The sequence below is a fragment of the Haliotis asinina genome, chromosome 13, assembly GCF_037392515.1.
Source record: "Haliotis asinina isolate JCU_RB_2024 chromosome 13, JCU_Hal_asi_v2, whole genome shotgun sequence".
Lineage (NCBI taxonomy): Eukaryota > Metazoa > Mollusca > Gastropoda > Lepetellida > Haliotidae > Haliotis > Haliotis asinina.
In genome coordinates, this window is record NC_090292.1 from 16,922,786 (window position 1) to 17,034,136 (window position 111,351).

General features: G+C 40.1%; 1 protein-coding gene and 1 long non-coding RNA gene across 2 annotated transcripts; one reads left to right on the top strand and one right to left on the bottom strand.

Moving 5' to 3' along the window:
• The first annotated feature begins 27,274 nt into the window (after positions 1-27,274).
• Positions 27,275-74,285, top strand: LOC137260153 (uncharacterized). The gene is made up of 3 exons (XR_010954734.1): positions 27,275-27,370; positions 28,617-28,708; positions 74,156-74,285. It is a non-coding gene; the product is annotated as an uncharacterized lncRNA (long non-coding RNA).
• LOC137260283 (E3 SUMO-protein ligase ZBED1-like) lies at positions 30,271-35,846 on the bottom strand. Its single transcript, XM_067797972.1, has 4 exons — positions 35,395-35,846; positions 30,712-31,514; positions 30,478-30,603; positions 30,271-30,338 (listed from the first exon to the last, which is right to left on the bottom strand). Exons 1-4 carry the CDS (start codon positions 35,844-35,846, stop codon positions 30,271-30,273), a joined length of 1,449 nt encoding a protein of 482 aa, XP_067654073.1.
• Positions 74,286-111,351: the final 37,066 nt, after the last annotated feature.

Below are 111,351 nucleotides of genomic sequence, written 5' to 3' on the forward strand. Positions count from 1 at the left end.
CGCAATTGGGAACCGACGACATGAGTCAACCAAGACTTTCATGGCAAACATGGGTTGCTGAAGATCTTTTTCACCTGGATGTTCACGGGTCACTAACATCGGAAGGGATGGTTCCATGTAACGTTCATGTAGACATAAAAAGTACTGTAAATCATCATGGTCAGTTTATGGTGATACAACTCCAGGTGTTGGAGTCTGTTTTATGACATTCAGTATTTAAACAGTCTTATATTCACAGTTTGCTATTCTAGCTGTTACTGTCCCGCTGACAGTTGAACATCATAGCTTAACATTATGTTTTATGAATGTTGCGCTTGTTTTCGTCAGAGCAGTACTATCATAATACTAATGTGACACACTCACGTATTTTCAAATAAGGAAGAGTGGATTGTGCAGTTTCTGTAGCACAGATACTTTAAATCTGTTGAGTGTCTGGACGTCAAGACGTTTTGGAATAATTTACTTTTCTGTATAACAACCAGACAATCCAGTGATTATCAATATGCTATACAATGACAGAAGATGTGTTTGTGAATCACTATGAAATATTGACGATACCAGTTGGTCATGGAGAGGTGACTACATCCTGTCTCACACGTGGTACCCGTCATAAACATGTCAACATGAAGTATCTTAGCAATGGCTTCAGTTTTCACAGATATCTTTGTTAGATTGTGCTGTATCAGTCTTTGATATCTATTTATATTTCACTCATAATTCTTGCTATGATACTTTGCCATACACTTTCTAAACCTAATGACCAAGTGTATGCAATTAGTAGTCGAGCCCATGTTGTCTGAGTATAGCATTCATTTTCATGTAGCGCTGTAGTGTATATTGTGCTTTCCTAACAACTATCAAGACTAGTTATCACCATTTCTGATTCTTTCATGTCATTCACCAAATGTGAATAACGTTCGTAATAAACTGTTGTGTTTCAAACCTTGACATATTGAAAAAATTTCATAATTGGAATTGGGTTGTTTTTTTGTTGTTGTTGTTTTTGTTTTGTTTTGTTTTTTGTTTTGTTTTTGTTTTAAAACAAAAGAAGCAAATTCACTCTCAGTGTGAATGTTGACAGATGCTGATTTCAGCTGACGGGAGTATGGAGATGTCGACGCGTGGTGGAACTATCAAAGTTGACTTTAGCTAATCTCAGGGAAAAGAGGTGTAGAAAAAGGTGAAAACTGACATGTCACCTGCTAGTTCCACACTGTCAGTATCCTCTGCTTGGTATCTGTTGAGTCGATAAAACAGAGACGGAAATTTAGATCCATATGATGTGTATGTTTCAGGCAAATTAACATCTGCACTTTTTATGGACTGAACTGTAATGACACAGATTCACAACATAGCCAGGAATATTTTCATTTAATTCTCATCCCTTATGTCTTAGAACTGGAGAAAGACAGGAATGCCAACACTCGCGAGATTTTTTAGCTAAGATACATAGGCCACACCTCCATAGGCCGCGTTGGTGGAAATCCTTTGTCGCACTTTCGCGCACTCGTTACGACTATTGCGCACGAAAAAAGTATATGAATGGCTTCTTTGTACTTATACCTACATGTGCGCCCTAGTTTCGTTATGAAAATATTGCAAAATAAATTTGTGCAAGCTATCAAACATCTCAGTCGATCACTCGCATGAGGGGCGCCATTTTAAATCACTGGACGCGAAGGGATTCCCTCCCTAAAATAGTAAGACATCTGTTCCACACCTCGGTGTTTGTTTATAACAAATTTTCATACATTTTTAGATAATTAAAAGGATTTAGTGGAGAGTTTCGTTCCCAATCAAGACTGACTGACCACCCAGCCCTTTCAACAACTGTTTTGAAAGGAATTGCTCTGGAGTTTTCAATGCTTTCTACAATAGTCATTATATTGGATCATTGCTGCCACCGTGACAGTGCATTGGTGTTTCTGTACTTCTCCTAAAAGTTTGACTACAAAACATAGTTTACTAATAAGACATATTGAATATAGGAACTAAATAATTACTGAGTTAAAGAATCAAATATCTCTAAATTCCATGTATGCATTAAAAAATGAATAAATTTTTTTTAAAAAAACCCTTTAACATTCCTCAGTTCACATTTCTACTGCCTTGAAATCACTTGCCATCACTTTTAACATTTCCATTTTGTGTTACTCTGGTTTCAAGCACCCAGCTTCAATCCTTGCTGCACATCTTTTCTTTTCCACATTAGCAAACAAGTAGCAAAACAGTGTTTGTTATGTTTCAATCATAAACAAATACCGAAATACAGCAAAACAAAAATCTAAAAAGCAATTGTTATACGGAGAAGGATCATTCAAATTACAGCACAAAGGCAAATATCATATTTAAACTCTTGTTCATATATCATTGATGAAAAAGGTGTTTATTTTTTAAGTCACTTATATACTTCAGTGAAGTCTCAGTTCAGGAAGCCAAATATATACAAATGATAACATAAGGTGGATATATCTACAAAATAATTGTTAAAACGTTAGGTTCATTGAAATTACTTCATAATGCCAAATACCATATTTAACTCTTGTTCACTCACCACTGGACAGAAGGCTTTAATTGTCCTGTCAGTTGAAGAAATTCCATTTGCAAATATGACAGTACCTCTTCCTTTTGACAGCACAAATAGCAGGATTTCCAAATTATCAATGAAGTCTTAGTTCAGAAAAGTATGCTTTTCAAGGTGCAAATTTCATTGACTTATATTGAGAACTTTAAGAAAGACGAGTATATGAAATTGTACATGAAGTTTATTCTAAATCAAAGGTTATAATTTCATTTGCTTTTGAAAGTACATTGTATATTACTGCATGAAGTTATGTCGCAGTCATCAGTATCCCCCGCAATGGCAAAAGAGTCTTCATGAATATGTCTATGAGTTATGTTTATTTAACATTTTTGGCGTGTACATAGCAAAGTTGAAGGAAAGCATTGACAGTATTTTAAGTTCTGCTCCAGAAAGGAGCAATACCACCAACTTCAGTTGCCATGGAAACACACGCACGCACGCACGCACGCACGCACGCACGCACGCACGCACGCACGCACGCACGCACGCACGCACGCACGCACGCACGCAAATTATCACAAACATATTTTGTATCCATCACTACTCGCAGGCACCAGTTCACAAGATATACATACGTATGTACAAAAATTGGTGAGGAAACGGTGAACGGGTTTAGAGTTCTGCTCCGGAAAAGAACAGGTCCACATTTTTCAGTCAAAGACAAACTTATTGCCATGAAAACGCCAAAATATTTTATTCAGAAATCCAACGCTGTCAAAGCCAGTACACCTCCAGATCTATCTATGTGCCAGTTTTGGAATAGTTTGAAGGAATAGAGAATGATTTTAAGGACAAATCTCCATGGAGTCCATTTTAATACCCTTGAGAATGGCGTTGCGAGGGATAAAAATGTTTTAATGCCAAATATATAATGATTACATATGATAACAATCTTTGACAGTAACCTTTGATGCAGAATAAATGCCCATACCCTTTTTTCGAGGCCGTGACTTGACCATTTTAGGCTTAGGGGATTTTTCACAAGTATACATGACCTGGTGTTTTCTCCCTGATGTTTTTTTTCCATGCGTCTGTCCGTCATCATTTCATTTCTGGAGCATAGCTCTAAAACCGGTTATCACCTTTCAGAATAAATGGGAGTAAATATGGATCAGGGTCTAAAGTGGTGCCTTTTGCTATTTGCAGATTTTTTGCATTTTTACTTTACTTGGTTTTATGGAAACGATTGGACTAAGTGAAAAAGAGAAGGGTGATTCAGTCTAAATTGGAAACGAAAGTCTTCACATAATCCTTTTCAGTTTTTAAGAATGTATGAAAATCTGTTGTAAATTTGTAAACAAACAGCGAGGTGTGGAACACGTGTGTTACTATTTTAGGGAGGGAATCCCTTCGCGTCACGTGATTCCAAATGGCGCTGCTCATATGTGAGTGATCGACAGATGTCTGATGGCTTGCAAATATCATGTAGTGAACGCTATGTATCTTAGCTAGAGATTTGCGTGACATCAATACAAATAGGTTCCGTACGCGATACTTCCCCGAGAGTTTGGGTTCTTCACTTTCGGTTGACTGCTTGTAATGGTGGGACAATTGCAGTCTTCTACTTGCATGAATATTCGTTGATTTCACATTAATTTCAGACTCGCTGTGCGCATGCGCAGAGCGTGTAAAAATATCCACTGGTCAATTCCGCTTTGGACGTACGCATACCGATAGTGTAAATACACTCAAAACAAAGTGATTAAATAATAATTATTTACGAGTGACAACTGTTCATATCTGACTAAATAAATCAATGTACATATGCTTTTCAGGTACTGATGTGCTATTTTGGTTGCAACTGCATCAGAAATATGTGTTTTGATAGTTGTGAGAAGGGGATGTGCGGGAAGAAGGGTGTTGGCGAGATGTGTTTATACAATAACTTATTGACATAAATCAAGCTATTTATTTCTTTACTCCCAGTCTTTTGTACATACAGGTATAAAAATAAGTTGTAATAGACATAAAAGTATGTATTTGATTTGATTTTTCGTTTTCTTTAGCGTGTGTATACACTATCGGTAAATGTACGTCCAAAGCGGAATTGACCAGTAGATATTTTCACACGCTTTGCGCATGCGCACAGTGAATCTGAAATTAATGTGAAACCAACGAATGCTCGACTTAAGCGAATGGATAAATAGCATCAATATCTATTTTAAATGAAACTAATAATTACTTAAATAAAGATCAGCAATAATGATCGGATGTATGTCTTGTTTAGAAATGACAGATAACACGTGGCGTGATTTCCAGACTTCGTGATTTTTCACGTATTGCATAAATTATATTATCAACTAAGTTTTTGTTTGATCGTCCTTCACCCATGCACGTTCATTTGAAATCATTTCAGCATGAAATACATACTTTTAATTAAAATTTTCTGTCACTCACTCCATATCTTCGGTGTACCAATCTGACGGGTGAAGCTTAGACTGGACTGGTGTATAGGTCCGCATCGCGGCTCCCGCCAGTCTGTATTTTCAAGCAAAATAACCCGAAATGTTGTGGTTGTAGCGTAGTTCATTCTCAAATCACGTGAGAATTCACATTTATGGGACGTTCAATAATCATGTCCACATGCGTCTATGGAAATTACGCCAAGTGACGAATACTTATGTCCAATTACTAGATCTTCAGTCTGTAAATCTAACTTTGATGGTTGTTAAGTTGGCAATCTTTAAAATGTATGGCCTAATTTATATCGTTCTGGATCAGATCAGTAATTATTTTGCCATGACCAGTATTAAACGTAAGTTTCTTTTCAGTGTTTACTTCACAGGGTCACTAATATTTTGATAAATCGATGACTAAAATTAATAAATATCATGTAAGATATGATAATGGAGACTTGCTGATCTACCAAAGATTGCCGCCCGGTTTTATATATATATATATATATATATATATATATACTTGATTATTTACAGACCGCCGCCATATAGCTGTAATATTGCTGAGCGCGGCGTAAAACTACACTCACTCACCCACTGATAAGGTTTTATCTATACATATACATGGCTTAATAAGTGGTTATGCCATTTACGTCCAGGTGAGGCTTCTGAGTTATGAAACTGAGTAAAATAAACATTTGATAAAACAGAAATGTCACTTCCTTAAAAAATGACACAGAAATGAACGTACAGATATAAGAATTTTTCAGGCCATGATTTTCTTTAATTTTTCATGGTGTTTAGTGTTGCGGAACAACAATAATTTGTTCATTATGTATAATTAATTTTAAAAATCAGAAGTTATATGTGTACTCTTAAAATATTTTTAGGTATCAACTGTGAAGGAGTGGTTACAGTCTGAACTTAAGAATGTAACCCCAGCATTTGCCTTCTACAAAGCATCACAGGCATTAGAAAACAGCTCAGAGAATGGTAAAAATGTATTTATTACTTGTCAAAGAAAATATTACAGCACAACGTTCCAGTGTCTGCTAGTACCAGTTAAGCTTTGAGTCAGATGTGTAAGAAAAAACTGTCAGTCACTAAGAACTTCATGTTACATTAGACCCGTGAAGGTCCCGGGGTAGAATAGGCCTTCAGCAAACCATGCTTGCCATAAAAGGTGACTGTGTTTGTGGTAAGAGGCGACTAACGGGATCGGGTGGTCAGACTCGCTGACATGGTTGACATATGTCATCGGTTCCCAATTGCGCAGATCGATGCTCATGTTGATGATCACTGGATTGTCTGGTCCAGACTCGATTATTTACAGACAGCCGCCATATAGCTGGAATATTTCTGAGTGCGGCGTAAAACTAAACTCACTCACTCACTCATGTTACATTATATCATCAGTATTGTTAAATCCACTGAAATTAAATTTCATTACTTAAAAACATAATTTTTAGTATCCAAAGTCAGCAGCCTATTGCTGAACGATTTTGAAAAGTGCCTCTCCCGGGATTCAAAACTCAGTGGCGTTGACAGAGACAGGACAATGGCAAACTCCCAGAAAGTGGCATTTGGTAAGAGTTTCTCACACTTTATGTATATGGCTTAATAAGTGGTTATGCCATTTACTTCCTGAGTCCTACCAAGCCTAATTTGCCCCAATCTATTTCCTATCCCTGGCTCTATTATTTCTATTTGCTCACAATATCTATGAAAATGTCAATTATTTTGCAATTATTCTGTTGAAAATTAAAGCAATAAACATATTAAAACAAGAGTCAGGACGTAATGGCAAATCCCCTGTACCCCAAAATGTTCATAAAGGTAGTTATAGATGCAGGGAAGAAGATGGCCTCACTCCAGATATTGTTTTCACTCATGTTTCCATGGAAACCACACAAAATAACATTATTATGCAGATCTGACTGAAACACAACATATCTAGGGATCGGGATTGACATGTGTAAGAAGTGTGGTCAAGCCAGCATACATAATTTCGGGGATAACGTGAAGAAAAAATGACTTCCTCACATTCATAGTTAAAACAAGTTTCTATGGAAACTGTAAAAAATAAAATTCATATTTAATTCCATTCCCCAAAAGGCACATACAGGGAGTTCAGGTTTCGCCACATTCCTAAAAATTGCAGATATATGGTGGAAGTCTGTAAATAATTGCATGTGGAACATACAAACCAGTGATCAACCGCATGAGCATCAATCTAGGCAACTGGTATACCATGCCATGTGTCAACCAATCAGCAAGCCTGACCACCCCATTCCGATTAGTCACCTTTTACGACAAGTATGGGTTCCTGAACATCAGTTACAACCTGCACAGGTCACACATCTATGGGTTCTTGTTGTCATGCATAAAACATTTCAGTTATAGCGGCGTTCCATTCGTTTTGTTACTTCCAGTCCAAATTCCTTTGCAGCATTTGTTTTCTTACTGGTGAAATGTATTGGATAAGATTTAAACATACTGCTATGTTTCATCTACACAACAATCACTGCATAAAACGTAGGGCTGGAGTCGGGTATGGGGAGGGGTCGGCGGTTCGGGTAGGGCTGGAGTCGGGTTTTTTGGGGGAGGGGGTATAAGGGTGTGTGTATTTCTGGTAGGGCTGTAGCGCCGGGCATAGGGAGAGTTCTGGGGTTCTGGTAAGGCGGGAGTCGGGGAAGGGTCCTGGGGTTCTGGTAGGGCTGGAGCCACAGGTATGGGGAGGGGTCGGGGGTTCTGGTAGGGCTGGAGTCCAGAGGTCTTGTAATAGAGACGTAGAAGGTCATGGACCACACTTCACTTCAACCATTCTGTTCTGTAAGAATGCAATTGGGATACAGTGTCATTTGTGACCCCCACGACACAAGTCAGTTAGTTGTCTCTTAAGGCAGTTTCTGGACACAAGATCTAACCTGAATTTCCATGGACTTAGCACTGGTTCTCACACGTTTTCTGAAATACACTAATGGAATTAATAGGGGAACATTCAGCAGACGTGTGGTTCCATTGTTCAGCTCTATGACATTGTCTGCATTGCCGACATTAGTAATTAGACTGACTAAAGGTGATGAAATGATACTTTACCAATAATATCAGCCTTGTGTATACCAGCATGAAGTCTGGTGACTATATTATATATCAGAAGACTACACTCTGATAATACCACTCTTCATTTATGGCGGTTTTAATATCATAAATCTTCTCAGCTTTAACTGATACGGGTGATGTTCTAAATATATTAATAAATGTAGGTAAATATATGAATGTATACTGATTATAAAAAAATACAGTTAAACCTAAGAAGTGAATACTGCCAGAAGTGCCCTCTGTCATTCTGCTCCAAAAGATAGGACATGTGACTGCTTGTGTGTTGTTTAACGCCGCAGTGAACAATAATCACGTCTAGACCAGATAATCCAGTTATTGGGGATATGGGCCTCGATCTACACATACTGGGATACGATGACATGTGTCAGTCAAGTCAGCGAGTCTGATCACCCGATCCGTTGGTAGCCTCTTACACCAGCAGCAGTCTCCATTTCTCACGCCCCTGGACCCGGTTATATCAAACTTTAAAAAAGCTTTAATCGTTACTTATACTATGTTTAGTTAAAAATTGAATATCTTCAGTTGCATGAAACCCTTTATCAATGAATCCCTTTATTAATCTATCATTACGCTAATGAAGGTTTGGGAGTATCATTAAGTCATCTTTAGCTGTATTAACATGGCAGACAACATAACTTTCTATCAACTGCCTATCCGAAAACGTTTTTTTTCTGCATTTTGAAACATATTGTCCCAGTTTGTCTCGAGTTCTTTGGACCTTCTGTTGTTTACCCCTAGGACCATACGCCACATGTAATTATGTAGTACTGAAGAATGAACCCAGCCTGCAGCAGATGGAAATGTTTCATCCTATATACCTGGCGAAAGCAGCACGCACGCATGTATTCATTTTAAAGTTCACTACCCAATTGTGCAGATCGATGCTCATAATGTTGATCACAGGATTGTCTGGTCCAGATTCGATTATTAAGACAACACCGCCGTAAAGCTGGAACATTGCTGAGTGCAGCGTAAAAATAAACTCACTCACTTACTTAGACAGACTGTGTACGGAGGCCAGATACATGCTAGCTTGGGTAGATCTAGATTAGCGTGTGTCTTCAGTGTGGTTTGTGTAGCTTCAGGTTAAAAGCATCCTCTGGAATTATAAATTTACAGGTAAACATGAGTGTTACAACTTCATCCATGGATCAAAATGTCATTTCCAATGACCCGTGAAGACTCTGGTTAGAGGTGGTCCTTAGCAACCCACGCTTGAAGAGGTGACTAACAGCTGACACGACTGATGCATGTTATCGTATCCCAATACATCCTACAGATCGATGCTTATGATGCTCATCACTGGATTGTCTGGTATGGCTGAACCAGTGGGTTTGTCAGTTTAGTTATTGCACACAGTAATGCTCCAGCTATATGGGTGGTCTGTAAATAATCGAGTCTGGACCGGACAATCCAGTGATCAACAGCATGAGTATCGATTTGCGTAACTGGGAACCGGTGACATGTGTTAACGTAGCCAGAGAGCCTGACCATCCGATGCCGTTAGTCGCCTCTATCTCAGTTAGCTACTATCTTGGGTTACTGAAGATCAATTGCTGTCTGTTTTGTTTTGATTTTGCTCACATAAGGACAGTAGTGCATTATAAAGGAATCAGCTTACTGTTTATAGCTCTCTCGCATCAGTCAGTTGTTGGTTGTTGGATATTGAATACTACATGCCTCTTGAATTCTATGAGTGTCATTTAGAAGTTGGTGTTTTGAACAACGAGGAGCGTTCTGTGGATATACAAATTTATTATTAATAATAAAACATTTGTTTATTTATAGGTTTCTCCTCGGTCACTTTAAACTCAGTAATGTCAAATTGTTATCAAATGGCCGTTCACTCGACAATGAAGTCCGTTTGTATTATCAGTTCAGTTGTACAAGGTCATTGTAATAATAAGTAAAGAATATTCCATAATGTAACAGAAAGTACCCAATTTCAAATGTAGGTTTTTTCTAAATGTTTGCGCCCTGCAAGGCCTCACAACTGTTCGCATATATGGCGGCGTTTGAACACCATGCTCGTTGTTTCAAGATTATGTTCCCAAGGCATCTCTTTTCTCATGTTTCTGCATGCATGTCAGAAACTTATTCTCCTTGTCTACATTTGCAAGTATAAAAGATATCATAACATGTCAAGTAAACCAGGTTTAAATTCATACCTTATACATCCCTGGACGTTGACAGAAGTGTAATGCTGTTCCCGAACCATGATACCAGTGTCCCAAACACCCCTGTCGCGTCTGGCAGAAAACCCATGCAATCGAAGTTTGCAAAGCGACAGGTAGGTGAGCGAGTGAGTGAGTGAGTGAGTGAGTTTTACGCCGCACTCAGCAATATTCCAGCTATATGGCGGTGGTCTGTAAATAATTGAGTCTGGACCAGACAATCCAGTGATCAACAACATGAGCATCGATCTGCACAAATGGGAACCGATGACATGTGTCAACCAAGTCAGCGAGCCTGACCACCCGATCCCGTTAGTCCCCGCTTACGACAAGCATAGTCGCCTTTTGTGGCAAGTATTACAGTGCATATATTTCCTCATATATTTTTATATTTTTCAAAAATAATTCTTAACTAAGGAAATCCGTATAGGAGCAATTACTGTGCATAGCGTATCTTGTTTATGACACAACTTATCAAGCAAAGCGTCAGGCAATTAGCAAACGCGTCCATGCCAGCCTTAACTAATTAATCACATATGAAATTAGTGAGCTGTGTCGGCACTGGCCTTTCTTCTCGGCTACATCCCATGGTCAAGCGCAGATAGGTAGGCCCATCTCAGCAGGAGCATCTATACCACCAACTAGGCCGTAATCGAAAATCAACTTTACCATCGTACCACTCTCTTTGTCTTGTCGTAAATGCCATGACTACGTACTGCCAGATACTCGGATTAACAGCTGACACAAACCGGCCATGCCTATACCATAAAGAAAATCAAGTCTTGTTAGGTAATCATCTCCTTACCACCTACCTCGTATAGTAAACTGTGTCAGCATAGGATAGATAATGCATATGGAAAACTCCAACATCGGAGAAACTTGATAACAACAAACGGGTAGAGCTGTGGGTTATAAAATCCTGGGTTCTTCCATCTCAGGCACACTTGCTTGAATAAACCCAAGGAACTCACAACTCACTCCTTTCTTGTTTCAAGGTTCGCTCCCAATAGCTAATTCCCCAGATCGAGGCTTGACAGCCCCTTTAGCCTAGTAAAGTTAAAGGTTGCCCTAACCGGCACAAACAAGCTATCTTACAAGCATGGGTTGCTGAAGGCCTATTCTAGGTGCTCGGCCTAAAACAAAGAAATTCTGTTTTCGGCTGTCTGCCCTGTTTCATTATTTCCTATAAATCATTTTTACCAGAACTATTAAAGACTGAGTGATTCTGTTACTGAAACAGAGCAACAGAAGCTTGGTACAATACAAAATTACAATACAAAATTAGCCTACTGGGGGGGGGGGGGGGGGGGGGGGGGGAGGGGGCGTACTACATGTATGGGGCTGCGAGTGGCGACTCACTTAATGAGATAGTGGGGCTGGGAAATCCATGTAGTGTGCCCCCAAGGATATGGGTGTGCCGTGTCCGTGGGGCTGCTGAGCAGTGTGGAGGACTGGAGGATTTGGTGAGCTACCCACTCGGGTGGGGAATACTTCATTACACGGAGCGTTGTGGTCACTTTGTGGAACCCAGGGGCAGTGTATTTACTTGCAGTTGGAGGTCATTATGGTTGTTCGGCTGACCTACACCTCCTGACATTACTGTTTGAATCAACAGATTAAACCAACACAAATTAGTTGCCAAGCTGAGTCACTTGTGGTACTGTAGGTGGCTGTATACAGAGAGTCCCAATAGTAAACACCCTCCCCAAGTTGTTATACATATACGTGGGCACCGCTAAGCAACGCTTTGGCCACCATGTTCATCTAAATTCATTTATTTCTTATTTCTAAAGATTTAGTTTTTAAGACCGAAAAACAAATAATATTTTCTTCATGGAAACAAATGAGCGCCAACTTCTTGTGTAAAGTCGGGTGAATTCAGCTGACCAATCAGTGATGACCATGGCATATATTTCTGTCACGTGTGTCTATCAATCGGTGCAGTTTTTAGCGGGACTACGAAAGAAAGCGCCTGCGTAAATGTGCCATTCTGCTCTTTCTTTCGGAGGCACAAGCATCATATCTCGAAGGTGAAATGACCTCTCAGTGGATCGGTCTACACAGTGCAAATGTCAATTCCTGTCCTGGTTTGCCAATCTGTTCGCTCTAAGCCCGGACGACAGTGTATCCCAGCCTTGGATCTCTTCACAAAGTACAAGGCGAAGGTGGCAGAATGGACTGAAGACAAGAATCTCCGGGATCTCGCCAACAGACGCCAAGCCTTCACTTGCCAGTTCCGGGTGGTCGCCATCAACTCAGACTTTGATAAGGTGATGTATGCTCGTCGAGGATATAGGATTAGACGGATAAAGATAGGTCGAACATTGGGGGTGTTGGGGGGGGGGGGGGGGGGGGGTGTTTGGGGATTCTTTACGGTATTCTCTGAGGGATTACAATTGTCGTAGGTCAGTGCAGGTGACGGAGAGAAGGGGGATATGTTTTCGGCACCGATTGTTGCACCTGTCTGCACGGAAACGGTGAAGGGTGTTTTTGCCTGCCAGAATTGTAAAAAGGGGGAGAGGGTGAGTGTGTACTTGGGCCAACTTGAGGTTGGAGGAATACGATAGACTGAATTCAACTTACAGATTTATGTACGTAGCTGGGGCTCATGGTTTTGAGGCACCTCTTTTGAATGGCCATAGAAGTAAACAGGGCGATCGAACCTAACTCAAATTTGAGCGCTACCTTGAACCACGCTTGAGATAACGCCAACTGTAAGTTTACCCAGGTAGTGGGGAGGAGGGGTGAGGAACGGCCGAGTTTCTGGGTGGTGACCAAAATGGGGTAAGTGCTGGTGCGGAGATGCGGTGAGAGAACGGGGACTTCTGGCGAGGAGTAGAGGACTTCATCAACCACTGGTATTTCGGCCACCGTTAACAACACGTGTCAGGAACCTAGCTACTTCGACTTTCAAGGCCACAAATCTCCCAAAAGAAAACTCTAGCATGAAAATGAAAACTTCAACATCAAAAACAGCTTGATCAAGAATGCGTAATTTGGTGAAAGGAATGGCCCCAAATCTGTTAAAATATATTTTATAACTAAAAAACTCGCAGAAAGATAACAAAACAAGAACACATTTTTTCTTATAATGGTCTTGTATTGGGTTTCATGACAGCAAATTTATAGAATGAAAAATAAATGTAAACATTTATCAAATATCAAAACCGAAATTGTATGTGGACAGAGTGTTCTGGTTTGAAAAGTCGTCTCTGATGCACTAATTTCACCAGGAAAAATATGACATAAGTGACATCATTACTAATTGCTACTGAATTATGCTCCAGTAAAAACAAAAAACGATATTTCTTTTCAGTTAAGGTGAACACGGCAACTCGCAAGCTGGGTTCTGTCTTTACATGTAGCAAGTTGTCGCAGCGCACAATGACTCGGGAACCTGACCGGAAGAGAGAAGTTGGACCGTCGCTTATATCATTTTAAAAGGAGAGTTATCGCCCCTCGAAACAAAAAGATCGCCCATTGTAATATTGCGAAACAAAAAAAGACCGTGTGCATATTTGGTGAGGGACTCTACGGGCAGCTGTATAAAAAAAACATTATACAGACGTATTTTACTTCAAGTGATCCAGAAGTGTACACGTTTAGTAATTCTGTACTCTCTTAATATTTGATTCCTTGCAACATTTCAGTCATTTTCATATATCAATTATTGCACAGTTTATATAATTCTTGATGTAAGTTTATTGTATATAGTATTTGTGTAAATTAGTAAATAAATTCCACAGGGGGAATAACAAGACGCAAATAAATATCCCGCCATAGCCCAAGCTCAGGGGACTTTTGAGCCATTGAGACGTCTCCATGGAGATGACCTACAAAAAGCCATCCGGTCGACAGCTGCACAAACCAGCCAGGAACTTGGAAAGAGATAACATGTTGTGGCCACAAGGTATGGAATTTATTTATTTACTTTGATAGTCTTGTCAGCAGTTGTAATTTGCTGGCTTCTCATGATGGCATTTCTGTCTGGTCCATACTTGATTATCTACAAACCACCATCAACAAAGGGTCGCTACGCAAATCAAAATAGTGTTACAAGTTTTAGGATACTCTCTCAGTGAAAATGAACCATTTTAAGACAGATGTTTAATCAGATGTTTAGACTCATAAAAAATAAACTTATGAAATCTGTACATTGTGTTGACTGAACTGAGTAAGATGTGACGAATCGTCACATCTTTCTGGCCTGTGTCAGACGCTGTGCTGGCTCGCCGCATGGAACTCTGGGTAGGAGAGTGCTGTACGTGTTACCATTCCACTTAGCACAGGCAAACTGTAGCGCAAGTGGAGTTGCGCAGCGTAGAGAATATGACCAGTCTTCATATATGCGAGCGAAGCGAGCAAAGGTTGGCAACACACTTCCCTCGCTTCGGTTCAAAATATATTTTTCGTGTCAAAATAAAATATCGCCACCATCAAAGGTACACTCCCATTTCCTCACAAGGTTGTGCTCTCCGATTTCCAACCCCATATTTAATAATTACTCACGTGAAATATGTTTTATTCAACATTTTAAGCGCCACTCGTGGTATTCAGTTCGTTCTTCGCCTCCATTACCCCAGCCAGCTTCCGGCTCAACGGAGTGAAGGAACAAGAAAAAGCAGAAATGATAAAGATATACCATCTTGCCTAATTTTATCATGATTCTGTAGGAATGTATTTGTCTGAAGTGTCGGCGTTGTCGTTAGATTTTTTGTAACATTTATTCTACAATAAACACACTTCTGGCGTAGGGGGAGTATGAAGCATGGGAGGTTCTTTCTTTATGCATTCCATACGGAAAAATAACTTGTTCCTTCACCGCTTTGAACCGGAAGCTGGCTGGGGTAATGGAGGCGAAGAACGGTCTGAAGTACCACGAGTGGCGCTTAAAATGTTGAATAAAACATATTTCACGTGAGTAATTGTTAAATATGGGGTTGGAAATCTGCGATCACAGTGGAAATCTGCGAGGAGTGTACCTTTGATGGTGGCGATATTTTATTTTGAAACGAAAAATACTTTTTGAACCGAAGCGAGGAAAGTGTGTTGCCAACCTTTGCTCGCTTCGCTCGCATATATGAAGACTGGTCATTTTCTCTACGCTGCGCAACCCCACTTGCGCTACAGTTTGCCTGTGCACTTAGAGACAGTTAACCAGTATAACCTTCACCCTCACCGGTAACGTTCACGCCGGTGCATGGACAGAACATCCTTTCTCTTTCTCGGTGATATATCAAGTGTTATGTCTTAAAATATTTATTCCATGATTCTATGATAGACCTGGGATAGGCATGACAGCTTACTTTGCAAGTATGAATCGCGAAATGGCAGTTCCAAGCGGGGCGGTGGAATCAGCTGATAGTTTTCAGGTCATGTTTTGTCGTTTTGTTGACGTTTTGCAATCAGTTATTTCAGTCTGGCAATAGATGTCTCAGTATCCCACATGTAAACCTGCAGTGTATTTTCACTGTATATGTACTCAAATCGTTTTAGCATTATGGAGGATATGGCTTTTGTCATGGAATTCACAACGGTGGGGAGTTAATACGGTGCGCGAAATGTGAAACACTCAAAGTCTTTTTATGTAGATTTCATGGGGTCGTTAATGATGGGATTAAGATTTTGGACAACACACATATTTAGCAGGTACAGAGGAAAGTAAGAAACAATGGTCAAGTTATTGTGAAATAACAGTAGCGGGCGAATTATGTCAAACATCACCTACATGTAGCCAACTTTCAAATTCGACAAACATGGGTTAAAATCTAATTTTTCATGTCTGTAACGGTTTGTGACGCATGAAATATAGATTCACTGTATAGGCAAATAGTACATAAAACTATTGCAAATTACTACACTGACTGAACATTAATTATCAATCAAGGGTATGCTTTAACATGTTTTGTTTTTCTTAAGTTTTAATAAAAGAAATAAAATTTAAATATTAATTTATTCAGACACAAAGGAAGCAAAACTACCATTTGGTTAAGTACATATTCAAGGGCACTTTCCAAATTCTATTTTTCATTACACAACTAAACAATACATACGTTGTCAACAGCGGATGTATTTTATGAGAAGGCTCAGACCTTTTAACATTGACAACACCATTTTGAATATCTTCTATAACTGCTGTATCCAATCTATTTTATTGTTCTCTATTCAGTGTTGGTTCGGTGCCCTCTCTCTTCAAAACCAAAACAAACTGCAAAAAGTTGTTACCACCTGTTCAAAAAATGTCGGCACGAATTTGCACCCCCTTTGTTATATGTATGAGAAGCGTGTTTTAATGTCTGCGAACAAAATCTTATCCGATCCGTCTCATGACCTACATTCTTGTTTTAAGCTTTACCTTCTGGACGTAGATTCCTCGTCCCTAAAGTGCGCACAAGGAGGTCCCAATCATCTTTTATACCCGCTAGCATTAAACTTTTAAGTGAAGGTTACACCTAGCCACAACGTTGAAGACATCTGCCTACCAGTCTCTTACAATATACACTGGTTATCTTTCTCATGCCGTTTATTCATTTGTTTTTTTCTGTTTTTTTTAATGTGATCGAGTCTCTTTGCTTGAATTGTTTTAACCATGCTGTATGCCTCACTGTTGTGAAAAAATTCCCTTGTCGGGCAATAAAGTATTATTATTATCATATATTCATATTGATAATAAATTCCAATCTCTAATAAAATACATGGTACTGTTACTGTTGTCAAAATCAAATAGTTTACATTTTCCTGCAGTGTCTACATCGTCTTGTCTTCACAATAATCAGATTATCATAAAAGTCATGAAAAAGCTCATATTTTATTTTTTAGACCTCACTCTTTATGTTTTGTTGCATCGTATTGATTTTTCAAATTCTAACACAAATATATCAATAAAGTCAATCTTTTCCCACTTTACATTGTATCTGCACTGTTCAATCTTGTAATTCCATCTGATTCTTTGTATGCTGGTGCGTGTGTACTTTTATAGTACATTACACATGCACGATTTTATTCAGTCATTGTACATTGTAATGTTAAATTTGTAATAATATACATAAATACATAAACATATCTTCATATAATAATTGTGGGGTTAAATTCGATTTTATATCATCTAAAACACATATTTGATAATAAACACATTTTCTGTGTTAATCCCTAACAGACACAACCTAAAATTTTCTTTAACAACTGTTGAATGAAAATCAGAGAGTTAGATAGTTAAAGTTGGATAGTAAATGGTCTGTCATGGGCAATATTTTGTCAACTTAATGTTACCAAAACAAGAAACACATGAAATATATTTCTATCATACACATCCGCTTGGGCTGTCAGAATCATATGTTGTTCGTTGACAGAAATCTATGTAAATGACTATTTATTTTAAGAGCTTTAAGTGGTGGTAAACTTTTGTAAGAAATGAATCAATAAATTCACATAATATAACATGACTCACATTACTGACTGGTGGACATATTTTGCAAGGCAGAAATATGTTATTTCAAGCTATGATGACTGGTGTTTCTGGTGCAACCGACTAATTGCTTGGATAATAACTAAACATAAAAGATATACAGTAGTGTCAGAATTTAAAACCAAAATGGATTCAGATGAGCGAGGAACTGCTGTTCAAAACGTAATATATATGTTTCTAAGTAACTGTTATATTCTATACAGAATTTCTTCAATTGTCAACGATGTGTAATAATCATAAATTCTCGGTAAAGAACTTCCAGGGTATGCAACATATGTCATATTTGGGATTTCACTTTCTTAGTAATTCTGTACTCTCTTAATATTTGATTCCTTGCAACATTTCAGTCATTTTCATATATCAATTATTGCACAGTTTATATAATTCTTGATGTAAGTTTATTGTATATAGTATTTGTGTAAATTAGTAAATAAATTCCACAGGGGGAATAACAAGACGCAAATAAATATCCCGCCATAGCCCAAGATCAGGGGACTTTTGAGCCATTGAGACGTCTCCATGGAGATGACCTACAAAGAGCCATCCCGTCGACAGCTGCACAAACCAGCCAGGAACTTGGAAAGAGATAACATGTTGTGGCCACAAGGTATGGAATTTATTTATTTACTTTGATAGTCTTGTCAGCAGTTGTAATTTGCTGGCTTCTCATGATGGCATTTCTGTCTGGTCCATACTTGATTATCTACAAACCACCATCATATGTTGCTTGAATTTAACTGGGTGCAGCGTAGAACAAGTCAAAGTGAGTGAGTATAGTTTTACGCCGTTTTCACCACTATTCCAATGATATGACGGAAATGGGCTTCAGACATTGTACCCACGTGAGGAATCGAACCCGGGCCTTCGGTGTGACGAACCATTGGGCTACCCCACCGCTCCTAAGAGTGAAAGAATTGTGAGGGCAAATCTATAAAGCAGCTTTACTGACATCTGCCAAACATCACTCTCACTTTAAACTCAATAATTTTACAAAGTTTTAAACTACAGAATATTTTAGAAAATAGAAAGTGTTTTTAAAAAATCTGCAATCAGTGCAGTGGAAATGTTTCATGAAAATGTCCACACGTTACAGTGCTCAAAGGGCCTTGATTGTTTCCCTTGTGTGTCAAATAATGCTTTTCTAATGTTTTCAGTAAAATATTTGATAAATTTTGAATACTTGAATTGTATTGAATTTTGTGTGATGGTACTGAGATTACTGGTGGCAGTTCCACTCAAGGGGTTAAAGTAAAAGTATTGTCCCCCTGACGTGAGTCCAACTTACAAGACGTATGAAACATGAACTAGGTTTGTAATTACTCAGTTACACCTTTTTAAAAATATTGCTTAGCTCTGCATACAACTACTAGGGGTCAAAGTAATGACGTAAATCGTACTGGGAATAATGTAGGAGTGAGTGAGAGAGTTTAGTTTTACACCGCACTTAGCAATATTCCAGCTGTATGGCTGCGGTCTGTAAATAATCGAGTCTGGACCAGGCAGTCCAGTGATCAACAGCACGAGCATCGATCTGCGCAACTGGGAACCGGTGACATGTGTCAAGCAAGTCAGTGAGCCTGACCACCCGATCCGGTTAGTCGCTTCTTACGACAAGCATAGTCACCTTTTATGGCAAGCATGGGTTGCTGAAGGCCTTGTCTGCCCCGGACCTTCACGGGTCGGATCATGCACGAAGCAGAGTGAGCGAGTGAGTGAGTGAGTTGGGTTTTACGCCACTTTTAGTAATGTTCCAACAACATCACGGCAACAGGAAATGGGCTTCATACAACGTACCTATTTGGGAATGGAACCTTCCGCGTGATGAGCCAACGCTATAACTGGTGCGCAGCCCCACCGAATCAATCGTGAAGGCAGCAGAAGTATTGTGGGCAGAAGAACGGGGCTACATTCGTATAACAAAACATACGATTCTATTTAAATTGAACCGGAACCAAGCGAGATAAGAGGAAATATTAAATTGCTTCGTTTAGGTCTCTAACATGGCAAGAACAGGAAATAATGCGATTCAGGGACTGCTCGATGGCAGCACGCCAGGATACACCTTCACTCTACGTACATGGGGTGTGGTTCATGGTGGTCGGAAGTGATTGATTTAGTAACATGTACCACCCTGTGCCTTTTTCATATGATCTTGAAATTAAACATTACAAATGTTTTCTACAAAATTAAACCTTTCGATTGATAGAGTATATAGCTACATGCATCAAAACTTATCAATTACTATTGTTTCCTTTAAAAACTTCTAAATTAACAAGAACGTATACTAATTCATAGACCCGGTATAGATGGTGATTTGAAATCAGGGTGAAATACTGAGCGAGTGAGTGTGACGAGTTTCATCTGTCATGTGTGTCTTATTCATAAATTTAATATCGGGTTTAAATTACATCTAGTTGCCTTGTATTTTAGTTTAATCATTGTTTAATTATTTCATTTTGTCTTAAAATATTTTATTTAAACCCAATAAAATTTCTAAAATTTGACAGATTCAAAACACAAACGCGCTGCAGTTGTAACCCGAATGCCTGGCCTGCTTGACAACGGTGCAAGAATCTGTACCGAAACGTCGCACAATCGTAATAAGAAGTTTTTATCCATAAAGTTTGTCAATCTTGTACCGAATGCCAGTGTATAAAATGGGGAGAGAACAGTGATGTTCAAAATCACTCCTTCCATTTCAGCGGCATGCTGGAGATTGACTTCGCGAGTGTCGGCTCTCTTGTACTATATGTTCCACGTTGTAGCGTTAGTTTCAGCTACGACCATTTCGTGCGACACAGTCGCTCCCACTCACGGGAGACGAGCAGCCTATGATGAAGCGGACTTAGCCAGGTTATAACACTTGGACAGACGGTAGATACACGACTCAAGGTTTTGGTTCTGACCCCAATATGGTATTGAAACTTTGAGAAGCAGTGCGTTAATCAAATCGTCAGGCCTGTGATCAGACATGGCCAAGAAAGCCCATACAAATGTATATAATATGTTGCAATTCTAGATTACTACCTGTTCTGGAAACAAAGAGAGTTTCTTGTCTTTTTTATTAAGTTAATTTACGGACTGTAGGTTATTCAGTAAATTATTGAACTTTTAGATACTACAAGTTTGTCTGTGCCAAAGGGAACGCCACTGCTCCCATTTGTTCAGGGACAGAGTGAGTGAGTGAGTGAGTTTAGTTTTACTCTGATTTTAGCAATATTCCAGCAATATCACGGCTTGTGGGGGGGGGGGGGGGGGCGCTTTAACCACCAGGCTAATTCTCTTTTCTGGACGTACAGATAGATGTCTCCAGAGCGAGTGTATGTCAACAGGTACATTTGGAAACGATTTCAATCAAAGGCTGTTTGACACAGGTTTATTCATATAAGTGGATATGATAATCACTGTATATGACATGAATGAATCTTTGGCTAAAAGGTGGAAAACACTGAAACTGTTTCACCAAAATGTTTAACAACTGGTAATCCGTCAGTTTCGAATTTAGGTGCCTGGGGATATGCGACTGTTATACGTGGCGGGTAGATAATTGTACCCTAGTTGAATAACTGGTTAGATCGATGGTCCAGATGCTAATGACTGATTTGTCTGGTCCGTTCCAGAACACTTACAAACGACACGAACGTTGCATAGATAAGTTCTTAGCTTAAGGTGAAATGTGGCGCGAGTGGGTGTGACTGTATTTTTCTTCCACCATGCGGGAACTGTGCCATGCACCCGTGATATGTAGGGTGGGTGAGCGAGTTTAGTTTTACGCCGCACTCAGCAATATTCCAGCTATATGGCGGCGGTCTGCAAATAATCGAGTCTGGAACAGACAATCCAGTGACCAACAGCATGAGCATCGGTCTGCGCTATTGAGAACCGATGACGTGTCAACCAAGTCAGCGATCCCGTTAGCAGAGTCGCCTTTTGTGGCAAGCATGGGTTGCTGAAGGCCTATTAAACCCCAAGACCTTCACAGGTCGTGATATGTAGGGGTCCTGGCAGAAGTAAAAATCCCTACCCAGATGGACTTATCAGAAATGTACCTGCCTTCTGACGGCCATTTACGTTGAGACTAACTTTTATTACTAATGTCACGCTCTCGCGATCTCCGTTAAAATGACACAAATAGATATGAATATATCAGTGTCAGTGACTTTTCTGAGACGTGAATTTGCAACATGCATTGGCTTCAGGGGGCCTCAAGACCCGGTCGTGGAGAGTGGCCCTGGGAGCATGGCGTCTCAAGCTGTTTTCTCGGCGTGAGAGTTCGGCGTGAGAGGCTGCTAAATGAATCGAGAGGCTGAGTGAGTTGATCGTGGTGTTGATCACAGGAATATCTGGTCTATACTCGAATATTTACACAAGACCGCTGGATGGAGCCTCAAATTCAGTATGTTAGTTTGATATGAAAGGTGGACGTTTAATTTTGTTTGGCTGGACATGTTTTGCGTCTATAGGTACAGATCTGTAGCGTTATATTGCCACGTCAAATGGATGCCTAAACTCTACTCTGAGACCGAGTTGTATGTATCTATAAACTACAGGGTCTCCCCTTGGAGATCTGGGTTATGATGACAGGCGATTAAAGTATGGTGTGATCAGGTCCGATGCTCGTAATCACTGGTGTGTCTGGCCTAGAGTTGATTATTTTACAGACCGCGCTATATAGCTGGAATAGTGCTTGGTGCGACCTTAACCAATAACCTGGTAACTAATTAGAAGGTGACAACTTCATGTTGTGTTGAGACAGCCAGTTTCCCTTCACTGGAGACATATGTTATTTACTGACCCGTCAAGACTTGGGTTAGAATTGATGTTGAACACCTCATACTTGCAGTAACCATATCCCGTGTTCAAATGTCAATCACCGGTTTGTCCGGTCCAGACTTTGTAATTTGCACATATCATGTGCAGTGCCATTACACTAGATTATTGCCGAGAGCGGCGCTAAAGAAATAACAACAGATCAATAAAGGACGCGGTGAAAATTTGTAGTGTTTAGTGAGTGAGTGAGTTAGTTTAAGTTTTCTTCTATTGCTCCCGTCACATTGCTTCCTAACAGAAACAGCTTGCTCACACAGTGGCCATACGAGCTTTAATGGTCATGTCTTGCTTATTCCATCTTGGGGTCAAAGTGGATAAAGTGCGGGATAATAAATATTGAACTTATATTAGCCAAACTCAATGAACCTGCATGTAGAATATGACGTAATTATTTCAGTATCGTTGGTTGCATGCAAGTTTCAATGTGTCTGCAGTTATGATATTCTAGTTATTTTACTCTCCTTTATTGACAGGTTTTCATATCTTTAAAGACTGAGTTTCTTACTAGTCTATAGGTTTCACATTCTGAAATATTGCCTATGTGACTTTGACTGTTCACTCACTTGTTCAAAACATAGTCTCTATAAATATATAGTTGCCAAAGATAAATATGTTTTTAGATTTAATAGACAGACGTCGGGTGGTCAGGCTCGCTGACTTGGTTAACACATGTTATCGTATCCCAATTGCGTAGGCCGATGCTCATGCTGTTGAACACTGGATTGATTGGTCGATTATTTATAGGCAATAAGATTATAGCTTACCGCGGCTTGTATAGTTTTATTAGATTACTTAACACCAAAGCTTGGCAGGATTTGATCAGATTTTGTTGAGACCATGGTTAAATATTTCATTCTGCCTTACTTATTTAAGATCAACAAGAATACCTATGGGCGCATTGCAGGGGTATGAAACAGTGAGGATTCGAAAGTTTGATAATGTTCCAAGTGATTGCCAGAGTATACGATGGGGAGAGTACAATGTATGCAACTGTACCCCTACCGTTTCTGCGGCTTGGTGCGCATTGTACTCAGACCACACTAGCATACAATTTAAGGCGTTATCTCTCCAATGCTCTCTGTCCCGGTGTGTCGTGTCAATTTCAGTCACGTGAATTTCGTGTAACACAGTCACACCTACTCAGGGCGGACGAGAACTCCTATGTTGAGGAGGCGTTAGCCAGGTTATAGAACTTGGACAGACTGTAGACAAAAGCTGTTTGGCTCCGATACCAATGTTGAGGCGGCCTCAGCCACGTAATGGAACTTGAGCAGTTTGTAGCAATTGGTGAATGCAAGTCCTCAAGCAAATATATCAACGAAAGCCCATGCATGTTCATAATATATGACAAGTCTAGATTGCTACAGTTTCTGAAAATGAACTAAGTCTCTTTATGAGTTATTTTTTACTCTATATTATTTAGTTAGTTTAATTAACGATAAATTCACAGAGTCGCTAAAACTGCACGTTTAATCGAAGCTGACTATATTTTATATTATCACTATCGGCCCGTGAAGACAACGGAAAGAATTGATCTTTAGCAGCCAATTTGTGTCATGGAGGCGACAAACAAAACGTGTGTTCTCGCTCGCTGACTTGGGCACGGCGCTGACCAACGAGCTTAAGCTAGGCTGCATCACACTGCAGCAACCACACAGTTTTCAAACCACATTGAAGCAGTCTAGGCCGATGCTCATTGGATTGTCTGGTCCAGACTCGATAATAGAGCACCACCATAAACGTGCTGAGTGCCATATAAACAACAAACAAACTTTAATGACACGGAAGAGATGTTACATTTCCCAATGCGACGGGACAGCAAGCAGCAAACAATCAGTTATTTCACTTTTTTAGCTGTTGCGTGGTGCCTTTGAGGGTTACTTCCAAAAATATAAGAGGGCCGGACTTTTTTAACTGCTACCGTCCCACGCAGCTTCTGTGTGGCTGCGCTTTCTTGTGGTACTGCAGTAGAGTCATGCGGGATTTGTGTTTAAGATGTAGCACTGCAGATTGTACAAGTTTGAAAGTCCGATAGTTAGCTAGCCGTCAACTCTGGTGGTCACAGCACAGATGACTAACTGACAAGTTTGGTAATCCACTTCCCCAGGACGAGGTAATGTTGCCTGGTTATTCGAGCATGACCCCTATTAGGAATGTTCTGGTGCAAGTTGAACACCAGAGTTTCAGAAGGGGTGTGCCGCTGAGTTGGTGAGAGTGGGTTTGAGTGAGTGAGTGAGTGAGTGAGTGAGTTTAGTATTACGCCGCACTCAGCAATATTCCAGCAATATGGGGGCGGCCTGTAAATAATCGAGTCTGAACCAGACAATGCAGTGATCAATCTAAGTATGAATCTTCGCAACTGGGATACGGTGACACCTGTCAACCAAGTCAGCGAGTCTGACCACCAGATCCCGTTAGCGTATCACTGAAGTTTGTAAACTCAATTTCATGATGAAGAATGTGGACTATAGAATAAGTTTTAGAACTTGCACAATTTGTAAGTTTGTGCTCAGTCTTAATAGTTATTTTTATAAACTTGACATGATGAACGTTCTCCAAAATTAGGCATTGTTAGAGAAAAATAACATCTCCTGACAACAGCTCACTGAAACATTGAAACCCCACCACCACCCTCCTTTCACACCTTGTCCAGTCAAAGGAAAGATCTTCAGTCCAATACATTGCTTACTGTGTTCTGCAACTGTAGATCTTCATACTGACATCATTGTGTTTTCGTTAGTTCACTCGACCCATATGGTGTCCAGCCCCATGAGATAATTTATCTTCATTGATAAAACACCATACTGCAGAGCCGCCAACAAATTTACTTAAAAATTCAGATCAGGGACCATCAGTATATCGGGAATTATATTTTAATTCTGTTTTTCATTTCATTGTTCATTTTTAATATTCAATATCCTAACTCTATTTTTAACACGTGAAACAATATTGGTGCACAAAGCGGTAACGTCGGCATGAGACACTACATGTGTATGTATATTTCTGAGGAATGTTTACTCCGAACCAGACAATCCAGTGACAATGTCATTAACAGCTAGCTCTATCTATGCTTCTACAAAGATCTATCCAGGAACATTAAATTTATAAAGTTGCGATACACGTAAAGCTGCTTCATTTCATGTACAGGATATGTTTAGATGTGTTAGCGCCTCTACATATGCAACAGTATTAATCGCTTGATTGTCGCAAACATAAAGTTTCATTTTAAGTTTAGAGTCAATAAATCTTCAGTTGACATTCTGATGGCTGTTCATCTTGCTCTTCGACAGCACCCGGCTGGCATTATAAAGGTTCGTGACATCGCATGTATTTCTTTTTCTACATAGTGCAGAATCCAGTTGGCGTGTTAAAGGTCAAATTTGCTAGTTAAAAAATTCGTAGATTTCACTGAAAGGAATCTATGGTATTACTGCAAATCCAAAACCAGTCTTTGAAACAGTCACCCTTTAGAAAACACGATTTCAAAAATGTCCCGATTTTCAGGCCACATTGAGATTTGACGTCTGCCACAGTCAGCTGAGTCACTGCCAAGTTTACAACATGTGAGGACAAAGGTAATGACGTCATGTTTATATATCTGACGTCGCCGACTTCAGGCTGCCTGTCGAAGGTTAGTTATGCCAGAGACAGATTTTCATGTCTTGTTCAACTGGCCAGAAAACAAATGATGACTCTGACTACTAACGACCTGTGTAAAGGTTTGATATTATACCACAGTTAAACTAACATCAAGTCTCTGAAATGGGTGCACTCAGCAATATTACAGCTATAATTATGTCGCCGGTCTGTAAATAATCGAGTCTGCACCAAACAGTCCAGTGATCAACAGAATGGGCATCGATCTGCGCAAATGGCAACCGATGACACGCGTCAACCAAGTTAGCGAGCCTGGCCACCCGGTCCCGTTAGAGTAGAATCTCCTTTTATGGCAAGCGTGTGGTTGCTGAAGGCCTATTCAAACCTAGATCTTCACAGGTCGTGGAGGATGGGTCACCTTATGGGGATCTGCCGTCTGGGGTAGGGTGTGCCATCTGGGGGAGGGTGTGTCACCTGAGTATAACTACATGGGTCACCTTATGGATCCGGAGGTATGTCGTCTAAGGGAGGGAGTGTCACCTGGGGGTCTGTCATCTGTGTGAGGGTGTTTCTCCTGTGGGTATATATCTACATGGCCTGTTCTACCCCGAACCTTTAGGGATCATCTCGTATGTGTATAAAGAGTTTATTCATTCAGTATAACAAGAGCCCTAAGACTTCCTAATCTAGACTTGCTACAGCACATATTTTTAACCTGCATGGACTGCACTGGTTCAGGGTTTTTACGCATGCCAGACTATACCGGGGAAGTGATTTTCATAAACATTGCCGATGTCATAGCATATTATTGAATCTACAGCATGAATCTCATTCCATAAATTATATATGTAAATGATGAACACATATGTTTTACAATATCATGTTAATTGTGCCGTGCAACCCTGACAGGCACTGGAAGTAAATGCTGATAAACATTATTTTTAAAAAAGAAAGAAAAGGAAGCATGTATGTTCTACCCAAAATATACGATAAGTGACGCTCACCTCGATTCGACCAATCAGAATATTAATGGATTTTTTTTATCCGTGGTACGCTTCCTGTCTGGCACGACCTTGAACTTTCTAGAAATAGAAAATGGCGGCAAGGAAGAGAGTTCTGGAAATGATCGCGTCGATTTTTGCAGTTTATGAACAAAATCCGATATGTCATGAGATATCCTCGCAACATGTGGATACATAAGGTAGTGTTTTAACTGTTTATACCTTTCAGATATATTTATTTATGTTTTCATTACGTTGTAGAGAGATATAGCACAAGAGGCACGTGACTGCGCCATCATCCACTGTTGCCAGTGTTCAGAGCGGCAAAGCGTCAACAGGTCACAACTCCTCTCGCGAAAAAGGCAGTGGTTGCTTTTTAATATGACAGCAAAATCTGACCTATCAAAAGTCTTTCATCCATTTATACATCGTAAGTGTACGCGATGTAAATTTGTTATTTGTTTTTAATTTTCTTTAGTAAATGCTGTGAAAATTGGGAATTTCTTCTGCAATTTGTTGCTGACTTGGGGCTGAATATTGGCCTCTGAACAGGTCTGAACATCGGCATTCAGTATTGTTATGTTTGTTGACAATGTTAAAGTGTTAGGCAGTGTTTGAAAATAAGGGGACACTGGAGTCCTTGGGTTATGGGTGAAATGATGACTGCCAAGCCAATGGTTTGCTGTGATAACCACCTGCAGGGGACCTTGAAGTGGTTTTTAAAGCGAATCACAAGCATAGGTTATGATTTTGCATATACCACTATGTCAAAAACATGTGTATTTTAGTTGTCAGTCACTATTAAGGACAGTGTGCAGATGTACTAATATTTTTTTTAAAAAAGTTGAATGGTTCTGTATTTATTGAAGATATTTCCAGTAAAACATTGAGATAGAGGCATATGAGTGGCAAACTTGATATGCCAAGGGAAGTGTTCTTCTCTAGGTGCGATACCATGAATAAGGTAAAGCGAAGTTGAGCCTTGGTCCGGTATCACACAGAGAGATGGTCAAATAACCGCTCCAGGGGTTTATCATTGTTATTTCACATGTCATAAGTTCTAAAAAATACATGTTTCACTTGAATTATTGTATATTGTTCTAGCCATGATTATATATATTACTCTACAATGATATTACACTCAGTAACTCAAAACTAACAACTAAATTCTGTGTTAATAGCGTACAAGAAGAAGAATTGTCTTTATCAACAACACAGAACACAATATACAGAAAATACGCTTTTGGCGTATTTTGTTCAGAATTTCTAATTTTGTCCCCCAAATTTGACATATACTGTAAACAATGACATGTGAACACTATATGTTTCCTACATACGATACAGTATATGGAAAATACACTGTTGGTCAAATTTGTAATGAAATGTTAATTTTGTATCGTTGAGTACAGATATTTTAACATGTGGATTAATTTCTAAACCTAACAGATGAGAGACGACAGACCCCCAGGTGATCACCATTCACACAGATGACAGACCCTCCAGGTGAACACAGTCCCTGCAGATGACAGACCTCACAGGTAAACATTGTCCCCTCAGGTAAACATTTTGCCCCCAGGTGTCAGACCCCCATAAGGTGACCCAAGTAGATAACCCCAGGTGACATACTCTTTGCCATGTGACAGACCCCTATAAGGTAATACACTCTGTTCCAGATGACACACCCTCCCAGTTGACAGACCCCCATAAGGTGACCCATGTAGATAACTCCAGTTGGCAGACAAAAGAGATATCACACCCAAAGATAGTAGATCCTGATGTAAACATCATTCCCTAAGTCGACAGACAAACTATGAGGTGACCCATGTAGAAAACACCAGATGAAACACCCTCCCCTTGATGACAGACACCTAGAAAGGTGTCCATGTAGATATCCCAGGTGACACTGACCTCCCATAATGTGACCCATGTTGATCCCCAAGGTGGAACAGCCTTCCCGAGGTGACAGACCCCATAAGGTGATCCATGCAGATAACCCAGGTGACACACCCTGCCACAGATGACAGATCCTCCAGTGATACACCCTCCCCTAGGTGACAAACCCCCATGAGGTAACCCATGTAGATCCCCCAGGTAAAACACCCTTCCCCAGGTGACAGCCTCCCCCTTCCCCTGATTATAAACTGTCCCAAATGACACACCCTCCCCCAGCCTGCAGACCCTAATAATATGACCCATGTAGATGACCCCAGGTGACTAACCCTCCCCCAGATGGCAGACCCCCATAAGGTGACCAGTGTAGATACTAGGGCTGGGTATTGCTCCTCATTTGCATATTGCGATATATTGTGATACAGAAAGGCGTATTGCGATACGGATTGCGATATATTGTCAATTTGAAACATGGCTATTTTGCAAGCAAAGCCTGGCAAAAATCAGCTATTAATAAATGATAATGAAACAGAGTTTCAATTTAATGGTTTATTAACAAGAAATAACAAATGTAAAAAGAACAGCACCTGGCATAAAAAAATAAATGAGGTTTTTGGAGATGACATGGTTCATCTTCATCACCATGAGCATGGACATTGGACAGTCAGGTAAGTATCATCACCATCTTATTCAAAATTCTTGTACCTACTATTTAATACTAAAACTATTACCAGATTTGGTATAACTCTAAACTCTGTATTTTTGTTATAAGATATTGGTTGTGAGCTTGTTATGTAACGTTAATGTCAAATAATACATTTTGGTTGTTCAAAGTTAGTTGTTATGAAAGATTTGTGAAAGCTAAATAAAAGTCAAAGTGTTTTACTAATAGCACAGTTTTACTAAAAACACTTATTCAATATTCAACCAACTAACTGTTGGGGAAAGTGAAGTCCATAAGTAATCATTGTCTCATTTAAATCAAAAGATACCATAACTTTTGAAACAGCTACATTTCTCAAAATGCAGTCACTGACAGTCTGACACTGAATGACATCAATATCACTTAAAAATTCACTTTAAGAAAAAGGAAATCAGACATGTGTCTATGATGTTAGAAGCACAGTTCAACACACTATCACAACTTTGGTTCCAACACAGAAAACTGTTTCAACTTTCAACCAGTAAATGAGATGTCTGTTATGTAACTTCAACGGTCACGCTCAAAACACTTAAACAACTTGCCGGTTGCCATAACTGTGGATAAGTTGATGTCAGCTGTCAAGCATAAAACACCTCTAATGTAAGGGAACCAAAAAAGGCATTTTCCTTGAAAAGAAATAAATAACAGTTTCAACTAACTCTGAACTTTGGCACATATTTATGAAAAGGGCTTGTGCTTGATAAAACTTCAAACAGTCATTTTCAGATTTTTTCTTCAAAAACACCAACATGTCAACATGTTCTGGCTTAAGACTTGCTCTTTGCTGTGTAACAATATCACCAGCAGTTGAAAAAACCCTTTCAGAGGGCACACTTGTAGCTGGCACACAAAAAACACACTTTGCAAATCTAGCCAAGAGAGGATATTTTTTATCTCGTATCTTCCACCAGTTACGGGGATTTTCCCTCAAAGGGACAGGCAACTCACTCTTGTATTGCTCTGTTTCAGCCTGTGCAAGTTCAAGGGATGATTTTGCAGGCTCTGACCTAATGTAAAAGACATCTCCCAAGAAATCCTCCAAGAAAGAATCCTTGGTTTCATTCTTTGCAGGAGGGCTGGACTCTGTTTTCACTGTGACTTTGTGATCATCCTCTGGCATGTCACTTGTATCAGTCTCACTTTGAAGCTGAGGAAGAGCTGGTTCAGCGTCTGGTTCAGTCTTCACCTTTACACCTTGTGGAACACTATCCCACATGGCTGCAACCTGCGTTGTGAGCTTGCTGTACACATCAAACCTCTCTTCTGCATTGAAGTAGGGTAAGATCTTGAATCTTGGATCAATAGCTGAGGCAAGGGACAGCATGTCCTTCTGCACAGTATACCTGTTGCTCAAGTCATCCATCATGATCTTTTTCATGTCCCTGATAGGAGGTGAGTCATCTTCCTTTTGGATGAGGACAGACTGCAGCAGCCGATGCTGGATGGGTTGAATGATTGAAATGATAGGGCAACTCTCATAGCACATCAAGACCGTTATTTCCTTGATTGGCTGAAGGAAATTCACAAGCTCCTCCATCAACGTCAGATCCTCATCACTGATTGTGTTCAGATCCTTTGGGGGCCCCAGCTCCTTGGACCGCAACGTTGTTATCACAGCCAGCTGCATTTCCAGGTATCTTTGCAGCATATCATAGGAGTTCCATCGTGTCACAACATCAATCACCAGCTTGTGCGAAGGCAATCCAAGCATATGAGCTTTGCTTTGTAGAAGTGAGGAAGCTTTTGCACTTCTGTGAAAAAACGCTGCAAGTTTTCGAACTTTTGCCAGGACATGGGAAGTCCTCTTCACCTTAAGTGCCTTTTGTATGCTGATGTTAAGGGTATGCGCGAAGTAAGGCATGTGTGGCGCCTCAACAAGCTGTACAGCTTTTACAATGTTGGCGGCGTTGTCAGTGACAGTTGTAGGGGGTATTTGTATCTCCAACTTTCCATTCACTCATAACTTCCTTCAGTAAGTCAGCCAAGTTGTCAGCTGTAAAGAAGTAGAAAGAATAAAAATTGTGCATCTAACATTTTCTATCAAGTAAAGGAAATATTTCAAATGAGTGAGTGAGTGAGTGAGTTATTGTTTAACGCCGCTTGGGCAATATTGCAGCCATTAACGGCAAAATATTTCAAATGAAGGTGGAATTTAAAATTCAAGGGCTTTCGCTTGAAACTAACTGAAAATAAATTTAAAGGTTAAAATTAAAAACTACTTTGATTTGTTTAAATAAAGAATACACTAACTGTCAGTGACTGGAATTATTTGAAAAATGTTGTGAGGTTTTCAAATAACAAAGCAATTAATATTTAAGCAGTAACTAAGTTTACAGGAATTAAATTAATTCAAATAATACATATAAAAATTATTTAGAAATTAAATCACCTGTGTGGCTCTCTCCTAGTGACCTTGTTTGGAGTACAAACGTTTCCAGTTTCCAATCATCGTTGACCAAGGATGCTGTTAGTGTAACATAGTCATCAGCTGCGCGGGAGGTCCAGCCATCAGTAGTCAATGAGACCTACAAATAAAAGAAAAACAAGTTGGTTTAAGCCTTACGATGAGAGAATATTTCAATGGAAAAATGGAAACTCTACAGAATTTAAAAATTAAATATGTATTCTCAGTTTTTCATCATCATATAAACTTTCTGCTTGAATCTGTAATGTAATTTTCATTTCAAATAAAATAGCTTTAATTTGGAACACAGCTCTTCAATATTTTTGAATTGTATTGTTTTTAACAAAAAACATAAATTCTTTGGAAGATTTGCTGATAAAATTCTGAACCTAACTCAAATAATGTTTTTGTGATTATTGACCATATTTCATTACTATTTTACTTTATTTTTGAGTGTTAATATTGAAAACTGAATATATTTCAAAACATCAAAAGCTAAAAAGCTGAAAATTTGAAATTATTAATTGATTTATCTAATATTTATTAATTCATTGCTAGTTCATTATTCTAGTTACAAAATAAGTGATATTAGCCTTACCTTTACTGCTTTCTGCATTTTACTTGCTATTTCACTTCTAACTTCATGGTAGAGTTTTGGGACAATCACTTCAGCAAACTGTTTTCTCAATGGGACAGAATCGCCTTGTTGGAGTAAAGACAGAAGGGAGCGAAATTCGCTACTGTCAATGAAGGAAAAGGGGTGCAGTCCTTTGACTAGAAGCAATGCCATTTGATGTGTTATTTGTTGTGCTTCGGTCGAATTCGATTTACACTGTTTATTCCTGTTGGTAAACACATGAAGACTTTGTTGACTCGTAGAAGATGTAGTTAAAGAGAAGTCCTCAACGCTTCAATCACCAACGTTGGCTACAGGCAGCTTGCTCGTTTTCGTTGCTATGGCCATGGGGTGATGTCGGCGAAGATGTGTGGTTAAATTTGTCGTACCCCCACTTGTTTTCACAATAGATTTGCATTCATAACAAACGGCATAGCTGGAATCAACCTTTCCGTCGACAGATTTTAGACCAAAATATTTCCAAACACTTGATTTACTATGCCAATTCGGCACAGCAACCCACTGTTTATCCGCCATTTTGGAAAGGGATGTAAGTTACTTTGACTAGTTACGAGGCTGTTCATATTTGCGCTACTTTGATTTTAGGACATCCTGGTTTATTTACACTTTTCACATAGTTTTTGCAGGTGTTTTTAGACTGAAATGGTTACAGTAGAAACGTCCAATATATTGGAAAATTACACACGTATGTACCGGTACATATTGTGTTGTTTCTGTATTGCGATATACCGATATACCGATAATACCGCCCACCCTTAGTAGATACCCCAAGATGACACACCCCTATGAGGTGACCCATGTAGGTATCCCCAGGTGACAGCCCCCCATAAGGTGACCCATGTAGATACCCCCAGGTGACATCCCCTCAACCAGGAAACAGATCCCTATGAGGTGACCCATGTATGATACACCCAGATGACACACCCTCCCCGAGACGACAGCCCCCAATAAGGTGACTCATGTAGATAACCCCTGATGACACAGCCTCCCCCAGGTGACAGACCCCATAAGGTATTATTGATAGATAACCCAGGTGACACACCCTCCCAGACAGCAGACCTCCATAATCTGACCCGTGTAGATACCCCCAGGTGACACACCCTCCCAGTTGACAGACCTCCATAAGGGGACCCATGTAGATACAGCAGCACTGAGGTGACCCACCCTCCCAGTTGACAGACCTCGATAAGGTGACCTGTGTAGGTAATCCCAGATGATACACCCTTTCCCCAATGACTGACTCCCAGAAAGGTATCTGTGTAGATACCCCAGGTGACACATTTCCCAGGTGATAGATTCCCCACAAGGTGACCCATGTAGATAACCCCAGATGACAGATCCCAAGAAGGTAACCCATGCACATACGCATAGGTGACACGCCCTCAGCTGGACGGCAGACCCCCATGAGGTGACCCATGTGGATACCCCCAGGTGACACACCCTGCCCCAGACGGCAGACCCCCATGAGGTGACCCATGTAGATACCCCCAGGTGACACACCCTGCCCCAGACGGCAGACCCCCATGAGGTGACCCATGTGGATACCCCCAAGTGACACACCCTGCCCCAGACAGCAGACCCCCATGAGGTGACCCATGTAGATACCCCCAGGTGACACACCCTGCCCCAGACGGCAGACCCCCATGAGGTGACCCATGTAGATACCCCCAAGTGACACACCCTGCCCCAGACGGCAGACCCCCATGAGGTGACCCATGTAGATACCCCCAAGTGACACACCCTGCCCCAGACAGCAGACCCCCATGAGGTGACCCATGTAGATACCCTCAAATGACACACCCTGCCCCAGACAGCAGACCCCTATGAGGTGACCCATGTGGATACCCCCAGGTGACACACCCTGCCCCAGACAGCAGACCCCCATGAGGTGACCCATGTAGATACTCCCAGGTGACACACCCTGCCCCAGACAGCAGACCCCCATGAGGTGACCCATGTAGATACCCCCAGGTGACACACCCTGCCCCAGACGGCAGACCCCCCATGAGGTGACCCATGTAGATACTCCCAGGTGACACACCCTGCCCCAGACGGCAGACCCCCATGAAGTGACCCATGTAGATACCCCCAGGTGACACACCCTGCCCCAGACGGCAGACCCCCATGAGGTGACCCATGTGGATACCCCCAGGTGACACACCCTGCCCCACATGGCAGACCCCCATGAGGTGACCCATGTAGATACCCCCAGGTGACACACCCTGCCCCAGACAGCAGACCCCCAAGAGGTGACCCATGTAGATACCCCCAAGTGACAAACCCTGCCCCAGACGGCAGACCCCCATGAGGTGACCCATGTGGATACCCCCAAGTGACACACCCTGCCCCAGACAGCAGACCCCCATGAGGTGACCCATGTAGATACCCCCAGGTGACACACCCTGCCCCAGACGGCAGACCCCCATGAGGTGACCCATGTAGATACCCCCAGGTGACACACCCTCCCCCAGATGGTGGACCCCCATGAGGTGACCCATGTGGATACCCCCAGGTGACACACCCTGCCCCGACGGCAGACCCCCATGAGGTGACCCATGTAGATACCCCCAAGTGACACACCCTGCCCCACCCCAAACGGCAGACCCCCATGAGGTGACCCATGTGGATACCCCCAGGTGACACACCCTGCCCCAGACAGCAGACCCATATGAGGTGACCCATGTAGATACCCCCAGGTGACACACCCTCCCCCAGATGGCAGACCCCCATGAAGTGACCCATGTGGATACCCCCAGGTGTCACACCCTCAGCTGAACGGCAGACCCCCATGAGGTGACCCATGTAGATACCCCCAAGTGACACACCCTCAGCTGAACGGCAAACCCCCATGAGGTGACCCATGTAGATACCCCCAGGTGACACACCCTGCCCCAGACGGCAGACCCCCATGAGGTGACCCATGTGGATACCCCCAGGTGACACACCCTCAGCTGAACGGCAGACCTCCATGAGGTGACCCATGTAGATACCCCCAGGTGACACACCCTCAGCTGAACGGCAGACCCCCATGAGGTGACCCATGTGGATACCCCCAGGTGACACACCCTGCCCAGACGGCAGACCCCCATGAGGTGACCCATGTAGATACCCCCAGGTGACACACCCTCCCCCAGACGGCGGACCCCCATGAGGTGACCCATGTGGATACCCCCAGGTGACACACCCTCCCCCAGATGGCAAACCCCATGAGGTGACCCATGTAGATACCCCCAGGTGACACACCCTCCCCCAGACGGCAGACCCCCATGAGGTGACCCATGTGGATACCCCCAGGTGACACACCCTGCCCCAGACAGAAAACCCAAAAAAGGAGACCCATGTAGATACTCCCAGGTGACACCCACTCCCCCAGATCATGTTTCCTGAATCCTGAATCCTGATGGCATCATCCGCAAAAACATAAACAAAAAGTCAAATGTGTATTGTTACAAAATACTATCTAAATTGTAAGCAAAAACAGCGTCATTGGTATATACCTTGGTGGCAGTGAAAAAAACAAATAAGCAAAATTATAAGCGTACAATTGGGAATCAAATGTGCAATACTTTTTACTTGGATTTACTTCCCTCGAAACCAAGCCCCCGGGAGACTGAACCCAGTCAGAGCGAGTGGGTGTGCATTCAAGGGTAGTGAATACTTTCCAGTGGCTGGTTCATTTGCAGATACACTGAGGGTTTATTGTGTGTTTATAGAGATGACCTGTTTGGTTGACAAGTTAGAAATATGTTGAGTAATAAGAAGGTAAGATTCTTTATGGATAACAAATTCTTGTATTGTATGCAATGCACGTTTTGGTATGGATTCATATACAGTTGTTAAGCAAGAGTGATGATGGTATAAGAATCCATACCAAAATGTTGCATTACATAAAGTGGAAGAGGGTGTCATCCATAAAGAATGCATATATAGAAAAACTGAGAATCTGAGTTTGCACCGGTTTCCATTGGATCAAGTCATCTGAGAAAAATAGATGCTGTTCGTTCGCAACCCACCGATGTAATAACATGTCATGTGTACAAGTATCACACCTGCCTGTCTCTGTAATTACATAACGAGACAGAGACTCAGGTACACAAGCCATAAGTCAATGTATCTGTTTATGGTGTATAGCCTGATAGGTGTTCAGTTGAAATTGCATGTGGTCAAGGATTGAAGTTGTGTATTGTATATTGTCAATAGCAGGCAGGCAGACAGACAGACAGACAGACACAATGAGCTTTGTCTGTGACAGAGACTGCTTGTTACACTTAACATATTTTTCTATGCTTCCCCCCTTCCAGCACCCCCCCCCCCCCCTCCCACCCTCCCAAAAAAAATAGATAAATAATAAATAAAGTACAAGGTAAGTGATGTCACTGCTTGTCATACTTGTCATATACTATAGTGTGACCCCACCCCCAACACCCTCCATCGCCATAAATTATGAATGGTCACTTGTAATCACAAGAAATATCCCTGCATGCATCACTTGCTGTGTTTTTATGAGTCACCTTTCCAGTTCAAGCTGCGTGAACCTAATCCCTACACATGCACTACGTGTGCACTGCAGCACAGCTATTGAAACCACTTTTCATGTCGGTGCTGTGGTGAAGTTGGGGGATATTACTTTTAAAGTTGAATTTTAATTATTGATAAATTGTTAGTGTATATCCAAACAAAAGGTGTCAGAATCTGCAAAGTTGTGTTTTGCGCTACATGTGATTTTTAAGATAATTTAATATGAAGATATTTATCCCTGGCATTGTGTTTTGCGATATTAAAATGGACTCAGTCTGTGCATGTTTGACTATTGCCGAGCAGGGCCCTTATTCTCAAAATGTTCATAGCCCCAAGAATTCTGAACTTTGATCGTAGCCAGTGTGTTATGAATTGGCATAAGAAGTTTGTTGGGCTTTGAACGTTTCAAGACTAGCTAGCTTGATCTTCCAATATTTCCATACCAAACTTGGCACATAGATAGGTCAGGTGGTGTACTGTTGCATTTTGGTAGATTGAGCATTCTGAATTGAATATTTAAAGCGTTCCCATGGCAACAGATTTGCCTTTGACTCAAATTGGTTCATTCATTGTTTCTTTACCAAATGTCAAACTTACACATATGAACATATGCACGGTGAACTAGTGCCTTTTGGCAGTTTTTGAATTCTGATTAAAATAATGTTTGTGTTTCTATGGCAACAATTCTGGCTTCAACTGAAGTTTGTGGTATTGCTCCTTTATGGAGCAGAACTTAAAAACCTTCACTACTCTCCGTCCACTTATCCAAAATACATGCCAGAACAGCTGACTTAATCATGGCTTGTATACATATTCATGAAGAGTATTTTGCCATTGAGTGGGATGTTGATATTGTCCTCTTCTTTGAAAATGTATGGATATTCATAGAGTATATCCCACCAATGGCAGAGGCACAGAGTTGACAGTTTGAAATGATTAATTTGTGACATGAATACTCTACCTTTTCTTGTATCCGCTGTTTTGTTGTCTAAAAGTTATGAATTATTCGGGCTAGTAACGTGTCTGATGGGCCCGTGACATCCTTGGGTCACTAGCCTGCCTGCCTGGCTAGTGACAGTTTGAATCTATTTCTAATGCTGCCCATGTATAAACCAGGTGACATACCCTCCCCCAGATGACAGACACCCATGAGGTGATCCTCATGGATACTAACATGGGTAGATCACAGGATGTCTTGAGGGTTGTTTGTGCATCTTTAGTACAGATGCTCTTCTTTAAGTGATCAAGTGGTGTTTCGTTAAACTGTACAGCCACCAGATGGATACTAACACGGGTAGATTACAGGGTGTCTTCAGGAGAGTTTGTGTACCTTCAGTATATGAGCTCTTCTTTAAGCGATCAAGTGGTGGTTAAGTAGACTGTGTATAGACAGCAAATGGATACTAACATTGGTAGATTACAGGGTGTGTTGAGGGTGGTTTATGTATCTTTAGAATAGATGATCATCTTAAAGTGGTCAAGTGGTGGTCAAATATACTGTGTACAGCCAGCAGATGAATACTAACATAGGTATGTTACAGGGTGTCTTCAGGGTGGTTTGTACATCTTCAGTTTAAAGCCTGTTTTGGAAATAACTGAGTGAGTGAAGAAATGGCGTACCATCACCAGATTACAGAGTATCTTCAGGGTGGATGGGTAGCACAGCCTCCGGTTAAAGGTATTCCCTGAAAGTTGTGGTCACCCAGACTGTATACAGGTGAGATAGATTGTAGTTTGAGTAGTTTGGGATAACAGAGGCAAGAAATGGATGCTAGCTTGGGTAGAGTTTTATTACAGGTTGTCTTTAAGGTGGTTTCTGGAAGTCATCAAGTATAAAGGCCAAGTATAGATTTTGGATTCTAGGGTGTGTTCAGGGTGGTTTGTGTAGCTTCACGTTAAAGGTATTTTGTGAAAGTCATTAAGTAGACTTGAGTGTAGAGACCAGATACATGCTAGCTTGGGTAGATGTAGACCACAGGATGTGTTCAGGATGGTTTGTGTAGCTTCAGGTTAAGGATATTTCTGAACGTCATTAAGTAGACTGAGTATAGAGGCCAGATACATGCTAGCTTGGGTAGATTTAGAATGTAGGATGTGTTCAGGGTGGTTTTTTGTTGCTTGAGGTTAAAGGTATTCTCTGAAAGTCAATAAGTAGACTGAATGTAGGTCATTCTCTGTAAGTCATTACGTTGACTGAGTTTAGAGGCCAGATGCTTGCTAGCTTGGGTAGAGTTAGATTCCATGGTGTGTTCAGAGTGGTTTGTGTAGCTTCATGTTAAATGTATTGTCTTAAGGGTGGCGTTTTTCGATTAACACCAGTAAGAGAAAGGTTGTTCATTTTAGACCTGCAAATGTGCCTTTAAACCTTTAGATTATTGCCATGCCTTACAGTTTACTGCATCTGAGCTGGTTAAGTCGGCCAGCTGAGCCCTAGGAGTTATCATTTGTAAATGTATAGTTGTGAGAGGATTTGCTTTTATTGTTTATAAAACACTGTATGATAATCTACTTCAACCAATTCTTTCTTATGGCAGTGCCATATCGGGTACGCAGGAATTTAGTTGCATCAATGCAATACAGAACCGCGCCTGTCGCTTACTTTTATCGGTTGGGAGTAAAACCCCAAATTTAGCAGTGTGGGATGGACGTCTCTCTCCGTTAAATAACCACTTGTTTGAAATTTTACAAGTTTGGTGTAAGATACTTGTTAGGTGATGTTGGACCATCAAGAATGTCTTACTCAATTATGGAACAATAGAGGCCATCTAAATGGCAATAAACTTTGTACATATCGTCTATTTGAGCATTAATTGAGTACTGAGCCATATATAAGTACTATCATGGATAGATATCAACTGAGTGAACTGCGGTGTGGGACCCTCCCCTTACTGGTGGAGTTAGAAGGTTTGCTCTCCTCAAGGTTGCATCAAGCGATGTATGCAAACCGCTTGCCACTCATATAGCTCACATGTTCCGGTGCAGACAAAGCATAAAAACCTAATTAAGTTCCGGTGTCTCTCCATGTCACCTTCTTCCGCTCCCCCAGATCCCCCCTCCAGAATTCACCATTTTCAGTAACTTTTGTTTTTCTGGATTCACATTCATCAATACATGTTACTATTACACCTTGTTGAGACGTATTAGCTGATTTATTTTCATCACGATATGGCTGAGATATTGCCAATGTGATGTTAAATATCAACTCACTCACAATTTATTGAGACATAACATTTTCAACATAGTCACATTTGCTACCAGTTTCATGAATGTAGATAATTACCCTTAGTTTGAGACAAAATGTAAAAGTCCAGCGATCTATTGATAAAAGTCACCTTTTAGTGGCAGGCAAATCTTTGTGCAATTATATGAATATTCAAGTTACTATTTCTACAAACTGTAATAAAGTCTTTTGATACTTGTATACGTTCGTATGTTTTTGTATTGCCATGTCAAAGGGAAGTAACCCTACTGTAGCTGTGTTCATAAAAGTTCGTTTCAGTAGTCCGTACGTTTCACTATCCGAGCATTTTTGATGAAAAACAGAAATGTCTGGATTAACGCGGCCTGACAGTAGATATATTTAGATTACAGGGTGTGTTCAGGGTGGTTAGTGAAGCTTCAGCTTGAAGGTATTCTCCAGAAGTCACACGCAGTCACATAGACTCTGTACAGAGGCAACATACATGCTATTTTAGGTAGAATTTTAATACAGGGTGCTTTCAGGGTGGTTTGTGTAGCCTCAGATGCATGGCTTTCTCTGGATGTCATCAAGTAGTCACATACACTGTGTATAGAGGCCAGGCACTTGCAAGCTGTGGTAGATTTGGGTTACAGGGTGTCTTAGGGCTAACTGTACTTTTGGTAGTCATCTAGTAGTCTACATAGAGCCCAGATACTTGCAAGGTTGAAAGATGTGTGTTGATTATCAGGTAAATACTGGAGTTATTAATTTTTGTGAACGACCTCTCCAGGGGTTGGTTATCAGATAACTAACCCACTCAAGAGGTTGGTTACCATGTAACCCCCCTAAGGTGCTTATCCCAACAAATCCTGGTTGAGAGAAACTTTTCCCTCGGCAGATCGGTTATGATAACCCTATGCCTGTACGTCCGTGGTTTTGTCTGAAACATCTTTAATACATAAATAAGTTCAAAACCATTCAAGCAAGTTTATTTTCTGCAGTATCTGCACATTGCAGTTAATAAATTGGAACCCTCGAGACCTTCCCCTTTTCCCATTTTTTCAGGTTCATTTGAATCACCTGAAATATAAAATAGTTATTTAGAGTTATCAATATCACACATATTTTACTCAAGTCTAAAATAAATTAAAGACTTAGGGGGTAGCAGAAAGTCACGAGCAATTGAATGAGAGGTCGGTTGGCTCCGGACCAATAATTTTAAATTTGATTATCAACAGGAATGTTCAAAGGTTTTCCTTGAAATTTTGATTCAGCTGGGACAAAGAAAACATACCAGGTGTCTCCTCAGAAGATGCTTTTTCTGGAGCTGAAGTCTTGGGATCAGCTCTACATAGTACTTACTCTAGTTTTGACTTCTTACTGAGGATACTGCTGACCATCTTCATTTGTTCTCATTAACTCTTTTATACATCCGCACACCTGCAATAGTAGTGTATTAGTCCATGGTCCATGTCAATGGTCCATGTACTATTCAGATAGATAACAAAAAGTATGTTGTGTAAATTTTCTTTTTTCATATATCAGCTGTGGTATTGCTTGAATTATTGCTAAAAAAGGTGTAAACCACACTCACTTATTGAGTGTAATAAATCATAGAATATGATATAATTATTGTTATAACAATATACAATAATTCATCTGACTAACACTCGGTGCGATACCGGGAACAAGGCTCGGCTTCGCCTTATTTTTTCCCAGTATCCCACCTGGAGAAAAACTTTCCCTTGTCATATCGGGTTTCACAACCCTGTGCCTCCACCTCAATGTTTGTATTTCAGTTATTTTCAATAAATAAATACAGTACCATTTCCACCTCAACCCCCGCCCCTTACACCCTCTCCCCCAGAAAAATAGAATTGTAACACCTGTGTAAAATGTAATTTCATTTTTAACATCTATTCATTGCAGTTAATGATCATTAAGTTTAATTCAGTATGTAGTTGACCGTGTGGTATATGCGAAATAACAACATTAAGCTTGTGATTTGCTTTGATAACCACTCGCTTGGCAGTTATTATTTCACCCATAGTGGTCAGATATATACAAGTGTGGATATATCGTGAATACATTGTGTCTTGTGGATGGCTCTTGTAACTTCAGATTATGGATATGTCTCTTGCAGTATTTACTGAGTCTAGAGCAGTTTGTGGGTATTTCCCCTGAATAGCTCCAGCTGCTCAGTTAGCATGGTGTTTTACATGTGAATTGTGTAGTTTGGGTCAGTCAAATGGTGAAACCAGATATACGTTACATGAATATTGCACAAAGAGTTTAGATGTTTTCAGTTTCGATTGAGGTTATCCCCTTACCTCATGACCATACCCACCAACATGACAAGATTCACCCAGATGGCCAGGGATACTCTGATATTGAGATCCACCCAGAGATCAACCCCATGACCAGATCCATCCCCCATGACCAGATCCAGATCCACTACCCCCCCATGACCAGATCCAGATTCACTACCCCTCCATGACCAGATCCAGATCCACCAGCCCCATGACCAGATCCAGATCCACCCCACCCTATCCCCCATGATCAGATCCACACCCATGACCAGATCCACCCCACCCCACCCCATCCCATCCCATCCCCCATGACCAGATGCAGCTAGCTCTACTTAGTTGTACCAGATAGTCAGGTTTTTTGATGATTACATGGCCAAGATCATTGCTCTTGATGTCATTCACTGGATTAACTTTGAAATTCAACAAAATAAAATCAATTAGGAAATCATTATTTCATTACAGCTTACAGTCACCATGTCAGTGAATCACATGATGTAAGGTCAAGGTTAAATTTAGAGATAAGATGTCAGGTTAGTTTTTTGTAATTCTAAGAGATGATAATTGTGAAAGTTGTAAAATTACTTTTTATACTGTCTGAGTATTTCATCTTGTATGAGTGATGATATATTCTCTGGATGATGTTTGACAGACCGAAGATTCCGGCATCTATTCAAGATTTATTCCAATAGAATATATCAAGACCAAGATGGATCCAGGGTGCTGATTTCAAGTGTTCAAGTGTTTCAATAGTGTTATGTATAAAATAATAAAGTTTTTCAGTGTGGATGTTTGAGACTGTTGTCAGATTGTCATCATGGGCTAGGTGGCTGAGGATTTTCTGACTGGAATGCTGTCTTTATTGAGCTGTGCAGTCAGTGACGATTGTGTTCCAATGCTGTTTGGATTCACATAGAATTAAGGTCTGTGGATTAGCCTAGTGGTTAAAGGGTCTGCTTGTTTCACCAAAGTCAAAGGCTCAAGACATAAGACAATGTCCCACATGGGTACAATTTCTGGTATCCCCTTGCTCTGGTATTGCTGGAATGTTGCTAAAAGCAGTGTAAATCTAAATTTACTCACTCACGTCAAATTTTGGCTACATTTGCATGCTTTCATCAGTATTTGGTTTGGTCCAGACTTCATCACATAGTGAAAACTTTGCATTCAACAGGATTCCAGGTTTAAGACAGCAGTGAATAAATAATGGAATTTGCACCACACAATGCAGTGATTGACATCTACATGTTTGGGTTCAGCAATGTCAATGGATAAAGTGAGCAAGGGTGACCACATGACTCATGTGGTATTTGTTATCCCCCCGGCATGTAATGTGGGGGTATATAGTCGACGCCTCGTCTGTCCGTCCATCCATCCGTCCATCCGTCCTTAATCATTCTGTTTCTGGAGCATAACTCCGAAACCGTTAAATATTTTTAGACCAAACTTGTTAGATATAGTAATCTCACCCTATGGTTGTGCCTTTTTTTTTATTTACAGATTTTTGGCATTGATATTTTTTTTGTTTTCCATGGAACATGTTGGTGTTAGTCTTATGGTGGGGTGGGCTTCATTTCCGGAGCAGAACTCAAAAGCTGTTCAATATTTTTCTGCAAAACTTGGTAGATACATCAGTCATAAGCAGAAGTGGTGCCTTATGCTATAAACAGGGGTTTTTGTGACTTATTGTTTTCTCGGTTTCCATGGAAATGTTTCGGACATAGTCTAAAAATGGAGGTAGGGGCATCGTTTCCGTAGCAGAACTCAAAAAACATTCAATATTTTTGTACAAAACTTGGTAGATATATCAGTCAGATGTTGAAGTGCATTTTGCTATGTACAGGTTTTTGTGATTTCTTATTTTTTTTCGGTTTCCACGGAAATGTTTCGGACCTAGTCTGAACAGTGAGAGGTTTGTTTGGTTTCCAGAGCAGAACTCAAAAACCATTTAGTGATTTTCTACAAAGCGTGGTAGATATATCAAGCAGAACCTATAGTGGTGCCTTTTGCTATTTCCAGGTTTTTGTGAGTTATTATTTTCTCGGTTTCCATGGAAACGGTTTGACCTAGTCTGAAAAGAGAGAGGTGTGTTTCGTTTCCTGAGTAGAACTCAAAAACTTAATATCTGTCAGTAAAACTTTCTAGATATGAGTGGCAGACCCCAAAGTGGTACCTTTTGGTTTTTAAAGGTTTTTGTGATGTATTATTTTCTTGGTTTCCATGGAAACATTTCGGACTTAGTCTCAAAATGGGGGGATGAGCTTCGTTCCCAGAGAACAACTCGAAAACTATTTCATATCTCTCAACAGATCTTGGAAGATATATGAGACAGATCTTGAAATTGTGGCTTTCTTGGTTACAGATATATGACATTTATAGTTTTCATGAATTCCATGGAAACAATTCAAACGTGGTCTAAAAAATCAATGAATAACTGTCAGATGATTTGTCCTTTCAAACATGAGGGGGCCGGGTTGATATGTCATCTTCAGATGATTCTTGTTTTATATACACATAATTTGCTCCATGTGTGTTAAGGTGACATTCAGATCACAGCAAACAGCTTTCAGTGCTCTGATTTTCCATGCCACCCATCGGGGGAATGGTGTGCGAGCTGGCTAAGGCGCCAGGCTAGTGAATCTTAATGCTTGCAATGGAGGTTCACATGTTTTGGGGTGAACATTTCTAGGGAGAATAACGTCTTGGTCTGCCACTGATGAATCTGTACTTGAATCAGCCATTACTGACACAAATCTACATTGTGAAACAGTGTTTTTCACTTCATTCCTTATGACATCAGAGATTGCCTTAATGAAATCAACACAAGCATCTCTGCCTTGGTGGTCATTACCAAGATCTACACCAATTTTTTTTCTGAACCTGACAAAGAAAGTGGTAATCAGCAAATGATCTGCTGTGGTTTGCAACTGCAAACGCTGTTTTTTCATAATGTTCCACCTCACAGGAACCAACATTAGCGAATGCTTTATCTAAGCCCCAAACTACTTTTTTTTTGCGTAAACTTCATATAGCATGCCATATGTTTTGCTGATGTTTCATGCGAAGTTAAGGTTTACCTGCGATCAACAACTTTTCCAAGAAACAGACTTGATGTTTTATCAGCCAACTGTGGGTAGAGCGGACACGTCTTGCAGTAACATGAGTCATTGTTGTCTGCTGCTAACCACAGAAAACACTTACATTTTTTATTCATAGTCCTTATCCTTTTCTTCTTGAGTTTTCTTCTGTTTAACGTTATCAGAATGTTTAGTTACAGTGATGAATTTCTCCATTTTTATTGATTTGTGATCATCTTGTAACGATACCCACAATCGGTACGAACATGCAAGGGAGAAAGCCTAGCAGCCTATACTACATGTAACGTGATTGGCTGAGCAGAGCATGTGTCAACCCCTGGCAGTGTGTGTAACAGATGCAAAATGTCGGAGTGGGGCGCTGTGGCTATATACACAACGTCGTGTATATATTATGATCTTATATATATCCGACAATACAATGTCGTGTATATAAATCATTTACTGTAAACTGTCTTATTTCGGCGTGTTTAAATTTTCATGAGTGACGGTCACTAAATCTTTTCGCGCCTTCTTATTTTCGCGAGGTGCTAGTTGACAAATATATTGACAAATGCAATAGAGTATAAATACCTGAGATGTAGGCCTACACAGTGGTATGCAGAGAAGGTGACCGTCAGTTGCAAGACAAACACCAATGAAACAATAGACTTGTGAATCAGTGTTATGAAGCCTGTACATGCACGGTGGATAGTGAAATGTCTGGACAAGCTCTCCAAACAGAAAGACATTGTTCTGAGGGGTTGGCAAAAAGCTAATCTCTTGTGAAAACATTTAGTAAGAGGATCAGTAAGTGACACATGTTAATTAAACGGTCGCGAAAATTTGGCTGTTTACAGTATATGCACAATTTAAGTTTATGTTAACCTTAGGATATATTTGTGAGAAATTATAACTGGTGAAATAATTCCATAATGACATATTTACAATAGAGAACTTTTTTGCGCAACACCCAGTGCGGATTCAAAATTTGTATCTTTAAAAAAACGAAGTTATGCAACAAATGTTATTTGTAGATCTATTTGTAATATATTTTCATTCTTTCTAAAGCAGTCGTTACAGTTTATACATAATACGAGGGAACAGGTCAAGATGGCCAAAATGTACCAGTTTTATTTTCAATGTGTTTGTACAATCGCATACATTTATGGGAATATGTCTTTGTAGCAAACAATATTTTTTTCTCGTAAATATTTAATGTTGTATTTGTCTTTAGAAAGACAAAGCTGTGCAGGGTAGCAGGTGATCAGTAATGTGTTTGGAGAGAGCAGTGGCTACCTCGATATATATGTGTTACAAAATCACCCTTTACAAAGCAGTGTGTCAGTGTGTATTAAGAGATGAAACTCAACAAAGCAGCGGGTACTTCTATCATGTGTTAAGAAATACAACTCCACAAGGTAACAGTTAGTGTGAACAGGGAGACTATATATGTTGTAGATTATCCCTGGTGTGAAGAATCTGTACATTTTTAGTGTATCGTATGTAAATAAACTGGGTGGCCGTCAAATCACCTGAGTTACAAAATGCCCCTCCAAAGTGGGTCAAAATCCCCGTTTTTGGTCAAATTTCCCAAAGGGGTTGTCAAAATGCTCAACTTTATTTGAAATGATTAAATATATGCCACAAATACATAGTTTCTGTCAATTATGTTATTCATATAATATTATACAGTAATGTTTCTGATTATTGCTCCATCAGTAAACTGATAAGAGGAAAAGTAATATTCCGGTGTAAACAACACTGTAATTCCATTACAGAAGAAGTGACCGACGTACCCGACGACGATTTTAGATATTTAAAGTCGGCTTCTGCCTGTGCCAATTTCGCCGACGGGGTAGGTGCACCTATGGGTAATTTATTAATGATAATGTGATAGGTAATAAACCACCGTGATGATGTTCTTATGGGAGTAAACCGATAGCGGATGCCTATGATTGTATATTTGAGTGCGTGATTACCTGATTGATAATATGTGTAAATGCTTGATTGCATGTATGGGTGAGAGAGTGTTTGGGTGAGAGAATGTATGCATGGGAGAGTGTATGGGTGAGAGAGGGTGTAGGTGAGAGTGTGACAGCAAGAGAGTGTGAGAGAGAGTGCATTGGTGAAAGCGTGTGTAGGTGAGAGAGCCTATGTGTGAGAGTGTGCATGGATGCGAAAGCGTGCAGGTGAGCGTGTGTAGCTGAGAGAATGTATGTGTGAGAGAGTGTGTGTGTGAGAGAGTGCATGATTGTGTGCATGCATGGGCCAATGTGGCTAAAACTTCTGTGTGATTGTTTTCTCTTATTTTACTGTACTGCTGTGATATGCTGTGATTTTAGTATCTCATATGCCAATGTGTTTGGAGATAAAACTACCAAAACAATGGGTAAATGCGTGTGTTAGGAGATAAAACCATTCTAAGCAATGGATACCTCCATATGTATCGCGCAATAAAACTCTACAAGGCAGCGGGTACCTATGAGTGCATTAGGAGATAAACTCTACAAAATAGTGGGTACCTACATGTGTATTCGGAGAGAAGCTCTTCAATGTAAGTGACCGACGTGGGATTAGTGGATATACATTCTTCAACGCAGTGGGTACGTGTGTAGGAGCAGGGACACTATATACGGATTGTTGTTGATTATGCTCCTCAGTACATCTTATTTTTATCCCACGGGCATGTAATGCCTCGTCTGTCCATCCGTAATCATTTTGTTTCCAGAGCATCACTCAGAAACCGTTCAATATTTTTATACCAAACTTGATAGATGTAGTAATCTCAATCTATAGTTGTTTATCGTTTATTGTTCTTGGTTTATATGAAAATGTTTCGGACTTAGTCTCACAATGGAGGGATGGGCTTTGTTTCCGGAGCATAACTCGAAAACCGTTCAGTATTTTTCTACAAACTTGTTACATACGTCAGTCAGAATCTAAAGTGGTGCCTTTTGGTATTTACAGTTTTTTGTGTTATATTGTTTTCTCGGTTTCAATGGAAATGTTTCGGACTTTGTCTCAAAATGGAGGGATGGGCTTTGTTTCTGGAGCACAACTCGAAAAGCGTTTCATATCTTTCAACAGATCTTGGCAGATACATGAGGCAGATCTTGAAGTGGTGCCTTTTGCTGTTTACAGATATATGGCATTTATATTTTTCATGACTTCCATGGAAATGATTCAAACTTAATCTAAGAAAACATCAAGTAACTATCAGATGATTTGTCCTTTCAAATATGTGGGGACTGGGGGGATATGTCATCTTCTGATGACTCTTGTTTATCTTTGAGTGACAGGTGAATGACAGGAAATGCCGAAACATAAAGATATTTCATTATAAAAACAGTTCCTAGTTATTTGATATTCACGCTATTGTGTCTCGAAACGCATTGACACTCACTTAAGGTGGAATCGCATAGTTCGGATTGTGAATATTCTGATTAACCCTGAAAAGAATTGGAATGAAGTCATTATAACGTTGAATGACAACAATCTGACACAGTTTATTCCAAATAAGGCCTCATATATTACACAATACACTGATGCAATATCACATATTTCTAATTTAATATAATACACTAACGTGGTGCAGGTGTGACAACACCTAAGCAAGTGGATTGATAAGTCATACGAGTGGGACAACACATATACAGGTGGAATGACACTCGTACATGTGGAATGACACTCATACAGGTGGAATGACAAGTCATTCAGGTGTGACAACAACCATACAGGTGGAATGACAGGTCATACAGGTAGGATAACACTTATAGAGGTGGATTCAAACCTTTACTGGTAGAATCACACTTGTACAGGTGTGACAACACCGATATAGGTGGAATGACACTCATACAGGTGGAATATCCTACTTGTGAAATGCTTATGGTATCAACAGAGACACAGTACATTAAGTACATTAAATATCAATATCTGTAATATGTTTTTGTTAAATAATCATTCGGGGCTAAATTCAGGATGAGATAAAACCCATGGTTGAACCATATACCTTACTAGACACCCTGATTTCTAATTATGCCATGGAGACCCAATGCTATGGTGGATACCCTTAATACCTATACACAACGTATAGTGTTAGCGGACATCGTTTCAGTGCCAGTTGCCTACTATAGTTGACATCCTTGTACTGTACAAAATGCCTCTGCATGGCATATATTGGTATTGTACCTAAGCGTACCTTTGTACTGTCCCAGATTCCTTTCGACGAGAAAACCCTTGCATTGTGTTAGATACCCTTATAATGTATCACATACATATTGTCATGGACACCCTTATACTGTACTAGAAATCTACTTTAGTAGATACCCTTATACTGTACTGTAAACCTACTTTAGTAGATACCCTTATACTGAACTGTAAACCTACTTTAGTAGATACCCTTATACTGTACTGAAAACCTACTTTAGTAGATACCCTTATACTGTACTAGAAATCTACTTTAGTAGATACCCTTATACTGTACCGGAAACCTACTTTAGTAGATACCCTTATACTGTACTGAAAACCTACTTTAGTAGATACCCTTATACTGTACTGAAAACCTACTTTAGTAGATACCCTTATACTGTACCGGAAACCTACTTTAGTAGATACCGTTATACTGTACTGAAAACCTACTTTAGTAGATACCGTTATACTGTACTGAAAACCTACTTTAGTAGATACCCTTATACTGTACCGGAAACCTACTTTAGTAGATACCGTTATACTGTACTGAAAACCTACTTTAGTAGATACCCTTATACTGTACTAGAAATCTACTTTAGTAGATACCCTTATACTGTACTAAAAACCTACTTTAGTAGATACCCTTATACTGTACCTGAAACCTACTTTAGTAGATACCCTTATACTGTACTAGAAATCTACTTTAGTAGATACCCTTATACTGTACTGAAAACCTACTTTAGTAGATACCCTTATACTGTACCGGAAACCTACTTTAGTAGATACCGTTATACTGTACTGAAAACCTACTTTAGTAGATACCGTTATACTGTACTGAAAACCTACTTTAGTAGATACCCTTATACTGTACCGGAAACCTACTTTAGTAGATACCGTTATACTGTACTGAAAACCTACTTTAGTAGATACCCTTATACTGTACCGGAAACCTACTTTAGTAGATACCCTTATACTGTACTGAAAACCTACTTCAGTAGATACCGTTATACTGTACTGAAAACCTACTTTAGTAGATACCGTTATACTGTACTGAAAACCTACTTTAGTAGATACCCTTACACTGTACCGGAAACCTACTTTAGTAGATACCGTTATACTGTACTGAAAACCTACTTTAGTAGATACCCTTATACTGTACTGAAAACCTACTTTAGTAGATACCCTTATACTGTACCGGAAACCTACTTTAGTAGATACCCTTACACAGTACCGGAAACCTGCTTTAGTAGATACCCTTATACTGTACTGAAAACCTACTTTAGTAGATACCCTTATACTGTACTGAAAACCTACTTTAGTAGATACCCTTATACTGTACCGGAAACCTACTTTAGTAGATACCCTTACACAGTACCGGAAACCTACTTTAGTAGATACCCTTATACTGTACTGAAAACCTACTTTAGTAGATACCCTTATACTGTACTGAAAACCTACTTTAGTAGATACCCTTATACTGTACTGAAAACCTACTTTAGTAGATACCCTTATACTGTACCGGAAACCTACTTTAGTAGATACCCTTACACAGTACCGGATACCATCTATCCGGTACAGTCTAAGGTATCATACCATGTACCATGGCGATGTAATGTAAACCTGGTAAATTGTAGTGAACTGTAACAGATTTCTCCTCTGTTGGATGTCATATACTGTACCAGATGTCAACTGTAATGGATGCACGTGTCCTTGTTTTGTGTAGTAACAGATTCCTTCTGTAGCGGTTAGCATTGTACTGTTACAGTTTTGTACTGTAGATGATACTATAATAGGGATTGTACCGTACCAGAAAACTGTCCTTTTGGATACATTCATACTTAAGTGATCACCCATATACTGTACCAAATACCTCCTATAAAGGATATCTTTAAGATGTACCAGATATCTGAATTGATCTTCAGTAGCCCATGCTTGTCGTAAGAGGCGACAAACGGGATCGGATGTCCGATTTGCTGACTTGGTTGACTCGTGTCATCGTATCCCAGTTGCATGAATTAGTGGTCATGATGTTGACCACTTGACTGTCTTGTCTATACAGACAGCCGACATATAGGTTGAATATTGCTGAGTGTGGCGTAAAACTAAACCCACTCACTGAGTACCTCAAATCTACTGCAGGGGATACCCTTATACTATAAATATTACATACCTACTGCTGAATGCCTTTCACTGTTCCAGCTCCCCACTGCAGCAGATGATCTCATACTGTAAAACATATTTAATTCAGTGGGATATATATTGTGCTGCATTAATATTTATATAAAGTCATAATGTACATAGGCATCTGCATAGTTCTTAGCAACAAGGAAAATCAAAAGACTAATAATTTACTTTTGAATATGTCCAAATATATTTGCAAATATCTTCTTTAAGAAAATAAAAATGCATGAGATAGACCAGCAAGTTGAATTCAGCAAAAAGATACATGTAATTGTTTCTTTTGTTTCAAATCTTGTATCCACATACTTGGAGTGATATGTATATCCCGGGGCATATCCTTCTGGAAAAACATCCTTATGATGTCATGGGGGGTGGGGACACCAGAAAGGGGCTTCAGACATTGTACTCATGTTTGGAATCGAACCTGGGTCTTCAGCGTGATGAGCAAACACTTTAGCCACTAGGCTGCCTCGCTGCCCACATATACTTGGAAGTATTTTGTAATTTGTAAACAACATTGCTAGCAATCACATGCTCATTTGAAAAATAAGTATTGTGATTTGAATCATCATTTTACGAGATATCTTTATGATGTGGCATTTATTGATTTAACATGACAGAATTTTCCCACTAGCCCACGGGCAAGCAATCTTGAAAATTCGACTAGCCGGGCGAATTCAAAATGCAGGTCGGGCAAGGCAGGCACAGTATTTCCACACCCCTGATCAAGTAGTCACATAGACTGTATCTTCAGGGTGGTTTGTGTAGCTTCATGTTTAAGGTATTCTATGGAAGGCATCAAGTAGTCACATAGACTGTATCTTCAGGGTGGTTTGTGTAGCTTCATGTTTAAGGTATTCTCTGGAAGGCATCAAGTAGTCACATAGACTGTGTCTTCAGGGTGGTTTGTGTAGCTTCATGTTTAAGGTATACTCTGGAAGTCATCAAGTAGTCACATAGACTGTGTCTTCAGGGTGGTTTCTGTAGCTTCATGTTTAAGGTATACTCTGGAAGGCATCAAGTAGTCACAAAGACTGTGTCTTAAGGGTGGTTTGTGTAGGTATGTTTAAGGTATTTTCTGGAAGTCATCAAGTAGTCACATAGACTGTGTCTTGAGGGTGGTTTGTGTAGCTTCATGTTTAAGGTATTCTCTGGAAGGCATCAAGTAGTCACATAGACTGTGTCTTGAGGGTGGTTTGTGTAGCTTCATGTTTAAGGTATACTCTGGAAGTCATCAAGTAGTCACATAGACTGTGTCTTCAGGGTGGTTTGTGTAGCTTCATGTTTAAGGTATACTCTGGAAGGCATCAAGTAGTCACAAAGACTGTGTCTTAAGGGTGGTTTGTGTAGCTTCATGTTTAAGGTATTCTCTGGAAGGCATCAAGTAGTCACATAGACTGTGTCTTGAGGGTGGTTTGTGTAGCTTCATGTTTAAGGTATTCTCTGGAAGGCATCAAGTAGTCACATAGACTGTGTCTTCAGGGTGGTTTGTGTAGCTTCATGTTTAAGGTATTCTCTGGAAGTCATCAAGTAGTCACATAGACTGTGTCTTGAGGGTGGTTTGTGTAGCTTCATGTTTAAGGTATTCTCTGGAAGGCATCAAGTAGTCACATAGACTGTGTTTTGAGGGTGGTTTGTGTAGCTTCATGTTTAAGGTATTCTCTGGCAGGCATCAAGTAGTCACATAGACTGTGTCTTTAGGGTGGTTTCTGTAGCTTCATGTTTAAGGTATTCTCTGGAAGGCATCAAGTAGTCACATAGACTGTGTCTTTAGGGTGGTTTGTGTAGCTTCATGTTTAAGGTATTCTCTGGAAGTCATCAAGTAGTCACATAGACTGTGTCTTTAGGGTGGTTTGTGTAGCTTCATGTTTAAGGTATTCTCTGGAAGGCATCAAGTAGTCACATAGACTGTGTCTTGAGGGTGGTTTGTGTAGCTTCATGTTTAAGGTATTCTCTGGAAGGCATCAAGTAGTCACATAGACTGTGTCTTGAGGGTGGTTTGTGTAGCTTCATGTTTAAGGTATTCTCTGGAAGTCATCAAGTAGTCACATAGACTGTGTCTTGAGGGTGGTTTGTGTAGCTTCATGTTTAAGGTATTCTCTGGAAGGCATCAAGTAGTCACATAGACTGTGTCTTAAGGGTGGTTTGTGTAGCTTCATGTTTAAGATATTCTCTGGAAGGCATCAAGTAGTCACATAGACTGTGTCTTCAGGGTGGTTTGTGTAGCTTCATGTTTAAGGTATTCTCTGGAAGGCATCAAGTAGTCACATAGACTGTGTCTTGAGGGTGGTTTGTGTAGCTTCATGTTTAAGGTATTCTCTGGAAGGCATCAAGTAGTCACATAGACTGTGTCTTGAGGGTGGTTTGTGTAGCTTCATGTTTAAGGTATTCTCTGGAAGGCATCAAGTAGTCACATAGACTGTGTCTTGAGGGTGGTTTGTGTAGCTTCATGTTTAAGGTATTCTCTGGAAGGCATCAAGTAGTCACATAGACTGTGTCTTGAGGGTGGTTTGTGTAGCTTCATGTTTAAGGTATTCTCTGGAAGGCATCAAGTAGTCACATAGACTGTGTCTTCAGGGTGGTTTCTGTAGCTTCATGTTTAAGGTATTCTCTGGAAGGCATCAAGTAGTCACATAGACTGTGTCTTCAGGGTGCTTTGTGTAGCTTCATGTTTAAGGTATACTCTGGAAGGCATCAAGTAGTCACATAGACTGTGTCTTAAGGGTGGTTTGTGTAGCTTCATGTTTAAGGTATTCTCTGGAAGGCATCAAGTAGTCACATAGACTGTGTCTTCAGGGTGGTTTGTGTAGGTTCATGTTTAAGGTATTCTCTGGAAGTCATCAAGTAGTCACATAGACTGTGTCTTGAGGGTGGTTTGTGTAGCTTCATGTTTAAGGTATTCTCTGGAAGTCATCAAGTAGTCACATAGACTGTGTCTTCAGGGTGGTTTGTGTAGCTTCATGTTTAAGGTATTCTCTGGAAGGCATCAAGTAGTCACATAGACTGTGTCTTCAGGGTGGTTTGTGTAGCTTCATGTTTAAGGTATTCTCTGAAAGGCATCAAGTAGTCACACAGACTGTATCTTCAGGGTGGTTTGATAGCAGTTATGGCTGAAAATCTGTACATCCGTTACTTTCAGCCTGTACATCTGGTACTTACACGTCGTACATCTGACCCTTACAGCCTGTGCATCCAGTACTGATTTCTTGTAATTCCCTTGCTTATAGCCTGTTCATGTGGTACTAAAAAGCTGTACATCTGGTTCCTTTTGGTTCTGACAGTCAGTACATCCAGTACTGACGGCTTGTACATCCAGTACCGACAGCCTCTTCATCCAGTACTGACAGCCTGTACATTCAGTACTAACAGCCTGTACATCCAGTACTGACGGCTTGTACATCCAGTACTGACGGCTTGTACATCCAGTACTGACGGCTTGTACATCCAGTACTGACGGCTTGTACATCCAGTACCGACAGCCTCTTCATCCAGTACTGACAGCCTGTACATCCAGTACTGACGGCTTGTACATCCAGTACCGACAGCCTCTTCATCCAGTACCGACAGCCTGTACATCCAGTACTGACGGCTTGTACATCCATTACTGACGGCTTGTACATCCAGTACTGACGGCTTGTACATCCAGTACTGACGGCTTGTACATCCAGTACCGACAGCCTCTTCATCCAGTACTGACAGCCTGTACATCCAGTACTAACAGCCTGTACATCCAGTACTGACGGCTTGTACATCCAGTACCGACAGCCTCTTCATCCAGTACTGACAGCCTGTACATCCAGTACTAACAGCCTGTACATCCAGTACTGACGGCTTGTACATCCAGTACCGACAGCCTCTTCATCCAGTACTGACAGCCTGTACATCCAGTACTGACGGCTTGTACATCCAGTACTGACGGCTTGTACATCCAGTACTGACAGCCTGTACATCCAGTACTAACAGCCTGTACATCCAGTACTGACGGCTTGTACATCCAGTACCGACAGCCTGTACATCCAGTACTAACAGCCTGTACATCCAGTACTCACAGCCTGTGCATCCTGTACTAAAACCTGTACCTCCAGTACTGACAGCCTCTACATCCGGTACTGACTGCTTGTACATCCAGTACTGACAGCCTGTACATACTGTACTAAAACCTGTACCTCCAGTACTGACGGCCTCTACATCCGGTACTGACAGCCTGTACATCCAGTACTGACAGCCTGTACATCCAGTACTCACAGCCTGTGCATCCTGTACTAAAACCTGTACCTCCAGTACTGACGGCCTCTACATCCGGTACTGACAGCCTGTACATCCAGTACTGACAGCCTGTACATCCTGTACTGAAACCTGTACCTCAAGTACTTACAGTCTGTACATCAGATACTTAAAGCCTGAACATCCAGTACTGAAATCCTGTACATCCAGTAGTGACAGCTTGTACATCCAGTACAGCCTGTACATCTGGTATTGAGAGCCTAGCTGTGCTTCCGGTACTCCTGTTCTGTGCATGCGGTATGGCAGCATATCCATCTGATACTTACTGTCTGTTCATCCCATGCTGACGGACTGTATATCCGGCACTGAAAGCCATTATTTCTTATACTAACAGCCAGTATACCCAGTACTGACAGCCTGCAGTATATCTGGTACTGACAACCTGTACATCTGGTAGTATCAGTCTCCACAGCCTGTACTGGGCAAAGTCTACTTTTGGCACTGAGAAGTTCTACTTCCAGTCCTAACAACTGCCATTTCTGGTCCTGAAGAACTCAACTTCCGGTGCTGTCAAATTCTACTTTCAGTTCAGACATGCTACTTCCGGTATCAACGAATTCTACTTCCGGTTCTGACGAATTCTACTTCCGGTATTGAAAAATTAAACTTCCGGTTCTGACGAATTCTACTTCCGGTATTGAAAAATTCAATTTCCGGTTCTGACGAATTCTACTTCCAGTACTGAAAAATTCAACTTCCAGTTCTGATGAATTCTACTTCTGGTCTTGAAAAATTCAACTTCCGGTTCTGATGAATTCTACTTCCAGTACTGAAAAATTCAACTTCCGATTCTGACGAATTCTACTTCCGGTGTTGAAAAATTCAACTTTTGGCTCTGATAAATTCTACTTCCCGTTCTGACGATTTCTACTTTTGGTATCGAGAGATTGTACATCCAGTCTTTCAGTTCTTATAGATTGTACTTTTGGTACCACAGGCCTGTACATCTTCTACTGACAGCCTGTACATGCGGTTTTGGCATGTGTGTACATGTTGTATTTAAAGCCTGTACATCCTGAACTGCTCGATGTACACTGTGGATGTTCAGACTCCAAACAACAATGAAATGTGTCGTGAAGATAATGAATAGTTTGATTGTCAAGAATTTGCCTGTCCGACACAGTTAGGAAGTTGGTGATATCACCACAATAGCTGTTAGAAGACCACCTTAAAACAAGCTGCTTGTGTGCACCAGAGTATGTAGGTCTGTCACACAGTCTTGGCTGAGAAGTTTTTTCACTATAATTCCATTTTAAATGGCTACTCTGAAATTTAAGAATGATTTCTTGATAAGCCTATCATTTGACACATCAAGTGATATGAATACACAACTTTGATTGTCAAATAGTAACTACTTTTTTACCGTATGGAAGATATAAGGTTAAAAAAATGAACGTGCCTTCTTTGATCACAGGGTGTGTGTGCATGCATACTTGTGTGTATTCTGTATTTCATTTTATTAAATAGATGGTAAAATGAACACCACCACAATCGGAATTGCGAAAAGACAAGAGTTTATTTAAGAGGTAAACTGTTTGCTTATATGTTCATCTAGAAACATGGGTGGTAGGGTAGGGAAGCCTAGCCTAGCCTAGCCTAATGGTTACAGCTTACGATCATCATGCCCAAGGCCCAAGTTCTTTTCCCCACATGGGTGCAATGTGTGAAGCCCATTTCTGGTTCCCCGTTGTCATAATTGCTGTAATTTTGCTAAAAGTCGAATAAAACCACACTAATCCACTTACTCACTCACTCACTCACTCATCTGGGATCAATCATATACAGAGACCAAGAAGTAGGACATGCCACTGACACCCACTGTTATCTCTCTCTCAGAAGTGAAAACAGTCTCTCAGCAGGTTCACAGCTGACAGATCTGCCCCAGGTATGCAGTAAGAGCTGAAATATCCAGACACATTTGTTTTTGCTTAAATCATCCAGATAAATGAATATCCAGATATCTGGATTTTTGTCGTCAAGGCTTCATTGTTGAAATGGTAGTGAGCATACACTTCTCGGTTCAAATCACTTCGAAAACAGCATGGTCCTTTTGATTTGCCAGTTACAATGGGTGATCGTTTTTCTGCATGGGATGATAACACTCCTTTTAGAATAATATAAGTGACAGTTCGACTTTTGGCTTCTGGTATGGTTCCTGACTCAATGTGTGCTGCTACAACTTGCTACATGTAAAGACGGAACCCAGCTTACACGTTGCTGTGTTCACCTTGGCTAGACTACAGTTTACCACCGGAACCCGGGGACTACTGAGCGCTCGCTAACAAGTGTGCTATGGCGAGAGCGCTCTGTAGAGCTACTGATCTGTCTCACTGTGCCACGCTGCTGTATCCTTAGCCCTTGGGCACCCCCTTTCTAGATCCTTAGGGTTAGGGCACCCCCCTCTATATCCTTAGGGTTAGGGCACCCCCTTCTAGATCCTTTGGGTTAGGGCACCCCCCTCTAGATCCTTAGGGTTAAGGCACCACCTTCTAGATCCTTAGGGTTAGGGCACCCCCCTCTAGATCCTTAGGGTTAAGGCACCACCTTCTAGATCCTTAGGTTTAGGGCACCCCTTCTAGATCCTTAGGGTTAGGGCACCCCCTCTAGATCCTTAGGGTTAGGGCACCCCCTTCTAGATCCTTATGGTGAGGGCACCCCCCTCTAAATCCTTAGGGTTAAGGCACCCCCTTCTAGATCCTTAGGGTTAGGGAACCACCTTCTAGATCCTTAGGGTTAGGGCATCTCCCTCTAGATCCTTAGGGTTAAGGCACCACCTTCTAGATCCTTAGGGTTAGGGCACCCCCCTCTAGATCCTTAGGGTTAAGGCACCACCTTCTATATCCTTAGGTTTAGGGCACCCCTTCTAGATCCTTAGGGTTAGGGCACCCCCTTCTAGATCCTTATGGTGAGGGCACCCCCCTCTAAATCCTTAGGGTTAAGGCACCACCTTCTAGATCCTTAGGGTTAGGGAACCACCTTCTAGATCCTTAGGGTTAGGGCATCTCCCTCTAGATCCTTAGGGTTAACGCACCCCCTCTAGATCCTTAGTGTTAGGGCACCCCTTTCTAGATCCTTAGGGTTAGGGCACCCCCCTCTAGATCCTTAGGGTTATAATTAAGGCACCACCTTCTAGATCCTTAGGTTTAGGGCACCCCTTCCAGATCCTTAGGTTTAGGGCACCCCCTTCTAGATCGTTAGGGTTAGGGCACCCCTTCTAGATCCTTAGGGTTAGGGCACCACATTCTAGATCCTTAGGGTTAGGGCACCCCCCTCTAGATCCTTAGGGTTATAATTAAGGCACCACCTTCTAGATCCTTAGGTTTAGGGCACCCCTTCTAGATCCTTAGGGTTAGGGCACCCCCTTCTAGATCCTTAGGGTTAGGGCACCCCTTCTAGATCCTTAGGGCTAGGGCACCACATTCTAGATCCTTAGGGTTAGGGCACCCCCCTTCTAGATCCTTGGGGTTAGGGCACCTCTTTCTAGATCCTTAGGGTTAGGGCACCCCCTTCTGGATCCTTAGGGCTAGGGACCCCCCTCTAGATCCTTAGGGCTAAGGCACCCCCTTCTAGATCCTTAGGGTTAGGGCACCCCCCTCTAGATCCTTAGGGTTAAGGCACCCCCTTCTAGATCCTTAGGGTTAGGGCACCCCCTCTAGATCCTTACGGTTAGGGCACCCCTTTCTAGATCCTTAGGGTTAGGGCACCCCCCTGTAGATCCTTAGGGTTAGGGCACTCCCCTCTAGATCCTTAGGGTTAGTGAGTAAAGGTTAGGGTTGGCTTACCTTTGATGTGATTATATCCATATATATCCATCCATTGTGAATTTGAAACACGTTTCATATATCATTGCTTGATTGGCTGCATGACATCTTGAAAACAATGGCTAGGTGTGGCTTCTCGCTTTGATGAATGGGTAGGCGGGACCTAGCTCTGCGCATGCGCAGTAAATGAAAACAAACCATAATAGTTTGTTTTCATTCACTGCGCATCCCCTGACCTGTGTGGTAATGACTCGTTAAACGAGCACTAACTAACTGTGATCGCACCAGTGGTCCCGAGGTAGCGTGTCCGCTAATTGACCTAACGACCCTGAATCCCATGACCCCTGCTGAGAGCGTTCGAGCCCCACCAGCACAGCGAAAAAATCAGAGAAAGTGCGCCCCGTAAAGAGCACTACTCCCTTCACCTTCACTGAAATAACTGTGGTTTCTGATGAAAAGCTGTTAACTGGCACATATTTTGCTTTGACTTTTAGTTTAGAAAAGCATCGTTTGTTTAAATTCCAAGTGCAGTATGTATCAACACGATATGGATCAGGATGGAAAACACAATGAAAATACAGTGTATTGTCATGGCATTTCCTACGACAGAACTCGAGGTAGTGCAAGTCTTAGGTGTCGTAGCATCTATGAACATTTTTTTTATACATTATCAACCCGTATGTTATTTCCATTGGTAATTCTTTAACTATTGCCGCATTAAAATCTTACATATAGTTCCCGTACAATCAGCAGCCACCATGTAAGAAATGAGAGAAAACTCCAACCAACGAGTTTATGAGGGTCTGTCACCTGGGGGAAGGTGTGTCAGCTGGAGGTATCTACATGGGCCACCTCCAACCAACGAGTTTATGAGGGTCTGTCACCTGGGGGAAGGTGTGTCAGCTGGGGGATGTGACATCTGTGGAAGGGTGTGTCACCTTGCGGGGGGGTCTGTCACCTGGGGCAGGGTGTGTCAGCTGGAGGTATCTACATGGGCCACCTCCAACCAACGAGTTTATGAGGGTCTGTCACCTGGGGGAAGGTGTGTCAGCTGGGGAATCTGACATCTGTGGAAGGGTGTGTCACCTTGCGGGGGGTCTGTCACCTGGGGGAAGGTGTGTCAGCTGGAGGTATCTACATGGGTCACCTCCAACCAACGAGTTTATGAGGGTCTGTCACCTGGGGGAAGGTGTGTCAGCTGGGGGATCTGACATCTGTGGAAGGGTGTGTCACTTTGCGGGGGGTCTGTCACCAACGAGTAGCCCCTGGAAGGTCTTTGTCACCCATTTGTGATTATTATACATCCCTGACAATTGAAGAAATTCTGTATAGAATGTAGCAGTTAGTTAGAAGTATTTTAATTACGTTTTGAGGAGCAGTTCCTAACTCATCTGTATCCTTTTTGGTTTTAAATTCTGACATTACTGTATATTTTTACATATACTTATAAAAATGCTATACACCTGCTATCCAAGCAGTTAATCGATTGCATCAGAAACACCAGTCTTCATAGTTTGCAATAAGACACATATAATTTAATAGAACTTAAAGCTCTTAATATAAATAGTCATTTATGGAGATTTGTCTCAACAAGCAACATATAATTCTGACCTCCCAAGAGAATGTGTATGACAGAATTACATTACATATGTGTTTTGATAAAATTACATTGACAAAATGTATATTACATAATATAAATATTAATATTTAGTATTTCCCATGACCTACCATATATTATCCAACTTTAACTTTGTATTCTGATTTTCAGTCAACAGTTCTTAAAGAAAACTTTAGGTTATGTAGGTTTGTTAGAAACTATCACAGAAAATGTGTTTAAAATGAAATACATGTTTTTGATGACATAAATTCGAATTTATGTCATCAAAAACATTTATTTTATTGAAATGTGTTAATGTGTTTCTGCATTTATGTATATTTTGACCAAATTAACAGATAATATGTACAATGGAATAAAGTCCTGCATGTGTAATTTAATGTAAAACAACACACACGCCATGATACAAAAACTCAGAGCTAAAACATTGTAAGTGCAGCTATAATGTAAAGTAGGAAAAGATTCTGCCTTTTTTTATATATTTGTGTAAGAATTTGAAAAATCTATATATTGCAGCAAAACATGAAGAGCCAGCTCTAATAAATGCACTGTCATCTTTTTCATAACTCTTGTATGTAGACACTACAGTAAAATGTCAACCTTTTGCTGTTTACAACACTTAACAGTGCCATTTATTTTACTAGAAATTTAAATTTATAATCAGTATGAATATATGTATGTTTTTAGTTATGTAATGAAAAAAGGAATTTTGAAAGTGCACTTATCCTAGAAGTAGTATTGTTTCTTCTGTGTCTGAGATAATAAATGCATATTTTCATGATATTCCCTTTTATTAAAAATTAAGAAAAAAAATATTTGAATTATACCCTTAATTCAGGATAATTAAAATGCAGTAGAAATTTGCAATGTTTTTATGCATTATTTAGCCAAACAGTGATTATATCATGACATCACTGTTGCAGGCCTTAAAAAAGTAGATTTTAGTTATGCCCATGTTTATCGTACTTTCAACATTGCATGGCTACATGTAGGTGATGATTGACATTATTCATCCATTACTGTTATTTTACAATTACTTGACTATTGTTTCTCATTTCTCTCTCTACCTGCTAAAATATCTGTGTTGTCAAATTCTCAATGCCATCTTGCATGACCCGATGAAATTTGCAGAACAAAACTGTCATTGTTTCACATTTAGCGCACAGCATCAGCTCATTGCCGCAGTGAAATTCATGAATGCAGCCATATCGGCCATAATACTGAAGCAATTTGAGTGAAAATAATACAGTGCAGTTTTAAATGTGTGATACTGAGACATCTAGTGCCAGACTTATATCACAGATTACAAAATCTCGAGAAAACAACAAAACATGGCCTGAAAATTATCAGCTGATTGGACACCGCCTCACTTCGAACTGCTATGTTGTGATTCATTCTTACAATATAAGCAGTCCTGCCCATCCCAGGAGCATCACAGTATCATGTAATAAATATTTCAGGACATAACACTTGATATATCGTCATAAAAGGGAAAAGATATACACTCCATGCATCAGTGTGAACGTTACCTATGACAGTGAAGGCCATACTGGTTAACTGTCTCTAAGTGGAATAGTAACACATATGGTGCACATCGCTCTTACGACATGCACTGTCAGTTTAAGGTTGTTCCATTCAGATCAACCCACTTACTGGATTAGGTAAGGGAAGATAAATTAAAAATATCGCCCATTCACTCAGTGTCAGATAGGCCCACTTATCACCACCAATACACTGCTGATAGGTCATTAATCCAGATTAGCAGACCTTGTCTCATGCCAAAACACGTGGACACTAGCACTTCACTCGTACATGGTCAGCGGTAGATCAAAGCTTTGTTTGGATGATTGTATCAGTTCTGTGTTGAGTTAGTGAGTTCATTTGAAAAGTTTACCGCCTGGAAATGGAAACGGAAACAGAATATCAGAGACAGTCACTTTTATAGCCTAAGAGATAAATGTTTTAGGGGACTTCACCAGAAGTTGAGTTTTTCGGATATTTGTTGTCTGGGTATCTGGGGTCTTACTGTACATGTAGCCTAACCCATGTTAGACTCGCGTCCCCTCCCGACTACCCCCACCTCCACCTTGCCAGTTGACACATCTGCCCCAGGTATACATGTAGACTAACCCATGTTAGACTCGCGTCCCCTCCCGACTACCCCCACCTCCACCTTGCCAGTTGACACATCTGCCCCAAGTATACATGTAGACTAACCCACCTCCTCCCTCCCAGTCGAAGATCTGCCCCAGGTAGACATGTAGATAATACACACAAAAAAGATGCAAGGGGTGTTGCATGGTTTAACTGTTTATTTTTGTCTTTTGTACAAAGTTGAAATTGATGCATTAAATAAAATCAATTCATAAGGAGAAATATATACAAGGATATTATATCTGTATCTTCTTTCAATAAAATGAAAGTTTATTTCATTGACACATTTTCAGTTTGTATTGGTCTGGGTTGTTAGTGTTGTGGGTGTCGCTGGTAGGGCTGGGATGGGTAGAACAAATTGGAATCGAGTACCTGCATGGTTTGTAGTAGATTTATGAATGATTTATCATCATGTTGGGAGAATGAGAAGATAACCATAAGAGTGTCAAATTCAGCTGCAACAAGTGCATCCCTGAATTCCCCATACATTTTAGAATCAAATTAAAAATGGTCTCTTGTCACCAATACCAACTGTGTAAATAAAACAAAACAAAAGATTCTGTGTGTAAAAATAAACACTGTGCTTGAGAAACTGTGATCCTTTGAAATGTAAACAACGAAAAGTTCTGATTTTACACTATATAGCATTTTCTGAAAATTTCCGACATCCAGTTGTCTATTCATTGCTTGTAATGAGTCAATACCTTTTAGAATATGCATGGCAAGACTATCTCTATGTGATCTGAGTTACGTTGACTTAATGTTGAACATAATGGAATTATGCCCCTTATCTTTGTATGTGCATAACCTCTCTGTTGTTATTTGGCGCCACAGAAGAACGTGGCAATTACTGTGAGTCATGTTTAATCTTGAGCACACAAACCTATTTCATGTATGCTTCTGTCGTTCAGATAGCAGCCTGTATTTTCATGGCTAACGCTAAGTGCTTTTATCGGTGCACTAAGAAAAACAGAGGAGTTGACTGTTTTTTATTACATAACAAAATTTTGTCTGTTTCTCAAACAACTGTGGTAGTTGCAGTTATATCTGTACGAGCAGGCAGGAAATTTACTATTCTACATTTGTGTGTACTTTTATGGTTGTATGCAGATCCAGGACCAATTCTCGTACAACAGTCAGTTTTCAAGTCTAATGAAAGTGTGCGCCTGAAAAAACCTCAGCAACCAGGGAGTTAACCCAGGTGACATATCCTCCCCTGAGATTGCAGATACTCCCTTACCCAAACATGTCATATTTCCTTGAGGTGAGCATGTTGTTTCTTGAGTTCAGCTGGTTATTTAGGATTTTCCCAATTTGACATGATATGGTTTCATAAATACACCATACATATACCATTTAGCTACCAAATGTCGTTGATCAGTTTTCTTTATTGTAGTGGATTATGCAACAGGGGTTGTATCTGATCGGTAGACAAGGGGAGATAATTTAAAACATTTGGTGGAAGAGTAAGCTCCCTTGGTGTGCTTTTTGTCTGGTTCAGCATAGTGAAACATCAGTGCCCAGTGGCCAAAAAGGACAGAAATTGAGTGACTGCATACTTGATTGCTGTATCATGAGGAAGCCATTTTATGAAAAGGACACCAAATATTTTGTGGAATAGTTAAATTGTTCATGATTATTAATGTGTTTGTTGAAGAAAATCTTCCGAGATGTCATATAGTGTAGAGAGAGCTACTTTTAGTAGATGAGGTAGCACTACAGTGTCACTCAGTTCAGTCAAGATATTTAATACCTATGTAAGTACATCAAAGTGGATCCTTTGCTCGGGTCTTTTCTTTATCTGTATGCCGGCATGTTGTGAGGATAATAACCCTGCAACAAGTTGAGTGTTTTCAGTGGTTGTCCGGACACCTGTGCTCTGAGTGTGTCTCAGACGAGAAGTGTGATCCCTGAGTAGTAATTGTACCAACAGCCAGTAAGATACAGATGCTGTTTAAGATGAGGGATGTCATTGTTTGAAACCAAACTTAGTCACTGACCTAAGAAAGTCTTTCATGGACTCTCTGAACGTTAATATTATGTCAGCAGGTCTGTCAGTGTTGCTCAAGCACAAACTGACCAAGCAAAACATTGTCTAGTATTCATTTGTAGCATTTAGATTTAGTTTATAAGTCAGGGTTCTTTGTCATAGCCTACATATTATTTATGTCTCCAAGGTAAGACTGTATTATTGGGTTAAATGAACACCTCTGTCAAGCATTCTCTGACTGGAAGGGAGATAATCCAGTTCCTGAATCAGTTTGATGGTGATGTAAGAGGCAGGTGAAAGGGGGAAATGTGGAGATAACATAACTCTTGCTTGAGCTGTAGGGAATATTGAATTCATGTCGCAGGAATGAGCTGGAGTTCACTGACATATGAGTTCTTGTTGCTCAAACACTATCTGACCAAGGAGAACCGTCTTGGAATTATTTTACATCGTTTCAGGTAAAGTTTTAAGTCAGGGTCTTTGTCACAGCCTGAATATTATGAGTTAAAGACTTTGGCTCAATCCTCTCAAATACTACGGTTAACAAATCTGATGGCTTGCAGAGACTTCCTCCATTCTAAGCACTGCTTCTAGGTCAGTATTGGTTTGAAATTGAACTGAAACTGGTTGGCTTGACATGACATGACCTTACATGAACGTTACTACTTGCATACTCTCCCGTGTTACTCAATACCAGGTTTGAGCCTTGTCACCTGCATAGGGTTCAGTCATGTATCATCTATACTGTTTTTCTTCCTCAGACCTAGAACACGTTAGGGCTGGAACACGTTAAGCTATGGTTGGGTTACCCCTTTAAGGTCCTACAGTTAGGGTGCCATGCTCTTGGTGGGGAACCCCGTTAAATGTCTGAGGGTTAGAATGCATTGCTGTGGGTTGGCAGTCCTTTAAAGATAAGAGATTTAGGACACCAAGCTGTAGGTGGGACACCCCTTTAATGACTTTTGTGTTAGGGTGCTATGTTTTGGGTGGAACTCCCCTTTCAGAGTCTTAGAGTTACGGTCCTGTGGTATGAGTGGGACACCCCTTTCAGTGTCTTAGGATTAAGGTGCCATGGTATAGGTGGGACCAATTATTTTTTAAATTACCAGCTGGCGATAAGTGCCTGCAGGCTTCAAACTTTACTGGCCCTGAATGAAATCTGCATTTGGTTAAAGTCAACCCCACCCCCCTTCCCCCTACCCCCCTCCCCCAAAACAGAAACAAAACAGACTACATTATACAGTCTCATGCTGTTTCTACAAAATCAAGCTAAGCCTATGGCACAGAGGGGTTAATATTTGTTAGAGTGGTGTTGACATCCCAACGTCAAAGCACTGACATACCAGGAAGTGAAACTCTAAGTTATCGTAACATGATGGATGATTCCCAGACATTAGTAAAGAACACGTCCGGAAACATTCCAGTAGAAAGATGGTTCACACATAATTTACCCGCACATATTTGAAACTGCCGACCCCATACAATAACAACGGGCGAGGACCACCGGGCCGGCGGTTATTTCAAGTGCAGGGTAAGACATCCCTTTCAGAATCCTAGGGTTAGGTTGACATGCTATGGGTGGGACACCCCTTCCTGAGTGTTAGGGTTAGGGTGCCACGTTATGGACAGAACACCCCTTTCAGAGTCTTAGGGTTAGGGTGCCATGGTATGGGTAGGACACCCCTTTAATGTCCATGCGTTTGGATTCCATATTATGGATGGAACACCCCTTTCAGAATGTTAGGGTGCTATGTTATGGGTGGGACACCCCTTTCAGAATGTTAGGGTGCTATGTTATGGGTGGGACACCCCTTTCAGAGAGTTGGGGTTAGAGTGCCATGGTATGAGTGGGACACCCCTTTCAGAGTCTTAATGTTATAGTCCTTTGGTACAGGTGGGATACCTCTTTCAGAGTGTTAGGTTTAGGGTGCTGTGTTAAGGGTGGAAATTTGATAGAACAGAAAGAGTGTGTTGTCCCTGCATCTGGGCAAATTCCCAGTACACAAACATAGGGTCAACTAACAAGCTGCTGCTGATCAAGGTAAAAATTAGAAGTTCCTGAATGGTATTTTCTGAAAAAAGAAATCACATTTAGTTATTGGCAATGAAAGAGCTGTCAGCCATAATGACTAAAAACAAAAACATTGGGTCCCAGTGGTTTTCAGTGAGCTTTGGGCTTGAGAAGTGGAACACTGGGAGGGGGGGCACCCCTCTGGTGTCATGTTATTGGTGGAACACTCCTTTCAGACTCTTAGGGTTATGTTGCCTTGTTGAGAGTGGAGCCATGTTGTGTGTTGTGGAGGGGTACATCCTTTTCAGTGTGGTCGGGTCGCTCGTCAGTCTGGGATATTGATGGGATATTGCTGAAAGCGTCATAAAACTGAAACCACCCACTCCTGTTCCAGACGTAAATGTTGTCGAACTATGTTGGGGTGAATACAGCAAAGTCCTGGGATGGTCTGGGCAGCCATCACTACACTCTGAAACTTGTGACAAAGATGGGTCACCCTTATTCATCTGCCCTGTCTTGGCGTTGTTACATGTGGACGTCCAGAATGTGGTCGATTGATGATGTCATTTGTGTTCTGGTAGCATCTCACCAGGGCAGAAATGGCAGTTGAAAGGTGCAACCAGGGCATGCCTTGAGCCTTTCAAAGCAACAGTAGTGTATGGCATTCATTTGCTCTGTTTCTGTTTTCTGGCATGCACGTGCAACAATGTATTGCATGTCTCAAGGACGAAACCACTGATGTCATGGAATGTGGTACGTGCATGCATGTTTGATACATGTCACTAATCTTTGAGTTGAAATCCTTATGTGTCTATACAGGTTTGACACATTTAGATTTTAAATATTTGTATGCACAGTTTCTTTATGTGCCTGGTATATATTTGTATATTGAGGAGATGAGGCTTCTTGTCTAGTGCGACAAGGTTATTTTTGACCAGAGGTTGCACCGAGTGCAAGAAGGTCTTAATTCAATAAAGTTTGCCCTGATATACATGTGTATATTCAAGCAGCAGTTGTTGAGATGCCCTGTGATCATGAACATTGTGGATTTTTCTTCAGGTACACAAAGAAGAAAAATCCAATTATCCTGACATTTGTTATGCAAAAGCAAATGTGTCCAGTGATTGAGGGTCTCACTGTGTAGTCACGTAGTAGTGACATACACTCTGGAGCAAGTTATTGCTGTTACCAGATATGTAGGGATCAATCACTGTTGACATGCTATGTGATCTTGTTTCCATGGAGACAACATCATGTTGGCAAATATTAGTCAGGCTAGTACGAATATGACTGTGTTAAAGTTGTTGTCCACATCTGGCAAGTAACATTGGCTTGTAGACATCTCAACTTCTCTTAATGTGCCTGAAGTGTAAACATATTTGTGTAGGTACGGTCAACAGTGGACCTAACATTTGCAAGAGAAATCTGGAGCAAACCAACTTTGTACCAATGTAATGAATTGACAAGGACTTGGATCCAGGGATGGTGGCACAGTTGTTATATCCAGAACAATATCATTAAGATTGCTGAATGGCGGTTCTGTTTTTACAGCCGAGATAAGTGTCATATTATCACCTCTGAAACATTTAAGTAACCGCCTAAATACACACAGTTAGCCATATTTTCAGATTCACTCTCGTGTCTTTGTAGCAAATAAAAATAACGTCTACTTTTAGTTGAAATTATTAGTTATTTAATGTTCTTGCTACTAGCTAAGACAACATAGTTTTGGGTTTGTTTCCCTGCCATGTTGTAATTTCCAGTAACACAGGCTGATGCTGCAGCTAAAGCAGCACTCAACAGATCTGTGACACCAGTTCTACTTCCCTTCACTCACAACAAACTGATCATCAGACCTTACCATTAATACAGATGAAGTGGGACACTCCAGTGGATATGAATAGGTTAGCTACAATTAAACCATCTGGTGAATATATCTACTTGGGTTTTCAGTCCAGCTTTGAAGAAGTCATTATGCAACAGTCGTTTTTCTCATGCCAGATATACTCAAAATTCCTGTTGAAAGATGCGGTGTCTCCATTCTGTATCCCTTGTGACGAAAGTATCACAGTCAAGCCTCATAAGGGATAACGTTTAGTGTAGAAACAGTAAAGGGTATTTTCACCCATGTGAATTTCCATTTAATCATTGCTTTGAAAAGAAATATAATTGTTTCAATTTTTTTTTCATAAATATTTTATGTAAACAGATAAACAGCACAGTAGCCAGCACCTGAAGTAATAATGTAAATCCAGCTAGGGTCCATGCAGGAAGCACATGTACTGTAAGTCCCCTTGGTCCTTAGTTATGGTGATGTACCTTCAGTTGTTGATTGTCCATAGTTTATAATTTTCTGGTTGTTTTTAATATAGTTTGTCACCAGGTTTAAATATTCTTGCCAATATGACCAGAAATCTTAATTCACTCACTCACTCACATACTACTTTGATGATAATTGTTGAATAAAATACTGAAGATCCATCAGAAACATCTCTCCAGATATACAATGAATACTTAGAGTGTGTGTAATATCATGATTTCTACAATATCATGGTCGCCCTTCCTTTGATGATGGATGGATGCCACAGGATAGGTTATAAAACAAATAAAACTAAACTCACTCACTCACTCACTCACCATTGTTAGACACCAACCATACCTGTACTGTGTTAAAGGACTCTACAGTTATACTGGTCAGTGCTGGACACCAGCCACCTCTGTACTGTACACAGTCAGACACAAAGGAAGGTAGGGTACACTGGTCAGTGTTGGACACCAACCACCCCTGTACTGTACACTGTCAGTCTTAATTAAAGGGAGGTAGGGTTCACTAGTCAGTGTTCAACACCAGCCACCCCTATTGTGCACCTCACGGGGACAGTCTTAAAGGAATAAACTGGTGGTGAGGACAATTGGAACTTCCAGTACTAAAAAATTCTACTCTTAGTACTTACAAATTCTACTTCCGGTGCTGAGAAGCTCCACTTCTGGTGCCACCAAATTCTACTTCCGGTGCTGAGAAGCTCCACTTCTGGTGCCAACAAATTCTACTTCCGGTGCTGAGAAGCTCCACTTCTGGTGCCAACAAATTCTACTTCCGGGTCTGACATAATTCTACTTCCGGTGCTGATAAATTTTACTTTCGGTGCCGACAAATTACACCACTGGTCACAACAAAATTTTACTTCTGGTACTCACAAATTCTACATCCTGTACACCAAGTACGAAGACTGTACAGACTGTACATGCAGTACTCACAGCCTGTACACTAAGTACTACCAGTTCCAACAGACTGTACATCCAGTACCGACATCCTGTACGTCCAGTAGTAACAGTGCCTGTATTTTCAACATGTCATGTCATATGTGTATGTCCAAACAACAATAGAACAGATTGTGGCAAAATGTAAACATGAACGGTCAAGAATGTTCCTGTCTGACTCTGTCAGAAGCTGGTAAGATCTGTACAGTAACTGGTACAACCGTAAAACAAGCTACTTGTGAGCAACCGTGCATGTAGATCGATGCCAAACAGTCGCATCCAAGTATGTAGATATATGTCAAACAGTCAGCTTTACAAGTAATAGTATAGGTGCAATACAAGCAACGACGTTTCCACTAGACACTAGGTTCTTTAATTGTCAAATAAGGCTGGGAATTTCTTCATGAGATTTCTATTTTTACATGGCTGCTCTGAAATTTAAGACCGATTTCCCGCTAAACCTTTCATCTGACACATAAAGTGATATGAATACACAGCTTAGATTGTCAAATTGTAAATAATGTTTAGCTTATGAAAGATCTCCGGAAAAGCTGTACCTTCTTTGATCACGTGGCGTGTGTGTATGCGTACCTGTGTTCCATTTGATTGATTAGATTGTAAAATAAACTGCATGACATAATTATGAACTTGCCAGTGGACGAGATCATTTTAAGGGTAACAGTGGTTGCTTGTATTCCTAGAAATTTTCTATTGTTGGGCCTTCATTCTTCAATTGTTAGTTGCTTTTGTGTTCTCTGATTTTAAGTTTCACGGTGTTCATCTTGGCACAATAATATGCAGAGACCAAGAGTTCTCAGACATGCCACACTAAGCTCGGAGGTGACAACAGTCTCCCAGCTGAAGGTCTGCCGCCAGAACTGATGTGTTCGAGGCGTGACGTCATATCTGGCGATGATGACGTCATGACTGTCCCCGTCTCGGCTGTGTCCTGACATTGTTGACTTCCGGAGGCCGACTGACTTGTTTACAAACAATAGATACGAATGGCTTTGGTCTGAAAGTCCTGTTGTTCTTTTCCATACCCAAATTAATCCTCGATGTACTGCCATAATTATTATAGTATATTATGTTTAAGACTCTATATTTCTACAGAAATACCCTGAATGCATCAACAACACATACTTAATTCATTTACGCACACATAAAATATTATTTGCCAAGTCACTTGACCGTTGTAGTGTCAAAGGTAAATTGATTGACGTTTCAGAATTTATAATTACAGTCTGTCAACAACAAAAGAATTTATCAATGTTTCACAGTGATGGTTTGTTTGCGTATTTGTTGTGTCGGATTCAACCACGGTAACCCCGGTGAAGTGAGTGAGTGAGTGAGTGAGTGAGTGAGTGAGTGAAAAATATGGTATTCAGTGCCAGACCAGACAATCCATGCGACCTGCTGTATGCCATTGCAGTTACCATTATATATGTGTTCAAAGTTTGTTTTTCGGGTAGTAGTGCATGACACAGAAGCATACACATGGCACAATACACGTTTTCAAAAAGAAGAAAAATGTTTTGCTTGAGTGTCAAAAATTGTACATATTCATAGTACGTTGTCCGGTCAGAAATGGCCTACGAGACACTGAATTACAATAGAAAAGACTATTTGAGAGCGCTAAAATATAATTAAAATGTATCACATAACCATAAGAGAGGTGTAAGCACAATACTCACGGATCTTTCTTTAAATTACTACATTATAAGAGGGGTTTTTTTTCTGCGCCTAAACATAGCGCTCACTGTAGCGACAAGTGGTGTGGAGAGCTGAGGATACTTCCTAAGAGATGGTTTGATCTGTGGAGGACTGATTAAAGAATTGTGAGTAAATAGCATTGGCTTTGGGCCACAACGTAGAGATCGGATATCTAAATAAAATGGACATGAGGTTCGAAAATGTGTCATCTTCAACTTCAGAGTAGTTGCAGTGTTTACCAACTTCTACCCCTGAAAGGAGAGAGACACATCTCCCTTCCCTGAGAGCGGTCAGAGACTGAAGGAAACATAAGGAGAAGCTGCCAGAGTATTTTTGAATATTGTAAATGTTCTCAGTTTGTTACCGTTGGCCTGTCTATTATAATTCAATAAACCTTGATACCAGAAACTTATCTCTAATTACGAGAAAATCCCTCAGAGTAAGTGGAAAAACATCATCAGAAATTAATCTGCCTGAGGAAATTTAAGACCATGTTATCCCAGCATTTTCTTAACCTCAGGGACCAAGTTTGAATGCAGCTAGTCAATCTTGATACTTCATTCATATTTAATTTTCTCCAAAAATAGTTTCTATTTATTGTTTTGAAATACAGGAGAGCCACCCCATTTCACCCGTAACTGCAAGATTTGCTGACTTATGACCAACACCAAGAAACCGACAAAGACCTAAACGATCTTACAATCCTTCCATCTTGCATATTTTAGGATAATTGTATTAATTATCTGTCTGATTATCTCAAATATGCCCAGCTCACACGACGTCATCGGTCTGTCGGTGACAATATACACTCCTCAACAGTGGTCAGTACGTCCAGCACCAACTTGTTTGTTTTGACAGTGTTCCATGAAGTAACGCAACATTGTTACACAGTTATTGTCGCAAACAGGAAGCGTTACTTACGGTGAAATCCAGTTCTGGAGTATGACAACTTTTCTTCAGCAAACCTAACGCATATCTTTACAAGAAATAAATAAACAATTCAGATGTTCAGAATAAAATACAGGTTTGTTGTAACCTACATTTTAAATAGATTATATTAGCCAGATTACAAAAATAGTAAAATTTGTAATTTGATTTTGTTTAATTTCAGAGGGAGATGCTGACGAAAGAGAAAATATTGTCAGCTCGGATAATGCTTCTCGATTCTGCATATCCTTACTTGAACAGCCGCATCCATGTGTGTATTTAAAGATGAAAAGAATAAAGTTGATTTTAAATTCTGTACAAGCTTTTGTTCTTTGTGGAGTACTGTGTGATTTTGTGTCTGGTTTGTAACACCACATTCAACAATATTCCAGCTGTATGACTGTGGTCTGTGACAGTCCAAGTGCGTTAGGTGCAGGAGCCTTACCACACGATCCCGTTAGTCATCTTGTTTCCTGAAAATCCAATTGCAACCCACGTCTTCACGGGTAGCCTGTAGACCAGCCATAACACGATGGTTACAAATTATATCCGCTAGGGTGCAGCAGTTGCTCTCCTGTGGACCATGGAAGATCAGCTGGACACGCCCTGCTATCTGGGTAATCCCAGACCCTTTGGTGAACATAGAATATTTTCTTCAGTTTCCAAATCGAACTGTTTGTACCACGCTGACACTATGCAAACACCTACAAAGTGTAATATTCATATGCACTCGTAATCAGGGGAATCGGGGTTAAACACTTTTGACTCCACTGCCGTAACCTGTACTGTTCTGATTTCGGCTTTGATAACATCTAGCGTATGGATCAGTGGGACTTGTTCATACAACGATTCCTGTGCTGCTCAAACAATCATTCAGTTGTATTTCAGTGGGTGTGTGAAGACAACTGAATGGCTAATGTCGAATGCAGTCAGTGTCTGAAATTATCGTTATCTCACCCACATTGCCGTTTTCAGTCCTGCAGACCTTCAGTGGCACTTCAGTACCTTGCCATACCAACTGGGTACAAGTATGTACAGTGGTGAGTTTACAGTACAAAGGCTATGTCGTCAGAACCGCCAGGTATATGACGTAACGACGACAGCCCAGCGATGGCCCGGCGATGGTCAGGCCCGGCGACCAACCTCGCAGCGTGTCGGCTGTAGAAAGAAGGACATTTGAGTCCTTCACGGCGCGCGCCTTGTGCCGTTTTTGTACTTTCATCTTAATTTTCAAGTTCCATATGGTGGCATACTGTAATTCATCTGCTATGCGTATTTTTATATTGCAGTATGTGTCTTTAAGTCAGAACAAAATACCTTGTAATAATTACGTGTTCGTTCAGAAAACATCTGATTGCTGTTATTGTAAAGCTTCCTTTACCCTTGTATAAAAACCATGGTCATTCTGATATTATGTCAAACTTACGAAATGTAAGAACTTATGAAAATGTATTGTTTATCTACAGCCGCAAGAATTTATTAGTCCATATAGATCTAGAGCACAAAGCTGCAGCGGTAATGACACAGAATTCACAATTTATCGTGGCCTCGGTGTCAGTGTTAGTTGTGTCCTCTGAATGGCTACAGGTTCCGATTATCACAAAAACACAGGCGAGAATACTTGAAACAGATAGCTATTAAACCTGACAACATCGTTACACTTAACAATAAAAAGCAACTGAAGCGATATGCCCTGTGGTCAATGTAATCTGAAGCAGAAGCACAATTTTGCACGAATGTGTGTTTTAATGTTTCGAAAAGATCGCATATCTTGTCTTCCAAAGAATGACGATAAGTCGATGGAACAATCGTCCGTAATTTAATGGCTAATCATATATTTATCAGTTATTCTTGTGAGAATAATCGTAAAAGTTATCTTTGCTCTCTGTAAGTGTGAATATGATTCCCAATCACTGGTCTCTGTATTACTCTCTGGTTCATCTGAGAGACAAAACTGAAATTAGATGGGATGTGGTGTAGCGGTGCGGTAATGCCCGGCACTCCCACTTATAGCGGTATATACTCTGGGAAACAATTTAAGCAACTTAACATTGACTTGTACTGGTGCTATGCACTGGAATGCATATTTGAAAAGAAAATATGTTCAATAAATATAATAGTTGTTTTTGTGGGCACCAGTTTACAACACTACAAACATGTTAGGAATCTTTTCGCAGATTCATTTCTTACTTTCGTCTGCATTAAATGAACATAACGTTTAATATTGTTTATACAAAAACTACCCAGCCACTGAGTGCTTTTGAATCACCGAGTGCGGGGGGAATGGTTGATTAACAGACATAAAACGTCACGAGAAGTGGACAATGTGTCTGTACAGGTTAAGTGAAATTCGTGCATACAACACGCCGCTGTTTGCCGTCTCAGGACCAAGGCCAGCGAGTTCAAGTACAGAGGTAGTGACGTCATCATCGCCCGTTCTGACGTCACAGGTTTCCAGACGTCTGCTGTCCGTCCGAGCTGTCATGAAGAAGGCTTGACCATAAGTTTGTTTCTCGAAATATTGAAATGACCAAAATATTCTCTCGGTTCTCGTGTTAAAGAAGGAAGGAAGGAAGAGAGGAAAGAGCGATGGATATACACTAGCATTTCAGCAGCAGTGTCCTATTTTTCATTGTATGTGGGAAAACCAAGTTCTAGGCATAGTCAGCTTCTTTATTGTAAAGAATGAATATATTGATACAAGGTGTACGTTCATAAGATATCACTCAATGATTAAATGATTACTGAAAACATGAATTAAAAAATACAAAAAGACAACTAATACTCAAAGACTATACGTGTGCTGGAACATTCTACGGCAGCATAGGACGTCATGTTGCATTGCTCGTGTAAGCAGCGAGCTAATTTGTGAGGGCTGGGCGATATCAGGCGATCAGATCACTGTGTTGCACGGTACCAAAACTACCCGCCACCGCCACCCCCACCCCCACCCCATCACTTCTCCCCCGGGTATATCGTATCTTGCCTTTCATACTTTAGGTTTAGGTTTGTCATTCATTCGTGGACGCGTACGCGTAAATGTTGCAATGGTAAAGCTTTGGGTGTGAACATCCTCAAAGCAATTCTGTTGACAACATTGTTAAGGCCAGTTCTGGTGTTCCCCGCCGTGATTCTGATTTTGGAATATTACCAAAGATACGTGCTGTACCTTCACAAAATCCCCCCAGTTTTCAAACCATTCACCGCCCCAGTGCCACTATGCAATGTGACCTCTGCGGCCACAACCAGCAGCAACATTCTCCCAGAAATTCTGCAGGGCAGGGCAGGGCAGGGCAGGGCAGGGCAGGGCAGGGCAGGGCAGGGCAGGGCAGGGCAGGGCAGGGCAGAGGCACAACAAATGATAATCGTTTCCAGCACAAATTTAAGCATGACTAGGCAAACTGTGCACTCTTTGTGACGCTGAGTGACGTACATGGACGTGTGTGGAACTGCCATCCTGAGTGTGTGAGTGAGTGAGTGAGTGAGTGAGTGAGTGAGTGAGTTTAGTTTTACGCCGCACTCAGCAATATTCAGCTGTATGGCGGCGGTCTGTAAATATTCGAATCTGGACCAGACGATCCAGTGTTCAACAACATGAGCATCGGTCTGCGCAACTGGGAACCGATGGCATGTGTCAATGTCAAGCAAGTCAGCTAGACCACCTGACCACCCGATCCCGTTAGTCGCCTCTTACGTCAATCATAGTCGCCTATAATAGCAAGCATCAGTTGCCAAAGACCTATTCTACCCCGGGACCCCTGGGTTCAAAATGCTCAAGGCATGTTCTTGGAAATATTGCTTTATAGACATTCTAATCCACGGGGAAAAATAATTCATACCTTGCTATAGACAAGGTCATCACTACAGTTGTGCCGTGAAATATCATCTCGCGCATTTGTCCTCGAACGACTGTTTTTCAGATATTTGTAGGCCGCTTCATGTAGTTAGCATTGCTTCAATAAGACGGAGGATTCAGAGGAGGGAATTAGAGACCCAATCAGTCAGGTTCGGATTTGCCGACCACCCACTATTTAGACCAAAAGGGAAGGATAGCACATGAAACAATCCTCCCAATGTCAGTCGCAATTTCAGTTGATTAACCACGCTCGAATGACTATAGTAACATTTCCCAACTTGTCGCACAGTGTACAACACTATACAACACTACACAACAAACAGCCGTACTGCCTATCTGCCCACGAGATATGTGTGGTTATTCAACCCTTCCATTGATACAGTGTCGGGAGACCTACAACAGTGTTTGACTTCACTAAGCATCCTTATGGGCAGATCAAATGAAAAAATCTATTTAAAACAACAAACAAAATGCACCAATATTTTATTTCCATTGGACTTCTCTTTGTATCAGTGTGATAGGCACACGGATATCCTTCAAGCTATTTCACGTGTCGCGGGGGTACAGAACGCATTTAGCCTGCCTGTCTGCCTGTCTGCCTGCCTGCCTGCCTGCCGCCCGTTCCTCCGCCCGCCCGCCATGCGATTTGAATGTTTTCCTCTCTCTTCCATTCATACAATGTAGAAAGAGGGTGTTGGAATGTTGCACTGTGCACTGGTTGCTGTTTCATGTTGCACTCAGCACCTTTCCAGCTGTATGGGAACTGTCTGTAAATATTTGAATCTGTACCAGGCAAGCCAGTGATCAATAGCATGAACATATATCTTTGCAAGAGGGATAAGACGACAACGACAGGAGCGAACCTGACCACCCTGATTGTCGTTCTAATGAAAGCATAATTTGCTCGTGGCGTGGCGTGGCGTGGCGTGGCGTGGCGTGGCGTGGCGTGGCGTGGCGTGGCGTGGCGTGGCGTGGCGTGGCGTGGCCAGAGCAGATTGTGAGACTTGCGGCTTGGGGTCCGATATTTTGTACTAATTTCCTCTCTTTTTTTACTACCTGTACTCAAGACTATACTCAGGAAGATGACCGTCAAGTGGGGGAAAATGTCAACAGGCTTTGTTTAGTGAATTCATGTATGATTGTGTGGCCGTATCCGGGGAAGGGGAGAGGAAGAGGGATTGAGGGTGTTAACGGTGTGTGGAAGGTGCAATGGAAGTTATTCCTTTGCCACACCTCATTCTCGGCCTAAGACCTGAAGCAGACGCCATTTGGTCCCGAAAACGGCAGTTTTTCCGATATTTGCCGGGCGCTTCGATCAGTCACTTGTCAGTGAGTGATGACAAGTGATGACAACATGCCAGCTTGCGACCAGCGTAGATTTCCAGGGGGTCTTCGTGGCCTTGAGTCTCACCGGACATCGTGCATCTGAAGTTTAGTGACAGTAGCCATAAGGCGTCTTGCTTATTGGACAGTAGCCGTGACACACTGTCTCAAAGTGTCGTTTTGAAAGAACGACTGTCATGGTACCCGTCACTGGGGTATCGTTTTTTTCTTCCAAATACATACGTGCCGGGTAGATGTTTGATGTATCCCCTGGTCTACATCGAAGGGAAGCTGTCTTAACGATTACTTGACAGTGCCACCCAGTGGAGGTGCTGACATACTGCTGAGTGCGAGTGAACAACAACGACGATGACGACGACCACGACAAGAACAACAACAACAACAACAACAACAAAAATACAGTCTCTCATGCACGCAGATTTCATGGTATATATCACACTTCAGCCTCCACCTCCAGAGACAAAGACTTTGTCATGACTGTCTGTAACAATCTGTAGCAGTGATGGGTATAATGACTCTGATAATGTATGTATATCTTTACACTAAACATGAATGGTAATGATGGTGTTTGTAGTAGGGGGAAATGTTGGCGATTCATGCTCATTGTTCACTGGATGGATTTTCCTGTCTGACGGAAAGACCTGTGCTCCCTTCACTTGGCTAAAGTGATGGTAGTGTATACATACGATTTACAGATAAGGCTTTGTTGTTGTATATTGGTTGGCGTGCGTGCGTGGGTGCGTGCTAGCGTGCAAGCGGGAGAGAGAGAGAGAGAGAGAGAGAGAGAGAGTGAGTGAGTGAGTGAGTGAGTGAGTGAGTGAGAGAGAGTATTCGTAAACGAGATGGCTTTACCCCTCGTCTTAGCACCATATACGGACATGTCATGAATATACACAACTTTTCATGGAGCTTGCTTGTTTTGTACTTTGTAAAGAAATCCCGTTGAAACCTTACTACTCATCCAAGAAACATTGCAACAGACACAATCAATCATTCAGTCCTTAATACACGGCGATGGGGGTTATATAGTATCCAAATTAGAACTCGACATGTGTCCACTACAGACTACCCATTTCTTCCTGAACATGGCTGTGTGCAGTAACAGGAGGGCGGAAGTCTGTTCGTTGACACATAATATATGGGCCGTTTGTCCTTGGTCTGAGCAACGGTTTGCTGGGAGTACCTCAACCACAAACCCACTCCTACCCCTACCCCGTAGCCACATGTTAAGCCCGTAGCCACGTGTTCAGAAAAAAAAACAAAGAAAAAAACCCACACATTTGAACTCAAAACATACCAATGCGGTTTATTGTATTATTTTGGCAGACAGCATAATCGTAGCACTGGGTGTAACGCAAAGTCAGTTCCCTTTCAAAATGTTTAGGGTGTTATTGCTATTGAAATATGACACATCCCCAGTTGATATGTTTCGTTGTGGCCATCATAAAGTGGAACACTGCTAGGTTAAACTACAAACCTGCTTCAAAAGGAGCTCAAGGGTTAAAGGGTTAATATATCCCACATTTGGCATGAAATGTTTCTTTGGGTGTTGGTTCAGATGAATAATTACTGTGAATGTATGTCTTAAAAGCCACTTTTTTTCAACTTCAGAACATCAGATGAACTCCACAGTTTGTTGGAGATCCCAGAGTCAAGGTGTAAAGGGCCCAGTCCTCAGCGCTAACACTGGTCACCTCACCAGTTATTGTATGGATGGTCAATGTCGGAGGTAGGTCATGTGATCGTCCCATAGATGATTGGCTCACATTGTTGCCCAGGGGAGTCGTGAAAAAAGGAATGCTTTCTTTCCTCATTTCTGCTTTGTTTGAATACTCACATGGGTCCTAACACCTGCTTTTAGATATTTGTGTTGTCTACAAAGCTTCGTGAAGGTCACGAAATTTCCATATTTGCTGACACGTGCCCATTATTTAGGGCAAGGGTTTTTTTTCTTCTACATATGTATGTAGGAAGTAATGTCTACCACATGTTTATGTGACGAATAAGACCAGTAGATATTTTCCGTGTGTACACTCTACTTCATTCGGTGATTACAAATTTCCTAGTTTTTCTATTTCACCATGACCCTAGCTGGAAATAGCCGACTATTCTTCAAATGACTTCTTTACTGTGGTCTATGACTAGTTTAGAGTCATGAAGATAGGATGGGTGCTTTGCCAACCAACTCTCTCACGTCATGTCATGTCATGTCATGTCATGTCATGTCATGTCAACAACTGTCCCTACTTCACATTGCTGCCAGGATACTCTGTAACACTGTCTTTGGCTGATATGAGTTCCATCATGAGGATAAACACTGCGACGGGCTATACATCCTGAATGGTTTTGTCTGGACTTGAGACTAGGCTCCAGGTACAGACTGCCAACGTTTAACTTGTGCAACTAACTTTTGGAAATTGTTTCTGTTTTCATTTGCTATGCTATGATTACTAAAGATGCTGACAGTAATTTTTTAAGTGAAGTTAACAAATTTGTCCTGTGCAATTCCTATTGTCAAGAAAACATTTAAAGCTTCTGTTGGCGGTGCCTTAATGATGGTAAATATTAAGCCTCTGGTTGTAATTATTCTGTTTCAGTTTTATCTAGTAAGTAGCTGACTTTGTATAGATGCTTGATATATTATTGCAGTATGTTCCTAAGCACTGTTCTTTGTTGATGTTCCCCAAGCAACTACCAGCATGTGTGTGCAACTAACAGCATGTGTATGTTTCTAGGACGATAAGGAAAGGTGAACATGAAGAAACCTACATTTATCTGTTGGTTTCTGAGACTCCATGTTTGTCATGTCTGGTCAGGGCTGATTTGTATGAACTTTATTCTGTTACATGACATTCTAACTCGTGCACTTTCTGCAAATCATTCAAAAGTTTGGTGAAGACAAACAGATTTTTGGAGCTAATTGTTGCTGAATGTAGCATTGTTCTTGAAAGGATACAGTACTTTCCACGATCGTTTTTGCTGAAGTTACTTCCGTTTGTCTCTGACCATTTTGTTCAATGTGAGTTTATTGCTTTCTCTCGGTGCCTCAGTTGCAGGTTCGAGGAGGCATGGATGAGATGATGCCATTTCTACTGCCCTTGAAGCGGGGAGGCAGTGAAGGAACAGACTATGTCCAAAAGTACTTGAGGATGAAATTTATTTTTTCATACTTGCCCTCAATATCCTGATCTTCGATAGGAAAGGTTGAATATTACCCATTAATAAGTACTCCAATACCTGATGCAAGGGAGATAACTCCATCATATTTCAACATCTTGTCTACCTACAGCTGTTATGGTTCACTGGTTAGACTTATAACAACTACAACATATTGTGCTTATTGGTCACTACATACATATATAATTTGTCATAACTCATTATGAATTTTGCTTCAAAACTGTTATACATCAAGCTCCTTTTCATCAAATTTTGCATCAAATTGTTATACATTGTTGCAACTATTCTATTGCAAGGGAATTAATTCTATCAACTTTTGTAATATCTTCTGTCAACTTAATAATTATCATTATTCAGTCGTACAATTTATCGGCTTGTGTAATTATGCCATTCACGCTCTTACCTAAAAGCACCAAAACAATACTGCTTGTACTCTGGGCCTAAGGCCACTACTACCGAAATAAATGGAACGTGAACTTGTCCAAGTGATTGATGTGATGTAGACAAATTTAGAAAGTTGTGGCAGATATACTATGTCAGAATCTTTAGCACTGTATAGTCTAGAGGCAACACACACAACACAGCTGAATGTTAACTGCTAAGGGAGACAACTCGCAATTTTACGAACGCTTCATCTACTTTTGTTTTTGGGAAAACTTCATCCTTTTAATTGTTCATGATGGACAATGTGACTCGAATTTGAATGTATCTGCACTTGAATACGAACTGCATTTTTTTACTTTATGTCGCCGTATAACACGTTGAGATGTATAACAAGTTGAGAAACAAGTTTTACCAAGAGTTCGTACAAGTTTGGCTCGTAATACTATGTTAGACATTTTAGCACTGAATGTTCTAAGTGCACACAAATCACACAGCTGTCTGTGCACAGCTAAGGGAGACAACTCACCATTATCATATATGATAATGATATACTTTGTGACGTGCACGTATGTGTACTGTATGTATGCATGTGCTCTGGAGGCGTGTGAAACTGAGTAAAGGATGTTGAATCTTGAACATCTACAGTGTCTACAACCTGTCAACAGTTCTCATGACCTATCAGAACAGTGGGCTCTGAACAGTGGTGATATTCAGGAACAGATGGTGTGCCTGAAAATACACGCTTAGTACTGTGTTCGATGCAGTCACAAGCGTATATATTGGTTCTCTTATACAGCGTACAGGTGCTTTCCTAGGCGTGGTTGTATCCCCCGGGACTCCTGCCTCCTCCACGCATTGAAACCAAAAGCGAACAGGCAAACACAATGGCGCGCTGTCAGTTCTGAGGATACAAACAAGGTGTTGTTTCTGCTGAAGTGTCAAAAAATGCTAAACAAGATCATCTTGCTAACGGTTGTGTAAATATATGTCGCATGTGATAACATCAAGGCACGCAGTTTGATTTACGCGTATATTCACTTCAATAAGTGAATCAACGCAAGGAACGTTAGGTATAAGGGGAGTTAACTCTGTTTGCGTTGAGCCGCTTGGGCTATAATATAATAGGAGATAATGAGTACATGGCGATTTAAAGCATGTACGGGTAAAGCTAGGAATTATTTTGTAGTGGATGCTTTGAGTCAGTCGAAGTGAAATGAGTCGTATCCCTGCGCAGATTCCAATCTCCAAACGCTAATACAAAATACTGAATCCGTGATGATTCCGATTAGAACTGGTCTTTACCAACCCATACTCATTTTGCTGGTCACTGGATTGTCTGGTCCAGACTCGATTATTTACAGACCGTCGCCATATCGCTGGAATATTGCTGAGTGTGGCGTAAAACTAAACTCACTCACTCATTGTGGCCTTTTATGGTTAAAATGTTTGCAGCTTTACTGCTAGTTTTAAAATATCCAGCTGTGATCGTCTAGTTGTTTTACTGTCCTTCGCTGAAACGTTTTTACACTTTACCTTAATTATTATTAATATATAAATTGATATAGTCACGATATGGCTAAAGTACTGCTCACTCACTCACTCACTCACTCACTCACTCACTCAAAATGGTCAGTTTTAGTTCGACTACATGGTACCATTGGACCATGCCAAGGAAAAGTTGCATCTCAAAAGTATTCGTTATAGTATAACCATGCCATTCCCGTACAATCTGTGGTGCCTGGATAAAGGGTATTCATTTCAGATAAGTCAGTAGTTTGTTGCCAATGCGATTTCTGCTTTGTGACAATTCTGTCTTTCCTTTGTCCAGTCTGGACAGGTGGTAGCTTGAAGGTACCAAGTATTTCTTTCGTTTTCGTTTTCAATTGTATTAAAACCATGTTCTTACTATATATTGCGTTGCCCCGTTCTTGACTTAGTGCTCGGTGCCAGTTGCAAAACGTTATTATTCTCGACACAACTGCAATCATAACGTATTTTTGTTACATATGGCGCCATATAATCGATACACTGACGGGTGCCTTCACATGCTGTGTCTGACAATCAGAATTGAGAAACATGACATTTCTGATGACGTTCAGTTTTCATTGAGACCATGTTAGGAGTGGAGAGGGAGGAGGGATTCGCAGAGCAGTTATCGTTACATGTGGCATTTTGTAAAATTACAAAGAAATACTTAGGGGGATATAATGCCATTCTATCGATTTCCAGTCAAGGAATCAACGATTATGAAAAAAAGACTAGGGGACTAGGGGTAAACATTATTCGTGATAGGCAAGGTTCATTGTACGCATTTCGACTAATATTTTACTGCAAGCAGCCGAAACTAAAGAATTATCTACTTATAGTTACTGTTATTGATATGTTGCTTCACTAAATGATCATCTACACTGTAATTTTCCATCACTGATGGTATATATGTTAGAGAAAGCACTTCTCGTCGGGAAACCCCTCCCCTTCCGGTTTTACATTGTCCACCAAAAGCCCGGAGGCATGTTTTCTCATATATATGGCGTGTTTTCTCACGAATTTGATTTGGGATTTGGAAATTTGGTCTTGGCTTTGTTGTTCATCGAAAAACGTTTCAGATTCCGAAATATAGTATGTTATGGACTTTGTCTAGAGGCCAAGAAGGTGGTGGCCCATGAGCCAATTCTTCTGCTGGAGTATATAATCTGACTATCCTTGGTCCTTGGTGCTTGGTGATACTCCGTGGTGGGTGGGGAGCTCGGATGATGAACCATGTTACACTGACCATGGCTTATGAAATTTGCTTACGTCTAGGGCGCTGCTTGTTGAGTGCGGAAAAAATAGCAAGCAGCCAATATGATGAGTATTGAACCTTTTGTGGTCATTCCGGTCACGTTTTCTGCTCACAAAACACTGAACACAAGCAAAGGTATCGTTAGAGATCGTGATCGACTGTTTGCTGATATGTTGGAACTTGACATAGTGTCAGATCAGGGTGTACATTATGTAAAGTGCTTTCCAACCCGAGAAAACAATTAAACTTTCCAAACAAATACCTGTCTGTTTTCTTTTGTTATCTTCAAATGGTCCCGGATCACTAAAGACAGGTTACTGTAACATGCAGGTTAAAAAAATAACAAAATGACTCTAAAATAAGAAAATCATCCACAAGCTGCCAAACTACCTTGACTTGGGTCAATTGCGATTCTCCACAGCTTTTGTATGCTGCTATATCATATCAATTCCTGGTTCATCAAAGTCTCCTGGTAGTCAACAAAGAAGAACCCCAAAAGTATTACAAAATAGAATTCAGTTCTTCAACAAACATGGATCTCCTGAAGTGAGTGAGTGAGTGAGTTTTACGCTGCTTTTAGAAATATTCCAGCAGTATCACGGCGGAGGACACAGGAGGTGGACTTCACACATTATACTCATGTGGGGAATCGAACCAGGGCCATCGAGCGAACGCTTTAACCACAAGGCTGTCCCACCTCCCCTCATCAGGATAGACAAATAAGTCACTGTTAATACTGACGTCTCAGAACTGTTAGTTAGTTTACCTTATATGTAAGACCTATTATCCTTAGAAAGTTGGACAGTTTACTTGACGTCCCCAAACTGTTATCATTAATTTAGTAACAGTTAGTTTACCTGACGTTTAAGAACTGTTATCATTAGACAGCTAGACAGTTTACTTGACGTCTCAAACCTGTTATCATTAGACATTCTGACAGTTTACCTGACGTCTCAGAACTCGTACTTTTGTAGTTAGATAGTGTACCTGACGCCTGAGAACTGTTTTTATTATCCATTTAGTCAGTTTAGACATGTCAATCAACTTCAGTTAAGTATCAATATCAAGACTGACATGTTTGTAATTTTTCATTTCAACGTCAAGATCTGCATGTCAGTCTTAGTGCTAAAGTGACAAAATTCTACAACGCATAAAGACGCCTGATATAATTCGGTCTGTCAAGGTCGAAGCTCAAGGTGAAAGAAACCCACAATTTCCAAACACAAATTTATTACGTAGCTTGGCGCATCTGATCTTAAAAACAGATTATAAAAACAGAACGAATGCGCAATAACATGTTCTTACAACAGGTAACTTGGCACGGTGTAGTTCCTGCTGCTAATGTAAGACTACAGCATAGTCTTTGAGGCACCCAGTCTGGTGTTTTCATTTCTCTGTAGAAAACGGAAATTCCAAAGTCAGTGAGAATTGTTGAGCATTGTGATTGGGTGATGTTGTATCAAGCAATATCATTGTGCTTTTGATTTGTGACGACAAAGGGTTGAAGTAGTATTGTGATTTACGTATGACTGGGAATAACAAGTATCTGAGTAACATAGTAATAAAGCATTACAAATTCAGTAATGGCGTGTTTAGGAATGTGGACTGCTGCTAAGGAATGTTACCGAGTGAAGTGATTTGGTGGTATTGGGGTTTAAAAGTGTATTGTATGTTTAAGTGAGAGTAATTGAGTAAAGCAGCATTAAGTGTAAAATATCGGTTCATGAAAAATGGAATAACGCTGTGTTTTAAGTAATTTTTTCTTGTGAAGAAAGAAGTGCAGCATCGATAAAGAAGTGAGTGATTTTATCTGTTTGCAGTATGTTAGTGTTACAAAGCACATTAGTAATGCAACGATAAAGAAGTGAATGATTGTATCTGATCTGTTTAGAGTATGTTAGTGTTACAAAGCACGTTAGTAATGCATCAGTAAAGAAGTGAGTGATTGTATCTGTTTACAGTATGTTAGTCTTACCAAGCACGTTAGCAATGCATCGATAATGAAGTGAAATGATTGAGTAGTGTTAATAAGTGATGCTGTGTTTGGTGGAAGTCATTAGTGCGGCCTTCATAGAGAGAGCGTTACCCCCGTGTTTTATGTGTGTATGTAATGAAACAGTAACGCTTTATATAGTGTTATGTAAGGTGTGTAGTGCTCCGCTAAAGAAGTGATCGCGTCAGCAACTACAAGAAATGAATAATTTGAATTATTAGATAAATCTATAAAATAAAGACAAAATACTAAAGTCCTGTGAATCTTCTTGTCCGAAAACAAAAGTCAACAATGAGCCAATCATTCACCTAACACTATCATGCTCCGTTTTCCCGAATGCTACATTTTACCTGTAGCTTGTCATTCCGGAAATACAAAGTGTACATAGTGTATAAGGGAATAGTACAATGTACAATGAAATGCAAACTGTCTAGATCATCTGCATATGCAGTCACTACTAGTGGTATTATTTATTTTAACAATCGAATATAGGTTTGAATATAGGTCTATGCATTCTGGTGCCAGGCTGATAAAACCTACCTGTATTCTTGCCAAGTGTGATCCATTTAACTGATACTTTAATAGCTCCAGCATTTTCCTTCCTTATATTTCACAGGTACAATCGAATACACTCTTTTCAAAACAATTTCTAAAAGTGCCATACTGCACTTTTCGAAAAAGCTGTACGATCAAGGCTTGAACATAAAACGCCCAGTACATCAATGGAAGGCACACCAACGTCTGACGCATCAGTGACAAAAATGCAATCTGATGATATCTTTTACTTTGACCTGTCGCAAAAGGTACGATGGTTTGGGTTTTTTTATCAACTTGACAATTGACTTATCCATGCATGTGTTTATAAGAAATGCAACTGCTGGGGCAGGATGCACTCCCCCGTCTCATAAACACCTGCACTCATGAACAACTGCACTCCCCTTCTCATAACGCTTTTCAATACCTGGTGTCGTCAGTGTGATTCATAAACACCAGGTATCACTGTCATTCTACACCTGTTGTCATCACTGTGATTCATGACCTGTTGTCATCACTGTGATTCATGACCCGCTGTGTGGCATCACTGCGGTTCATCACCTTGTGCCCCCACTGTGAGTCATCATCTGGTTTCCCCACCGTGATTCACCCCTTGGTCTTTTATGTGCCTGAATATATGTCCCTGATCTTATTCGGATGGGTAAGAGTCTGACGAGTATTTTTTCAGTTTGTCAACCAAGCCCTTGAAAACGATTGGTGTATGATTTATAATTTACTATTCATTATTAAGCCCATTCTTCACACATTGGTTAAAATCAAAGTTAAGAACTCCTATGGCTTCGTACGTTTCGAGAATAAGGGTACAGACTTTACAACACTCCAATGTGTAGTTTTGTGCGTATTTTGGGGGTCTCCATTCCAGGAAAACTTGGCTTGATGGTTTGGGCGTTTCAGTACCTCCATGGTATCTGTTGGAAGTATCTTAAGGTACTTCAATAAACAATCAAGCAATGTAATCGATCTACGGGGTCGTGAACAGCATACTTTGAAATTATACTTCTTTCCTTCAATAAGCTAACAAGATCCATGTATAGGTCCATTGTCAGCTGTGTGAGCATTGTGTTCAAAACGAGTCGTCGACCACTCACTCACCCTACACAAACAAAATTTACTCTTCAAAAAAAGGGAAATTTGACCTCTAACTTGGGGAGTGTGACACCACTGCTCAATTACAACAAAACCATCACTTTACACATTTTCAAAACATGACTAAGCAAAAGGTGTTTTAGTAAACTACAAAGGGCTAATAAAGTTGGCTGGTCACAGTAAATTGTCAAAATCTAGTGTTACCACCATAAGCATCAATAGCAACTTTGCTGAAGAAGAAAGGATATAAATGTCCAAAACATAAGTAATAAAAAAGGTTTTTGGTAAAAACACCAAGGGCTCCTAAAGTAAGTCACATTAAATTTTAAAGCATCGATAGCAACTTTACTGAAGAAGGAAGGATATGCCGAATGTTGTCTGGAGAACGTGGTGAAGTGCTGTGCGCAGAACCTGTAGTGTCTGAGGTGGTGGATTACCCTGGCACAAGCGTCGATCAAGAGTACCCGATATGTGTTCAATGGGGGACAAATCGGTGAACGAGAAGGTAACACTTGGACATTGTTTTGCTTGAGGAAGTTCTACTGGAGGATCTTCGATCCGTTAAATCATTTGCACTTCCAGAAACCGATTTACAGTCGTGCTGTGCATGTGCATGGATGCTCGAGTGGTAAACGCCATGGTCACCTTAAAGGGTTTGGTAACCATTCCAAAGTGTGTGGTTCCTAACAACAAATCACGAGGGAGGATTGTCGTCAATTGCGGACATGCTTTGCTTGTGCGCAAACTGAACAGTATCCTAGCATACTTGGTTCTTTATGGTTTTCTTTTGTTGTTGTTGTTGTTGTTGTTGTTGTTTACACATGTTTCTCTACGCTTGTGTATTGAAACTTTACTTATATTCATTTTCGTGGAATTTTCCTCGGCAATGACTGAAAACAGATGGACTGTGAAGGTGACTTCCAAGCGGTATCTTCTGGGAGGAAGTGAATCGGCTGCATTCTAGTTGGTACTTCTAAGAAAGTTTCTGTTTTGAAGCAACCACAAGCTGCTAATCCTGCATGGTCTGATCTTACCCATATTTATGATGAACCAGTTCAGGTAAAGTCAGCCACTGTCGTCATTAAGGCAGATGCTGATGATGACGTTTCTACAACTCTTTGTCAACTGATGATCCAACGGGCCTTGATGTTAGTGTTACAACAACAAACAAAAGCCGTGGAGGCTGCCCAAAAACTTATGCAAATTACAGAACTTGGTGAACAGTATGCTACCACTTACGAGTCTGAATCAGTCATGAGATCCCGAGGGGTTATCTACGGTGTTGATCTGGACGTTGAGACGAGAGAAACTGAGGAAGAACTAGCACCTGTTTTGCCTTTACTATGCTCGTTTGTGCGTCTGCCTCGTGAACCCGATATTCTCAGTCTGAGTCTCCGATGTACAAATTTAACAAGTGACTCTGGTATGGGTTTCAGAGGTATCTCAGTCCGTGTCGCCAATTAAATTCAACAAGTTACTCTGGTACGGGTTTCAATGGTATCTCAGTCTGTGTGTCCGAAGTGTGTCACACTATATAGAATCACATCTAATATATCATAACATTGGATTGAAATCACAACACGTTATTATCGCCGACTACTAACACAAGTATGTGCCTTCATCACTACACACAATCATCACAGAACATACAATCATCACTACATACTGTCGTCACTACATGCCATCACCAAAGACCATACACTCATCACTACACACCTAACATGATAACTACATACCTTCATCACCTCATACCATCATCACAGAGTATGCTATAATCATATCATATCACATACCACTATCACTATATAACAAAATCACTACGGACCACTATCACTACATAACATGACCATTAGATACTATCATCACTGTAAACCACCATCACTACAAACCATCATCACTACATAGCATCACCATAGAACACACTATCATCTCTATATACCATTATTAAAGAGCATACTATAATCACTACATACCATGATCACCACATACCATCATCACAGTGTATGCTATCATCACAACATACCAACATCACGATATAAAATATCGCTGCAAACCATCATCACCACATACCATCATCACAGTGTATGCTATCATCACAACATACCACCATCACGATATAAAATATCGCTGCAAACCATCATCACTACATACAACCATGACAGTGCATATTTTCATCAGTACATACCATCATCACTACTTTCGATCGGCACAGAACATAATGTCATCACTACATACTGTCATCACCATACACGATTATCACAAAACATACCTTCATCTCTACATACCACCGTCACTACTTACGATCAGCACAGAACATACTGTGATCTCTACATACTATCATCACCATATACGATTATCACAAAACATACCTTCATCTCTACATACCACCGTCACTACTTACGATCAGCACAGAACATACTGTGATCTCTACATACTATCATCACCATATACGATTATCACAAAACATACCTTCATCTCTACATACCACCGTCACTACTTCCGATCAGCACAGAACATACATACATACATACATACATACATACATACATACATACATACATACATACATACATACATACATACATACATACATACATACATACATACATACATACATACATACATACATACATACATACATACATACATACATACATTATGACATCACTTCAGATGGCCGTTCTCCGTTTTCTTACAAGATGGCAGCCTTGGTAAACAGGATTTTGCGAGGACTCATCCCACAATTCAGACACTGTTTGTACATATTTATGAGATGCAGCTTATCAGAATGACCCTCACTGTCTGTGTATAGCTATATGGTTTAGTCGTTTTCACTTAAATAAGAGAGGAACCAGAAATAATTACCGTCGTCGTTCAGCGTGTTTGTGTCAGTTAAGACATCACTCTGCAAATAAAGTGAATGTCTCATTTCTCTCAACCTCACCAAATGTTTCATTTCACTCAACCTCACCAAACGTTTCATTTCACTCAACCTCAACAAATCTTTCATTTCACTCAATCTCACCGAATATTCCATTTCTCTTAACCTCACCGAATATTCCATTTCACTCAACCTCAACAAATCTTTCATTTCACTCAATCTCACCGAATATTCCATTTCTCTTAACCTCACCGAATATTTCATTTCACTCAACCCCAAGAAATGTTTCATTTCGCTCAACCTCACCAAATGTTTCATTTCACACAACCTCACCGAATATTCTATTTCATTTAATCTTACCGAATATTCCATTTCACTCAACCTCACAGAATATTTCATTTCACTCAACCCCAAGGAATGTTTCATTTCACTCCACCTCACCGAATGTTTCATTTCACTCAACCTCACCGAATATTCCATTTCATTTAATCTTACCGAATATTCCATTTCACTCCACCTCAACGAATATTTCATTTCACTCAACCCCAAGCAATGTTTCATTTCACTCCACCTCACCAAATATTTCATTTCACTCAACTTCAAAGAATGTTTCATTTCACGCAATCCCCATCGAATACTGAATCAGTTGCTTCACTGTATGTTCTAACATTAAGCACACAAAACGTTGCATTTACCTTGTGGTATAAATGACCTCTCCACGTTCAAGTTATATGTATGACTATAGCAAATTTAGGGTGTTATCATACTTTTTGGTTATTGGACTTCGAAGTGAGTGTTTATACAGGTAGGACACATTGCACACAATGTTTAGTTTTATTAAGTATCCAGAGACATATTTCACACATTCAGTTTCTTTGATACCAGCTACATATTGCACACATTCAGTTTACTTATTACCAGCTACATAGTGCATACATTGAATTGAGATGATACTAACTGTGTGTTGTGGGCATTCAGTTGTTTCATACTAGCTACATATTCCATACACTGAGTTTCTTGATTCAAGCGACTTATTGCACACATTCAGCAAGTTGATTCAAGGTACATATCTGTTAGATTCACGTAAGTTGTTACCATTTACACATTCCATGCATTCCGTAAGGTACCATTTGCATATTGCATACATGTATTGAAGCTGATACCAACTACTCTTTTAATGTATTCATTTACGCTGATACCAGTGAAGTTTATAGCAGTTATATATTGCATGTATTGTATTGATACCATCTGCATATTGCATACATTCAGTTTATTTGACAACAGCTACATTCTGGACACATTCAGTTTACTTGATACCAGCTACATAGTGCATATATTCAGTTTAACTGATGCCAGCTACATAATTCGCACATTCAGTTGACAATAGGGGCACATTGCATACATTCAGTTAAGCTTTGTTACTGATACTACATACATATTGCATGCATTCATTTAAGTTGATACCAGCTACACATTGCATACACAGAGAATACTACACGAGGTCTCATTACATACGAAGGTCACGAGTTTCGTACAATTCGCACGTAATGAGACGAATGTGTTGTTTTATTTATTACCCAAGTTGTACAAGCATTAAAATGACAAAATAGCATACTTCTTTTCTTTATGCTTCAAACCGAAACCGGTTTCAGAAACAAAAACTTGCCGAAGAATGCTGTACAGTTCTACACTTTTGCATGACGTCACTACGTCTGCTGCCTTGGTAAACGATGTCATGATGCTTGTCAGTTGTCATCGTTTCCTACAGTAACCTACTCCGTAGCACCCCTTTTCTTTGTTTGCAGTTTCATCAGTCATTTAACATCACTTGTGGAAACGTTGCATACCACACAGGTGTGACGTACGAGATTAGTATGCAACGACCCATACGTTACCCACGTGGATTTTAAATTCAGTGAACCAGCTAACTGCATACACTCATTTAACTTGATACCATCTACATAGTGCATACATTCAGTTTATTTGATACCAGCTGAACATTGCCTACATTCAGTTAAACATGAATACCCCACTCAGACACAGCATACCGACTCCAAGCCGACCAGTTTTGGAACTCACTGGTCGTCTTGACAACCATTAAAGGTGAAGGCTGAGGTATCGTCTTCAAAGACATTTAGCCACATGGAAGATCGGCCAAACCGTTCGGGGAAGAAACATGACATCTTCGTTTGCTTTGACATCTTTATGTAGTCCACCTGGAACATATGAAACACAATAAACCGTTCCTAGGGTAACAAGCGAACCACTGACACGTGATCCATGGAGAAGTCATGACATGTTCTTGACGTAGAGTCGTGACCTGACGCCATGTAATTATTAACCAGAATCAGGCGAAAGTATTGATGACATTAAGTTTCACATGGTTTATATTTCAAACAACTCACAATTGTGAGTGGGTTGAAGTAATATTATGATTTACGTGAGCGAATAATAAGTATCTAATTAACTTAGTAATCAAGCGTTAAAAATTCAGTAATGGCGTGTTTAGGAATGTGGACTGCTGCTAAGGAATGTTATTTTATTTCCTTTTCATGAAGAGAGAAGTGTCGCGCTGGGAAAGTGAGCGGGGTAGTACTGGTATAACTTAGTTAACTATCTTAGTTCAGTATTGTATTGTCATTAGTAAGTGAACACTGTGTGAGTCAGTTATGTTGTATTTTAACCGAATAATGCAGCGCGAAAGAAGAGAGTAAGTAATACTTGGATGTAAGTAAATAGGTACTTATGTTTTAAGTAAATCTGTAATACAGCGTTAAAGGAGCGAGTGATATAAACTGTTTAAGCAAGTCGGTGTGTTAGTGTTACAAAGTACGGAAGGGATACAGAAGTGAAATGATTGAGTAGTGTTAATATTTTATGCCTTCATAGAGTGAGCGTTATTGTGTTTAAAGGAAGTCATTAATGTGCACTTAATAGATTGAGTGATGCCGTGTTTAAAGGAAGTCATTAATGTGGCCTTCATAGAGTGACCGTTACTGTGTTTAAAGGGAGTCATTACAGTGATGTGGTCTTCATAGAGTGACCGTTACTGTGTTTAAAGGAAGTCATTAATGTGGCCTTCATAGAGTGACCGTTACTGTGTTTGAAGGAAGTCATTAATGTGGCCTTCATAGAGTGACCGTTACTGTGTTTAAAGGAAGTCATTAATGTGGCCTTCATAGAGTGACCGTTACTGTGTTTAAAGGAAGTCATTAATGAGGCCTTCATAAAGTGACCGTTACTGTGTTTAAAGGAAGTCATTAATGTGGCCTTCATAGAGTGAGTCTTACTGTGTTTGAAGGAAGTCATTAATGTGGCCTTCATAGAGTGACCGTTACTGTGTTTGAATGAAGTCTTTAACGAGGCCTTCATAGAGTGACCGTTACTGTGTTTTATGTATGTGTGTAATGAACAATACCGCTTTAAATACTGTTGTGTAAGGTGCGTAGTGCTCCGCTAAAGAGGTGATCGCGTCAGCAACTACAAGAAATGAATAATTTGAATTTGACAGATAAATCTTTAAAATAAAGACAAAATACGACAGTCCTTTGAATCTGCTTGTCCGAAATCAAAGGTCAACAATGAACCATTCAAAATCCTTCACCTAACACTATCATGCTCCATTTTCCCGAATGCTACATTTTAACTGTAGTTTGTCATTTGCGGAAGCACAGTACAAAGTGTATATAATGTACAAGGTAATAGTACAACGTACAGTGAAATGCAAACTATCTAGATAATCTGCATATGCAATCACTACTAGTGGCATTATATATTTTAGCAATCGAGTATAGGTTTGAAAGTTTTAAGGATGTATAAGTCGGAAAAGATAACGCGCTGAATGTAATAGTCGGTCCATTGCTTTATGTATCTTTACATGCAGCGTTACTATTCTTGTCGCCCCATTCCAGTGTCTTGGCATTCTGACAAGAACAACTACGTCATCCATACTATCTGGTGCCAGGCTGATAAAACCTACCTGTATTCTTGCCAAGTGTGATTCATTTAACTGATACTTTAATAGCTCCAGCATTTCCTTTATTTATAATTCACGGGTACAACCAAATACACTCTTTTCACCACAATTTCAAAAAGTGCCATACTGCTGTACGATCAAAGCTTCAACAAAATAGCCCCTCCCCTCCCCAACCACCACCAGTAAAGCGTAAAGCAGTCATCCAGTTGTATAGTATATCAGTAGACGGCACACCAACGTCTGACGCATCAGGGACATAAGTGCAATCTGATGATATCTTCCAATTTGACTAGTGGCAAAAGGTACGATGGCATGTTTTTGTTTATCAACTGAACAACTGACTTATCCATCCATGCATGTGTTTATAACAAATGCAACTGGTGGGGCAGGATGCACTCTCCGTCTCATGAACACCTGCACTCATGAACACCTGCACTCTCCGTCTCATAACACCTTTCAATACCTTTGTGTCGTCAGTGTGATTCATAAACACGTGGTATCACTGTCATTCTACACCCGTTGTCATCACTGTGATCCATGAACAACTGTTGTCATCACTGTAACTCCTGACCTGGTGTCATCACTGTCATTCATCACCTGTCTTCACTGTGATCCATGGCCTGTTATATTTACTGTGATTCATCACCCGGTGTCTTCACTGTGATTCGTGACCTGCTGTCTTCCTGCTTTCATTACTGTAATCCATCCACTGGTGGCATCACTGCGGTTCATCACCTTGTGTCCACACTGTGAGTCATCATCTGGTGTCCCCACAGTGATTCGTCATTCGGTCGTTTATGTGCTTGAATATAATTATGTCCGTGATCTTATTCGGGTGGGTAAGGGTATGCCAAGTAATTTTAATGTGTCAACCAAACACTTGAAAACGATTGGTGTATGATTTATAATTTATCAATCATTATCAAGTCCATTCTTAAAATATTGGTGAAGATCGAACTTAAGAACTCTTTGGGCTTCGAGAATAAGGGAACAGACACTTAGGACACGCCAATGTGTAGCTTTGTGTAAATTTTGGGATCTATGTCCCAGGAAAACTTGGCTTGATGGTTTGGGCGTTTCAATAACCTCCATGGTATCTGTTGGAAGTATCTTAAGGTACTTCAATAAACAATCGAGCACTGTAATCGATCTATGGGGTCGTGAACAGCATACTTTGAACTTATACTACTATCCTACAACAAGACGCCTGTTGTACTAATAAGATCCTTGTATAAGTCCAGGGTCAGCCATGTGAAGATGGTGGTGTGGTTTATGGGCATCGGGGGAGTTTTAAGACGGTAATACCAGATCCTTTTTCTAGTGAGCTGACAAAAACGGATGACTTACGACTTTGTTTACATCTTGGCTCGTTTGGTGTATTTCTTGGTCGATCACGCTTTCTCTCTCTTGCAGTATTGCAGGTTCCACGTGAGCAGTGCCAGTCTCTATGCTATTTATACCCTGGGTCACCGTCACCTTTACACACTTAACTAACAGCTTGTCTTGTAAGTTATCACTGAATGTGTATCAATATATAAAACGCAGATTTTGAGTTACAGCAAATGACAGGTTTGTCATAGAGGTGTCAGCAGCCTGTGCGCTACTCTTCACTTCGAAGGTGTTTTGCTTTGTACAAGTTTGAAAGATTTATCAAATCAACAATTTAAATGCGGGAATTTCGAACAAGAAATGTTTAAGTGAGATAAGCAGATCTGGGACTAAAAAGCCGACAGTGAAATACTGTCGCCATGGACCACAAATTTTATTGTTTTATAGCCTTTTATGTTTGCAGTGAAAACGTACCGATGAATTTCACTTACACAAGAAAGTACATCGAATAAAGTGAAGTGAAGATGGCGAATCTCCATTATTTTTCTTTGCCAGCTGAACAAATAAACCTCAGAATTTTAGTCCACTTAGGATAATAGTTGTTTAACAAATGGTCAAAGTTTCAAGTCGAGTTATTTGCTTGTATTACAAGGGGTGTCTGTGTATCCGATGTACATTCAACAAGTGACTCTGGTACGGGTTTCAGCGGTATCTTCAGTCTGTGTATCCGATGTACATTCAACAAGTGACTCCGGTATGGGTTTCAGCGGTATCTTCAGTCTATGTATCCGATGTACATTCAACAAGTGACTCTGGTACGGGTTTCAGCGGTATCTTCAGTCTGTGTATCCGATGTACATTCAACAAGTGACTCCAGTATGGGTTTCAGCGGTATCTTCAGTCTGTGTATCCGATGTACATTCAACAAGTGACTCCAGTATGGGATTCAGTGGTATCTCAGTCTATGTATCCGATGTTCAACAAGTGACTCCGGTATGGGTTTCAGCGGTATCTTCAGTCTGTGTATCCGATGTACATTCAGCATAGACACCCAGAACATACCAAAAGGAGGTTGCTCTTCAAAGGTCAACTCACTATGAAGAACAACATATCACAATCACATATAATAATTATATCATAATCTTAGATTGTCATCGCAACACGTTATTATCGCCGACTACTAACACAAGCATGTACCCTCATCACTACATGCCATCATCACTACATACCATCATCACTACACACTGCCATCACTATGTACCGTCACAGCACACTGTCATGACAGAGAATACCATCATCTGTAGTTACCATCATCACTTCCTACCATCATCATACAATATCATTTCTACATAGAGCCATCGCTGCATACCATCGTCACTACATACCATCATCACACAATATATAATCATCACTACGTACTATCATCTCTACATGAAGTCATCGCTGCATACCATCATCACCATATGCTATCAGCGCAGAACATTCTATCGTTACTACATATCGTCATCACTATGTACAATCATCACTACATACCATCATCACCATATGCTATCCATCGTGACTACACACCATCATCACTACATACCTTCATCGATACACACCATTATCACTGCAAAACTTTACCACTGAACATATCATAATCACTACCTATAATCACTGCTTGCAGTCATCAGTCACTACACACCGTCATCACTAATTACCATCATCTTTTAATATCATTATCACATACCTACGTTACAATATCACACCATCAAAGGCACACATCATTATCACTGCATGCTATCACCACTACGTGTTGTCACAGGAACATTCCACCGTCACACTTATAACCGTTTTCACATATCCCAGGGGTCATGTTGTAGCCTTGATACAAACGGGAGAGTGTTAAGACCGTAATAGCAAATAGTTTTTCTAGTGAGCTGACAAAGACGCATGATTTACGACTTTGTTTGCATCTTGGCTCTTTCAGTGTATTTCTTGGACATTTTCCAGGTCGGTCACGCGTCCTCTCGCGTGCAATATTGCAGGGTCCATGTGAGCAATGCCAGTCAATGCTATTTATACCCTGGGTCCCCGTCACCCATACACACTCAACTAACATCTTGTAGGTTATCACTGAATGTGTATCAATATATAAAACGCAGATTTTGAGTTATAGCAAATGACAGGTTTGTCTTAGAGGTGTCAGCATCCTGTGCGCTACTCTTCACTTCGAAGCTATTTTGCTTTGAACAACTTTGAAAGTTTTATCAAAACAACATCTTGACAATTTAAAAGCGGCAATTTCGAACAAGAAATGTGACACCCATAATTGATATGTTATATTAATGTCAACGGTTTCATATTTACATTGGAAACATTTAGCTCATGACATATGGTGTATAAATACATGTCATAATTCCACTTTCTACCGTGTTTAAGTGTTTGTATTGTGTAAGATAAGCATACCTGGGACTAAAAACCCGACCCAAATACTGTCGCCATGGACAACAAACTTTGTTCTTTTATAGTCTTTTATGTTTGCATGTGCAACAACGTTAACGTATGACATCACTTCAGATGGCCTGATCTGTTCTCCGTTTTTCACAAGATGGCGGCTTCGCTGGCTAGGGTAAACAGGATTTTGCGAGCACTATTCCCGCAATTCGGAGACTGTTTGTACATAATTATGAGATGTAGCTTATCAGAATGACCCTCACTATCTGTGTATAGTTATATGTTTTAGTCGTTTTCACTTAAGTAAGAGAGGAAGCCAGAAATAATTACCATCGTCGTTCAGCGTGTTTGTGTCAGTTAAGGCATCACTCTGCAACTAAATTCGCCCACTGGTCTGTTATGTTTGGGCGTTGGAATCACAAATGATGCTTTTGTCTTTCAGCAAAATCAATTTTCGTTGTTTTTTAGACGGTTTCGTTTCACTCAACCTCATCGAATGTTTCACTTCACTCATCCTCACCGAATGTTTTATTTCATCTAACCCCAAGGAATGTTTCATTGCACTCAGCCTCACCGAATATTTCATTTCACTCAACCCCAAGGAATGTTTTATTTCACTCAACCTCAAGGAATATTTTATTTCACTCAACCTCACAGAATATTTCATTTCACTCAACCTCGCCGAATATTCCATTTCATTTAATCTTACCAAATATTTCATTTCACTCAACCCCAACGAATGTTTCGTTTCACTCAACCTCATCGAATGTTTCACTTCACCCAACCTCACCGAATATTTCATTTCACTCATCATCACAGAATGTTTTATTTCACTCAACCACACAGGATATTTCATTTCACTCAACCTCACCAAATGGGTTATTTCACTCAACCCCAAAGAAATGTTTCATTTCACTCAACTTCAAAGAATGTTTCATTTCACGCAATCCCCATCGAATATTGAATCAGGTGTTTTACTGTATGTTCTAACATTAAGCACACAAAACGTTGCATGTACCTTGTGGTATAACTGACCTCTCCACGTTCAAGTTGTATGTACGACTCTAAAAATTTAGTGTGTTTTCATACTGTTTGGTTGTAGCATATTTTACATTTGATTGGACTTCGAAGTGAGGGTTGATAGAGGTATGACAAGGATGTATCTGTGCATCTGGCACCCAGGGGGTTAAGATCCGTAATACGCCGACCAGTGAATCAGGGACGTTTGGGTAGCCAAGTGGTTAAAGTGTTCGCTCATCACACCGAAGGACCCAGTTTGATTTCCACCATAGGTACAATGTTTGAAGTCCATTTATGGTGTCCCCACCATGATTTTGCCGCAATATTGCTAAAAGTGGTTTAAAACTAAACCCACTCACTCACTGGTTCCTTTACGTCGTGGTGGACAACATTCCAACTACACCCTGCAGAAGAGATGAGCTGTGATCGAACATGCTCCGCACCAAAACTGACCACACAGTTCTGACTTGCCATCCCACCTAGAAGAATTGGTGTAAGTTTATTATGAATCTCAATATAAAACATACTAAATATACACTGTAGCAAATGTGGGCCGATCACTTTGTTGTAGAACATGTCATTAAAAGGAATCTGCTCAACCTACTCCGGTTTCTTCACGTCCACTGAAAGGGGATGAGGCGTCACTATTTCCTCAGTTTCACACACACAAATTACTTCTTCAGTACCAATGCAGTAACGTTCATAAAACACCATATTGCATACATTCAGGTAAGTTGATACCAGCTACAGATTGTATGCATTCAGTTTATTTGACACCAGCTACATATTGCATACATTTATTTTATTTGATACCAACTACGTATTTACATATTCAGTTTATTTGAAACCAGCTACATATTGCACACATTCAGTTTACATAATACCACCTACATATTGCACGCATTCAGTTTATTTGACACCAGCTACATATTGCATATCTTCAGTTTATTATATACCAGCTACATATTGCATATATTCATTTTATATGACACCAGCTACATACTGCATACATTCTGTTTATTTGACACCAGCTACATATTGCATATCTTCAGTTTATTATATACCAGCTACATATTGCATATATTCATTTTATATGACACCAGCTACATACTGCATACATTCTGTTTATTTGACACCACCTACATATTGCATATCTTCAGTTTATTATATACCAGCTACATATTGCATATATTCAGTTTACATAATACCACCTACATATTGCACACATTCAGTTTATATGACGCCAGCTACATACTGCATACATCCAGTATATTTGATACCATCTACGTTTTTACATAGTCAGTTTATTTGAAACCAGCTACCTATTAAGTCTTTGAAGGGCATTTAGAAGTGAAATGCATAAGAATGAAGATTTTATGGATATCAACTTCTTTATATGAGAACACAACGTTTCGGAGTTAATGCTTACTCCTTCATCAGGTGATTGAGAATGGGGTACAGAGCTATATTTATATGTACAGGTAAAGCAATAACAAAGTAACAAGTGGAATGACTTAACGAAAGCTGGAAGCCAGTATAAACAAGCGCTGATTGGAAACCGACAGTTATGATAACAATGATAGAAGCCAATGGTAATACATTACAGATGATGGGATATGTTTACATAACACAGGTAGGGGGTAAGGACGATGTACATGATAGGGGAAAAGGGTGGAAGCCAATGGTGGATGATGTTTACATAACACATGATTGGGGATAAGGATGATGTACATGACTGCATGAGGGTTGATGGGCATGTTTACATGGGGGTAGATGATGTACAAACACAAGTAGATAAGGATGTACACGGGTAGATTGGCTATACATGGATTACATAGATTACATAGATAGAATGTACACAGATAGATGAGATTAATTTATCAATAAGTCCCAGGCACTTGGTAGGTACAATCCTTGGTCACGGTTGATTGCTGGTTTCTGTCTCCGGATCTCGATGGCTTCTTGCAGTTTCCTTTGGCGCCAGTTGTTGTTGTTGGTAGATAGTATCCTAGTCTCCTCCCATCGGATTGAATGTCCAGGGTTCTTGAGAATGTGTTCAGAGATGGCCGATTTCTGGTCGAGTTTGCTGACAGAGGTCTGGTGTTCCTTCATTCTGGTGTTGATTGGTCTCAGCGTTTCTCCAATGTATAGGTCGCCACAGTTGCAAGGGATCTGGTAGATGCATCCTCTCGGGTTAGGGTGTTCACAGCTGGGTCCTTTACCGTTGGCTTTTAGGTAGGTCTTGATGGTCTTGCCACTGGAGAAGGTGACATCGATGCTGGCTTTGGTCTTGATGAGGCGTGATATTTGACGTATGTAATGAGACCTCATGCAGTATTCCCTGTGTATGCAATGTGTAGCTGGTATCAACTTAAATGAATGCATGCAACATGTATGTAGTATCAGTAACAAAACTTAACTGAATGTATGCAATGTGTAGCTTGTATTAACTGAATGAAGGCAGTGTGTAGCTGGTACCAGCTTACCTGAACATAGGCAGCGTGTAGCTGGTATCAACTCTACTGAAATTAGACATTATGTACTGGGTGTCAATGTAACTGAATGTGTGCAATATGTATTAAATATCAATAATACCACTTACCTGAATGTATTCAATATAGAGCTTGTAACGGCTTAACTGAATGTATGCAACATGTAGCTGATATCAATGAATGAATGGATGACTGGAATCTGTAGTTGGTTTCAGCTTACATAAATATATGCAATGCATACCTGCTATTAACTTCACTGGTATCAGCGTTAATGAATGCATTAAATCTGTAGCTCGTATCAACTTCAATACATGTATGCGATATGCAGCTCATATCAACTTAACTGAATGTATGGAATATGTAGCTGGTAACATCGTATATGAATCTAACCGACATGTAGCTTGAATCTACTAACTGAATGTATGGAAAATGTAGCTGGTAACATCGTATATGAATCTAACCATACATGTAGCTTGAATCTACTAACTGAATGTATGGAATATGTAGCTGGTAACATCGTATATGAATCTAACCGACATGTAGCTTGAATCTACTAACTGAATGTATGGAATATGTAGCTGGTAACATCGTATATGAATCTAACCGACATGTAGCTTGAATCTACTAACTGAATGTATGGAAAATGTAGCTGGTAACATCGTATATGAATCTAACCGACATGTAGCTTGAATCTACTAACTGAATGTATGGAATATGTAGCTGGTAACATCGTATATGAATCTAACCGACATGTAGCTTGAATCTACTAACTGAATGTATGGAATATGTAGCTGGTAACAACGTATATGAATCTAACCGACATGTAGCTTGAATCTACTAACTGAATGTATGGAAAATGTAGCTGGTAACATCGTATATGAATCTAACCATACATGTAGCTTGAATCTACTAACTGAATGTATGGAATATGTAGCTGGTAACATCGTATATGAATCTAACCGACATGTAGCTTGAATCTACTAACTGAATGTATGGAATATGTAGCTGGTAACATCGTATATGAATCTAACCATACATGTAGCTTGAATCTACTAACTGAATGTATGGAATATGTAGCTGGTAACATCGTATATGAATCTAACCGACATGTAGCTTGAATCTACTAACTGAATGTATGGAAAATGTAGCTGGTAACATCGTATATGAATCTAACCGACATGTAGCTTGAATCTACTAACTGAATGTATGGAAAATGTAGCTGGTAACATCGTATATGAATCTAACCATACATGTAGCTTGAATCTACTAACTGAATGTATGGAATATGTAGCTGGTAACATCGTATATGAATCTAACCGACATGTAGCTTGAATCTACTAACTGAATGTATGGAATATGTAGCTGGTAACATCGTATATGAATCTAACCGACATGTAGCTTGAATCTACTAACTGAATGTATGGAATATGTAGCTGGTAACAACGTATATGAATCTAACCGACATGTAGCTTGAATCTACTAACTGAATGTATGGAAAATGTAGCTGGTAACATCGTATATGAATCTAACCATACATGTAGCTTGAATCTACTAACTGAATGTATGGAATATGTAGCTGGTAACATCGTATATGAATCTAACCATACATGTAGCTTGAATCTACTAACTGAATGTATGGAATATGTAGCTGGTAACATCGTATATGAATCTAACCGACATGTAGCTTGAATCTACTAACTGAATGTATGGAATATGTAGCTGGTAACATCGTATATGAATCTAACCGACATGTAGCTTGAATCTACTAACTGAACGTATGGAAAATGTAGCTGGTAACATCGTATATGAATCTAACCGACATGTAGCTTGAATCTACTAACTGAACGTATGGATATGTAGCTGGTAACATCGTATATGAATCTAACCGACATGTAGCTTGAATCTACTAACTGAATGTATGGAATATGTAGCTGGTAACAACGTATATGAATCTAACCATACATGTAGCTTGAATCTACTAACTGAATGTATGGAATATGTAGCTGGTAACATCGTATATGAATCTAACCGACATGTAGCTTGAATCTACTAACTGAACGTATGGAAAATGTAGCTGGTAACATCGTATATGAATCTAACCGACATGTAGCTTGAATCTACTAACTGAACGTATGGATATGTAGCTGGTAACATCGTATATGAATCTAACCGACATGTAGCTTGAATCTACTAACTGAATGTATGGAATATGTAGCTGGTAACAACGTATATGAATCTAACCATACATGTAGCTTGAATCTACTAACTGAATGTATGGAATATGTAGCTGGTAACATCGTATATGAATCTAACCGACATGTAGCTTGAATCTACTAACTGAACGTATGGAAAATGTAGCTGGTAACATCGTATATGAATCTAACCGACATGTAGCTTGAATCTACTAACTGAATGTATGGAAAATGTAGCTGGTAACATCGTATATGAATCTAACCGACATGTAGCTTGAATCTACTAACTGAATGTATGGAATATGTAGCTGGTAACATCGTATATGAATCTAACCGACATGTAGCTTGAATCTACTAACTGAACGTATGGAAAATGTAGCTGGTAACATCGTATATGAATCTAACCGACATGTAGCTTGAATCTACTAACTGAATGTATGGATATGTAGCTGGTAACAACGTATATGAATCTAACCATACATGTAGCTTGAATCTACTAACTGAATGTATGGAATATGTAGCTGGTAACATCGTATATGAATCTAACCGACATGTAGCTTGAATCTACTAACTGAATGTATGGAATATGTAGCTGGTAACATCGTATATGAATCTAACCGACATGTAGCTTGAATCTACTAACTGAATGTATGGAATATGTAGCTGGTAACATCGTATATGAATCTAACCGACATGTAGCTTGAATCTACTAACTGAATGTATGGAATATGTAGCTGGTAACATCGTATATGAATCTAACCGACATGTAGCTTGAATCTACTAACTGAATGTATGGAATATGTAGCTGGTAACATCGTATATGAATCTAACCGACATGTAGCTTGAATCTACTAACTGAACGTATGGAAAATGTAGCTGGTAACATCGTATATGAATCTAACCGACATGTAGCTTGAATCTACTAACTGAATGTATGGATATGTAGCTGGTAACAACGTATATGAATCTAACCATACATGTAGCTTGAATCTACTAACTGAATGTATGGAATATGTAGCTGGTAACATCGTATATGAATCTAACCGACATGTAGCTTGAATCTACTAACTGAACGTATGGAAAATGTAGCTGGTAACATCGTATATGAATCTAACCGACATGTAGCTTGAATCTACTAACTGAATGTATGGAATATGTAGCTGGTAACAACGTATATGAATCTAACCGACATGTAGCTTGAATCTACTAACTGAATGTATGGAATATGTAGCTGGTAACATCGTATATGAATCTAACCATACATGTAGCTTGAATCTACTAACTGAATGTATGGAATATGTAGCTGGTAACATCGTATATGAATCTAACCGACATGTAGCTTGAATCTACTAACTGAATGTATGGAATATGTAGCTGGTAACATCGTATATGAATCTAACCATACATGTAGCTTGAATCTACTAACTGAATGTATGGAATATGTAGCTGGTAACATCGTATATGAATCTAACCGACATGTAGCTTGAATCTACTAACTGAATGTATGGAAAATGTAGCTGGTAACATCGTATATGAATCTAACCGACATGTAGCTTGAATCTACTAACTGAATGTATGGAAAATGTAGCTGGTAACATCGTATATGAATCTAACCATACATGTAGCTTGAATCTACTAACTGAATGTATGGAATATGTAGCTGGTAACATCGTATATGAATCTAACCATACATGTAGCTTGAATCTACTAACTGAATGTATGGAATATGTAGCTGGTAACATCGTATATGAATCTAACCGACATGTAGCTTGAATCTACTAACTGAATGTATGGAATATGTAGCTGGTAACATCGTATATGAATCTAACCGACATGTAGCTTGAATCTACTAACTGAATGTATGGAATATGTAGCTGGTAACAACGTATATGAATCTAACCGACATGTAGCTTGAATCTACTAACTGAATGTATGGAAAATGTAGCTGGTAACATCGTATATGAATCTAACCATACATGTAGCTTGAATCTACTAACTGAATGTATGGAATATGTAGCTGGTAACATCGTATATGAATCTAACCATACATGTAGCTTGAATCTACTAACTGAATGTATGGAATATGTAGCTGGTAACATCGTATATGAATCTAACCGACATGTAGCTTGAATCTACTAACTGAATGTATGGAATATGTAGCTGGTAACATCGTATATGAATCTAACCGACATGTAGCTTGAATCTACTAACTGAACGTATGGAAAATGTAGCTGGTAACATCGTATATGAATCTAACCGACATGTAGCTTGAATCTACTAACTGAACGTATGGATATGTAGCTGGTAACATCGTATATGAATCTAACCGACATGTAGCTTGAATCTACTAACTGAATGTATGGAATATGTAGCTGGTAACAACGTATATGAATCTAACCATACATGTAGCTTGAATCTACTAACTGAATGTATGGAATATGTAGCTGGTAACATCGTATATGAATCTAACCGACATGTAGCTTGAATCTACTAACTGAACGTATGGAAAATGTAGCTGGTAACATCGTATATGAATCTAACCGACATGTAGCTTGAATCTACTAACTGAACGTATGGATATGTAGCTGGTAACATCGTATATGAATCTAACCGACATGTAGCTTGAATCTACTAACTGAATGTATGGAATATGTAGCTGGTAACAACGTATATGAATCTAACCATACATGTAGCTTGAATCTACTAACTGAATGTATGGAATATGTAGCTGGTAACATCGTATATGAATCTAACCGACATGTAGCTTGAATCTACTAACTGAACGTATGGAAAATGTAGCTGGTAACATCGTATATGAATCTAACCGACATGTAGCTTGAATCTACTAACTGAATGTATGGAAAATGTAGCTGGTAACATCGTATATGAATCTAACCGACATGTAGCTTGAATCTACTAACTGAATGTATGGAATATGTAGCTGGTAACATCGTATATGAATCTAACCGACATGTAGCTTGAATCTACTAACTGAACGTATGGAAAATGTAGCTGGTAACATCGTATATGAATCTAACCGACATGTAGCTTGAATCTACTAACTGAATGTATGGATATGTAGCTGGTAACAACGTATATGAATCTAACCATACATGTAGCTTGAATCTACTAACTGAATGTATGGAATATGTAGCTGGTAACATCGTATATGAATCTAACCGACATGTAGCTTGAATCTACTAACTGAATGTATGGAATATGTAGCTGGTAACATCGTATATGAATCTAACCGACATGTAGCTTGAATCTACTAACTGAATGTATGGAATATGTAGCTGGTAACATCGTATATGAATCTAACCGACATGTAGCTTGAATCTACTAACTGAATGTATGGAATATGTAGCTGGTAACATCGTATATGAATCTAACCGACATGTAGCTTGAATCTACTAACTGAATGTATGGAATATGTAGCTGGTAACATCGTATATGAATCTAACCGACATGTAGCTTGAATCTACTAACTGAACGTATGGAAAATGTAGCTGGTAACATCGTATATGAATCTAACCGACATGTAGCTTGAATCTACTAACTGAATGTATGGATATGTAGCTGGTAACAACGTATATGAATCTAACCATACATGTAGCTTGAATCTACTAACTGAATGTATGGAATATGTAGCTGGTAACATCGTATATGAATCTAACCGACATGTAGCTTGAATCTACTAACTGAACGTATGGAAAATGTAGCTGGTAACATCGTATATGAATCTAACCGACATGTAGCTTGAATCTACTAACTGAATGTATGGAATATGTAGCTGGTAACAACGTATATGAATCTAACCGACATGTAGCTTGAATCTACTAACTGAATGTATGGAATATGTAGCTGGTAACATCGTATATGAATCTAACCATACATGTAGCTTGAATCTACTAACTGAATGTATGGAATATGTAGCTGGTAACATCGTATATGAATCTAACCGACATGTAGCTTGAATCTACTAACTGAATGTATGGAATATGTAGCTGGTAACATCGTATATGAATCTAACCGACATGTAGCTTGAATCTACTAACTGAATGTATGGAATATGTAGCTGGTAACATCGTATATGAATCTAACCATACATGTAGCTTGAATCTACTAACTGAACGTATGGAAAATGTAGCTAGTTATGCATTAACTGAATGCCGACAGCATGCATCTAGTATCAGCTCAGCTAAATGTATGCACTGTGTAGCTGGTATGAAGTAAACTGAATGTATGCACTATGTAGGTGGTTTAAAGTAAACTGAATGTATACACTATGTAGCTGGTATCAAGTAAACTGAATATGCCCAAAATGTACCTGGTTTGAAATAAACTGAATGTGCGCATTATGTAGCTGGCATTAGTTAAACTGAATGTATGCAATATATAGATGGTAAAAAAATTGAATGTATGAAAAATGTAGCTGGTATCAACTAAACTGAATGTGTTCAGAATGTATGCAATATGTAACCGGTATTAAGTAAACTAAATATGTAGGTGGTGTCAAATAAACTGAATGTGTGCAATATGTAGGTGGCATTATGTAAACTGAATGTGTGCAATATGTAGGTGGCATTATGTAAACTGAATGTGTGCAATATGTAGCTGAGAATGACGATTTTTTGACATTACATACATACCACTCAGACACAGCATACTGACTCCAAGCCGACCAGTTTTGGAACTCACTGGTCGTCTTGACAACCATTAAAGGTGAAGGCTGAGGTATCGTCTTCAAAGACATATAGTCACAGGAAAGATCGGCGAAACCGTTCGGGGAAGAAATATGACATATTTGTTTGCTTTGGCTGCTTCATGTATATAGTCCACCTGCAACATATGAAACACAATAAACCATTGCTAGGGTAACAAGCGAACCACTAACACATGATCCATGGAGAAGTCATGACATGTTCTTGGGGCAGTGTCGAAATAGTTGAAGGCCCCCACGTGACCTGACGCCATGTAATTATTGACCAGAATCAGGCGAAAACATTGATGACATTAAGTTTCACGTGGTTTACATTTCAACTTCTTGACTGACAGATGACATCTCTCACATTCCCTTTCTTCATCAGGATGGTGAGTGAGTATTTTAGCAACATTCCAGCAGTATCACTGCGGGGGACACCGGAAACGGATTTCACACATTATACCTCAGTGGGCAATCGAACCCGGATCGTCGGCGCGAAGAGCGAACACTTTTTTCAACCGCCCCTTATCAGGATAGACAAATAAGTCACTATTTACACTGACTGTTATCATTAAACGGTTGGTTTACTTGAATTTAAGAACTGTTAGCATTACACAGACAGCTTACTAACAGTCTCAGAACTGTTATCATTAGACAGTTAGACAGTTTACCTGACGTCTCAGAACTGTTATCATTAGGTAGTTAGACAGTTTACTTGACGTCTCAGAACAGTTTTCATTAGACATTCGGACAGTTTACCTGACATCCCAGAACTATTATTTTTATAAAGTTAGATAGTGTACCTGACGTCTCAGAACTCTTGTTATTAGACAGTTATTTAGTTTACCTGACGTCTCAGAACTGGTATCAATAGACAGTTTATCTCACGCCTCTGAACTGTTTTTATTATCCACTTAGACAGTTAAGACATGTCAGTCAACTTCAGTTAAGTTTCAACATCAAGATTGACATGTTAGTAAGTCTTCGTTTCCTGCATGTCAGTCTTAGTGCTAAACACATCTTTTCAATCTCAAGACTGACACAGTAACTTCTACTATTCTTAAACAGTTTACATGTCAACCTGAACACTGACATGTCACCTTCAAGTATTGTGAATCAGGACGACATGTCAGTCACAGGTAGCGCTAAACTCTAATCACATAACCCATGCT

Coding starts and splice junctions, on each gene's coding strand:
- LOC137260283 (XM_067797972.1), bottom strand. CDS start 35,846: ATGGGTCACCTCATGGGGGTCTGCCGTTCAGCTGAGGGTGTGTCACCT. Junction 30,604..30,711: donor TGAAACAGAGCAATACAAGA/GTGAGTTGCCTG, acceptor TTTGTGTGCCAG/CTACAAGTGTGCCCTCTGAA. Junction 30,339..30,477: donor GAAAAAATCTGAAAATGACT/GTTTGAAGTTTT, acceptor TATGCTTGACAG/CTGACATCAACTTATCCACA.